Source organism: Strongylocentrotus purpuratus, unplaced genomic scaffold, assembly GCF_000002235.5.
Source record: "Strongylocentrotus purpuratus isolate Spur 01 unplaced genomic scaffold, Spur_5.0 spur5_scaffold_11, whole genome shotgun sequence".
NCBI classification, from domain to species: domain Eukaryota; kingdom Metazoa; phylum Echinodermata; class Echinoidea; order Camarodonta; family Strongylocentrotidae; genus Strongylocentrotus; species Strongylocentrotus purpuratus.
The window spans coordinates 5964159-6084636 of NW_022145596.1; the positions used below are offsets into that span (position 1 = coordinate 5964159).

The following is a 120478-nucleotide window of genomic DNA, read 5'->3' on the forward strand; positions in this document are numbered from 1 at the left end:
CCGCACAACTAGTTTCATGATTTGACATCTTTTGAGCTAGAGGCTCTTTGCCTGTTATGGGTTTTGGGTTGTTTCAAAAAGTGGTGAAAGTAGAAATTGTATTAATGATGATAGTAGTGGTAGCAGCAGTAATGGTATATCATAGATGGATACAGGGATGACGTTTCCTCCCAGCAGATAAATAAACATGGAAAAGAAACTTTTAAGGTTGGGTAAAAGAGTGCTGTGGCCCCTTTCATAAAATATCAACGCTTATGAAAAGTGGAAAGTGTGGGGAAAATCGGCTTCTTTATCTATTATTTATTCATTCATTTTTCTATTTATCTATTTTATTCATTCATTCATTTATTATTTCGTATTTGCTAGTCAAGGTGCCGGAGACATTCCCCAAATAATATTTCTTGGAAAAATATTACTATATAAGAAGATACATGTACTTCGCCGATTCTCATACTGCTTCAACGACGACGACATCATAATCACCTTTTCTTCATTGAATATTGTTAGTTTTGACTAATTCACGACGAAAAATGATGTCCGATGTTGAAGCAAATAATAAAAGTCTATCGATATCTATCATGATGGTAGATGTATACAGCAGTTTGCAGGCACAAATCCTTGTCAGTCGTAATGCATAACAAAGAGTCTGAGCAATGAGACTAGCCCTAGCTGTACGACATGGAGATGCTCCTGAAACCTCAATCACACCATGTAGTAGGGTCCATGATCACACTAACAAGACCGACACCAGACCAACGACAGACCGACGGCACACCGACGACAGACCGACGACAAACCGAACAAAAATAATACATAACCCTGAATGGAGAAGAATCGGTTGGTTTGAAGTCGGTGTGGAGTCGGTGTGGAGTCGGTGTGAAGTCGGTGTAGAGTCGGTGTAGAGTCGGCGTGAAGTCGATGTGGAGTCGTTTAAAGTCGGTGTGGAGACGGTGTGAATTCGGCTCGGCGGCGAGAGTGAGGTATGACGCAAACAAGAGACTGCCAGAGTTAGGATTTGGTCAAGGGTTTATGTCATCGTGTTTCAAGTGTCAAATGAGAGTCTAGTACCGGTATGTCTGTGCTTGCAGACTGTGTGTAGCCATTCGCTCATGGTCAATATGCTGCTACGACCATCTTGACCTTCTCCAAAAAACAAACAACAGCAAAAAATCACGAAAATGATATGATATCCATCACACATTGAAGTATGGATTGGTTATGTGTCCGTTCCCTAACACAGCACTAGCTGCCACGGGATGATTCGACCATGTGGGGTCCATGATTGTATGAAAGCAGAAAATAAGATATTTAAGGTAATACAAAGTTTTCGTATGGGGTCATGAATTTCATTCAAATGAACATATCGGAAGCATATGCGATCCTACAATATTCAGTGATCGTTGTCGCGGTTGAAATCGAGTCTAAAATTATGAATTTGTAAATAATAAACTCTTTATGTTGTATAGCTCCCTCTCAAGGTCAAGGTATTGATTAAGCTATGAAACAATGTTTCTTGACTAAAATCGACCGATTCGCTATTCCCGTTGGGAAATTATATATATCAACTACATATTCTCAGATTTTTTAAGTATAAGTATATTTGTTTTGTTCTTTATATTATACAGAATAGAACATGCCTTATATTGCAGCTGATATTTTTTCCACTGGTTCATTGATTTAAAAAAAAATGTTATGTTCTCTTTCATCACTAGTATTCCGGAATAAAGAGCAATCCAACGAAATGAAAGTAGATAACAAAATACGGGATTGTGAAAGCTTAAAAGAAACTGGACAAATAATAAGCATGACAAGAACGTTATAAAATTAAAAGATTATCTCATTCACGTGTTCAAAGACAACTCACCCGTTCGTTGCATAATGTACATACTTATATAGGAGTATATTCTCCGCCACTATATCACAATGACTAAACCGATTCGGCCATCGTGAAATTCCTATATACGTATACGTTGGCTTATAATAATTACCAGTGCGGTATAGTTACAAAGCATCACTTTATCATTGTTTTTCCAATTTTTTTTAAACGTCTAAGCTTTTCCTCTCGTATATCTGCTTTCATTTAGCATGTTCAGAACAACTTAATGTAGACCCCCCTCCCCCCCCCCCCACACACACATACACATTCTTCTGTATTATTACCAGGGGGAAGGGGGAGAAAGAAAGAAGAAAAAATTGTGACAGGGCAGCACACTTGTTTTAATGCTTTAATGCTTCTGCTGTAAGCTTTTGTTTTGACGATATTGTTCTTAGAACTAAGCTTAGCAAACCGTTACTATTTTCAATGACGTTCAACTTGTCCATTATGACATGCGATATGACGACAAGGGTTATATCAGATGATCATCAAGTATTAAATGACAAATAGCGGTATTGAATAATAGAAAACCAGTGTCCAGGTACGCTTCTAGGACAGTCAGAAGGACTTGACGCTATATTTTTTTCTGACATAATTGTCTTTAAGCAATAATTCAGTAACCCGCATGCTTTCACCGCCCTATTGTGTCTGCGTGTTGTCTGTATGTGACGGGGTTGAACAAATGTTGCCAGGAATATCATTTCATGCATTTTTGTTACTCAATAAGATCACGGGAATTTATTGTTTCCGTAATTTTTAACGCATTTTTAGCTAATATCATTTTGTGCTGTGTTTATTTTTTATTTTTCAAAAGGGGCCCGCCACCGCCTGCCTCCTCCCCCCCCCCCCAATCTACCTATGGATATCTTTGTCTGTCCTATAGCTACAAGTGATCCTTTCTCTGGCTTAGATATATAACCTCTGTACCAATCTGGACAGAAATAACGAGAAAAAATTAACATACGGCACTTTTGTCTTTTGCTAGGACATTTACCTAAATGTATCACTTTACATCCAGGTGAAGTAAATAGATATTTACATTTTGTTGTCACATCAAGAATGATATGAGTACATGTCGACTAAATCGGCTATATCAAAGATTCCACTACCCCTGTTTGGGGCAAACAAAGATTGAAAATCAAATAGTTAGGAACCAATAAGTTTAAGTGAAATTAAGTTTTCGTACGAACTGTGTACAAACTTCTAATATCTAGTTTACATAGTGACGTTTCAAATTAAATGCTAAGTAAAATGTTTTTCAGTCAGTTTCATAAGATTGGTGTACTTTCCTTTCATGTATTTGCGTAGGATGATCCGGGATGATCTTTTCTAAATCACTGCATGCAAGGATAAGTTAAAGAGATGGACAAATGAGCTATCCAAGGATTAAGTCGATTACTTTATCGAGATAAATAGAAAGTTTTGTGCTAAAGCGTGCTATGATATAAATAAGTCTTCAATCCTTACCAATTACTTACATCAAATATGAGCTCTCACGTGTTCTCGGAGCACGTGACTTTCTTCCTGTCGGACTTTGTCTAGATGCATATTATGCTTATTGTAGTTCTATAACAATCTAGTTCGTGGGGAGCACTGAGGTTTATTGGTGCAGGTCCTGGGTTCGATTCTTGCTTGGTGTTTACATCCTAGGACAGTTTTGACCTAAAGTTGTCCGAGGTGTATCAAGTATCAGGTAATACTAGGGGTGTTAATGATTGCAGGGTCCGCTGGAAGAGCAGATATGATACTGACATGACTTTCCTGGATAGAGGTGTTGTGGACTAGTGGATAAGTCACCCGACTGCAGATCACAAGGTACGGGGTTCAAGTCCCGCCGCGGCACTGTATCCTTTGGCAAGACGTTAATCTACATTTGCCACTCTCTACCCAGGTGTAAATGGGTACCTGATATGCTTGAGCGCTAGTTACTTTGGCAGCTCGGCTATAACCAGGGTAATATTTGTAAAGCGCCATGAGCGTCAGAGTCTGACGGATACCAGCGCTATATAAATTACCATATTATTATTATTATTATAAAAATGATCACAATAATCCTTACTTATTTTGATAGAGGTGCTGTGATCTAGTGGGTAAGTCGACTGAATTTGAACCACAGGGTACGTGGTTCAAATCCTTGTCACAGCACTAACGTCCTTTGGCAATCTACATTTGCCACTCTCGACCCAGGGGAGGTAAATGGGTACCTGACAGGAATTCATTCCTTGAAATGCGAGAGCCATAATAATGGAAGCCACGCTTAAGCCGCTTTTATGATTTACATTGCCATTGTCAGGAGTATTTACAGGTTTACAGATTGTTCAAAAACTTGTGTGTACCAAACACAGTATGAATGTTAACTTAATTATGCAGTTCGGTCATATGGCTAAAACATTGATTGTTTAATACATTATTATGAAATAATGAATTAATGAATGGATGTAAACAAATCATAAAAATGAGTTGAACCAGTTTGGTGTGATTGTATTGTATATACAAGATTAAGTTCATGATCACCTTGGCCATTTAAGTTAAATAATTGAAATTTAAAGGCTTATGTTTCCCATGTATTATGTAAGTTCTATAGTGTTATGTTTGTAAAGTATGGCAATTTATAGTAACAATGCTTTTATATTGTAGCAGTAATGCAAAGTTCTAGAAATTGATTTTTTTAATGTATAAATAGGCGTTTTATTAATCTAAGACTATGCGAAGGACATTGGAATGTAGAATGTTCTATATGAATGTGTGATTTTATTTTGTTTTCAGAATTCTTTTTTTATCGTGCATCTAAAGCTTGATCTGTTAAAATTATTTGTCATTTGTTAGGCATTCCACTTGCATTGTTTGAGCGGAAAATTCCAGATAGAGAAATTTAGTGAGGACAAAAAAGCCAAGACAAAAAAAATAACTGAGATTAATTCCATCTCGGGGCCCAAGATGGAATTAATCTCAGCCAACCGTTGCTCATATAGGCTCAGCACAAGAATATGGAATTATACGTGATAAATAACTTGTGTTTAATTGCTCACAAAAGCGATTCCAAACACTATGAACATGATTGACAAAGAATGCGGACAAAATATACAGTTCCTCAGGTATACAAAGGAACATCCCTTCACTGCTATTATGTAAAAATGTGCAGAACAGGTGTCACATGCATATTCACCTTTTTACATAATAGCAGTGAAGGGATGTTCCTTTGTCTACCTGAGGAACTGTATATTTTGTCCGCTTTCTTTGTCCGTCATGTTCATAGTGAAAATGGCTCTTTCTTTGTATTAGCCGGTTGCCTTTGCACACACAGACGTGCATAATTATGTAAATTTACCCTGAATATGCAATCAGGTTTATGACCCCAGACGTGGGTGAGTAAACTCTTTTTGCATCAGCAACTTTGTTTTCATTTCCAGAAGTGGAAGTGTTAGTTTCGTTGCAAAACCTAGCACAAAATAGGATAAATAAAATTGTGCATCATTATGCCATGCTTTAATACTTGGTATTGTTAGAGAGACTAAAAAGGGACAACAAAAACACTCTTATCAGATCGTATAAGAGTATAGTTTCTATATTCATATTAACTGTGATTTATTGAAGCATCTTGATGCATTCCATAATATTTCCTGAGGCTATTTGTTTGTGAACAATGGCATAGAATTTCCAGAAAATGCAAATGTAATCTATGCATAAATAGTACATGTAGAATTATTTTATGTTTATACATGACACATTATGAGAGTTTTACATACTGCATAATTTGATGATTGAATTAATAATTTTTATGAAACCAAAGAATATAAATATATTTTGTAATGCTTTGTCTTGTTAACTATTTTGATGTCATAAAAATGCTCAGCTGAAACATAAATTGAAATTTACTAGTGTCAATGGTTTTATTTCCAGTGAAATGAGCTTCTTCTACATACTTTATTTTTGAAATATTAGTAATGATTACATTAATCTTACCTCAACTTCTCATCCACCCTACCTCTCCGTCATCCTACCTATATTACCACTTTACATCTACTACCATCCTACCTCTACCCCCATCCTACCTCTATACCGCCATCCTACATGTACCGATATCCTACCTCTACTACAACTCTCCATCTACTACCACCTTACATCTACTACCATCCTACCTCTACCGCCATCCTACCTCTTTTACCATCCTACCTCATCTATCATCCTACCTCACCCGCCATCCTACCCCTGCCGACACCTCTGCCACCACCCTTCCTCTGCCACCACCCTTCCTATGCCACCACCTTGCCTCTACCACCATCTCTCCTCTCCGACAACACTACCTCTTCCACCATCCTTTCTTTACCACCACTCTACCTCTGCCACCAACCGTCCTCTACCACCACTCTACCTCTGCCACCACCCTTCCTCTACCGCCACCCTGCCTCTGCCACCACCCTTCCTCTACCGCCACCCTGCCTCTGCCACCATCCTTCCTCTACCGCCACCCTGCCTCTGCCACCATCCTGCATCCACCACCACCGCCCTTCGTCTACTACCATCTCTCCTCTCCGACAATTCTACCTCTTCTACCACCTTTTCTCTTATACCCCTACCTCTATACGACCACCCTACATTTACTACCTCTTCTACCACCACTCTGCCTCTTCTACCACCACTCTGCCTCTTCTACCACCACTCTGCCTCTTCTACCATCACACTTCCTCTACCATTACCCTTCCTCTACCATTACCCTTCCTCTATCAATACCCTTTTTAGACAAAGTTTATTTAACCATAAAATGAAACATGTACATACAAATGAGTAACATAGTAAACATAATACGGTAAAGGACACCCTTAGAAGCAAATTGCTTGTGGTGGGGCTTTAAAAAGAAAAAAAAAATACACATAAATTATACAGTTTAAAAACTTTAAAATAACATGATACAAACACACATGCACGCTCACACATATACATACACACATACATTCAAAATATCCTCCTCTGCTCAAACTTGTTTACGTAAATCATTAAATAATAACTGTGTATATCGTACTTTAAATCGAGATAGAGTTGTACTTTCCTTAATATCATTACTCAACTTATTCCATTCCTTAATGCCATTTAAATAGAAAGAATTTTGTGCTTTTTTCGTACGAACTTTAAATAAATGTAAATCATTTTTCTGACGAGTAGAATACGAGTGAATATCACTATTAATAACAAAGTTTATATTAGGAATTTCTGGCAATAGGCGATTTTGAAATTTAAACATAAATATGCGAGTATTAAACTGAATCAATTCAAAAATTGGGACTACGTGTGTTTTAACAAAAAGTGGCCGTGATGGGGCTAAATAATCAGATTTAGTAACAATACGCACGGCTCGTTTCTGTAACAAATACATCTTAGCTATATATATGATGCATAATGATGCATTCCTCTGTTACTATCATAGAATCATTCGTGGATGTGATTTTGTAAACATAATCACCCAAATTTATTTCATTTAATTGAAATAATGATTATTTGTGTTTGTTTTCTGCACCACGTGATTTTAAAACTTCACTTGTAGTGTCGTCAAATTTCACTGTTTTTAAAGTCCCATTCATCATCTGATTGGCGTAATGAGATATCAGACATGAGGTCGATGCATTATCTCATTCTGAATAGAGAGAGTAGTAGAGGAGGGGAGGGGGAGGGGGAGGGAGTCAGAATACGGACAGACACACAGAGACGGATACAGAAAGAGAGAGAGAGAGAGAGAGAGAGAGAGACCATAGTGAAATGAACTATAATTGTACTCTATGAATTAATGATGCTGAAAAACAAGCCATGATTCTATTTTCCACGCTCCGTAGCATCTGGATCGCTTATCCACACCTTTTCATTTCCACATCTGTCTATTTCACGAGTGGAAAACAAAAAACCAAGACCATCGGATCACCAGACCAACGCGTTCTCATCGCACCTTTGTAATTAAACATTTATTTAACGCCTTAGCAGCACGATTTTTGTATTGTTGCGACATTCAGCGATTGTACCACTGATCTATGATTTAGATAATGATGTTTATGCACATGTATCAGCCTAGGTTATTCACATGTGTAGTCCATTCAAAATATGATAGAACCCAAAATAAATTTCATTTCAACTTCATTTATTTGAGAATAGCTCCAGTAAATAACATATTACAAACTCAAAATTCGAAGTTATGGAGAAATTAATAATTTGAAAATTCAAAATGGCGGCCATTTTGAATTTATTGACTTATCTGGGAATCAAATGGATTAATAAATTACCCCAAAACCAATCAGATAGTTTCCCATATTGACTGCATTTACCTAGGAATAGCTCTCATAACAACATAATAACAGTTTCGGAAAATTGGAGCTCTGATACAATTTCTACTTTGCATAATTATTTCCTTATAAAATACGATGTAGCTTAATAAATCAAATAGATAAAATTGTCAATATAACATGTTTTTACTTACTAGGGATAACTCCCATAACATTTACTACACATGTAGGAAAATGAATGCTGTGAAACAATATTTAATTGGCATAAAGTTAAAAATGTTCGCCATTTAAAAATCGTTTTGTCTGATATCCGGATCAGAGACGCGTAATTACCCAAAACAAATCAGATATTTGATTTCCATATTGAATGCATTTCCTTATGAATAGCTCCCATAACAACAAACAAACAGTTTATGAAAAATTGAGATATGGACAACGTCTAATTTGCATAAATTCAAAATGGCCGCCATGCAAAGACCGTTTCCCTGATCTCCGTATCATAGACTCATATAACCCAATAAATAAGTTGGAGCTTTGAAATAATGTCTACTTTACATTTGAAGTTTTTTAATTGACCATTCATGTTTGACGTGGGTTTTGGGTTTATTGAATTAAATTTGATTTTTTTTTTTCATGTGTAAATGAATAGGAAGATGAAAAGGGGTACGCGCATGAAAAAAGGTCTTTACGGAGACTCCCTATATGTGGGTTATACTTACGTTATTATATTATACATGTATCATGTTTTAAAATGCCTTAGTTACAACTTCATGTTTCAACGTCAACGAGCTTTAAGTTCCAGTTTCTGAAATGTTCTTCATTGGTAAATTTATGCAACTTAGGTATGAAAAAAAGGACCTAGTGTAAAATAACAATCATCCTGATCATTGACCCTAAAAACAAGGTTCTACACATCAGAAAATAGACCTCGATCAGGAGTATCAGATACGGTTTATTCAAATTGTTTATTATGTGGCGTCCATTAAGATATTCGAATTGTGCATGTACATGTATATGACGTCTATTCTGAAATTATGCAAATTAGGTGCAGTTGAAAGCGCCATGTTATAAATATTATCATTTTCATATTACTTGACCCTGAAAACGTGGGTATAGACACCACAATAAAGTTCATGGGTTTCAGATCCAGCGATATGACCCCCGAAACAGTGGATGGCGGCCATTTTGAATTTATTCAAATTAGGCATTGTTCCACAATTTCGATTTTCCTAACTTATGAAATTATTTTCTTATGAGCTTTTCAAAATGCAGGTAAGTTCAGGAAATGTGTTTTTGGTTTACACCTTTTTCCATATCTTGACTGGACTAATGGTACCCCGATTCATTACACAAAATTAAGGTCAGTGAAAGTTGGAGCAAATTATCAAAAATAAGAAAGTTATGGATTTTTGAAGTTGCGATCAATCGAACAAAAATTGGCATCTCTGTGACGTTACTTGCGAGCTCCCCTCCCATTTTGCTCTAGCTGTACTAAAACAAATCTTGAATTTTTCTTTCCCTAAAAAAAAAAGAAAATATGTTTCTATTCAAATTATTCATGAGCATAACAGAATGATTGTCAATAATAATGGTTATTCAGACAAAACTTTATAAACAAATGTCAAGTGGAGCCAGAGGAAGCTAGACTGGGAGACCAAATCCGCCAGTTCCCGAAACTTGAGGTACAGATTTTGTTCCATTTTAAAAATTGTATTTAGCATGATCATTTTTCTTTCCCTCGTGTGTCTATCTGACTTTTTAAAACTCTTTCTCTCCCTTACAACTTTTCTCTTTCTTTCTATCACAATTTCTTCCTCTCCCCCTCTCCCTCTCTCCCTCTCTTCCTCTAACATTTACATCTCCCTCTCTCTCTCTCTCCTCTTCCTCTCGATCTCCCAGTCAAGGGTAGTTAGTGATCAAGTCCGACATCTTGATATCGAATCATTAGCCTGCGTGTCATCAGAAATTATCTGCCTAGTCAGCCCGGTATGACCGATATGTTGACTTCAATACCAGATGCTAACATTCTCTTATATTTCTTCAATTTTCAATTTCATTTTCAAAGTGGTTAGTTTTAACAGCGACTATTAAAATGAAATTACATTAAAGAAATATGCTGCACATGTTCTAGTCACATACTCATGTGGGTCATAATTAGTTTTATGTTCCTAACTAATTCCTTGTACATGAAATGTGATTCAAAGGTCATTAAAAACATTATTTTCATAAAATTTAATAGACATAACATGGGTTTCTACTTGAAATATAGTCATTCACTGTTTTATATTAAAACACAAGAAAAGATTTGGCAACGAAACCAGCAAACTTCAAGAAGACTAGCGAAGATGAGTAAAAACAGGCTAACACCGCATATCGTATGAAGGATGAAAGTGTATCCGAGAACTTTCTTCAAAATCTTTCAATCTGTAATGAAAATAAAGAGAACACACATTGTGTAGTACAATACTCATCAACGTTTCATATCTTCTTTTTTGACAATAAACACATATGACCCCATTTAATTACAGTTGTCTTGTGTAATTTCTGTCATATCTAGGTGAATCATCATGCTTACATAAGTATTCTGCATAATAAAATGCGGTAACTAATAATATAGTTGTTTGCAAACTTCTTTAAAGTGCTTTCTTTGTAAAGCTTCATTTAATGCAAGTGTACCCTGAAATACCTGTGAGCAACATAAGGTGACACTCATGTGAAAAGACAAAAACAAAAAGTATTTTGTAATATACAATCACGTGTCATTGTGCTACTGCTGTCTTATCTAACTCATGTCTGACCTCTTCAAACTAGACCCCGACTCAACCTAGCATTTGATTGCATAAATAGTATATGGCTGCTCATGAATATGTATGTGCTTATGTAGTTCTTAAACTTCTACAACAATATTCAAATATTGTTGGTGTTTTTTTAGTGTATTATTTGGCCGAACTAAATTCTTAATAAAAACACGCTTTTAAATACTGCATAATTGGCATTTGAAATCTTTTTATAATGTCTGTCAAATTTATGACAATTATCTCACTTTGCATATTCTCAGTTTCCTTTCTGAATCACCAAATGACATGCCTTGACTGCTTCATCGTTTTTGTAGCTCCAAAAGCATGACTAACAATTGATTTAATCAGATACATTTAACTCAATGCAATGAAAATTGACCTACACTCTGAGCAAAGTAACTATGATAAATACATGCACATCGCAGCTTTTCACTTGTAAGAACCTCTCTGAATTTTCAGGCTCTACATTGACAACCTTTCTTGCAGTTTCCTAATAATGTTGACAGAACCTAAATTTGACTTTCAAATACATCTTGAGCCAAAATTCGTTACAGTTTAATCATGTAAAACTCAAATTTCTGTGTAGCTCCCAAATTTAAATTCCTTTCATCAAAATGGCAGCTCCAATGGGAAAATGCCTTACAAAGAAACTGCTACTTTTGAGGGGATTGCTTTCCATGCTTAGTGAATAAATAGGAGTAATTTAAATAATATTTTATCTGTCTCCCAACTTTTAATGAGACAATCAGCTAAATTTAGTTGGGTTGAATTTTTGTTTGATCTTTCGATCATGATAAATATCGATATAAATGTATCAAAGTAGCCTTAAATGCCCGTGAAGACCCAATTAACATTTTGTTCAAGGTAGATAGTTCTTACTTATTTGTTTTCCTTTGAAATGAAACTGCAGCTCCCTTGGGGAAATAGCTAGCAAGGAAATTGTTGACTTTGAGAGGTATTGTTTTCCTTGCTAAGTAAAAAAAAAAAAAAAAAAAAAAAAAGAGTAATTTCATTTTTGTTTAAATCTGACTCCCAACTTTTAATGAGACATTCAACTCAAGTTAGTTGGGTTTCGAATATCTTCAATCTCGATATTGATATTTATACAAATGAATAAAAGTGGCTTTAAATGCCCGTTGGGACCCAATTGATATTTGTTCAAGGTGGACAGTTCTTACATATTTGTTATTCTTTCTTAAATTAAAAGCCTTAATTCTTAATTATAGTTATATATTATATAATTATATATATATATATATATATATATATTCTTAATTATATATATATATATATATATATATATATAGTTATGTATAGTTATGGTAGCAATATGTATATATATAGTTATGGTAGCAAAATAGCATGATTAAAAAATAGTCATTGTTATGGACATTTAGTAATGCTTTTAAGTTTACAGGTGTCAATGCACATGCAGGTTGCTCTAAGAATACACAACTTTAAAATATATGTATTATATATTTTAAGTTGTACCATGTGAAAAAAATAACTCTAATGCCTTCTTCTGAAACAGGGTCGTGGAACCGTGTATGACGTCATTGTCTAGAAAAATTATCAATAAATTCCGGTTGATTCATTTTTTCTTAAAAACATAATAGGCATAAAAGAGCTCACGATAATTGATCACCTTATAACCCCCTATTTAATGTTATTTTGTTGTTAGTAATATAAAAATATAAATAAAAGGTAATTTTGTCTAAAAGTATCGCCAGAAAGACGGGGGTTGTAAAACAGTCACCAGACCAACAAAACGTGCCCGTTTCCCGCCTCTGTTTTCCGAATATAGAAACAGCAATATGATTGGGTATCGTGGGTATATATATTAATAGCATAACCTCAGCCCTGTAATTAAGGAGTGTGCAGCCAATGACATCGGGTGGGGACCTTGGGGAGTCTTTCAAGCATGAGTAGGATTTTGGGAAACGTTTTTCATTCACACTCTTTTTTTCCTTCTCTTCCTCCCCCCCCCCCCCACAACTCTCTTTCTCTCTCTCTCCCTCTCTCTCTCTCTTGTCTTTCTCAACCATTCTTATGTTTTGTACATTGTGTTTTCACTGTTTTCTTTATCTGCATCTCACACTCTTTCTATTTCTATTTTCCCCTCTCCTCTTCCGTCTCTCCAGATTATCCCTCCTTCTCAACCACTCCCATTCACTCCCACTCCCTCTACCATATCATATTTCTATGTCTTCTCCACATATTAGTTTGATTTAGATTTATTAATCTTTGTGAGTCTAGACTTTGACGTCAACGTGCGTAGGGTTGATAGTGGGGTCTCTTGGGCCTGAGCGGGGGCGTGTCCTACCATCTACCTTTGCCCCTTGATCTGTTAAAGAGTGCATGGCGTGGATAAGGGGGTAATAAAGAATTAAGGAGAAGAGGAAATGACTTGGTAGTATTCAGAGAAAGCAAATTCACTCATTATTTATTTTTTTGCAGATTTTTGCAGATTATTTTATATTTTTCATTAATGTTATGGCTTGAAAATTTGTAGTAATGATTGCAGAAAGTAAAATTCACACTCTTTCGCGTGAGTATGATACGGTTTTAGTTTATTTCTGGAATAATTAAATACACATGTATTAATGATATTACCGATAATAGATAATAACAGAGAGAGGGGGGAGAAAGAGAAATATATATATATATATATATAGAGAGAGAGAGAGAGAGAGAGAGAGAGAGAGAGAGAGAGAGAGAGATGGAGAGAGAGATAAAAAGGGGAGAAAGGAGAAGAGAAGAGAGAAAGAAAGAGAGAATGAAGGAGAGAGAGAGAGAGAGAGGCGGAGATAGAGAAAAAAGACAGACAGCACAGGTGTCCAAGTATAGAGGCACTTTTAGACATCATTAATTATGCCAACTATAGCAGCTGCAGCAGGGTACTGTTTTTGAAAGAAAAAAAGAGACATTAATTATTCACAACCTCGTTTAAAATTCCCCTCCTCCCATCCTCCCATTCTGTAGCGGCCACCTCCCCTTTGACCATACGGCTGCTGTATTCTACTTCACAGCTCCCGATGTTACGGACATGCTCACCCTCATCAGAGGAGGGGGTAAGGTTACCGTATGATTAGAAAACCATTCACACGGGGTTCAATCAGCTGGAAACATTGGGATATGAAGGAAAAATTATAATTCTCATATTTTGAAGACTTTGAAGTATTAGCGTTGTAACAAACACCGTTGGTGTAGTATGCGACAGTTTTCTCATTATGTGTCTATACAATTCAATGGTAGATTGTCTATTTTGTCTGGTCTGCATTCTTTAAAATGACAGACAAGTGTGTTCATTATTCTTGTTTATTAACGATAATCCCACTACCCATGTCGCTCCACGCAAATAGGTGAAGCCATTGATGACGTTGATATATTTCACAAATATATATTTATCTCAATGTTGAAGTCTTGTCCTCACTTAAGATATTCTCCTCAAAATCTAAACATACAGGTAGATGTAGGGTGGATACGTCTCCGGACTGTGAACCACAAGGTACGGGGTTCGAATCCCTGTCGCAGCACTGACGTCATTTGGTAAGATATTAATCTACATTTGCGTCACTCCACCCAGGTGATGTGAACCTGGCAGAAATTAAATCCTTTAAATGCTCGAGCGCTGTAATGGCAGTCGTGCTAAAGGGTAATAATAGTGGAGCGTCAGGAGTCGCAATGTGCCTTTATAGGACTCCACTATTGTTATTATTATCATTATTAATACTATTCTGAAAATTCTTATTTTCAGTATTCTGTTTAATCATTTAAATTCAACTCAATTATTGTTCTTACTTTTTTGTTTGTTAAAGTGCCTTGCAGAGAAAGACTGAACTTCGTATATAATAAATGCGCCTCGGAATAGAATTTCTAGATAGACGGCGCTATAGAAATGCCTATTATTATTATTTATTATTATTACATCGTTTCAAATAAGAAGCTTTCACATTAGATCAGACCCATCTTGGATCATACCCTACCAGTAGTTCATGGGACCCGTACCGTAACGAGGACATCCTTCTCATCAAATCATTCCAACGGAAGGCCGCTAGATGCATGAACGACTACAAGCAACAGAGCAGTGTTTCCCAACTGATCAAGGATCTGGAGTGGGACACACTGGAGAATAGAAGGAGGGTTGCTAGACTTCAACTCTTGTACAAGTTCATGAAATGAGAAATTGGAATCAAGGCTGACACATACATTCAAATCAACAACAGAGGGGGGAAGAACGACTAGAGGGAACAGCAAAAGAATCCATAGGGTACTGATTAAGAAAGACTTGCAGAACTCATTCTTCCACAGGACAGCAGCAGAATGGAACCTAATCAAGGAGGAAACAGCTATGTCTATACCTCCAGTGCAGTCTTCAAGCAGAAACTTCAAATGTGAACACCTCTCCTGCCATAGCACATACACGACCATACTAATTAAAAAGTTGGTGAAGTACAGTTAATCCTGAGTATACCGACGCAACCGAAACCGAAACCGAAACCGAAATGGTACATTTTATTCCATGTATAACGTCACGTCATCATCTTGAGCGACTTTCCAATAGGAGGTGATATATATCACTTTCATAGATATCAACAATATATAACTCTTGTATCATTGAATGAATTAAAAGATTTTCTCTAATCTACTTGTAATCTCTGAGTTGACAACCTCCACCCAGGTAATTGCATCTTGATATGCAGGGGGGGGGGGGTGTTTCACAAAGATTAAGATCGACTTTAAGCTGGACTTAACTATGGCAGGCTGTTCATGCCACTGTTTTCTCTTACTATCTACTGGCATTGGTGTCTCAAGGGACTTACAATTCCTGGTCACAAATCTACAGAATTTACATTTTTTGATAGTTCATTATTGAAGGGAAACATATTATCTAAAGATCATAATGGAGAGAAACCAGTGACACGAATGGCCTGCCATAGTTAAGTCCAACTTAAAGTCGATCTTAGTCTTTTTGAAACACTCCCTTGGACTAATTAATATTTGATCAATATTTAAACATGTTAGAAAGTTTGAAATGATTCGAGAATAAGGGTCATGTAACATTCAAACTCGGGAGGGAGAGAAGGGATAGACAGGGATGATGAGAGAGAGAGAGAGAGAGAGAGAGGGGGAAGAGAGGGAGAGAGATAGAGAGAGAGAGAGGGGGAGAGAGAGAGAGAGAGAGAGAGAGAGAGAGAGAGAAAGAGGTGAGAAATAAACATATAAAAAAGAACGAAAACAGGTGAAGCCATTGATGACGTTGATGTATTGTTCTGATACATCCTGTGCCACAAACATAGTCTTGTCCTCACATAAGATATTCTCCTCAAAATCTAAATATAGATGTCCAGTGGATACGTCTCCGGACTGTGAACCACAAGGTACGAGGTTCGAATCCCTGTCGCAGCACTTACGTCATTTAGCAAGATATTTATCTATATTTGCCACACTCCACCCAGGTGATGTAAATGGGTCCCTGGCAGGAATTATTTCATTTAAATGCTCGACCGTTGTAATGGTGGAGTGCCAGGAGTCGCAGCGGCGTGCCAGACATTAGCAGACTTTACTGCTGTTATTATTATTATCATTATTGTTAGTTTTATTATTAGTAGTATTGTTCAAACATTCAAACGTTGGAGGGATAGAAAAATATAGCGAGAAAGAGGGAGGAAGTGAGCGAGGGAGAGAGAGAGAAAGAGAAAGAGAGAGAGAGAGAGAGAGATATAGATCAGAATCACAATAAATTATGTTGAAAAGAGATTTTATCACAGACGAATATAATTTGAAATTATGGTTTTGACTGTCAGTAAAAGTAAGAATTATTGAAGGTCGCTCAAGTTGATGACTTTGCCATTCAATTCCAGATAATTATGTTTCGAAAAATCCAAAGCAATGCATATCATATCGTTTGTAAAAAAATGGCCCCAAACGGAATACTCCCCAGGGAACAGAGCGTGTGCACTATTATGAGATCATTCCAATGACCGGAGTGAATATAATTAATGTGAAGCACCCAGTGATCGTCATTGTTTTATCAAAATTAATGTTGCCTAAATGACTTTATTGTTGCCTTGAGCTTCAGAGGAAACGTGTACATTATTAGGAGAGACACTAATTAAAATCTTCGCCAATCAAAAATGAAAATGTATTAAGAAATGATGAATTGTGGTAACGTTGCATAATATTTTATTTATTTTATGGAGATAAGTTAAATGATTATCCTGGTAAAACATGGGCCTATTTATGTAATTGAGATAATAATATAATTCAAATGACAATAATGATGACCAGTATGACAGTAATAAAATAATGATAATGATAATAAATAATAATGATGATTATAACAATAATATGTCTTTTTTAACCAAGGTAGTATCGTCAGTATTAAAATAATGTTCTTCATCAGGGCCCCTGCAAGCTAGGATTTCACTATCTACGATTCTTTATCACTTTGGATATAAATGTATCAGAACCACAGCAGCTGCTAGTAAATCTCTTAATTAATCAATGATACACTGTAATAATCACAACAGTTCACGAAGCCGCTATATTATGTTTCAACACCTTCCTCTTGTCGCTACCCTGAAACAATATTTACAACAAACACATGTCATAGTGTGAATTCAATAAACCTTGCTTTCCTTCCATTTGTATAATGAAACGAATTTGAGGTTATTTTGTGATGGTGAAATTAAATCAATTTTATGAGGCGCCTCATATCAGTAGCCAAGAATGACTACACGAGATATTTAGGATGATAGTTCGTTTGGGCTAGCGGGATGAAATTTGAAAAAAATGTGACAGAGTCGGATGAGGAGAGAGAGCAACAAAAGAGGAAAATGTAGGCAGAAACCAAAGAGACAAGAGGGGTTAGAGAGTCAGAGACAAACAGATAAGAGGATACATAATGAAGAACAGAGGACAAAGTATGAGATACAATGAGAGATAGACATGTAGAGAGATAGATTGAGAATTAGAGAGAGGCGGAGGGGAGAGAGAGAGAGAGAGAGAGAGAGAGAGAGGGAGAGAGAGATGGGAGATATAGAGGGAAAGGGGAGAGAAAGAGGGAGAGAGTGAAAGATGGGAGAGAAAGAGGGAGAGAGAGAGATGGGAGAGAAAGAGAGAGCAAGAGAGAGAGAGAGAGAGAGAGGGGGAGAGATAGACATGCAGAGAGATAGATAGAGAATTAGAGAGAGGGGGAGGGAGGAGAGGAAGTGAGAGAGAGAGAGAGAGAGAAAGAGAGAGAAAGAGGGAGAGAGAGAGAGAGAGAGAGAAAGAGGGAGAGAGAGAAATAGAGGGAAAGAGGGAGAGAGAGAGAGAGAGAGAGAGAGATGGGGGGGGGGAGAGAGATGGGATGCATTATGTTGGAAGGAAAGAGACAGACCTGGATATAGAAAGAGACAGAGAGATAGAGGAAGACACTCAAAGAAAGGGAAAGTGGAAGAATGGGTGGAAGACAGCAGTGCGATGACGTGAGAAGAACATTTGTTATAGACATTGGTAATACACCATGGGTGTATGATCAGACACCCCAAACCAGTCAATGGTGTCTGTAACTAGGGGTGAAGGCTAAAGTTTACAGGATCCCAGGGGTAACAGCCTGACGCGCACGCCCAGGGTCCTGGGAACTTTAGTTATGATATGGGGGCGTATCTTCTTAAACCTTCAGTGAGATTTTTGTTACGGAATAAATTGTTTGCTTACTTCATTTTCTTTGTTTCCTTTTTTCCTCGATTCATATTCCTTTGCTGTTCTGTCATGATACCACGCCTCCAATTCATAATCCAAATTGCGAGCAGTTTCTTTTACGGTTTTTCAATCTTGATGGCTTTCAGAAATTACTATAATCAAAATATACAACACTTAGAGTAAAGAATGATATATGAAAGGGTAAGAAGAAAAAAAAAGAGTTCCATATTGCGGGGGGGGGTGGAGGCTGATAAAATATGCTTATTTTGCATTTATTTTGTTTAATGAGTGGCCTGTAAGGAAAACATCATAATATTTTTCTTTGAAGGGAAATTTCTCACTAGCTTTTCGTTTTCATTACTTATTTTGATATCCTGAATTCTGTGACCGTATTATTCGTCATAGCCCAAACTCACCCAGATCCCAGATGCTCTGTAGCTTTCTTTCATTTTATATATATTTGATGAAAGATCAAGACTGACGAAATATACTTTTCTTTTACACCCCCCCCCCCCCAAGTAAAGGTCTCGATAATGCATTAAGCTGACAACATTAATTGAAAGAAAATGAACGATAATACATTATCATGATTATGGCTGCAAAATGTTAAGGTCACCCCTGCTTTTTTAAATATTTTCCCTCCCATACAAAACATCCACGCTACGCCCATTTATATGAGAATGGTAATTGGTCACGTGACGATGACTCACATCGCTTGCTCGCTCCCTCTGTCCTCATATGACACAACCAATATCATAGGTGAGGCTATCCGATGATCGACTAATACGATAAGACGAGTAACTTTTAACTAAACCCATCGACCTCTTATCTCTCTCTCTCTCTCTCTCTCTCCCTTCCTCTCTAAAGATGTGAGATGTGTTACACTTAATTATTCAATTTCATTGCACCTTTGAATAATGGATCAACATGAAGAAGAGAAAATATGTATTTGATCTGGATAATTCATCGAATTTAAGTGTATAAAATCTAAATGCCAATCACCATTTTGTAAGTCTAGAAAAGGTTTCATTCTGAATCGACCAAAATAATATGCAATAAAAGTGACATATAATAACATTTTTTTTGTGTATGATTTTCATTTGAATTAATATACATGTACAGTAGTATTTATTTATTACCGGGATCAACCAGAGGCTGCTCTAAAGTACATTATTTCCCCACTTTTAATTATAAATAATAGGGATGTGCGGGAAGGTAATGTGAAAACGGAACAAAACAGAACAAGACAAACAAAAACACAAACATTGTTTTACAAGTGTATCATCACTGGCTTCCGGACCTAATTGCTAAAAGGTGTGTTGCAAAGAGGCTTACATAAACTATTAAGGCGTCGCACTTTCCATTCTGTTGAATGATAATATAAGGACAGCTTTGATAGTATGATAATCTAAAATGGTAAATATCTATTACAGGTCTACACCTCTTTCCAGGCTACGGCGTATATGCTTGGCTCGAGGACGGTTCGGCTTTTTGGTATCGTTTTGAAATGAGGGTATACCATGGTACGGGGATGCCATCATCGGCATTCCTCTACTCGCCATCCGATCGCCTGCTCATCTTTCATACCTACAGCTCTATGACAGATCACTAAGACAGAATACTGTCAATGACTAATGCCTAATGGTACTGAGTAATCATTTGACCACCCAACGAACTTTGGTGGGGTTGACTTGGTTGACTTCAGCACAGTCACTATATAGCCAGTCAGCCCAGCAGCTGTATACTCTCTCTCTGCCAGGGAAGTCGTTCGGTACTGTTCCGGAGATACGTCACCATTAACCGTCGGATGTCTATCTTCTTTAACGTCATCACTCTCCTAATATTCATTTTTATTTCCAATCCCGTCCAACGCTTTTATTAATCTTTCTGAATCACTTTTCTTTTTCCCCCACCGATTCGCCTCCGCAAATTTTGCAGGGATGATCTCCCACCGGAAATTTGGATGCGGGAAATGCTTGTGGGGTGAAAGGGGGGGGGGGGTGTCAAGGATGTATGAATATGGGTTTATCGCAATTACACAGTGACAAAAATTCCGTTATCACCATCGAATACATTAAATTTAAAAATAATGTATGAAAAGAGAAATAAAACAAAAGATTATCTAAAACATACTGAAATGTAAACAGAAAAAAAGAAACAGAAAATTGATTAATAGTTTGGGAGAAATTGGTGAAAGAAAGAAAGGAAGGGAGTAACTGTGAAGGAAATCGTAAATAAAAGGTGATAAGATCCCCCCCCCCCCCAACGAACCCGATGGAGTTGCTCTCTCGCATTTCATCCATCTCGGTATACCATGCCCATCCCACCCCCTCCCATATTATTACCCCTTCAGTGACTGGACACTGCCAAAGAGAAAACTTTAATGTTCTATCATAATCTCGTTAAGAGGAAGTTCTCAGTGTTTAGAAGTGCGCTATACTTAAAATGCAAATTCAAATATTTGTACTTACAATTATGAACGTTAGGTAAGAAAAACAAAACCACGCTTCCTATCCCCCCCCCCTCTCACTCTCTCTCTCTCTCTCTCTCTCTCTCTCTCTCTCTTTCTCCCCTCTCACTCTCTTTCTCTCTCTCTCTCTCCATATATACAGTGTATATATATTTAGTTTCAAGCTCCACAATGAGAATTTGAAATTGAGGGGTGTAGGCGGGGACGTTTAAGGAGGGGTGAGGAGGGGGCGTTTCATTATGTTGCTACCTTCCAGGTTTCAAGTACAACCAAGACTGCCAGGCCATGAATTATTTACTGCTTCTAAAATCGTTGGTTTCTAAAGAGTATTCATCTTTCTTTCTCTTTTCCTCTTGTCCCCCCTGGACACGCTAGTGAAACCTTTACCCAACATTAATTCTTTACAACAAAATATTCACCTTGACTGTCTAATATTGTTCAAAGAACAAGTCTTTTAATAATACCCTTGTCAGATGTCTGCTTTCTGCTATCTCCGAATGTCAATCAACTTTGAAGCTCATTTCAACATCACCTGATCACGTTCTTACGACAGGTTTTGGGCAAATGCCAAATAAGTGAAATGTTATCATTAGCATTTAATAACAATGAACAAAATATGACAAGGATATTGTTGTCATGTGATGACTCAATGGTTGCTTCTAACTGTCATGGAAACGAAAATATTAATATTTTTTGTAGTGATGACAGGTCATTAATAAAAGTTGTTATTATATCATTTAAAACCAAATAAGAATCTAGATTTCAAGCTTTGTGCAAATTGTAACTGCAATGATTAGTTCGTGTGGTATTTTGCAAAATGCACTGTAAATATATTTTATTTCAAATATATATTTGATGCATGTTGGGTTTGTTCTGGAACAAAAAGACATAATTACATAACCAAATCAGACTAAAGGGCCTTATCTTTTTCAAAATGAACCAATGAAATTCGATAATTATATGCCTATGATTTGTTTACATTACCCAATGTTCCAAATAGATATATCACCAATTTACATGATAATCCCAAAACTGGATATTACATAAAGCATTGTTAAGTTGGTTTTCTTTTTTGAGCTTACATCAATCTGTTGAGAATCAAGAAGGCTTTTTGTCGATAGACATTGCTTTTTTTCAATGTTATCAGTGTTTAGCTCTCTGGTATGAATACAGATGTAATAATGTTACAGGTGAAATGGTATACCATTCTGGAAATCTAGATAGGCGAGGGGAGGGGGAGGCTAACTTCCTAATTCAGACTGACATGGTAGAACCTGTGATATCACTTGAACCACAATACTTGTCATTATAAAGAGGAAAACACAATCTGGGCCCCAAAAATGGTATTTAATCTGGAATTGTTTGACCTAATGATGTTACCATTCACATAATGTTTACTAGATCATCCCCCGCATGAAAAATCGTACAAATTCACAGTGAAAACACCGCAACAACACGACGTGTGTAGAATTAATCATAAATATTGTTTACCATCGTTAATACCCTCGCAAACATCTGGTAAATGGTTCATTCTTTCCATGTGTAAGCTGCTATATTTAATTTTTCTCTTTGGGGATTACTATACAGATGTTCGACAAAGATCAATACATTATGTGTTCTTTTTAAAAATGACTTGGATAGAAGGGGGGAAATGGTGAGGTAGAGGGAAGGAGAAAGAGAGAAAAGGAGAAAGAGAGAAGGACAGAAAGGGAGGTGTGTGTGTGTGTGTGGGAGGGGGGGTCACTGCGTAAGAATTTTGTCAATTCCCCCCCCCCCCCCCCTCCCACACCCTCCGCTCCCTGGACACGCGACCATTCAAATAGCCAAGCGGCGCCCCTGGGGAGAGATTGGAAAATTGTTTAATAATGCAGAGAAGAGGAAAGAAGTGAAGAGTCTGTTTAAGCCATCGTTCCATATTTTCTTCCTCCTCATATTATAACATCATCATCACGATATTACTTTCTTCCGGACTTGGACTACGACTTCAATCAAGTTTGGTCTACCAAGAAATGTTTACTGGGTGAACCGCCAATTACTCATAGAGCACCTCGTCACACTCTTACTGTGTCTACGAATATTATCTAAGATACTTTACCTTCCTTCAAAACTGCAATCTATCTTCCTATCTATCTTCTCCTCGGATTCCTATTCATCTTCCTTTTTTACCTCTTTCTTCTCAGACATGTTCTTCCACCTAAAAAAATAGTTAGGGAGATATAAACAGAAGTTCAGTTGCGCTTAATGATCTTGGAAAAAAACAATATTAGGCCTAACTAATATATCCTACCTTCCTTCAATAATGAAGTCTATCTTTCTGTCTGCGTTTCCGTTTATACAGTATAATAACGTTTTATTTACCCCAGGGTAGCCACTTCAGTTATAAAACTGCTCTTCCAGCGGGCCCTGCATAACATAATATGTTATTACTACCCTTCTCCAATATAATATGCTGAGCGCCTATAGCTAGAAGGCAGAAGGTCCCAATGTTATAAGTCTTTGGAATGACTCGGCCGGGGTTCGAACCCACGACCTCCCGTTCATGAGGCGGGCGGGCACTCTAACCACTGAGCCACCATGCCCGGTTTCACCTCTTCATCCAGCTCTTTCGTCTTCTCCTTGTTCTGTATCCTGATGATAATGATATCGGCTATTTACGGGAGACAAAAGGAGAAAAAAAGAGGGCTTGCAGAATTATTGAGAGAGAAATCAAAAATATCGAAATGGTTACAGTACATTATAATTTCCCTTTTCATCTATTTTTACTCATTCTGTTTCTTCCTGATCTGACTCTCCTTTTCCCGACCTCCCTCTCCTCCTCCCCAACCTTTTAATGTTATTTCTTGTATTGATAACGTATAGTCACACTCACATGATGCTCTGTTTAACGCAAATCTTCAATTAGGGGTCACAACCTAGGACATGGAATTTACCCAGGTACATGGATAACGTTATTGGTTTTTGTTTCATGACGCGAAACATTTCAATATTACAAATGTGCAAATACATGTACAATACAAAGTAATTGAGTGCAGACGGTCGTATGTATGTAGAAATGGCCAGGCTTTGCGGTTCTCAAACGGTGATGGCGCTGTGCAGGAATATTTTACTGAGCAATCTTTCCAGTAACACTGATATTGTACAGACGATTCTGAAGTTATTCTTCATGAAATCGTGGATTTTATATGACCAAAATAAAGTGTTGAAATAATTATCTAAAATTAAGATTTGAATCTTCTCCAGTTCCATATTCAGTCCTCTCCTGGTTTCTAATCTCTAGTATTACATTTTTCTTTGATTTCGTATAACAAAAAAATCAACTTTTTGAAACCCCCTTTCCTGCCCATGTACTACAGTATCCTATATTGAGTTTAAGTAACCCCGCGTTCTACTAATCTTCTGCTAATAGCCCTCGGGTCGTTCAGTGCTCCTAGTCTACCCCCATCCCCCTGTCATCCATCTTCCGGCTCGCATCCCATGATGAGTATGACGTATGACCCATCCAAGTCGGAATGTTGGTCATCCTCCAGCCCGAGAGGAGAAGGCTCTCATTGTACGGAGGACCGCAAATTATCTATCCTGATACCTTGAAACATCAGAATGCATATTTCGATGTATCATTTCTCGCTTTCAAATATTTCGCCATCTCTTCCGGTGCAATACGTCATCTCGCCGCTGTGTCAAATGGAAATGCAAAAATAATTCGAATGAAACATGTTCGCCAAGAATGTCCTTTGATTAGCTAAGAGATAAACGTCAGCATAATATATCCATATTAGGTCTCATTTATTTGATTTAGATTCAATGTGTTGTATTAATACTAGTATTTGTTTTATTTTGTTTTATGTTTTATCGTATTTGTTTGTTTGCTTGCTTGCTTGCTTGCTTTTTGTTCTGCTTGGTTAGTTGATGTTTCATAATCGTACAAAACGAAATATAAGTTGTTATGAAGTTCTGATAACTGAAAACCCTTTCCGACGATCAAATTGTGTCGTCGTTAACTGTTGTTTTGTTTTGGTTGAAAGTGGTAATGGTGTTTCGAAGATAACATCATGTTAGCTATTGTTTAGAAGTCATGAGCATTCATCTGGCGTACATCCACACATTTTAAAGTAGTAATAGTTTTTGGTTTTAGTTTTGGTTCTGGAGTCATTTTGATTAACCCCCTCGGATTCATAATTCTAATTAAAAGAGAGTGAAAACAACTTCCTTTAATAATTCCGAAGATGGAATTAATGTTTTACATTTCAAATATGAAATAATGATAGTTCGTAATTCCGAAAATAAACTAAAAGGGAACTCTATTGTTTTTTTTCTCAAATTCGTTAACTCTATTTTATTTACGGAGTTATGACCCTTCGTAACAGACTACTGGTAACAGCAATCCTTTTCATATTTTGTCATCATGCTTCTCTATTGTACTCCCGATTGTATGACATATTTCTTCTATTGGCACTCTCTCTCTCTTGTTTCTATTTTCTCTCCCTTCCCTACCGCTTAAATACCAAATTTTCTTCTATCAAATCTCTCTTTCTCTCCCTCCTCTTTCTCTTTATCGTTCTTTTCACATTATTTCTTTCTTTTACTCCTCCCTCTCCCTCTCATTCTTTCCTTTTCGTTCTCCCTCCTCTTTTCATATCCATTTTTCTCTCTCTCTTCTAAATTTTCTTTTATCTGACCTCTCTCTCTCTTTCTCCCCCTCTCTCTTCTCCCCCTCTCTCTCTCTTTCCCTCTTTCCTTTTCTCTTTGTTGTTGTTGTTCTTTCTTTTTTCCCTCCCTATATCCCTCTCTTTCTTTTCTTCCTTTTCTTTCTCCCCTCTCTCCTTCTTCTCTCTCACTCTCTTCACTTTCTTTTTTGCTTCAATACTTCCACTACCCTCTCTACTTTCAATTTAGAGTAATCCTAAATTTGAGGAAATTATGACTCAAACTCATGAATTTTGATTAATGCAAATCATGATTTACATCATCACCAGCTCAATAAACAAAGAAATTGTTTTTGTACTGCGAGAAATAAAAACAATCAGCTCAATTAAATGAAATCAAAATAAGATTATGACTGTTTTAAGAACTTGAAGAGGGAGAAAGAGGACAAAAAAGAAATCTGGGGCAAAAAAAAAAAAAAAATCGCCACAGTTGGACATCAACCGCAATCTCAATGGTGCGGCAATTCACACCATGTGTGTACACAGCCACAGGCAATTGACACTTGACTAAATGCCAAAATGGACATGTTCCATGCATTACAGGTGAGAAAATAAATTCATATTTATATTAATAAATTATGCCCTGTTACATTGCAAGTGCGTCATTTTATCAAAAGACTTTTCAAGTTCCTTCTGAATCATCAAATCTCAAGTGACAAATGTGAAGCGTCGAGCGTTCATCAATGCAAGTGAAACATAATTAATAACTACATGTTTCCTTTGATATGACAGCAAAGAAAAGAAATGTGATGAAATTGGTTTGATCATCAATCTGAATCATCAGTAGAATGATGTAGGCATTCATGAGTGCATATCGACAAGGATGCGTTTTATAGTTTTGCTGGTCTAAACAACTAATTAATGCATGGTAAAATATTCAGAATGCCTTGTACACTATTAATCATAAAATGAGATTCCATTACATAAACTAAAGATAACCTTTATCTTGTATAACCTGAAAAATTAGGATTGTAAGTAACTAATGACATAAAAAGATATTAAAAGGGCTTTAAAAATTGCTCCAGTTTTAGCATTTCTGTCATGATATAATAACATTTTAAACAGCTAATATAAAAAAGAGCGTATGACTGCATCAAAATTTTCTAACCTAGTGTTTCATTTGGTGAGGTTCTTTGCACAATGCAATATTTTAGGTCCTACATTGGGTAGTGAAGATATCTACAATATGGGAACTTGATGATTTTTGCTGAGGAAAATCAGGAAATGAATCCTTCACTCGTGCTTCAGCAAGATCTTTCCTTTTTATTTGACACTGGGTATCATTCAGGAAAGATGTATAATACTCATATGGTATAGGCAAAAAACAAAAAACCACTCCTGCAAATGCACATCAATCTTTATGAATAAGGGACACAAAATAACTTTAATAACCATCTGACGTATCCAATATATATGATTCAATGCATCTGATGTCTCTAAGCACTTTACAGATATATTGTTACCCCAATCATTGGAATCAGGCTTGCCTGCACACACTGTGGGCACATTCTCCACTCCCTGGTAAGCAATACAGCCAGGTGCGATTATAAAGAGATGCAAATTACTAATCCAACCACAGTGGTGTTCATATCCACTTGGGTGGGTGGAAGCATTGCAAATGAAATGCCTTGCTTAAGGATACGACAAGCTTGTGAAACAAGAACTTATCTGTCAGTTAAAGGTAAAGACCAGTATTGGTAACGCCCCAATTTCAAAAAATGAAATGGAAGCTCTCATTACCAATCATGTGAAAGAATATGTTTTGACTAATACATGATGATAAAAAATTTGCCGGGAAACCGCCTACTAATTCATATATTTGGTAAATTTATTTCTCTCATGGTCGTGTGAGAGAGATAGGGTAGTCCCATATACATCTTTCTGTGTATAGTGCTTGTAACTTTACGAAGAATGGGCCAAATTTCTTATCAATTTGATGATTCCAGAACCTTGCAGATGCTAGATGCTAGATGATCAACCTTTTCTGATCGATTCCAAAACGTTTCTTTCACAATGCAATCGCATGACCATTACTGGTCTTTACCTTTAACAATAAACAGACAAAATCGCTCAAATGGAGTCCCTCTTTTAATAAATCAGTCTCATATTACCGTCATATTTTCCTCATGAAAAATGCAGGAAGCAGATAAAATAGAAAAGCTGCTCAGTTAATAATACCCATATGTACTATAAATAAATAAGCTTTATGTACAATATACATTTTCTGTACAAACACACATACATCTACCTGATAAAAACAACAAATAGTCATCCAACTGGACATCAGTACATCATTAGAGTACAAAGCTTCTCAAAACACACACTACAAATTTTCAATCAACAATAAAAAAAAAAAATTAAAAAATAGCTGTAACTATCTACAATAAGAATGCAACACTTCATCTTCAACAAAATAAGATTTCACCTTGTACCTAAATAGTAAACCAGATTCATAAAGTCTAAGCAAACTGAAAAAGGAAGAATTATTGCTGTTTACACCATGTTTTAGGCAACTTTGCATCATCCAATACAAGCTTTTGTAACTACATGTATAAAATAGTGTGTATCTACTTCAGTGTAACCTACATGTATCTGTTTGGATTCTTTTTAGATTTTACAGAATGGTAACCTAGTAAAAAAAAAAACAACCAAGTAGTACCTCGTGTACCCCTTGACATTACCAAACAGTTATATTTATAAGAAATTTCCTCATACGTGATTAAAATAGCAAAACCCTAAGAAAATAGGGTAGTCACTTTGTTACGACATATCATTATGCAATGAGATACATGATTTATAAATTATGGCATTGCCTTGGAAGACAAATGCACCAATATACTGGGTTCTCACAATTTTATATTCACTGATTCATTCATATATACTGTATATCTTTTTTTCATGTCCAAAGGGGGAATCTCAGCAAAGTTATATAGTCACTAAATATAAGACATCACAGCTTGAAATTGTACAACTGTGTATAGAATTTTGATAATCGTAAGAAAATCTATGATATTAAAGCATATAGATGGAATTATCCAAATTATATCTAGTACTAGCTCACAAATTATCTAAACAGGAGTGCACACTCTAAGGGGGTGTTTATGCTCAACTTTTTCTGGCCAGAATCAGGCATCTGTTATGCGTTTAGTTTAAAACGGTTGCGTCCTTTCTCACTTTTGTAGAATCACTGAAAAACAGCAATCACGATCGCCTCTAGTGGGTCTACGTAGCATGCACAGTGCAGGTTTGTGAATCCAGCTGCAAGACCAATTAGGGCCACCCAGCAAGAATTGCCTGGAGGAGCCAGAGAAGTGAGCATAAACAGTACACCGTGGAACTGCGATTACGATGAGCAATTACGATGAGCGTTTCATATCGTTCATTCTGCTTTCAAAATTGAGCTTAAACGCAGCCAAAAATTATTCTAGGACAATGGGAAACTTTATAGTCATATCTAAACCTAGCACAATCGCCACACAAAGGTGATTCATGTCAGTACATTTTTGAAACACTAGGACCATCCTACAAGGATGTATGTGCAAAGCTTGTGTCGCTAAAAATTAAGGAAATATACAAATATATCAATATATTTATTTCAGCTGTCTATTGTTACACACAAATATTTCACCCTAAAAATACAGCAATCCATATAAAAAACACCATTATATAATAATAATCAGAAAAAACATCCACACTTTAGGCATTGTATTGTTTTCTTTGATTACACAACTAGATCGGAGGGAAAAAGACAAGATATAATCCATATAATTTCTTCTCTTCTGAATCGAATTGAGAGCTTAATCAACAGTCACTTTGTAAGTACTAATAAGCCTTTGTGGGTTTTCTCTTTTAACGTTAAATATTTGCCTAATTTCAACAGAAATAATTTTCATTTTAAGAGTTATGAGAGGATCATTAAAAATGTTGAGAAAGATAGCTCACTTGGTTACAGTTCACTTTTTTAAAATGATTTTGGGGGACTTCATCCAGAAATTTAAATGGTATTTGTAAGAGTAGGTAACAAATATGAATCATAAAGCTCCTCCAATGATCAAAAATATGTTTCTTTAATTTTACAATTTTAATATTTAAAAATATGCAGCTCCTAAGTTTTGAAACACTGATCAGGATTATGATTTCAATACATAAGTTTAAAAAATCAAGGGTTTTTAAAAAAAGTTTTGTTTGTGTGTGTGTGTGTGTGGAGGGGGAGGAGGGGGGGGGGGTTGTTGTATTTGATAAAAACAGAGTTCAACGACATCAAACTTTTCTGCAACCAATTTCGATTCAATTTCAGAGTGGAAAGACAAGTTTCACTAACTGTAAAAGTGGTAGAATTCATATTTTAATTTTAGCAGTTAAACCACCTAATGGCACTGAGACGGGTAAGTAAGACATAACTAAACTGCTTTCTAAACAAATATTTTTAATCAATCCGTCTGTTTATCTTTCTTCTGTAGAACATCTGAATGTATGCAACACTTATATGAATCTATCATGGAGTATTTACTAACATTTAAAATCATTATTAGCACCTTAGCTGTGTGCAATAAATATTTGTACATTACAAGCACATTCAATTTACAAATTAGCAAAAATTGAAGGAAATCTGTAAATCTTTCAAATCTGTAAGAACCCTCCTTCCTTCATGATTTTGTATGAATTATCATAATTAGAATAGACCAGCAATAAGTAATAATAAAGAAAAGTAAATGCCTTCCTTTCCCCAAACCCCCAAATCAATTTTATTCAAATAATCAGCTAACTTTGCATTCCACCTTAGCATCAGCACCAAAATGCTGCGTCAAGTTGAGTTGCTTGGCAACAGCACGAGCAAGGTATGTCATTGTTCCATAGCGGCCAATGGGGGCAGTATCATAGAAGTGGAGGCATATACCTGCAATGCCGCCACAGGTCAGAGGAAGAGGTGAAGGTCCTCTACGGTCAGGGGTCGCACAGCAGAGGGTAGCATCACCATCATAGGTCACCTGTAGAGGGAGACAAACATTGCATTGTGTAACAGAAAACAAAAAATGACATCATCATAAAACAATACTGTCAAGTGAAGCCCATGAGTGTGTCTATCAAGTATTATGGTGTCTTTTTAATCTCAAAACACTATATATATATATATATATATATATATATATATATATATATATGTGTATATATATATATATATTGTATGATAATTTTTCAAGGTTTTACAAGCAAATAACAAATATAGAAATATCCCCCTGATCTAAAAAAAAAAATGGTTTATACTATGCAATATTTTGAGGACATGAAAACATTCAAAAAAATTCTTTAAAATATTTCAGAATAACAAATTTATGTAATATTGTTATGCAAGCCTGTAATAGCCCCCCCCCCCCTCCTTCCCTAAAAAAATAAGAGTGTAATGGTAGTATGGCTTCTATAGTAGTTAATTAAATGACCTGATAGTTGACTACCAACAAGGGGGCTTCCAAATGAATGACTTATTTAATACAAGAAATATGAAATTATCCTCACTGTTATCTGGTGCTTGGGAAAAGGCCAAGAAAATGAGTGCACTGAATTTCCTCATTATTGTATATAAAAAAAGAATGCTTTCAATAACAAAGCAGAAATGTACCTTTTCAATTATACAGAAAGAATGGAGTAAAAGTATTTTCGTCAACTCTCTTCCACCTTAAAAAAAATTATACAATTCAAAATCATTTGTTCAAGTACTGTTTTAATTATATGGGCACGTTCGGGGTATTCAGTTGTTTGGTGTCCCTTACTTAACCAAGTGTTACGGTAATGTGAGCATAGATTGACACAACGAGTATCATTTTACTTCCGTTTTTTTTTCTGACTCAAATTACCTAACATCTAGTAGGGCTGGCAAATTAACACATTTACGGGGCATGCTAAGGTTGTAGATGTGGTCGATAACATATGGACTAAGTGACATCCAAAGGAAAGCATGAAAGAGTACACATTGAAGGTCATAGAATATATTTGTGTCTCAATTTAAATTTCAGATGGGGGGAAAATAGTCACTAAAATCATCCACAACAAAAAATGATGAAAATTATAATCACACTGCCAGCTATCCTATCTAGAGATATATCCTATCCATATTTCCAATTTAACTGTTGTCTGTCTGTTGTTGAACAGATCATCATTTTGTTCGATATGAATTTTGGTATCTTCATTAACTTGTTGAACTCCCCATTACCTTTATATTGATGAGATAAACACGATGCAATGGGATTCATCCACACTCTGAAACTTTAAGGTCTTTCACACCAGAGACAGATCCGTATAAAGAAATATGTCTGGTGTGAAAAGCCCAAAGTTTCAATGTTTGGATGAAACCTATTAAATGGGGTAGGCCTACATATTGTATACAAAAGTGTATAACATATCTTAATTGGGAGAAAAGGGTGCAATTGATTGCAATTCTCCTGCAATAAAAGATATTCACATGGCAGATTGACCTAGTGACCTGATAAAGCATCTAATAGTGGAATGCTGTACAGCTTTCCAATGCCCATACCTACTTTGCACTAAATGATATTGCATCATTCTCAATTCAGAGAATACACGATTTACGAGATAATTTAAATGAGAACAAAAAAGTCTTTATTAACAAGGACTCATTAATAACATGGATGACAGTTCCATTTTACTTAGTCTTGTAAATTACAATGTAAAATATATTTTTCCCTAAAATAAAATGCTAAGTGTTATCCTTCATCCATTTTTTAAAATAATGAAATATAAAAATCATTTTACAGGCATATGTACATGTATTTTAGACGTGAATGACAATACTTACAGGCCAACCTTTATGAGACAAAATGCAGTTGATGAATCCAGAGAATTACATTTCTAATTGTTATAAATATGAGCAGTGTGAATGAAACCCATGAGAGTAGATTGTGTCAATGTATAAAATATTTTAATCTATAAGACATGATATGAGAAATGACCTTCTGTGATTGACTTGTGATTAGTATTCCATCAGTGTTGAGCACAAGGGGATAGATTAAGTATAGGATGAGATTTAAAAAAAAAAATAATAGAAAACAGAAAAGAGAGAAGTAATGGAATGGAAAAGGAGAAAATAGTAAGAAAATTATATGAAGAGACTTTTAGAGAGAAAGAGGGAGGCAAGAGTGGGATGTAAAGAGAGAGGAGAAAGAGACACAGAAACAGAAAGGCCTTGGGGAAAGAGAAAAAGAAAAGAGGAACGGAGATCAAGAGAGAAATGAGATATATTTTCTGAAGTAAAGATGAAAACAGAATATGATGGTGCACACAGATGGGAAGCAATTATACAGCGTGTCCACACACAAAACAATTTATCCCGAAACTCTATAACGAAACATCGTATAAAGAATCATAGTATAAATTTCAAAAGTGTCCACACACAAGAAACGTCATATAAATAATCATCGTATAAATTCAAGGATGTCCATAAACAGAAGAAAGTAATCCTGAAACTCTACAGTCTGGACTCCTTTCGCTCGAGGTCACGTTAAGCCCCGCCCAGTTAGTTACACTAGTTACACTCCCCCTGTCCACACACAACATTTTCCGTGATTAGGCGTGATTAGGCGTGATTCTTTATTGAGTTTCAGTTCGAAACGATGCCCAAACCTGCGTTTCGTTAGACTAGTTTCGTTATACAACGTATCGTTAGTGAGCGTCCACACACACAATTTCATCGTAAAACTATCGCGAAACGGTATCACTATCGCGAAACGGTATAGCTAATCACGGAAAATGTTGTGTGTGGACAGGGGGTTTGTATCAAGAACTTTTAGTAATGATGAGTCAGAAGCAGAGTCTCTGGTCACAGCTAGTTCTCTTTAAACAAATCAAATCCAGAAAGGGATCTTGTCCAAACAGATGGTGATAGAGGGATGGTTATCTCATGATAATTAGTCAATCTGGACTGATCTCCATCTCACAAGCAGACCTCTCTCTAGAAGGCCTGTTTCCATTAGCCTGAGTTTTCAAAACAGCCCCCTCATTCAGACTGGGGAAAATTACGGGACCAGGGGGGTGTTTCACAAAGATCCCAAGTCGAACTTAACTCTAAGTTGGACTTAACAATTATGGAGAGCCAGTTGTAGCCTTAAAATAAATATATTGAAAGTGAAAATTCAAGTATTTTAGACTTTTCATAAATTCCACATCAAGAACATGAAATCTCCTTGATAATAGAAACTAAGAATGATTTGAATCAACATTTTTTTGCCTTTTAAAATATCTTTTACAAAATATTTTCATAGATGCTAACGGCTTTCCATAATTGTTAAGTCCAACTTAGAGATAAGTTCAACTTAGGATCTTTGTGAAACACCCCTAAACTAAATTTAACTTTGAGATAATTTGAGTGAAAATTGGCTGCATGTATTCCACCATTTTGCTGGGGATATCAACTTGAATTATTATCCGACGCAAAGGGGTTGTTTGTGAATTAGCTATTTGTCTAATTAGCGGGCTGTTTCACTGTTGAAGCTTCCACTCAGCATCTCAGGTTAATTTCTTAAGCGAGCAAGGGTTGCTTCATGGTCTTGTGGATTTTTAACTAGAATGCGGATCACATAGTTCGCAATTCGAGTCCCATTGCGGCAGCACTAATGTCCTTGGGCAAGACAACTTGAGTTATTATTCCAATTAAATTACGGTTTGTTTGTGAAATAGCCCACTATTTGTCCAATTAATGGGCTGACACTATGAATATGACTGACAAAGAAAGCGGACAAAATATACAGTTCCTCAGGTAGACAAAGGAACATCCCTTCACTGCTATTATGTAAAAATGTGTAGAACAGGTGTCACATGCATATTCACCTTTTTACATAATAGCAGTGAAGGGATGTTCCTTTGTCTGCCTGAGGAACTGTATATTTTGTCCGCGTTCTTTGTCTGTCATGTTCATAGTGTGATTCACTGATAAAGATTCAATAGGACTATTACACACTGCAGCTCAAGTCTATTCCTCAAGCGAGCAAGGGTTACTTAACATAAAAATGTTGTGGTCTAGTGGATATGTAAACTGGACTGATGATCACATCGTTCGCAGTGCGAGTCCAGACGCATCGCTAATGTCCTTGGGCAAGACATTGATCTACATTCGCCACTCTCCACCCAGGTGTTAAATGGGTACCAGTAGGATGCGAACGTTGATGTGGTTGGATTGGAATGTGTTGCAAAATGGCACCTGGCTGGAATACTCCCCAGGGAGCAGAAAGTATGCTCTATCATGTGCGGATTAGCAATTGAATCAAATAACCAGGGTAATAATAAATAGAATATAAAGCTCTTTACAAATATGACTATTATTATCATTATTATCATTATTATTGACTCAAACACTTGAAAATAAACTCAACTATTTCTTGAGAAGTACTAATTGGTCTAACAGCTCAAGCTTTAGCTTGTTTGGGATAATGGATAAGCACCCTCTTTCATCTAATTGGCACTGCTCTAAATCTTTTAGACTTGTGGCACTTTGGAATGTTCCGGTAGTCCAGCTTCACAAAAAAAAGGTTGGTGACTTTCATGGCAGTTAGTGACCCAGTAAGAATGACTAGTCTTTTTGAGTGTGACTGTCACACAGAAAATAAACAAGAGTGTTACTCAAAATTTTCAAAAAATGTTAAGAAAATCTCTCTCTAATATGGTTTCAATACATTAAACATACAGGTAGGAAGCACATTTCTATCACCCGAAGTCACTGATGACATGGCACTAATATCCTTTGGCAAGATATTAACCTGCACTTGCTACTCTCCACCCAGGTGTCAAATGGGTACCCGGTAGGATGCGGCCGTCATTGTTGGTCAAACAGCTTGTGAGCGTCAAGTAATGCCCGGCTGGAATGCTCCCCAGGGAGTGGAGATTGTGCACACAGTGTGTGTGGGCAAGCACTGAATCCAATGACTGGGGTAATAGTATATTTGTAAAGCGCTATATAAAAATTAAATATTATTATTATTATTATTTTTCCCGTCTTTCGTTTTTTTTAATTCTCCGTCAAAGATTGGAAGGTTCAATTACAGAGCTAGATACATGAAGCCAGCTGAGTTTCTATGAGATACAAATACCCGGTAGACAATATTTGCTGCAGTATTGAAATATGTCTACCATGCTATTTACATTTTTCTCATCGCATGACGAAACATGTAACTTGTACCATACGGCAATTTCTATTTTTTGTTGTTGATTGGTTTTTAAAACCATGCATAAATCTGTGAGGCACAAAATGGAATATGCTGGGTTGCTCTCTACATGGATATACAAAAACATACATAGAATGCCGTCAAGTGAAAAATGAATAATATATGGATGATAACCTTCAAGCAAGCTCTATATATGATTGACGTTGCTAATGCATATCAAACTTTCAAGCAAAAGACGATGCATTCCATATGACAGTTCACCTCGAATAAGAGTTGATTCAAGTTGATTCATTTAAAGGGAAAGTCCACCCCCAAAATAAGTTTGTTTCGATAGAGGCAGAATAATAAGAAAATCAGGTGAGTGAAAGTTTGAGCAAATTCTGAATGAAAATAAGAAAGTTATGAATTATTGAAGTTGTGATCAATCAAATACAAATTGGCAACTCTGTGACTTATTATACGAGCTCTCCTTCATTTGCTTTGTGCATAATATTCCATAAAATCATGTTTTCTTCGTTATTGATGACGGAATATATATTTGTTCCTTGCAGGGGGAGTATAGAAACATATTTGCAATTATTATATTTAGGGTGCATGTATGGTTGAAATTTTTCTTGAGGGAAAATGAAAATTTTAGATTTTTTTAGTACTGAGCAAATGGAAGTTGAGCTCGCATGATACGTCATAGAGTTGCCAATTTGTGTTTGATTGATCACAACTTCAAAAATCCTAACTTCCTTATTTTTAATCGGAATTTGCTCAAACTTTCACTGACTTGTTTCTCTCATTTTTCTACTCCTATTAAAACTAACTTGATTTCAGGGTGGACTTCCCCTTTAAAGGTAATTACACAGTGTTGATCAAGGTGAAAATGTTTTTTCTCGAAGCATCTATTTGGTCTTAGAAAACATCAAACTAACATAATCTTCTTCAGTTATTCAAAAAAGTTAAGAGATGATATTATAGTTTAGGTCTTCATGAATATCTGTCCTGTTGGGCATCCCTGTTTGCCCCTTTCAATTACACTGCTCTGCTTAGGGCATTCCAGAATTATCATTATTTTCAGATACCAGTATAAATCAACATCAATATGGAAGAACTTTGTTCAACCATGAAATATTCATAATCAATCATTCATATACTTGACACTTGAGTGAAATTAGGTGTAACATAACATCACAATCATTGCTTAACACAATTTCTAACCCTCATCCATAAATCAAAAATCAAAATGAAATATAAGATATTTTTGGACCTTCAACTTTCACAAACACCTATAATATCACCCAAGAGCTGGCATGCTCAAAAGAAATACTTTTCAAAGTTCACCACTTTTATAAAAAAGTTGCTGTTAGAATTTGGGGGAGGGGGTAGGAAAGAGTTGGTAAAAACAGTAAGCAAATAATGACCGACTACTCTGGCATTGGGACAAACTTTCATCGCAGAGGTGATCTCTGGGCTACTATCTTGCCAAGCTGAAGGCAAGGGAAGATAGCAAAGCCACCAAGATCACCCCCCAACAAAATCATAATAATAATAATTTTAAAACAACAAACATCTGTAATAGCTGTTTTGTAATAACACAGTACAGAACGATATACTGACAAAACTAAATGGCTGTCTAACAGTCTAACAGACAAAACAACAACATCCGTAACAGTAATGGATAGTATCAATGTATTTTTATGATGAAATATTAATGGTAATGATTTTAGCAGAAGGTACGAAGAGAAGGCACATCTCTGCACACAACATTCTTCATCTATGACACATATCATCGCACTGGTTCCTGCAACCCGAGAAACGCATCGATGTGCAGGAACCCTGCTTTTCACTGGCCATGTATTCCTTTATTCATTTGCAAGTTCCGGAATATGGCGAATAGATATCAATGGAAACAGGACCGCACTGGTAGAGGGGTCTTTTACATGTCAATGTCACACCCCCCCCCCCTCCCCACCCCCTCCTACTTCAAAATAGTCACACTGAATTGGAACAAGTGATCACGTCCTATCTTTTTGCTAGCTTGATATCCTTTATATCTTTCTTTCCTCACAACTCAGATGGTATATATTAATCCTAACAAATAAGTTGAGCAGATATCATACAGTTTATATAGCCTTGAACATTCAGTGTTTGAATAATTCTGTGAAGGAACATTTTCTGCCTTCATCAGATTAAAAGATGACCTTGAAATATGTTATAAAGGGATCTTGGTCCCAGTAATTTCATACATGGTCCTAGCTTCTCATGTTTGAAATTTTGTTCCATCCATCCATCCAAAAGATATTTGATATAAGATCTTTTCCTTGCAATTACAAAGCGCTGCACACATCCCTCCACAATTTTTGGGCCACTTATAAACAGTCACTTCTCAGAGATCAGTTAAGTGTTCAATCTGGGATGAGTGTGAAAGCACCCATTACAGAGTGTGAATACGATGTGAATGATGCAGATGGAGCGTGGTAATGAATGAGAATGCTAACTGATAGAGGGTGTGGGATGTCTGTGTGTGGGTGCATGTAGAAGTCATTATCAAGATCACGCTCAAATTGGGTTGGAAGTTTATTACGTAGATCAGTCAGTAATTCCCTCCGAATATAATTGTGGTCAGTTCACATTGGGTATAATCAATTGAGAGTTGTGGTGGAGGAGGGTTTGAAAAATCCAATAAAAATCTGATTATCTGGTGGATTTGGATCAAAACCACTGAAAGCAATATCATTACCTGTAACTTCAAATTGATACTGTCATTCCATACTCCCTATCCACCTATGTTAGCCATAAGGTAAAATCTATGAAAAATTTCATTCATCTTTTAAAAAAAATGTACTTATTTTTTTAATAATCAATATGCCTATGTATTGCCCCCCAAAAAATATTCATGTACCATGTAAATGAATTTTTCTAATAAATAAAAAAAAAAAAAACTTTATTCTAACATTCTATCTAGATTGCACTTGAATGTACTATCAAATATTCCTCAGAAATACCAGTTGGTTTTCTCTAATAATTCTGAAGAGCAATGGGAATTCTCTACCAAATATGATGTGAGTGAACTGTGAATCTCTGCACAGTATAGGAACTTGCACCAAACCAAGTTAAGCAGACAAAAACAAGTAATACCAAATTGTGTACATGTATTTCCTAAGTGTATATCCCAAAGGCAAAAATGCTATCACATGAGGTTAATAAGTTTTCTAAGTGTAATGGCAAGACATAACTGTTACTTTTGAGTTTTGCACTGTAGCAGAGCACATACTGTACATTGATTTTAAACACTTTGATACTGGAGGCAAACTTGCAATATATCTCAGGTAGCTTATAAATAACAAAATTCATAATTGTTGAAAATTATACATTTATCACATAGAGGTAGGTTTACATGGTTAGGATAGGGAGCTGGAAAAGTACATGTACTATCTCAATTAGGTTTAATATTACCTAAATTTCAATCAGATATGTCCCAAAAAAACTTTTAACCACCAGACATCACAAACTATTATCCCTTTTTGTTGTGGACACATCATTTTGTGCCACTAGATTTCACTAAGCTTCCTTACTTTACTCATAATATTGCCATTTATAATATTCAGTTTTATTCACACAAAAAAAATAAGGCTGGCATTTAAAATTCATTTACATTATTTGTCTAAAAGTCATTGGCAAAAGATAACAGGAAAGTGACCCTCATGATCGAAGTAGCCTTTTTCTCATCTTTCTAGGCTGGCTACAATCAATAACTCATTTCATCCTCTTCATAACCCTGTCCCACATCAGTTTGTAAATCTAATCATCTGCTGGTATGTTAGCCAACAAGCCATCCTCCATCTGCTCTCTCTTTCTCTCTCTCTCTCTCTCTCTCTCTCTCCCTCCCTCCCTCTCTCTCTCTGTGAAGAGTTCACCAGACCACAGCCAATTACCAAAGAATTTCTGTGACGTCAGGAGGATGGGATATTGAGATTATTTATACTTTGAGTTTGTCGGTTTTCATCTTTTAATCACGGTGCTGATCCACCAAATGATGGCATGGTAAAGAGCTTTACGCCTGGACTCTACCCAAAGGTGCTGCATTAACTTTCAAAAGTTTAATTTTGTAACCTCAGAGGTATAAATAGAGCCCTAGAAACCTCCATGTTTTAAAGGGACTTGGTAACATTGTTCAGATGAGAGAAAATGGTGCTAAGGTAGTGACTTCAATGCTAGATATACATTTAAAGATAATCTGAAGGTTTGAGCGAAAACAGACCATTATTAACAATAAAAATTGAGAAAAAGTGATCTGATCGATTCCTGAATTCTGCCAACTATATTATTCTAAGGCTAAATATATTACTCACTGCGGATGTAATATCGAAAATAATATCGTTAGTGATATTTGGATGTCTCACAATGAATAGTCAACAAGGGATCATGCGCCACTGCAACACTTCATCTGAGTTCATCAAGTGATAAAATCTTATAGTTTAATAAAAATTTTAAGTGTATGTAAAATCGTCACAAAGCAATGAATTGGCTCTATATACCATTCCAAACATTTAAGTGTTGAAAGATTTTTAAAAGCCTGTTTTATGTCTTATTTTCATGGAAAAACAGTTGGGAAAACTCAAAAATTAGTTGGAGGAATTTACTGTTAGAGGGTGTCGCACAGTGACGCCTTGAAAGAAAACCATAAATATTTATGTGGTTTGAGAATTTTGTTCAGGATTTTTCGCATGATAGAGGGTAAGTACGGTAGAAGGAATATAATAAGTAACATTTCATACAAAAAATACACATTTTTTTCATCAACCTTCAACAATGTTACTGGCTCTCTTTAATGAATTTTATTGTGTAACTTGACCCAATGGGATTTTTTTGTTCTGTCTCCATTGTATATGTGATATCTGTTGTTGCATTGTAAATGATACCCTGGCCCTAGGAGTTTCAAGGTGATCTGTTTGAAGTGGGAACAAAACAACAACAAAATTGATGAACATTACAAAATGACAGGTCATTAAAAATTCATATACAAGTCATGATATTATAATTATAAAAAAACAACATATTATTCTTAAAGCTGGGAAAACTACAGAGAATTCAAAACTATCTGCAGATGTTCTGATATCAAATATCATGACAACACATTCACAGATTTTGAGTATTCAGTTCCACCTTGAAATACGCATCCATAGCACTTAGAGAGAAGGTTGAGTTATGGGGAGAGGTGAACAATAATTTGTGAGCGTTTTCATTGGTATTATGCAAGTATGGAAGAACATCAGAGTAAAAATATTCCCTGAAAAGCATGGCTCTCAATGCCTTCATATTCTAAATATTCTAAATATGAAAAAAAATGTGGGTCTCCTTTTTGTGCCATATGTTTGTGTAGTCCAATATACATCTTTCTTGCTTGTTACTTTTACCAAGACTGAGTCAAATTTCTTATCATTTTGATGATTCCAGAACTATGTAGTACACACAAATACTTAAATGCTACATCATCATCATTATCATTTTATTATATTTTTGTATGTCCATTCTTTCAAAATGAGAGAAAAATGTATACGGTAGTAGTAGCTTTAATAAGACCAAGTGCGTTGCACATGGATAAGGTTTTTAATACAGCTCATGCTTGCCAGCTTAAGAAACTTAGCCAAATTTGTTAGAATAATTATGTCACAGGAGCCAAGGGTACATGTAGATGGTAATTCTGTAAATGATAGCTCACAAGTAAGCACTCACGTAAGCACTCACGTAGCGGTAGGAGGGTGAATTGCCCAGTTCGCCTTGATTTGTAAATATGTTTATTTGATCATATTATCAGATGTTAATCATTGTTCGTATGATCACATGTTTGTCTTTGTTCATATTGTCATATTTTGTTTATCATTGTTCATATTTATCACATGTTTATCATTGTTTATTATTAAATATTGATACTATGTTGTAAATATGTTTGTACTCTCATACCCTGAGAGGGGGTCGATAGAGTCAATAAAAACTTACAATCAATCTTACGATCAACTTTTTCTGATCGATTCCACACCGTTTCCTTCACAATCCAATCGCATGACCAGAACTCAACTTTATCTTTAAATGTCCTTGATATCTATTTATATGTATCATTATGGAAAATACAATGAACATTACGCAAGTAAACAAAACAACAAAGCCCCAGGTGCCTTTCTCATCATGACCTAACCTACATTGTAAGAGCACTTCATTTGATATTGTAATGCCTCTCAATGAGTCAATACCCTCATCTCATATTACTTCACAGAATGTAGGAATGACTTATGTATGTAGGTCTGAACAGTAAACAACTCCGAATTAAAGTAAACCAGAGTCAACAAACTTTAGTTGTCTTCAGGAACTGAATGAATCAAAGTCATAGTGTAGTCATTGACATCAGATACCCATGAACTGTCTTCCCAAGCACCTACATGTATATTATGACATGTACATTATGACATGTACATTATGACATGTACATTATGACAAAGTGTAGTCATTGACATCAGATACCCATGAACTGTCTTCCCATGCACCTACATGTACATTATGACATGTACATTATGACATGTACATTATGACAAAATGTAGTCATTGACATCAGATACCCATGAACTGTCTTCCCATGCACCTACATGTACATTATGACATGTACATTATGACATGTACATTATGACAAAATGTAGTCATTGACATCAGATACCCATGAACTGTCTTCCCATGCACCTACATGTACATTATGACATGTACATTATGACATGTACATTATGACAAAATGTAGTCATTGACATCAGATACCCATGAACTGACTTCCCATGCACCTACATGTACATCATGACATGTACATTATGACATGTACATTATGACATGTACATTATGACATGTACATTATGACATGTACATTATGACATGTACATTATGACAAAATGTAGTCATTGACATTAGATACCCATGAACTGACTTCCCATGCACCTACAGTGTACATGTACATTATGACATGTACATTATGACATGTACATTATGACATGTACATTATGACAAAATGTAGTCATTGACATTAGATACCCATGAACTGTCTTCCCATGCACCTACATGTACATTATGACAAAATGTAGTCATTGACATTAGATACCCATGAACTGTCTTCCCATGCACCTACATTATATTATGACTCTTGGGGTGTCATTTGTGGCTTTCTACTTTCCAAAAGCCATGATCTTTAGCTATCACTTTAAAATCAACTAAATGACACTCCTACAAAGACTTACATTTGGTCAACTAACCCTTAAACAGTCAAACCTGCTTTAGTGACCACCTGTCTACAAAGACCACATTTTTTGTTTCCCTTGAAAATGGTTTCTCACTGAAACATGTATTAAAGGAAACTGTCTACAAAATCAAAATCAAAGTCTTCAAAGACCACTTTTTGTGTTTCCTTTGGGCGGTCACTATAGACAGGTTTGACCGAGCAACAATTACCCCTTAGGTACATCTTACATGTAAATGTATACTTTGATAAGCCCCCACCCCCTCCCCCTATTTCTAATCCTGTCACTTTAGTCGATAAGTTGCTGTGATTTCTTTTCTTCTCATTTATAGAACTAATTGAAAACAATGAATACAATCAAATTAATATCCCAAGATCAGTTTCTAAATTATCTTATAATTTTTCTGTTATCTACATGTAACTAACCCTAGTGAGTCCAGTCAGATCATTAAACAGTGTATTTTTTGAGTCATCATGGTCCAGAGGATATGTCACTGGACTGTTGATCAAAATGACAAGGTACATGGTTTGCGACCTCTTAGTGCTTCTCTATTACATCCTTGAGCAGAGTGCTCAAATGTGGCAAGATTAATGTCTTGCCACACTTTAACACTCCACTCAGGTGTGGTAGATGGGTCTGGTAATCCTTGAAATGCACTAAGTGAGCACTGCTGATACTCGCTGGTTCTGAAGCTGGGTAATGATTTCCAAGGATCTTTGGAATTGCATCAGACTATTATACCATGCTAATGTAAGTGCAGTATGTGCTCTACAAAAAACGAAATAGTATTTATTGGCATTATTTCAAGTACAAGGCATTTGCATTAACGATAAAGACGCCTTCAAACATGCAAGGCTAGACAATGCATACACACATTGATATGCTTGTTGCAAATAATTTTTGTGCTGTCGACAAAAGTAAAAGTATGGGTGAGTGTCCCAATTTGTTCAGTTTTGCACATCAATAGCCCACAATTCATTCAACTTGCACTTTCACTTTCCTTTACATTGATGAAGACGATATAAGATTTTGAAGTACATGAACAGAAAAAAACAAGATGCATGCGACTACATCTCTAATATGCCTCCCTTGAATGTTTGTTCATCAATGACTGATCCTGCGGTCTTTCATATTTGACCACACGAAACCCAACCTCTTTTCATTTAATCTTTCATGCTCATAGAAACATGAGCCAAATTTGGTCATCATTGGTTAAATTTTTGGTGAATAATCATCGTAATAAGACGTTTTTTAAAAAAAAATTCTAACACTTTCATGACCCTGTGATCTTTCACCTTTGACCTCTAACTTCCAAAAACTAATCAGTTCATCATTGCATGCTCAGTTACACTTCATCACAGCTTGGTTTAAATAGCTTTCAGGTTTTTCAAGTTTTCATGTTAACAAGATATTTTGTGGTATTTTGTTAACATTTTTATGACCTTGTTTTATTTTACCTTTAACCCATAAAACCTTTGACTCTTTATGACCCTAAGATCTTTGACCTCTTCCCACAAATTTAATCAGTTCATCCTTACATGCTAATACATACTTGATCTAAGTTTGGTTAAAATCCGCTCAATACTTCTTGATGGTTGAACAATTTGTTTTACACATACAAATCGAATTTGTTTGTACCTTTAGTAAGAACTTTCATATGCTAACAGCCTTTTTCGCGTCAGTTCTCAAGTTATCGCACTATAAAAAGCAGGACAGACAGACCTGCATACCTGCCAACATTTGAAAAAAGAATTAGGAATTTCTAGCATGGTATGCCCTCGAACCTTGTTAACAGGCGTTCGCACATGCAGCGGTAGTGTAACTGGCAACACGCGGTAAATTTGTACAAAAAAGCGAATGCAAATTCGCTGCCCGATCGTGCAGCCATTCACATGATAATACAAGCTTAATTTGGCTTTAGCAACAACAACAAAAATTTGAAAATCAGAATATTCCTCATTATTCAGAAGGGTTGGCAGGTATAACGATGCCTCGGCATGAAAATGGATCAAGTACCGAATACAGACTTTCATAGCATCTTGACTTTGCACAAGAGAGAGATTATGTGATATTTCTAATTTTGAAAAATGACAAAAATTAAAAATAGCTTGAATTGGAATAATATTGCTGTCAGAATTTTGGCAATATAGGTAATACTGAACTCCACATGCAAACAATGTTGTACTCCACTTGGAATCGTCTAATATATCTCATCCAATATTTTCATGTAATAACCTCATGGACATCCAGTATCATATAGCTGTTATGACATAATAGGCATATTACAATTACCTTGATAATTATGAAACCAAAGCTGTCACACCTTAAATTAAAGCCCTAAAACCTGGTAGGCCTACCTGTAGACAGTCTCAGGTGTAAACAACCTATTCACACATAAAAAGCAAGGCTGTGCTCATATTCTTAGAAAATACAGTCACGTTCTGTTTTCCATCTGTCATTCAACTTCTCATGTTCAAGGTACATTACATAAAGAATGCCTGGATTTCTAGGCCACCATGGTATAAAACTACTGCAGTCCATTTATTTTCCTACAGAATATGGATTTACAGTAGACTTGCGGGTGCACCATGTGAGAGAGAGAGAGAGAGGATTGAGGAGTCCTGAGGAGAATATGGATTGTTTGAGCTAAACGGATCATTTGAAGTGATCTATATATTTCTTTTAAAGCAGAGCAATGAGTAACTGCATGGAAAATGTGTGAAAAGATGTGCAATTCAGGTTACATTGGACATCTAATAATAATAATAATAATAATAATAATAGGCATTTCTATAGCGCTGTCTATCTAAATAATTCTATTCCGAGGCGCATTTATTATTACCCCAACTTTAGCCTAGCTGCAGTTTAAACAGTGCTCCAGCATTTCAAGGAATTAATTCCTGCCAGGTACCCATTTACATCACCTGGGTTGAGTGTGGCAAATGTAGATCGATGTCTTGCCATGACGAGGAAATGATGGCTCAGTGTTTAAGAACCGGAACTGATAACAGTAATAGCAATTGCTGTACTAGTACTAGCAAATGTAACAACACACAATTTTTTTCCAGCAAGTAATGTTGCATTACAAAAGTAAGGCCTGTTGCATGTCACACACAGTGTCTATACAATATAGCTGTCCCCAAGTCATGTATCGCATTTTGAGACTTTTATTTTCATTTATTTCTTCAAAGATAACTCTTATATCATGATGATCATGATATTCAGTAATGAGTTCATGCTCCATGGAAATAATATGATAATTACTGAAAAGTACATAATTGGTAGTGGTTGTGGCTTTAAATGAACTTAACGACTCACAAATTTGTCCTTGAATCCTTGATACGCGAAAAAATTGGCTTATACAGTACATGTAACACCTTGGCCATTAAATCACTAGTACCAGCATGTATAAACAATATCATGTATTTAATGAAATAAATACATAATAAATATGTCACAACAACAATTTGAATTGAAAATAAATAGCAAAACGTGATAAAAGGGTGCATACCTGATCTTGTAAGAAGAGTTCATTAGCCTCTGCTACCAGTCTGTCTGTTGCTATGACCCCTCCAAGGTTATGTAACCACTCATTCTCAACGACGAGAGAGATAACCATCAAGCACTCCACCATCAGCTGGCGGTACTCCTGCTCAGGAATCCTACAATTTAAATCAAACAAAAACAATTCATTAGAAGGAATGGCATAATGGATCGGGGGGGGGGGGGGGGGTGTTTCACAAAGATTCTAAGTCAAACTTAACTCTAAGTTGGGCTTAAATATTATGGAGAGCCATTTGTAGCCTTAAAATAAAATATATTCAAAATCAGAAATTTAAGTATTTTAGATTTTCCATAAATTCCACATGAAGAACATGAAATCTCCTTGATAATAGAAAATATGAATGATTTGAATCAACATTTTATGCCTTTTAAAATAAGTTTTACAAAATATTTTCAAAGATGCTAATGGCTTTCCATAATTGTTAAGTCCAAGTTAGAGACAAGTTCAACTGAGGATCTTTGTGAAACACTCCCCTGGTCGTTAAATTTAACAAGAAATAATAGATATCGCGCGAGCGACTCAAAAACTACTTTTCAAATTATTCGCATTTAAAGATTTGTTTTATATTTAAACTGCTTTGCGCCCCTAAAATTGGTTTAAAACTTAAAAGACTAATAGAAATATTATAGTAGAACACGGCCACAATTTTTTTCTCAGAAATAAGTCAGTTTTATAAAAGTTTGAGGCGATTTAGTGCTTACACCCTTCTGCTTAAAAGTTTCATTATTGACCTAAAATTTGAGCTAACGCCCTTCTCCAGCCAGGCGACGATATGAGAAAAACATGGCAGTAATTCCACTTTAGACCACTACAACTACAACTAAAAGAGATTCTAAACAAGCCAATGGCTCTAATTTTCTCATTATTGTCATCAAACTGAATGCATCACAAAGCTCCAATAAAAGGTTGTAAAAATGATAGCTAAATTAAACATAATGACAACCTCAAAGAAAATATTTTACAGTTGAAATGGATACCGGTATATATTTTTTAAAATATGTGAAATATTCTTAATGCATGTTCACTTATAAATGTATTCATGACCTATCCACGGGTTAGTGTGCCAGTTATTTGCATGGAGGAGACTCATCCCTCAAACAATTTAAGCACACAAAGTCACTCTTCATAAAGAGCAGGAGGGAAACCCCATTTACTATTACACCTTTGTATCCCAATGAGTTATACCTAGGGGAGTGTTCTATGGGCTGGAGTGACAGGTCAGGGTAAATAATTTATTAATCCATTGACTACTGACTTCATTCATCTCCATAGGTTTAATACAGGGGCCACTTGGTTTCAGTAGGCAATGGGTTTATAATACTAAGATGGTAGGAGGCATGAGAACAAACCTGTTGAGAACCTCTTCCACTCTCAGGGCAAACTTGAACTCATGAGGGGTCATCTCACGGGTCAGGTGCTGGGGTAAGAAGTGACTCACAATACGTAGGCCTTGACACTGTAAGAAAAATATCAAAAACTAAAACGTTAAGAACATTTTTTTTCTTTAATGCATTACACTTCAGCTCTGAGTTGAAGTACAATTTACAAACATGAAACACAAGTCTTATATTCCAAACGGAACTGAAGCTCCAAGATAAGCAAAATATTGATGCCCCAAGCCCTTACGATTAAAGATAAAGTAGAGTTCTGGTCATGCGATTGCATTGTGAAAGAATGGATCAGACAAAGTTGATCATGTAGCATTTAAGTATTGGTGTGTACTGCAAGGTTCTGGAGTTATCAAAATCATAATAAATTTGGCCCGGTCTTGGTAAAGTTACAAGCACTGTACACAGAAAGATGTATATGGGACTACACAAATGGTGTTGGGCCTACATACCTTGATTTCCATATCTTTCTATGCTCATTACTCAGCCAGTATACATTTTGTACCAAAATTGTTTGGCAAATGACATTTATTTGTAATCTTGAGCATTCAGTGTAAGCTTTATTTGATTCTGTGAGAACTCAAGTTACTCAAGTTTTTATCTTTAATACAATGGGCATGCTGCAAATTCTGCTGGGGGGGGGGGGGGGGGGATATGTATTGCTACTCCAAAATATAACATATCTAACATATGACGTTAAAAAATAAACAGACCTTTTCTAGAATCTTCCAAACTTTAAAGTAAAAGTCTGGAGGTGCCCTGTTGAGGGCGCCATCTAACCGTCTTCTCCTCAACCACTGACCCTGACGCTCCGTCAGCTCCTCCTCCATCAAGTCACCACTCACAGTCGAATAGGGCTTGTCTGAGGAACTCTGAAAAGCACAGAAAAAGATTAGGATAGTACTGCTTTGAAATCCTTGTATTATGATTGCTTGCTATCCATATCCATAATGCTCCTGCACAAAATTTTAATTAATGCCAATTAATTTTTTGAGAATAGGAATAATACAAATAATAACCATTTTCCAATAAATTTTGTAATCAGAAGTCTTCTTTTTGTAAAAGAACAGATCATCCAGAGGCCTAAAAGGTATTAATTTATGAATAAAGGTAAGCAGATCCCTGCTCCCTCAATATATACACATAGTACAATGCACATGAATATACCACATTATAACATGAACATGTGAACCTCATACTACAAATCAGAAACAAGTCACACACACCAAAAATAGAAATCACATTAAAAAGGACAGGCATATGTTATGCTTTACACTGTGCCATGTTGTAAATTTGAATCTCAATGCAAGTAACAATCAAACTCTTCTGAAACATTAACCAATCAGGGTCCGTCTTTCCACAACTGACAGCAGATGGCTGTTTGCTGATTGGCTAATACCAGGGAGGTTGCATTCAAGTGCGTGGATACTCACTGTGGATATCTGACCCTTGAGGTACGACATCCCATGGAACTTGTTGGATCGTGAACTCACAATAGACAGCTGGCGTTCCATTGTACCAGCACGATGTGATGCTGTAAAGAAGATGCATGATCATCAAAGACAATTAATCTTACTTTCACTTGCTAGCTCGGACAGGCGTAAACTAGCCCGCTATTTCCTAAATAGCGGGATATTTTGGAACAAGACCAAGATTTCTCAGGAATGGATATTTGGTCGAGAAGATATCCTGAGAAGACTGATGAAGATGCAAATTAACTGACTAATTTGCGATCGGGATAGTTTTTTGGCAAATCAAGCTGATGATGTCAGGCCTTATATCACCATTACCCCCACCCTGGACAACAAAGCTTTTGGGGTTACTAGAATTCAAGATTAAAAAGTATAATTTACCTGATCAGACTACACACTATGGCAAGAGATGTGAATAGGACATTTTTGTATGCTTTTAATCCACAAGGGCCCTTTAGAAAGTGCAATTATGACCAAACAAGCACTTAATAAGTAAAGTCTTTGATCATATGATAAAAAGTGATGGGGGAAACAGATCATAAATGATGTAACTGACATAAATATATCAATGAAATATAATGTTGAGCAAATAATCAATATAAGAAAAAAAAGAATAATTTCTTACTTGTGTTGACCATGAATTCTCTACTGCTGAGGATGTGATGCAGAAGATCCTTAATTTCAAAAGGACTTAATGTCACCAGCTGCTCATATGCTTCATTCACTGCAAGAAAGGAGTAAAGCAATTTGATTTTAAATGGGGGAAATGAGTAATGATATGCATAATGACATATTTAAAAGAAACATAACAGTGAGAAGCTGTTTCCACTAACTCATTTAGGTTTCAAAGTACAGGCACATTTAAAAAATATATATAATATGAAATTGCTCAAAACATAGAAGATGGTTGAAAGGGGTCATCTATCTGTTCTGTGAAAAAATCATTGATTTTGCCATATCACTTGAAAACCTGATACATGCTTTCAATTTGTTTCACATGATTGTTGTCCTAACACTATATAGCAGTTCAGTCTCTGAGTTCTTCAAGTGAATGAATACTAACTAAGCAAGATATCCTGCTGGAGTCTTTAGAAAATGCATTTTATTCAAAATTGAACAGAATCAAATAGGTTAAGCACTATAATGACAACAGGGTTAAAATGAGGGTAATAAAGGAACACCAAGAAAATCTTGGCTTTATAGGCGTAAATGTTACAAGAAGCCAACATTATCATGTTATCATTATATTATATTTCTTGGGGTTATTACCTTCGCATTCCATGGCTCTAGCAAGTTCAGAGGTCATGACCTGTACAATCAGGCCCACCCTCAGTCTCAACATCTCAGTGAAGAGATTCGGCTCCGTACAGATGAACATGGAGAGGTAGATCAGTAATTCCTGATCAGGAGGAAAGTGAATCAAATGAAAATAAAGTACTTCAAAACTTAAGGGAGAAAGTATTAAAGAATACACAAAAGTTCTAAATATATATGTGTTCATATGGAACATAAAAAGTAGGATGAAGGTACAGAGAAAATAAACATGGGAAAGATGAACTATAGGAGAAATGAAAGAAGAGAAGAGGAAGGTGATTAAAAAAGGAAAGGAAGTAGAAATCCCAAACAATACCCATGAAGACACCCAATAAAGAATGAAATGAAATTTCAAAAGATTTGATTGAAATGATCTTATAATACAAAAGGTATCAGAGATATTTAAACAAATATTTGAAAGTATTAAATCCCTCTAGTCGCCTGGAAACAATGGGGTATATTTCCTACTGGGAAATAGTTGTAGTGAGGTAAAGTGTTGGATCCTGAGATTGAAAAAGAGTGTGGCAAATTGACCACGGAGGACCTGTCACCACAGCACATATCGTAGAACCCTTGTCTCTCTGCAGTTTACCTGTGTAAGCACAGCCGAGCTACGATCCTCTCCGCAGGCCTCATAGATGAGTGTCTCTAGTTCCTCCGGTGGGAGGGGTGCAGTGATGATCTTCTCCCTGGGCTCTGGGGGTAGACCCACCGACACCTGCTTCTGCCTTACTAAGAGGTCAGTCACTGACTTGGCAAGGTGTTCCACCCTCTTGCAGAGGATACCGGCCGTGTGACGCACCACGGACCAAGTCTTGTGATGGGCACTCTGCAGGGATAAAGTAGATGAACAAATGGGAAACACCTCAATCAGTCTTGCATATATGCACAAACGTGCGTATAACATATACAGAAGATAGAAGACAATACAGTCAAACCTGTCTATAGCGACCACCCAAGGGAAACACAAAACGTGGTCTTTGTAGACAGGTTCCTTCAAAACATGTTTCAATGGGAAACCATTTTCAAAGGAAACAAAAAATTTGGTCTTTGTAGACAAGAGGAATTATAGACAGGTGGTCACTAAACTAAAGCACGTTTGACTGTCCTTGGTTTGACGAAACATGACTGTACAAGTGGTTTTCTAGTTTATGATAATGAAGGCATCATAACAAATCAGATGCTAGGCTATAGATGAATCTGATTGAAAAGTTCATTACATGAATAAAACAGCATCATACTGACCACAGGAGTGAATCAATAAAAAATACCCTTTTCCTTTTGAGGGAATGAACACAGAAGGTACAGGTAGTGTATCTCTGCTTCCCATTCAAGCAAAACTGACTAATCTTACAAAGATATCAAAAGTAATAATGGTAGAAATTGAAACTAAAACAGTAGTATCAGTACTAATGACATAATCAAAGACAACAATAAAAATAAACTACATCTTCATCCAAAAAAATATTATAACCCTCATTTGACTAATTTATTAACCCCACTTGTCCAATGCAATCAGACAGTTCTTGTATTAGCTGGCAGAAAAGAATCCATTAAAGCCTGTCTGCACTAGTTTTGCCAGGAGGGATTGGACCTGCCAGCATGGTCACTGACATATGGTTATCTTATCAAATCAGCTCTCAATTAACATAAAGAAAAAGAGGATCATGTGGGACCAACAGGTACCTCTTAGGCATTGTTTGCAATATAGAGGGCGCAAGTAGCTACAAGTAGTGCAGACAGGTTTTAAGCTACTAATGGGTTGAATGAGAATCATTTAAATTAGGTTGATTTTCCATCTCACCTTGTAATAAAGCTCCTCAATCAATGCCTTGACAGTCACTCCAGGTTTACCATTGATTTTGGTGTCCCAATCCATACCCCTAAAAAGAATGTTTGAATTAAATAAGCAGTTAAGTGGGATTCTATGCACAATCCACACATATTCATGATGATGATGAAATGTTTCTGCTCCATGTCACTGTGGAGGCAAGAATTCCCTTTACTGACACAAATCACATCACTGGCCAATCAAAAATATCATTCCATAATATTAATATACATCATTTTATGCTTCCTATTTTAAAACGGCATTAAACCAAGCATTGTCTGGGTATTAAACAATTTTTTGTGCCAGTGAGTTTTAAAGCAGGGTAAAGATTTTCCATGCTACACTATGAGCAATATATGTATCAGGGCCCCATTTCACAAAACCTGTCATCAGTGACAAATGACAGTTTTTTTTAAGCTCGTGAAATCCTTGCTTCTAGTTGGTTATCAGCAGATTTGTCACTGATTTTTGTCATTTGTTATTGAAAAAAGGCTTTGTGAAACGGGTCCCTGATCTACAGAATTACATTTGTTGCATGAGGTTCTACTACAACCCCTGGATTGGATTGGAAGTCTTTGACTCATAGAGATAGTGAACAATGTCTAACAAACTTCATCTAATGTTATCTAATGAACATTACTCAACATGACTATGTACATGAGACAGGGTTCCCACAGGAAGTTGAGAACTAAATTTCATGACTTTCCATGACCCACTTTCGCCTTTTTCCATGACCCGATAACTACTATTTTGATATGGGTTGGCAGCATCCAAGTAGTGTATAACTACCACACAGTGACATATATTATTTCTTGTTTGTGACGGCCTCTGCTTCCCCTCAAAATATCCATGACTTCCAATGACTTGGGGAATTTTTTTCTTTCTTTTCTTCATTTTCCATGACTTTCCATGATTTTCCAGTAGAATTTATTTTTCCATGACTTTCCAGCTTTTGGTATGACCATGGGAACCCTTATGCCTCAGTCACACCTTTGCGTATTTGGCTTGTGTATTGCTGCGCCGTTTCAACATTTATTCCTATTTCTTGATATCAAGAATTGAATTCATTACATCAAGAAACTAATTCTTGATATCAAGAACTACCACAGCTTTACAACAGAAAATCATTTCTTGATATCAAGAAATAGGAATAAAAGTTAAAACTGCTTGCCATAAATATGCAGCAATGCGCAGGCCAAATACGCAAAGGTGTGACTGAGGCATAAGTATTGAGCAATATGAAAGAAAAGTGATGGAACCTAATGAACATACTCACTTTGACTCATACAGGTAGTGAACTATGTCTGCCTGTTCATGCAGAGAGTCTGACTCCTGAAGCTGTTGGACTAACTGGGCAGCTTCCTGGCCTTTATAGATCTCCTCCAACTATTACAAAATATAACAAGAAATTGAAAAGAATAGACACAAATGCTTAAGAGACAAGTCATCATCACAGTTTAGAATTCATTTTCTCCACAGTGTAGTGTTGGAGGTTTCTTTTCCCTTATGGCTCTTCTCGAAGACTTACAGTCTGTAGCATCTGCCTGGGTGAGGCCAGATTCTCTCAAGTCTTCTTCTATAGTGTCTCCTTCAAGGTTTTGCAAGATCTGCCATGACATGCACACACCAATAAGCCAGTTCACGGTTGCAGTCTGAGCATGAGCAGATAAAGGTCATTGCAGACCAATTCATGAAATACACGGAGACAAAATACTGGATATGTGCTCATGAAAGTTATGTGATCATTATTCATTTATGCACGAGCAGTGCACTCCATGATACACAGGTGGAAGTATTCTTTGAAAAGGGGAAACAAAGGCTATTTATGTAGCACCTCTATCGCTGTAGGAGTAATTATTTTAAAATGTACAAAGTGGGACCTCTTCATGTTTTAAAGATCTGTGGATATTCGAGGGTCATTAGGGACATGTGTGCTAACTGTGAACTGGTCTATTATGAGTGAATGGTGAATAAATTATTACAATAATTCCTTTGAAGCACAAATCTTGTGTGTGATCTTCAGTCACTGAATTCCAAAAGTAGACTCACAATTTCCATTTCTTGGGCTATCTGTCTCTCCATTTTAAGACATTATCACCTCAATACCAACATTTTTTGTAATTTTTGTTTGTGATTTTCAGCATGTCTTGAAAGGTTAATTAACGTGACTTCACTGAACCCTTGAACAACACTTAAAGTGACTCCGTAACATTGTCTCAGATCCTGAAACAAAATCCTGGATTTAGCTCATGTTGCAATGTTAATTATAAACCTTTAGGTCAGTCAGGAACCCCATGACTTTGACAATCCGATCGCCTGTCTGATTATCATGATAATTATGATTGGAATTTGAAATCAAATTTTCTGTTTTTCAAACAGTTTTTATAGCGCTACAGTCTATTGGGAAAATGAGTATGGTAAAACCGGTCAATCAAAGATTTGTTACTCTTTTGAGGCACTTCATGATCATTTTGAAGCGCAAGTTGTTTAGGGCTTGAATATTACACCATATAACAGACACTGATAACACGTAGGGACATGCATCTCAGATTTAACACCGTTAAACGATGCCTTTAAAGGAAACACTACACCTTATCTTTGTCATACAGGGTATTCCCATCTTTTCAGGTAAAACTAACCTCCTTGTACTCGAACCAAGATGGTGTCCTCTTCATAGGAGAGCCAAACGACCCATCAGCGTCTGGACGCAGGTGAAATTTACCCGGAGATGACGAGAGCGGAATTTCAATGCCGGTATTCTCAAAGACAGTTTCACGCGAGTCTGTATCATCTGAAATATTGGAGCATAGCGATGGAGATGAAATAAATTTCTACTTTCTGACAATGCTAGCATGAATACATGATGATATGAATAAAAACTATCTAGTATTAAATACCTTGATTGTTCTATCAATAGGATGAAGTGGGAATCTGTTTCTTCTAAAATATTGGACTAAAACAATGAAATTGCTCCAGCAATAAAGAGAACAGGTTTCTATGACAATAAAACAGAGATTGTCGGAAGGGTGAAAGGTGAAATTTTTGTGTACATTTTTTTTTTAATACTTGCTACTTTCCTTTAAAAACATGAAATTTATATTAGCTATTTGAATCTTTTTTTCTAATGTAAAATGTCGCAATGAGCATAACAGTAGCACAGCTTATATCTGTAGATGAAAATCAAAATCATGCACTTGAAAAGAACAGAAATAAACAAAATAAAACAAAACAAACGCACACACAAACATAGTACACACACCAGGACCCTGTAGAGATTAGATATAATATTAAACAGACAGAACAAATTGAAAATATTGTTCTTCCATCTCCAAAGACACATCAGTGAACACCCGTATTAGGTATACAAGACCATCACCAAATTGTGTATCAGCTGAAAATTAAAAACATAAGTTGATCATAACTACAATTCTTTTAAATATATTTATTTTTTAATACACTATATAGAGAAACATGCATCAAATTGTCATTATTTACAACCATTGCCTATATTGATATGCTACCATACTTGTATACAAGCAAGCATCATTGTTTGTGGGTGTATCAATCTGCAAGCAAGCAAGCTTGAAGCAGAACAACTTTTAGGAATGAGTCTTCACCAGGACCCCATTTCACAAAACTTGCTATCAGTAACAAAGGCTGAAATCTTATAACAATTTTGCTCTCAGCCAATCAAATACAATGATTTCTGCAGCTTATATCAATTACTGTAACTGGTTATTAATAACAAGTTTTGTATAACGGGCCCAGATCAGAAGCCGATAATCTGTAAAGATATGCATGCTTTGCAATCTGTGCAAGATATTAAATTTCAGGTTACTGCTATAAAAAATGTGAGTATCACAGAAGCCATTTCTGTACATGTAGTTACAATATTCATATCAAAAGCAAATTAAATTAAAAATGAACAGTGTACTATTACTTAAAGATGTTACATTAAATATTGTGATAATTGGTTATAATACTAATTATAATTTACACCTGTTACAGCACATGCAATATATCTTGGGTGATAGTAAGTGTGCTTTTAAAAATTGCAGGACGGAGGAACTAACTATTATCTAATATACAAATATTGAACGCTTTGAGGGACACGGTTAAAACTATTGCCAAAGGTGATCTCGAAACTGCATTGTGACCTGAGACGAATTTGAGGGGTGTAGTGCAGTCTCAAAATCACAGAGGTGATATAGTCTTAAACATGACCTGGAGAATAAGTAGTCAATATTTTTTTTATATACCGCATCCCTGTGTCAATTCTCTAAAAATAAATATTTCAACAAAATATGCCTGTCAAAATCTATTTTTTTGTAGAGTTTCACTGTGTGTATCGATTGTTGACTTCATGCATAACCATTGCATCCTAGCATTGTACATTGTAAGTAGAACTATGCTCGCTTAATATCTTTTGCTATACTGCCCAGCAGTCAGTAGGGAATTGGGGTTTTGACCAATCACAGGCCTAGAATCTTCATATGCGGTATATACATCTAATACACACTACTGGAGGTGTGCAATACTCTGGAATTGTGATTCTAACATCTATACACATACACTTTTAGCTAGAAACTACATCAGGAAATTATCGAAAGATAATTAAAATCTTTCATACAGGTGCATAGCTAAGTGCACTGGACTGCTACAACTTCCAAAAGAGAGGGGCTACATCAGTTACTGTGCGCTTTAAGTTTTAATGCATTGCATTGTCCAACATTGTCAAATTCAACAAAGTAATACCAATCTACAGACCAGTGACAGAGGATACAAAAGTGCGACCATATAATCCAGGTTCTCAAAGTGAAAGGGTGCAACTAGGAGGACGCTAGGCTTGTTTAAACTTATCAAAAAGTCCCAAATTAAAACGCTTTGAGAGATTGCCAAAAAGGCTGTGGTCTCCAGATAGCACACTTGCGGACAGAGATAGAGTGAAGGCAAGGCCTAACTACGCACTCAGCCATTTAATAGCTGCCATTGATAACAGGAAGCATTTAAGACACTGCACATTCTGCAATTACAAAACCTGTGAGAGTCAGTAACCCCCACTACTAATTCACTTTATGCTCCTACTTTTATACAGTGGAGAGAGATTAAGAGGAACTGAAACAGAGTTAAAAAAAGAATAGGAGAAAAAGAGACAGAAATAAAGATGAAGAGAGACAAAGACAAAGACAGAGAGAGGGAGGAAGAGAGAGAGAGAGAGAGAGAGAGAGGGTGGAGGGAGGAGAGAGGGGGTGGAGGGAGGGGAGAGAGACATGATAGAGTGAGAGGGAGAGAGAGAGAAAGAAAGAGAGGGCGGGGAGAGAAGAGGCGGAGAGAGAGGGGGAGGAGGGAGCAGAAGCACATCAATCTGCATGCTCACAAATACAATACCAATTAAGCTGTAACAATTGCCTTATCCCCCAATTTTATGATTCTTAAGGATGGTCCTTAACAAATTAATTGGTATAAAATATTTAAAGACATTTTCTTTTACTTTTACAAAGACTTTTTACATGATAATTATTTACTAAAATAGTACAAGTAATATTCATAAAATATAAATCATATTGCAAAAAATAGGAAGATAAAATGAGTACACTGCATAAACATAGTATTACATGTTTACCTTGAAAAAATTTCCAAAAGAAATTGAAAGAAAAATTGGAAGAAAAAAAATATAGGGGTGTCAGAAACCAAATATGCAAACAAACTCAATTGATCATCAAAATTTGAACTAAAAAGAATGGAAAAGTTGTCAACGTTTTGCTAAATCTGGCTTCATGCGATTACACAGTCAATAAAACTGCAAAGCATCCATGATTAATTTGAAAACAATTCAGCTATTAGTCACTATTCAGTGTTTAAGAATCCTCTAACACTTAATATTAATATTTGTCCATGCTCTATTGGCGATCTAATCTTATTCTATGTGCAACTACATGTTGCGGGATCATTTTAAAATGATATTGTTTTTGTTAAAGTGAGATTAAAATTGCCTTAGATATATTTGATCAGTTCAACATCCCCCCCCCCCCCCCCCCCTCACTGCATTTTATTCTAGATTATTGGATATTGGGTTACTAGAGGCATCTCATAGGATAATGAATTTTTGCAACCAATGTGAAAATGGAATGTACATCTAAACAGCAATGCAAAATTTTCGCTATTTTACAATTTGATTTTATTATTGATACTAAACACAAAGTTGCTACTCAAATTGGGTAGAATTATTTAAAAAATAAAGATCGTGGGAAATGCAGAATTCCCTTCTCCATGTAAAAAACAAATTAAAAATCCAAGAAATCATGCATAATGATATTTTATGGATTTTTGATGAATACTCCTTTGTAATGAATAAAATCTGAACCCTCAGAGGCACTCTAAAAAGAGAAAATTATGAGTATGAAAATGCCCCCTCCCCCCTCCAAATGCAAGATGCAGCCTAAACCAATTGACTCCTAGCTATTAGTATTACACTGCAGACAAATGGAATTTGGTAAGAATGAGTTTGTTTCTTTTAATAGCGAAATCATACCGCTGCTGCAGCTGCTGCTGCTGCTGGTGGTGGGAGAGGAGCTTTTATCAGGAAGGTCTAATACCAGAGTAGGGGACGAGTCAAACACTTCATCGTCATCCTCCTCGATCGTGTTACCTTCTCGTAGCAAGGAGGTCGTATACGGGGTCGTGTATGACTCCACGCTGCCTTCCCGCTTAAGCTTAGGATGATGCTGATGATGATGGTGCTCTTGTTCTTGTTGCTTTTGTTGCTCAATGAACTGCTCTCTGATGTGGGTGAGCGTGGGGGACTCCACATGACGTATGGAGGGCATGTTAAAGTGAATGGAGGCCTTGCGATTCAAAAGGTACATGAGCGGCCGTGTATCTAGTGGTCGTGGAGAAGCACATAGAGTGTTGGAATACCAATAACAGGAAAGCTTATAAACACAACTGATGCAACTTTCATTTACATTCATATTTTATGCGCTCATTGCATACAACAAAAACATACAATTTCCTATATACAGTTAGTGATAAGTACTACAGCAGCAGCATATTGAGTTGCCAGAGCATTGGTAAACTTCTTATGGATTTGAATTATTTTAGTTTCACATTCTTTACAAGAGAAAATATTGTTTAAAATAAATTTTCAGAGTATCTCAGCGATGTAGCTTCTAGCCCCAGGATGGACTCTCCTTAAACCAATGATTGATACTAACTACATGTTACCCTAAATTGATAACCCTTTCTAAAAATAAACCTAAAAAGTAAATTTTGAAATCATTTTCAACCGACCAGCTCCTTTTTAACATGAATAGAGTACTACACAGGTGTTATCATTCAATGGAGAGAAATTAAAACAAAAGTTGGAAAATATTACCCACCACTTTTGCTCAAATTGGACATGAGGTGATCACAGAGACTAAAATCTACTAAAATCACAATCACTATAGATGCTAAAACACAGATACTGTACATCTACAAACATATTGATTTTGGTCTAAAATCCTAGATCTTGAAGCAAATTATTTAAACATGGCAAAGGTGGATGTGGATGTAGATCTATCAAGAAGCACTACAACAAAAATTATATTTAACTTGATGGATGAATGAGAACTTGAATTTCACGATGAAGATTTGCAAAATGTCAAGAAATATTGCATCAAAATGAGTGAGTTTTGATTGGTGGCAAATCGTGCCTTACTCTATGAAAAATGTTTTGTGTGATCAGTTTGTGAGAATACCCAAGAATGCAATTGCTCATTTCATTAATCTTGCTTGATTTCAGTATCAAAATATGTTAAATTTGGCAGCTCCTCTGAATCCCCTGGATGGAACTCTTAAAGCCCCACTGTACTACTTGTAGCTACTTGCGCCCTCTATATGGCAAACAATGCATTAGCGGTACCTGTTGGTCCCCCATGATCCTTTTTTCTTATGTTAAGTGAGAGCTCAGTGATTTGATGAGATAACCACCGGTCAGTGACCATGCAGGGAGGTCTAATCCCCCCTGGCCAAACTTGTACTGACGGGCTTTAAGCTGTAATTCCCAGAATGACTTCCTTAGCATACTGGGTGCAGTAACCATGGGCATTGGTAATGCGGACACACATCTTACCCATTGTTCAATAGCATGGCAGATATGACATATGAATGCAATGGACAACAAATTTATTGCTCAATTTGATGTTTGCTTCAAATCATTCTTAGAAAAAAGAACTGATCTTACCATACGATCCTATAGGAGATAGGATGCCTATAAGAGCATGCAGAAGGAAGGATGATTAGAAATCTACAAGTTCTAGATTTATCTCTTTGCATTGAATTCATCACAAGCCTTAATTAACCAAAGTCAATTATTCAGTTTCTGTCCAGATGTATAAATGACACTATTTTCAAAAGCCTAAATGAGAGTTTTTCATTGAGAATATATGATTATACAAGAGCCTTCATATAGAGATTCAAAGACATTTAAACCAAGCGCACGACTGTATTAATGGGAAGCACATGTATAATTTGTTGCAAATACAAATATAATATAAAATTAAGAAGGACTGGACAACACAAGACGTAGATAAATATGTATATATATATATATATATATATATATAAGCACTTTCATTGAAAACATTTACACAAAATTATTGTATTGCAAAAATATATTTGATTTATCATTATGATTAGCGATTAATAAATATTATTAATCCTCCTGGGTCTACTGTGCCTAAAAGGAGAAAAGCAAATCATGGTGATACTAAGGTCTTGCCTTGATCACCTATACTTTGTCTCTAGTTAAGACAATTAGAAAGAGTTTTGTGTACATCATACAAGCGAAATGCAGTTCTTACATTTTGAACTTGATAGTTCCCTATGAAAGCAATGGTGAAAACTATATATGTTTTTTTTTTACAGCAAGTATATATTTCCTCTATGTTGCCTAACAAGGCAAATAAGAAACGGTCAATACTGAACACTGCATTTAAAAAGTACCGTAATACTTTTGTAACAAAATGACCAGTCTACAAATGTAGTCAAAAATGCTTTTCCCCTATAAATCATGTAATGAAAAACTGTATTTACCTGTTATAATTAAAATATAGTTGCATACATCAGTAGTTATATCATCATCATTTGTGAACTGGTCTATTAAAAAATACAAAAAAGAGCATGCTTTTCCCTTTGTGTTTTGTTTGAAAATTGTTTTAAAGCCTAATTTCTCCCTAAAGCCCACCAAACGCTATATGATCTTCCTGCGATCAGATTTTCAAAGAAATAGCAAATTATATAGATATAGAAATCTCAAGAAACATCATCTTCCTGATGTAGGTTCTAAATAATGATAAGAATACTAACAACCAGAACATCAGTGCATTTAAGCCTTCTATTTAGATTAAAACATGAATTGGCATCAAATTGTATACAATCACACTACTGGTATGACATCATTACGAATCTGAGCAGATTTACCTATTCCTCCTCCAAGGAAGCTTGAAATCAATTGAAATATTAATTTCATTAATTATATGACTATTCAAATCATCAATCATTAAAGTTTAGAAGCTTGAATGTTCATATCAAACGTATTGCAACTTATTCCAAAATCAGATCGCTGTCAGATCGTATAGTGTGCCCTGGGTTTAAAATTCAACATGCCGAACAAGGATATAGATTATGTATGTTTCGTTTTGACTAACCTGGATTAGCGGAGCTCTCTTCTATGTAGATGGACCTTGTTCTTTGGACGATGCCATGGAAACGGGAGGAGGACCGGGGGTTATCTCCCGTGCCCTTATCCAGCGTGTGAATAGATGATGATCGTGGAATCTCTATCGGGGTCGAGGTCAAGAGGTGAATCCCTCCTTCATCTTCATCGGAGGACTGCTGGAGTTGCTCCTGGTGCAGGATGTGCAGATGCTGTTGAAGGTCATGGTGGTTGCCGTGGTGATGGTGGTGGGAGGCGGTGGGGTCTAATTGCTTTGCACCTCGTAGGCAAGGCTCGGGGACAGAGGAGTCGCTGGATGGCTCTAGGGCCTGAGAGAGTTCTGAACCTGGAAAGTAGTCATAAAGAATGATAATAATAGAATGTTAGTAATCTGATACATGCAGAGAGAAACAGACAGAGCGCGTCAAAGAGATTGAAAAATAAGATTGCAGAAAAATTAGATAAGATAGCATAAACCTGAGGGAACCACAGATTTGTTATTTTTTTTTATACCAAATTTCTAACTTCAACCCTAGACCCAACACTGAACATAACCCTTAAAGCCTCGGTCACAAATACCGTTACGAACTGCTACGAACGCCGTACGAACGATTTTCAGATAATGGAAATTTGGGAAGACAATGGAAAAACAGGAAGATTTGTACGAAATAATTGTTCGTACGAACCTTTGTGACCGTAGCTTCACCTAACCCGTACCCTAAACCAAAAATTGAAATTAACCTCAAACCCCATTTACAACCTAAACATGTCTCCTTCACCCTTGACAAAATGAAACCTTGAGCGATTGTATGATTACCAAGGAAATGTGAAAGAAGAGGGAACACTATCATTTAAAAAATGATAATTTTCAGGTAGATCTAAAAAATATACCACATAATTGCGGTATTCTGCTGGTATGATAGCCAATCAAAGCACTAAAAAGCATGTCAAACACATCATATATTCTAGTTATCTAGTACTAAATACAAGTTTACATACCTGAGGTGGAAAAGCCCTCCAGATAGCTCAGTTTCTCTATGCATGATGTATTGATGATGTCAGATAGATTCCTCAACTGGACCTGAACACCGTTCACATATCCAGATTGAAACTTTTGAAAGATGTTGATCATGGCTCTCTGGACATCATCATCTTCTGCAAGGGGTCAAGAAAGAGGAGATGGGGGGAGATAATGAAAAGATCACAAATGAAAAACAGGAAAATAAAATTGAGGGAAAGTAGAGGGTGCAAAGGGGGGGGGGGGACTAAAGAATATATATAACCTGTAAGAGGAAAATATATGAATCATACAGATATCTTAAAAATTACAGAATTCAAATGGTTTTGAAATATTGGCATCTGCATCTTTATAGGCCTTTATGAAATATCATGAACAAAAACTAAAAAAATTGCAAAGTTCTAACATTAGAATATATAAACCAAATCAAATACATGTATTTCTTTTTATAACAGTGTTATTATTTCAAAGAGACAGAGCTGTATACTGGAAATTCAATTATAATAGTGAATAGCTATAAAAATGCAACATCAAGCTTCAAAAGAAAACCTACATACCCTAATATAGCAAAATATGTCTCTTTTAAGGTTTACTACCCCTTGATAATAATAAGTGTGCATATATATCGGACAAAACCATAGATATGGCATATGCTTTTCATACAGAAGACATGGGATTGGCTTGAAAAACTAAAAAAGCATGACTGAGACACAAGGGCCTAAGTTCACAAAGGAGGTTTAAATTTAACCCATCGTTTAAACCCTCATTTACATAACCCATGGTCTAATATTGGACCTCTGACTTGGGTCGCGCTTATTTTGCGCTGATTTTATACCATGGTTTATGTAAATGAAGATTTAAACCATGGGTTAAATTTAAACCTCCTTTGTGAATTTGGGCCAAGATGTCAGCAATCTCCTGAATTGGTCTTGACCTACCCATCATGCTGTGCCTGACCTCTATGCACATGGTTGGTCGACCCAGCTCTCTCCAGTTATACCTGAGATAGGACATGTCATTCATACAGATGCTGGCTAGAAGGTCATTGTCAAGGGCAAGGTAGAACTGATGATGGTCCAAGAACTGAAGCACGATGAGAGGAAAAAAAAATATATATATATATATAAAAAAGTACTGGTCAACTGAAGAACAATGGTTCCATGGAAATTATAGATATATATATATATATACATGTACCGGTATGAAAGGGTAAAATGACAGATCTACTTATATTGGAGGCGTGATGCCCTCTTACGAGTTGCTTTGTAGTCTTTTAGCCCTGTAAGTCTGCATCATGGGTGGCAACTACACAGTCATGTAAAGTTTTTTAGTTTTAATGCTATCCAATATTGCATATTTAAAAAGAAAATACATGATTCATATGTGTGTGCACTAACAAAAAATATATAACTAAAATGAATATGTTTCAGGGATTTTTAAATGCTATGAAGCATATCCTAAACATGAGGAAAAATTGAATGAACCTAGCTTTGACCAGCATTATACAATCAAGAAAACACTAATTATAAAGGCTCCTTTCAGTAACTTAATCTATATTCTGTGTATGATGAGTGAGTGTGTGGTACTAAGGGGATTAATAACTTACCTGTGGTAGAAAAGCTATGATTTTTTCATGGATTGCGTAGAGTTTACTGGTGCTAAGGATACCCACTTCTTTCTTCACGTTTCCAGATAATCCAAGTTTATCATTGTGACCTACATATATGAAGTAAATCCATTCAATAATAATAATAATAGGCATTTCTATAGCGCCATGTATCTAGATAATTCTATTCCGAGGCACATTTATCATTACCCTGGCTTTAGCCTAGCAGCCCTTTATACAGCGCTCCAGCATTTCAAGGAATTAATTCCTGCCAGGTACCCATTTACATCACCTGGGTTGAGTGTGGCAAATGTAGATCAATGTCTTGCCAAAGGACATTAGTTCAATTAATACTTGTCCAAAAAAGTCATAACAAATCATGTGTTCACCCATGTAAGCTAAAGAAAGTGGAATTCATGAGTAAAGGACATGTATTACAACATCTTATTATGAATGCCTGGCATAACATATATGTAGACCACCATAATGCTTTACTTAATAGCCATACAATCTCTCTGGTAAAGATTCATAATTAGATGACCACAGCATAATCACAGAAACTTTATACCATATTTCCTCTATATAATATATAACACTACTGGTACTGGTATGTATCAAAAATATGTAAGAATACATAAAAGGACATGAAGAATTTAAATATTCATATGAGTATCAATAGTAAAATGTCCATCACTTGGAATAATCAAATTCTAGATAATAAAATGAGCAAACATAAAAATATAGACAGTCTGATTGTATCAAATATATAACAGGTGTTCAATAACAATTACATAATTGATCATGCATACAAGCATAAATGCACTTGACCTGGCTGTACTTCAATTACTCACCCATGAGTCTTGTTATATTGCACAGCGCCTTCGCAGGACGTATTTTGATAGGAGCGACCTCTGCTACCGTCTGGATCTGGATGCCGTGTTCTTTCATCTTTTCCTGAATGTAATTATCTTCGGCCAATAATGCAACTGAAGATTTTAGGAAGGACAAAAAAAGTGGTTCCAAGTTTAGACATGCCAAAACAGCTCACAGGTAAATGAAAAACATGCACAACCCCTTTCACCTGTAAGTTTTCATCAGTGACAAAGGAAGGCATTATGTTAGTCAGACATACATGTCATCATGAGTAATATCAAGAGTATTAGACCTCACACATGAATCAAAATAGGATACCTGAACTAAAAATCGAATTAGATCCATGTCATACAATTGATATGATATGTAATGAAAAGTACATGTGACCTCTTAATGCTCATACAGATGTACTAAGCTGCAAGGCTACAATACAAATACAATACCAGGTACTACATGCAAGGTCTACAAAACACACAGACACTCAATATAAATCATTTCATCATTTGATTCTCAGCACTATTCAAAACACACTGAATTATCTCATACTCTAGTCTTATACAAAGCAAGTGTTGAATTGCAGCTAATCCTAACCTACACACCAAAACATTTTGTCTCATATTGTTTTAGAAGTTCTCATGGTTAATTTAAAGCAAAGGTTACCAACAAATCATGAGGACTTGTGCTCCAAGAAACTGCTCTGCATAAAATGCCCTAAATAAAGAAGACTTTCAACTCTTTTGCTTTGGCTTATAACAAGTGTATGTAACATATGCTGAGAGTGGACAGTAGGGTCTTTTAAAGAGGGACTGCACTACTTGTAGCTACTTGTGCCTCTATATAGCCAACAATGCCTAAGCGGTACCCTTTGGTCCCCCAAGATCCCATTTTTCTTATGTTAATTGAGAGCTGATTTGATGAGATAACCACCTGCCAGTGACCACACAAGGAGGTCTAATCCCTCCTGGCCAAACTAGTGCAGATAGGCGTTAGGATATGCTTTGCATGATTCTTGTCGACTGTTCCACCATACCTTGAATGACAAGATCCGGTTTGGGTTCCGTAGAGAGTCGTCTGTTGAGGGGGTCAATCTCACCCGGTGCTATGAAACCTTCCCTGAGGAGACAGCCCAGGATGTACAGGGACTGCCCCCACAGCTGAGGCATCTTACCACCGGGTAAACGGTCCTGGCTGCCAGGGTTCTTGTATTCCAGCTCAACCTGTAAAACACGGAGAAGGTCATATTGAAGGTCACTCTGAAGGTCATAATGAAGGTCATAGAGGAAGGACAATTGAACCTGGTGAAGCCTTCCCTAAGGAAACAGCCCAGGATGTACAGGGACTGCCCCCACAGCTGAGGCATCTTACCACCGGGTAAACGGTCCTGGCTGCTAGGGTTCTTGTATTCCAGCTCAACCTGTAAAACATGGAGAAGGTCATATTGAAGGTCACTCTGAAGGTTATAATGAAGGTCATAAAGGGTGGACCTGGTGAAGCCTTCCCTGAGGAGACAGCCCAGGATGTACAGGGACTGTCCCCACAGCTGAGGCATCTTACCACCGGGTAAACGGTCCTGGCTGCTAGGGTTCTTGTATTCCAGCTCAACCTGTAAAACATGGAGAAGGTCATATTGACAGTCACTCTGAAGGTCATAATAAAGGTCATATAGGGAGACAGCCAAGGATGTACAAGGACTGCCCCCACAGCTGAGGCATCTTACCACCGGGTTAACGGTCCTGGCTGCCAGGGTTCTTGTATTCCAGCTCAACCTGTCAAACACAAAGAAGGTCATATTGAAGGTCACTATGAAGGTCATATAGGGAAGACAATTGAACCCGGTGAAGCCTTTCCTGAGGAGACATCCTAGGATGTACAGGGACTGCCCCCACAGCTGAGGCATCTTACCACTGGGTAAACGGTCTTGGCTGCCTGGGTTCTTGTATTTAAGCTCGACCTGTAAAAACATTGAGAAGGTCATATTGAAGGTCACTCTGAAGGTTACAATGAAGGTCATATAGGGAGGACAATTGAACCTGGTGAAGCCCTCCCTGATGAGACATCCCAGGATGTACAGAGACTGCCCCCACAGCTGAGGCATCTTACCACCGGGTAAACGGTCCTGGCTGCCAGGGTTCTTGTATTCCAGCTCAACCTGTAAAACATGGAGAAGGTCATATTGAAGGTCGCTTTGAAGTTTTTAATGAAGGTCATACAGAAAGGACAATTGTACCTGGTGAAGCCTTTCCTGTGGCTTTCAGCATCCAATCTATTATCAAATAATTTGCACATAATTACAAATTGGTTTTGTAATGAAATTTGTTCACATACTATACCAGGATATAAGTAACAATTGACTAGATGACTACAAGAAAATACCTGGTCAAATCAATATCAATCATATCAATATCCTCCTTGTAATTACAAATACATAAATAAGCAAATGGATCTGAATTACCTTATCAGCTGGTACATAGTAGAGTTCTGGCATGACCTTGGTGCCATTGGGGTTCCTTTGAATGAGTTCCTCAAGGGCTTCACTGTATTCATCCACCTGTTCTTTGCTGCCTCTAAAGATACCATCCAGGACAAGGTAAGTCCAGAACAGAGGCCACTCACACTCAATGTTCTCAAAGACCTTCAGTTCTGCAGGCTCGTAGTACAGTCTGTTCGGGTCCTGGGAAGACAAGTACGGTAGATAAAGAATTGTGAATTTGTATGAGGAGACATATAGGGCTCAGTCAGTAGTGATCTTGGAAAAACTAGATGGAATTCGACTGCGCGCAGTCGAAAATGATGCCTCCGTCATAGAGCAATTTTACAAACCAAAACAGAAGAAATTTTTCGGATTCAAGTTCAATTGTAATCCATTGACAGGTTCTCAGAATATCGTGATTACAAGCAATTTCTCATATACATATATATGACCCTTTGATCTTTGACCTCATGACCCTAAAATCTACTCAGTTCATTGGCTCTGCAAGATGTCCTGAGTTAAATAGTAATCCATCTGTCAGTTCTAATGAGAATGCGTTCACAAGCTATTTTTGCATACATAATGAGCCCATGATCTTTGACCTTTGACCTTATGAACCAAGAATCTACTCAGTTCATTGGCTCTGCAAGTAACATACATGACCTAATTTTGGCAGGAATCCATCAATCGGTTCTTGAGATAACGCGATCACAAGCTGTTATTGCATACATAATGTGTGCTGTGGCCTTTGACCTTTGACCTCATGACCACTAAATCTAATCAGTTCATCGGCTCTGCAAGTAACATACATGACCTAAGTTTGGCAGCAATCCATCAATCGGTTCTTGAGATAACGTGATCACAAGCTGTTTATGCATACATAATGAGCCCTGTGACCTTTGACCTTTAACCTCATGACCCCAAAATCTAATCAGTTCATTGGCTCTGCAAGATACATACATGACCAAAGTTTGGCAGGAATCCATCAATCGGTTCTTCAGATAACACGATCACGAGCTGTTTTTGCATACCTAATGAGCCCTGTGACCTTTGACCTTTGACCTCGTGACCCCAAAATCTAATCAGTTCATCGGCTCTGCAAGATACATACATGACCAAAGTTTGGCAGCAATCCATCGATCGGTTCTTGAGATAACGCGATCACGAGCTGTTTTTGCATACCTAATGAGCCCTGTGACCTTTGACCTTTGACCTTTGACCTCGTGACCCCAAAATCTAATCAGTTCATCGGCTCTGCAAGATACATACATGACCAAAGTTTGGCAGCAATCCATCGATCGGTTCTTCAGATAACGCGATCACAAGAACGGGACGTACGTACAGACGTACAGACGTACGTACGTACGTACGGACGGACAACCCGAAAACATAATGCCTCCGGCTACTTCGTAACGGAGGCATAAAAAATATCGACACTCAATGGACTAATTCAGTACACTCTTGCCATAAGGGCAAGAATGAAATGCCTCAATTACCTTCTCCTACAGATACGGTAGGACTTGAATCTGTTAGTCTTTGGGATAGTGACCAATTTGACTTCATAAAACCATGGCAATTATACCACCACCATCATCATCATCATTGTTTAAATCATCATCACCACCATCATAACTGGGACTTGATTAGAGTCACAAATACCTCCTAGACATCATCATCATAAAAAAAATCACAAGTACCAAAACAACTGTTATCTCTGGAATTACTATTATTACAATCATAAGTTGGACTTGATCGGATCCATATCATTAACATATATTATCATTGCTTTCTTTTTAAAAGCCTGTCTGCACTAGTTTGGCCAGGGGGAATTAGACCTCCCTGCAAGGTCACTGACAGGTGGTTATCTCATCAAATCAGCTCTCAATTAATATGAGAAAAAGGGGATCATGGGGGAGCAACAGTCACTGATTAGGCATTGTTTGCTATATAGAGGGCACAAATAGCTATAAGTAGTGCAGTGGGGCTTAAAGTGGTGATCATCTTATCACCATTGCAATAACCTCACCCTACCTCTACTGAGAAACTCTAGCCTTCAACACTCAGCCATAACACAGCTAGAAAGAAATTACAAGTACTTTACCTCTTTAGCAGTTTGGTGTCCATCTCTGAGGAATCGCTTGCACCCATATCTCCCTTGGAGCTTGTCTAGGATCTGTTGTCTTGTCACGTTGATAATGGATTCATCATCCACTGCGAAGGCAGGGTAACCAATGACACTTAGCAACCCTGCATCTATCTCCTAAGATGTCAAGGCAAAGGAACGTTCAATCAATACATGGAAATGCTTCATGGACAAAGTATCTATTTACAATGTAGAATTGTCACAAATTTGACTTGTTAATAGTTAAATGTGGTCACAAGACTGGGGCTTTGTTTAAACTTGCATTACCTCTACATGATCAGAAGTAACCATATTATTGGTCACATTTAGTTCAAAACCTGTCCCAACTTCAATGTGAAACACTTGTATCCTGATGATGCTCATGAACAAGCAATTTACATGGTCATTAGACAATACTTTTATAAGGGGACCTCAAATAAAAGCTTCTATAAAATTATTGTGATTTTTTTTTAAATAACAGGACTATTCTAATGGGAATTTTCTTTACTTTCCTGCATCAAATGATTCAGCATAAAATCTGCTAAGGACATTAACTTTGTTGGAATGCTTACAGTGTCTAATCTTCCAAAGAATCATCCTGACACTATCCAACACTCAAATATATATATATGAAGAAAGCACTAACCTTTGAACTTTACTCTCTAAGTAACATGGAGTGAAGGATGGCTTAACACTTTTAATAACAACACTATTCTCAAAATATTTTTCTAGACTTTTCTTCATGAATTATGTAGCATAATATCCTGACAGTCTGATGGACATTAACTTTGTTTTCAAAGAATACAAGTCACGCCCATATGGCGCTTGGGAGACATGTTAGTGGAATGCTTACAGTGTCTTATCTTCAACAGAATCACCCTGACACTATCCAACCATTCAAATACAGTGAAACCTGTCTATAAAGACCATCCAAGGGAGACAAGAAAAGTGGTCTTTATAGGCAGGAGGTCTTTGTAGACATGTTTCAATGAGAAATCATTTTCAAGGGAAACGGAAAATGGGGTCTTTGTAGACAGGTGGTCACTAAAGCAGGTTTGACTGTTTTTATATGAAGAGATCACTGACCTTTGAACTTGACTCCCGAGGCAGCATGGAGTGAAGGATGGCTTGACATTGGGCTATTTTATCAGAGTGAACATGGATGACTGACTTCCTACCACCTCTAGCTCCAAACAGGTCTAAATCATTGATCGCCTCCATAGCACCCTGATATAACATAATAAGTACAGAGAATCGCGTTGAAAAGAGCCATACTAAAGCTTTTCGTCTGGAACTCATCATATCAAAATGCAAGAATGAAACAGAAAGCCAAAATCGAACAATGTAAACGTAAACTAAAAGGAACAAGGCGTGAATATAACAAGCTCTGATTGGCTGTCTAAGGTAACAGTAAATTAGACTTATTGCCAGCCAGTTATACCGTTATAATGGCTAAATTAATACGAGCGTCCAAACAAACTCATTCTGTCTGCATGGAAGAATAAGATAAGTACATTAACTAATTTAATGAGGATTCACTTTTTGTTAAAGAAAATAAAGAGAACAAACAAATGATTACAAAACAAAGAGCAAAACAACAAAGAAAGGGGAAACATAACAAGTATAGACATTCATAAGATATGAGATGGTGGCTTTTACACATATATTATTAATGATTTACTAATAATAATCAATATAAGGGGCATTACTTCATCATAAAGTGATATAATAATCAATTATAATATTTGTAGTTCACGATCCAAAAGGATGCTCAAGGCATCTAAAGGGGCAAGTACTTTCTCAGGCATGAGCTACAAACTTAGAAATACAAGTGGGAAAGAGTGCAAACATTTGCTCTTTTTTGCTGTTATCATGAAATAAAAACACAGGCTTGTTTACATGTAGCTTGGATACTCTAAATGATGTGTTGCGCATCTTACAGACAAAAAATCTGAATGCAACAAAATCTTTTCAGTCAAAACATATCACGGGATGACCGAAATATATATATTTTTATATATTTATTTTTTCATAAACAAAGGAACCCGTTAGGGCAAACACTTGTGTGTGATTGCAGATGCTTTCAATAATCAATTCTTAATAAAGTTAAAGAATGAATATATAGATGAATTTGAAGCTGCTTACAGTACCTTGGCCATTCCTATAGAGGTGGAGTTCAATTCTGGTTGACCATGATTGGTCTTGTCTCCTCTCTCCCATACACCATAATCCTACGAAGGAAGAAGGGATGAAAGTTGAATGAATTACTATGTTTTTATTTTCAATGGTCTTATCTTCTAGTGCTATATGAATGAGAGTTGCATGAAATGTCAAATATCTCAAATGTAGTTATAAACTTACATTATGATTGTAGTACTGTATAGTGATATGTAATATCCAAAACAATAATACTGAAGAAAAAAATCAAGCATTTGTTTTCTCATCAGTTTCATGTAAATAACAATCAACAATCAATGTGTTACCAAGCTATGTCTTGTTTCTCTATTAAAATGAGGGTGAACTTTAATAGTAACACATATTAAAAGTAAATTCCAGCCCCTGCTTCATATAATATTAGTTTACGACCTGGTAACCATATTGTCAGAGATTGAAATACATGTGCCGCATATTTCATTACAGTGATTTATTTTGAATAAAAGATTTCAGGAGCATATTACTGTTTAATATATTAGACTTCCTTCTGTTAAAACATAAATTCTTCAATATATCAACTCACCGCTATCCTGTAAGCTTCTTCGATGTAAAAGACAAGGTTTTGGATAAATGCCACTTCATCTAATGTGAATACTATCTGCAGACCTATTTGGAAGTAAGCATAAGAATTTTTTAATTAAAAAAATTAATAGTACTGATGGCCCACCTTCAATCTATATGACAATAAGGCAATAATAAATACAGCAATTGCATTACATTAGCAAGGACAGGTCTCCAAGCTGACTTTTAAGTAAATGGCACATTTTACATCGTACATGTATATAAAACATTGTACATACAAAAACAATAGTCTCCTTTTATTTGGATATCATATTCGTTTTCAGCAGAGTCCTTGTTAGTGTCTGTTGAAGTATAAGCGAAATATAAAACATATCAGATCCTGTTATTTTTGAGAGTAGAAGAAGATGTGGCATAGAGATGTAGCATCAGTCTGGAGGTGTATGGAATCTCCTGAATATCATGGGGCCATTTTCTTTTGGGTCCCCCCCCCCCCCAGAACTGGGCCCCATTTCACAAAACTTGTCATCAGTGGCAAATGACAGTTTTTGTTATAAGCTAGTGAAATCCTTGCTTCTGATTGGTTATCAGCAGATTTGTCATTTGTCATTGAAAATAGGCTTTGTGAAACAGGTCCCTGGACTAAATATGAAACATACCAGACACAGTCATTTGTGAGAGGAGCAGCAGGTAGAGAGATGTAGCATCCAGCTGAAGATGTCCCCATTCACTGTCGCTGACACACGTATCCCCTGTCTCACTGTCGTACTTGGCATGCAGGCAGTCTCCAGGGCTTTGGGTGAGTTTGAAGGATTCTACCTTGTCCACCTGTTTCATCATACTCGTTAGCAGGCCACGCATCAGCTTTACAACTCGCTGTCATTGATATGAGAAGATACAATATCTTTTTCATTATCACAAGCATATAAATATGTTTAGGGCTGACAGTCTACTATCTGGAAAATAGAAAGATCATAACATAGAGAAAAGTTATGAAATGTCCAAAAAAGTTTAATTTTTCCAATGAATTGTCATTTTTAGTGTGTTATGAAATGTATTTGATCATTGCACACATTGTACAAAGCGTTCATTGATGACCTACTAAAGGAACTGCAAGAGAAGAACCTAGGATGCACAAAAGGTTGCCGTTTCTCCGGCATTATTGTATTCGCCGATGATGTTGCTCTCCTCAGCAAATCATCGGCAGAACTTGAGCAGATGTTAGAGACACCTTTGACTACGTCAGACACTGGCATTACAAAATCAATCCTTCAAAAAGTGCAGTGATTGTCACCAGCAAGGCAAAGCAACCTACAGGTTCACCTTGGGTAGTTATATGGGTCAACCATTGAGGAGAAAGTCACTCATCCACATCTTGGTATCTTCAAATCCGGTGCATGGCACGACCCAACAGATAACATCATTGGAACGGGTCTCCATACTTTCTACGCCCTCTCTGGTACAGGTGCATATACCGGTGGTCTCATCCCTACACTTGTATCCCAACTGTGGAAAACCTTCTGCATCCCGAGAATGTTCCATGGCTCATCCATAATCATATTCACAAAATCAATGCTGCTGAAACTAGATAGGGCCCAATCACATCTTTTCAAACAGATATTGGGGGTGCCAAAGTCTGCTGCTGATGAGATAGTCTACCTGCTCACCAACCTCCTACCAGTTTCCATGCAGATAGACCTCGGCAGACTGATGCTTCTAGGCCAACTCACTAAGCTTGACCGCAGCTGTTTTGAGTTCAGACATTTTTAGAAGTCCTCATGACGGTTACACCCACAATACTGGTTCTACAAGAGACAGTGAGGAAGTATGATCTTCCAGACCTCCATAGCCTCGTCTCGAACCCACCCCTTTACTCAACCTGGAAACGGATGATCAAATACAAAGTCAACCTGGCGGTAAAACACCATACACTACAAGGAATCTGCTCTAAGTCCTCTCTCAAGTTCTGGATAGATAACACTCCACCCTCTGCAAATCTCCTATATCCAAAGAACGCACCATCTCCTCCTATCCCTTATAGCGTGAGCCCAACTACTCACATCCACATACTTGACACAATGCCATCTCTTCGCGTAAAAAAAAAAAATCAAATATCTGTACATGCCCTCTTTGTAAAACTGATGATGAGACAGTGGAGCACTTTGTTGGACTCTGGACCATCTCTGTCAGGAATTTATCAGCAAAGTCAAAGAATGCCTCATCGATTATCCCATCTGTTTAAACTTGTATGATGATGAAGACCCACAGCAATTTACCCGTTACTCTGTTACCCTTCATCCATGCCTGCCATCCGAAATTCATAATAGCCTTCTTCTACTATCCCTCTTTTTTCTATACAAAATTGATGCCTGTCGTTTTAATGCTATCCAAAGCTACTAACCGGTTGGATTTACACGTTTACTTTATTTGGACTCCAGGAATCTCCAAAATAGTGGAGGGATCAACTAAGAAATGTGAAGCTTTAATTACATTCATAACAAAAGTGAACAAAAAATGATGCAGTTGAATACTGGACATTTAACTGTATACGTATCCGTTGGTGATACTAAAATCTAATGCAACAATTAGTATATCTTCACTTTTCCCTACCTGGTGATTCGTTTTAAGTCATAAAGTTTACCCAAACCCCAAGTTTAAAATTCTTTCACTCATGCAAAATAGTTTCCTTCCCCGAATGCATAAATATGGTTAAAAGTTGCCCTCCTGACATTCAAAACTCTCTTTCAAGTATAAAGAATCTTGGTGCTATTATAGTGGAAACCTTATCACACTAATCCTTCTATCCATACCTGTTCCAGCTCGTAAGCTTTGGCCCTGTCTTCATCCAGATCCGCCTGCTTGCGATAGGCCAAGGCCAGGCCCCAGACAGAGATGATGCTGTACACATTATCCCTCACCCAGGCATGCTTTTGGTCTGCAGTTGCTTGTAATAAACCAGATATAGGGTTCTACAGAGAATCAGAAAAGAAGAAACAGAAATGTTTAGAAAAATAGCTGTATGATACTTTGGGTTTGGAAATTTATCTGTTAACATTAATAAAGCTTTCACCACCGTAAAAACAAATTGGTTAGTTTTCCATGATCCTAACAGTATGGTGCTGCGTCTGCTGCATGCACAAAAAGCGGTAGTTAAATTTACTGGCCTGAGGAAAGCAAACCTTCTGCCTGTTAACTGTAGAGACTGAAATCAACCACATGTAGCCAATTATTCTGTCAGCGTTTACTCAGAAAACTATTTTAATATGTAACAATTTTAAAAACATATCAGAGTGGTTCTGAAGGAATTAATTCCTATTGAAAATACATTTTAATGAGAAATTCTTTTGTCTGTTCCATCTGTCTAGGAACACGTCAACCTAGATCTAGATCTACATGTAATAAGTTTAAATTTTAAAAAGTCCTGCAACTCTGAGAGAGCCAATTTAAAATTAATATTAAAGTATTTTTTGGATAAACATTGATATTAATATACACTTTTTCGTAGGTTTCACTGCAAACCGCTGCACAACCTGTGAAAAAAGTGTATAGATCTACTAATATCAATGTTTTTCCGAAAAATACTCCAAAAATAACAAGAAAATTGACACAAAACAGGTGATAAACAAACATGACTTTTAACTCACGATCTTTATTTGGACATTTAACCATTTAATGAATATTTACTTCATTTTGGGTATGTTTTAGTAGGGGATCTCCACGCCAAAGTTACAGGTCAAATTTTTGATAGGTTTCTGAACAAGCGCCGAACTTAGAAGGTCTAGATCTACGTACGTCATGTGTGCGGAGACTCTACTCTATGGACATTTTCTATTTCTTTGTAACTCATGAATATGGATATGTATACGACATCAACTGTTTAATTTAGTTGTTGTTACCCACTTGAATATATTTGTAACATTGTGTTATGTTGTAAATAAATTCTAATTCAAATTCACATCCACACACGAAGCAAATATATCGTTTATCCATGTACAATGAGTTTACGAGCACCCATTGGGTGATCAATCTAGCAAAAAAAATCCCAAGTAACGCCCCCGGGCGCTGATCCAATCAGAAAATTGATGCGTAAATCAGGTTGACCTTAGTTTGACTTGGGCGGCTACTTTGCTCTTCCGTTCGGGCGTCCGATCGATACCTCGGTTTTCCGAACGATTCCTCAGTTAGGTTTTTCTGGTTTCGGATAATACCGACAAGTTTAATGACCGTGGGAAAGCGAGCCAAGTTATGCGCATTGCGGCATGATTTGAGTTCATGGAAAGTTCAACTGCGCGTGCCTCGCCAGCTCAAGGAATGCAGTCTAGTCATTGGTGTTATAATTAGCATTGGCGAAATGAAAATCATAATCTGATGGAGGAGATTAATTATGTGCAATATTAATTGTCATGATGATTGGCACAGCAGGTTCTTCCATTCATTCATATTTTGATGTTGCATGTACTTTTATCCTTCCTCTCACTCTCTCATCCCTTTTCTCTATCTGAACTTGCTATACTTTTCAGATTTTCCTTTTCTTCTTCAGTTCTGGTCTTTCCTCTCTATTTCTATTTCACTCCCACCCCGTCTCTCTGTCTGTATCTCTCTCTCTCTCTCTTTCTCTCTCTCTCTCTCTCTTTGCTCTTTCTGCCTCTTCCTCTTCCTCCCTTCGTCTCTCCTTCATCCCCTCTGTTTCTCTCTCACACTTTCTGTCCCTCCCTCCTCCTCTCCACCTCTTTTCTCTTATGATGATGTTTTACAGTACAACATTCTATAATTATGTTATTTTTATCATATTTTGTGGGTTGCACAGGAGCAGGGTCCACGTCCCGCAACCTGGGTGTCATGATTTCTTGAAGCCATGATAGCTGATGCTCCTACATGTATGTAAATACATACATGTATTAATACATTTAAATATCAATTTACCAATTAAAATGGAAAACAAGTTCATAAACATTAGACACGATTGTCGTAATGAGCTGTGCTGCTCATAATTAGGAAATGTATTAGTTGTACAAAGCAAAAGAGATGACTCAATGAGTGCGGACAGGCGCGGATCCAGGGCGAACGGACTTTGCCGCCCCCCCCCCCCCCTCCCGCAAAAAGAGAGAGAGAGAGAGAGAGAGAAAGAAGGGAAAGAGGAGAGAAAGGGAAAGAAAGAAGAGGAAGAAGAAAAGAAAAAGGGGAAAGGAGATCGGGCGGCGAAAGGGCCTTGCCTCCCAGCTGTTACCTCCCCCTCCCCCCCCCCCCATCACAAAATAAGAGAGAAGGAAGGAAAGGGAAAGGAAAAAGAGGAGGGAAAGGAAAAAGAGGAGATAAAGGGAAAGAAAAAAAGAGAAAGAAGATGGTTAAGGTGTAGATTGGGGGGGGGGGGGCACTGTCGCACTGATGGGGGGGGGGTGGGCTTGGGGAAGGGGTGACAGATGCCCCTAAAATATAATTCAAACGTGGTTTATTTCTAATTCGATACCGGTGATTTACAAATATTACTAAAATGACATGATTTTCCTAGATTTTTTTATGAGTGTTGGGAAATGGCAAATTCCTAAATAAGGAAAAAAGAATAGTGACCTGCCTTTGTCACAAAATAATGAGGTGTCAAAATGTGCTCATCTGACCGTAATTAAAAGCCTATATTCCCTGAGCTTCTGTGTGCTCCTCCCCTTGACCCCCGCCGGGGCTTCGACCCTAGACCCCACGCCAATTTACGTTACGTTGATCGTTTCTACCCCCCCCTCAAAAAAAACAACAAAAAAAACACCAACAACAACAACATCAACAATAACACGTTTTTGCTCATTTCGCCACTGCTGGTGTCACCATTACGTACCAATATTTGGCTTGCATAATTTCAAACCCCCCCCCTAAGAAATTCTGGATCCGCGCCTGAGTGTGGAGGTATATGTATGTATTGATTGATTGAGTTTTATTCGACAAGCTTCGAACATACAACATTATACAATAATAACAAATCCACAATAAGTCAGCTTGAACAGGATAACCCACGAGAGCTTATTTCCAGTGGGGTCCCTTACAGACATGTATAAAATTAATAAGTAAAAATAGTCATATTACAGACAGATAAGAAAAATAAAAAATTACCTTTTAAAGATAATAATAATAACAACATTAAACTGATGATAGAAATGATAATAAGTACAAGAAGAAAAGGAAGAAGGAGAAGAAGAAAAAGAGGAGGAGGAAGAAGAAGAAAATAATGATGAATTAGTAGAATTTCTATAACGTACGAAAACATAAATATATACAAAATGAAAAAGTATGAACCGGCAGAAGAAAACAAATTTCAATCACATGTCATTCACTTCTCCGACTGTCAAGTATTAGGTATTCCTTTAATTTCCTCTTAAAATGAGCATAGTTTTTTTTTTGAGCTTTGAAAATTGACATCCAACACAAGGCCCCCCCCCCCCCCCCCCCGCTCTCTCTCTTTCTCTCTCCTTCTCTCTTTCTCTCTAATTATTTATCTCAATGTCATACCCCCTTTCCATCACATCTCACTCTGATCTAATATGAAATTGGACTGAACAGGAAAAGAATGACCGCATCAAAGATGTATGCACTTACATAAGTTACATTTAATGATACCCTCCGACATCTCTGAATAACATATTTGAATACATAGAGTAGAATAGAATAGAAATGGTTCTTATTAGAAAGATCATCGCAGCCAATGGCTGAATTGCGATCCATTTCACAAACATACAATTGCAATTTAAATTGAAATAACACAAAATATGACATAAATCAAAAATCAAACATACACCCCCGATAGGCATTTAAAAAGTCATTGATCAAATTCAAATTTTTGTTAAATAAAAGACAGAGAAAGAGAGAGGTGTAGAGGAGGGAGAGTTGGAGTGATGATAAAGAGAGAGAAAGAGAGGAAGAGAGGAAGAGAGAAAAAGAGAGAGAGAGAGAAGGGGGGACGAAAGAGTGAGACGGAAAGAGAGAGAGATATATATATATATACATTATGAATATAATAAGCGATGACTGAAAGCATAACATTGATAATAATATGATACTAAACATACAAAAAAGAAATATTAAAAAAATAATTACCAAAAAAAAAAGCTGCCCCCCCCCCACTAATTTTTTTTTACCCCCCCCCCCCCAAAAAAAAAAAAAAAAAAAAAAATGCAACATTGTTACTGAAAATAATTTGGGAAACTCAATTATATAATACTGTCAAACGATCAAAATCCTCTCAAGATTTAACCATTTTTATCAAATTTGTCAGTTTTGTTAGCAAGTATACTAACCTGCCTCTCATTTATGAAACTATTACTGATTATTTTATTGTCATATTACAACTTTCCATTTCGGACTTGTATTTGCATTTAATTATTTGACAGAGTGCTTTAATTATTTGACAGAGTGCTTTAATTATTTGACAAAGTGCTTATTATTTGACAAAGAAATTAATGTAGGAATGGAGACCACCAGATCTCGGTTGAGCACCCTTCGGAGCTTAGTTAGTTCCTGGTGTGTTTTTTACAAAACGCCGAAATCACATTGCCGTTTCCCCCAGGCCAGGCAATTTCCCCCAGGCCAGGCAGTTTCCCCCAGGCCAGGCCGCGCAAACGCGTAACCATGGAAATACTACGAACGCTGACCACAACCAGTTCAAAGTACAACATAGTCTATACGCAGTCACAATCAGACGTAAACACGGCGAACGATTTCATACGACACTCAGCTGTATGGTTCGGAATTATTACCGAACAAAGGAAGCAAACTTCGGCTCTGACGCCCTAGCTGTCAATCATACAAAAATGGATACCAAAAACACTGAAATTTCAGGCTTTAAACAGGTGACGCACTTTACACATAGGTGACGCACACATGGCGTTCCATACACATGCAAACGAAACGTGAACGTGAAATTTCAGGAAAAGAATCAAGTTTGTACCTTAAATATGACTTTTTTGATAATTTTTCTTAGTTACCGGTAAATAAGACTTAGTCTATACTTAAGTGAAATACTTAAGTGAAATACTTAAGTGAAAAAATCATTAAAAATAGAGGGTTTGACTGAAATATCACAATTTTGGTATTGAAAAAAACGGAAAATAGTAGGCCTATGCTCTCTCGTCGCACTCAAATTTGTAACGTTAAGCGAATGGCGGGTCTTTTACATCCATTCAGAAGGAACAAGAACGTTGATTCGTGGGCGGGGCGCGGGCGGGTAATTCAAATGAGGCAGAGACCGATTAAACGTAACTGCGCAAGCGCTAAATGTAAGGAACATTGCTTCGTGCCACATCCACTACACTGTTCTGGTTGTGCAATAGCCAGCGGGCAATGGCATGGCATGGCAGCAGCAGGCCAGGCACCGTATACCGGTACTTCACGCGAGAAGGAAGGCTGACGCGAAGCCGAAGGCGAATTATAAATACCGTACGGCCTACCTGATAAGCAAGAATTGTCTCTGAAACTAGACGATAGTAGTAATCTAGTCGAACTCCTGAATTACTTCTGCTCCTCATTCTGAAATATTCGACGTTCCGTTAGCCGATTTCACTAAGACTCATGAGTATTTCTATTTTCTTCCGCAAAGTCTAGATCAAGAGGACACACGATTTTCGTGTTTACATTTTCGCCATTCTTCCCCGGTAGAACATAGCTGCTTAATTTTAACACTGTTTACGATATGAGGATCACTAATGATCACGAAGCAATCAGTATATAGTTGCAGTGACATTTTTGTTTTTTTAAGATTCTTCAGTCATATTTCTTCCATTTCCAATATAACATAATATGATAAGATGTGATAAGATGACAAGATAAGATAACGTAATGTAAAAAACTCAATCATCATGTGTGTTAACTCGTATGGAAGTTTATACTAAAATTTAAAAGATTAAAAAGAATATACTTATATATAGTTTTTACTAATTTTACTGCAGAAGTTAAGCTTGCATTCTAGTCCGTGTCATTTGAAAAAGATATATAAAGAAATATTTTAATTCCACAATAATAGAGTGGCAGATCTAGCAATTTCTTACCGGGGGGGGGGGGCACAAAATCGCATGGGTGAAATATATGAAAAACGATGGAGTGAGGCGTTAGCGGCGAGGGGGCGGAGCGACCAAGCGGGAGAGGGTGTAGGAGGGGTCAGAACCCACTCCCAGAGTAGGAAGCATTTGCAATATTAGAACCACATTAGGCGCATTTTCAGGCACTTCCTGGAGTAATATGACGTGAAATTGCTTTCTCCTACCCCCTCCTTGCACTTTGAGAACCACATTTGGCGTATTCATGGCCATGCACCGGCACTTCCTGGAACAAAACGAGGCCTTCTGATTGGTTAGAAGTTAGACAAAAGTGATCTGTCACGTCGCGAGACGTTGTATTATGCTTCGTTGCTGCACAATGCACAAGACGGTGGTCTGGTACTTCACCAGTAGTACTTGCAAAAATTGCTTTGAGTGTTTAAACTGTGTTGTTATCAGGGTCGTCGACCGAGGGGGGCGGGGGCCTGGCCCCCCCTGGGAAAAAAATCATGTAAAAACACATGATTTTTAGCTTTTGGGGGGGATGCTCCCCCCCCCCCCCCCTGGCACTCAAGGGGGGGGGGGGGTGCAAATTTTCAAATTTTCGAGGGCCAAAAAAAAAAAAAAAATGTGCTCACGAATGTTCTCGTGTGTATATCAGTTCCGAATATGACAATAATAACAATACACTCTTGAAAGTAGAAATTTTCGTTCACTGAATTTGTTGCGAAAGTCAGAAAACAAGTTGGGTAATTGTGTCCATTTCATTTGTATATTTCATCAATGGCTAAACATTTCATTACCTCTAGAATACATCAAATCAAAACTAAAGAAGAATCGAATGGTTATTTATTTCTCACCTGTAATTAAATTCAAAATTGAATTCATGTTTAAAATCATTAAAAATCATTAAATTGGTCCTAACTAGAATTCGGCAGTAGAGGTCAGTGACAACAACACGAATGGGTGAAGCTTTTCTTCACACACCTAATCGGAGATGAAGGTAGCCCATCCAATGTGTAAGAATTGCCAATTTGATAAGTGTAAGGATCGCATTGTACACATACAACCGCTATACTACACACACGCAATATATTCTTTGTGTATTGTATCCGTCAGGTATGATCAGTGCAACGATGGCTGGCTACCAATTAAAATAGGTATGGTGGTCGAATATAATGAAAGTAGATGATGGAGGGGGGGGGGCGGTAAAGCGCAGTACTTAGGGGCAAATCAAAGAATTATACTAAGACCTCACCTCATGTATGTTAGAAATTAAAAAGTTATTATCTTCTTTTGAATTGCAATATATATCCCTGCACCATGCATGAATGTTATTTGTCATATGTTATATATTTGAAAGGTGGTACACGATTCAAGCTCTATTTGCTTATGTTTCATCACCTTTGTGTGTTCTTTCTTCAAACTGTATATTAGTTGCAACGTGTCTATGATAAATCATTGTTATATTCTTTTTCATGTGAAGTCAATTCAAATGGATTGTAAAATTGAAATGATTTGTTATATTGTGAACATGCATGCATGCATAAATAAATAAATAAATAAATAAATATGCCTTCTCTGGAAAAAGGGGCATTGACTCTTTAAATACCAAATCATAGAAACTATTCACCATTATGTCACCGTCATGTACATATTTTCTATGGATATAATTTTTCACGATCTCAACTCTTTACCACATCAGCGTCATGTACATTGTCGATGGATAAAGTGGAATATTTATTCTTCACCACCCTACGCTAACTTTTCACCACCCAAGCGTCATGTACATTATCTATGGATAACCTGGAGTATTCTTCACCACCCTACGCTAACTTTTCACCACCCTAGCGCCATGTACATTGTCTATGGATAAACTGGAATATTAACTCTTCACCACCCTACGCTAACTTTTCACCACCCTAGCGTCATGTACATTGTCTATGGATAAATGGTAATATTAACTCTTCACCACCCTACGCTAACTTTTCACCACCCTAGCGCCATGTACATTGTCTATGGATAAAGTGGAATACTAACTCTTCACCACCCTACGCTAACGTTTCACCACCCTAGCGCCATGTACAGTGTATACGGATAAACTGGAATATTAATTTTTCACCACCCTACGCTAACTTTTCACCACCCTAGCGCCATGTACATTGTCTATGGATAAACTGGAATATTCTTCACCACCCTACGCTAACTTTTCACCACCCTAGCGCCATGTACATTGTCTATGGATAAACTGGAATATTCTTCACCACCCTACGCTATTAAACTTTTCACCACCCTAGCGCCATGTACATTGTCGATGGATAAACTGGAATAATTATTAACTCTTCACCACCCTACGCTAACTTTTCACCACCCTACAGCGCCATGTACATTGTCTATGGATAAGCTGGAATATTAACTCTTCACCACCCTACGCTAACTTTTCACCACCCTAGCGTCATGTACATTGTCTATGGATAAACTGGAATATTAACTCTTCACCACCCTACGCTAACTTTTCACCACCCTATAGCGCCATGTACATTGTCTATGGATAAACTGCAATATTAATTTTTCACTACCCTATTCTAACTTTTCACCACCCTATAGCGCAATGTACATTGTCTATGGATAAACTGGAATAATTATTAACTCTTCACCACCCTATAGCGCCATGTACATTGTCTATAAACTGGAATATTAACTCTTTACCGTGTTAGTTTGTGTTAGTTATGCCTATGCCTTCACGGTGACCATATGGTAGAAATACTCCCCAGCAGAGGCCGCCCTCCTTGGGGGGGGGGGGGGGGAAGTAGGGGCACAGTGCCCCCACTTTTTCAAGCACCCGAAAAGTGCCCCTTTTTACATAGGAATAGTGCTGCTTTTACTCTGATAAGTGCCCCTTTTATTTTGACACGTGCCCCTTTTCCTTCGACAAGTTCCCATTTTCCATTGCAATAAGTGTCCATTTTCCATTCTCGTAAGTGCCCTCTTTAATCTCTAGTACTAGGGTAGGTGTGGGGAATTGGAGACCCTTAAGCACATTTCCATAATTTACATAAACATGAAAAATGTTACACATACAGAAAGTTTTGTTTTCTCTTTAGTAACTTCTTCTCTTTATTGGGAAACAAAATTGTGATCATGATGTAACTGATTAATAAGATAACAATGATTTATGACGTCATCACCAAAGGTCTCTCATTACCAACATGCATAGGTAATAAGGGACAGTTACAAATCAAGACATTTCAAATCAAGACATCAAGACAAAAATGGGATTGTTATAGTTAGTTCAAACACTTTTTGAAAGAGATACATGCAGCCAATGAACTTATTGTAATTTTGAAACGATTTTGAAAGAAGAAATTAATCCCATGTTTTCAGCTTGTTGTGCTTTATAATTCATTGATATTACAGTATATAACATATTGCAATTTAGTATGGGCCACCAGCGCCAAAATCAAAATCAACTCTATTTATTTATTGCAAAAGAAAGCCCTTCGTATTATGTACTGGTTCACCATTATTTATCTCACACAAGTCCAATATTTTACAAACTGAAAACCCTTACAGTATTCGACATAAATTCGCTACAATGTTTACTGATCATGTTTAAGTATTTAAAAAATATGCTCCCCCTTTCATTTCAAAACTTTTACACTATGAAGAAAGCTATTCACTCTTACCCTACTCGTAATTCCTCAAATTTTCATCTAGTATACCCGAAATAAATCCATAAGACACCATGGTCCTGACCTATGGAACTTTCTCCCAGAATCTATTAAATCTTTTTGCTCCCTCTCAGGGCCGTAGCCAGAGTTTGATGTTTAGGGGGGGGGGGGGACACATACATGTAATTGATCGACGTTCTGGGGAGGGGTCTAACAAATTTCAATTTTGGGGGGGCACGTACTTATAACCCTATCAGGATTGGGTTTTTTCCTCTTTATAAGATGTAATTTTTCGCACTGCGACCTCACAAAATCTTAACACTTTTCCTCGCTCGCAAATAAATGTTAAGACCATCACACCCAACTGCAAAGCATGATGCATTATGCAATATCTTGTATGGTGTATAAAGTGAAACAAATATTGAAATCATCCCTCATAATGTAAACACAATGTAGGGGTATATACCGAAGTCTAAACAATGTCTATTTTCTCTTTGAGATTTCCCTTTGTAGCCTAGGTGCCTTTTTTTCTTCAGAAAGTGTCCTTTTTTCTTGGTGCCCCCCCCCCCCTCTTTCGAAGTCGCTCGGCCGCCCCTTTTCCCCAGTGAGTGGAGACTACAAACTTGCTATTGATTGGAGGACTTACGATTGATTTGGATCAATCGTAACTAAATAAAACGGGGACAAGCTCTCATGAAATTCTCACAATGATACACATCTGAAGTTTGAAAACAATATTAAGACTGCGGACACCAGAATATTTCGAAAACTAATAAACATTTATTGAAAATTACAGGAAATGCCAATACAACATGACTTTTTTTTCCCTTTCAATTCTATTTTCTCTTCTTCGTTCTCGTAGACATAGCCTCTACGGTAATACATGGCAACATTAGAATAAAGAATCAGTACTAGTACTATATAGATCAGGCGCGCCGGAAACAGTTTGGGATGGGGGGGGGGGGGGGGGGGGTTGGGAGCTCACCTTCCAGGGGCAGTGACGTAATGAGACAAAACGTTCGGAAGGGGGGGGCAGACGAAAAAATCTGCATCACCACCAGTCTTACATGTTACATGCAGCTCCCGCGGAACGTTTTTCAAAGTGGAGTATTAACGATCAGGTAGAGCGTAAATTGGCGTAGGGTCCAGGGCATGAGTCTCGGTAGGGGGGTCAAGGGGCTGAGCCCCGGAAGCTCAGGGGTTTTAGGTATTAAATTACGGTTAGATGAGCATCCAGGGGGCCCTCTTCAAGGCCATTGACGTGTTCCAGGTGGGGAGCCCCCAGAAGCCCAGAGGTTTTAATATTTAACTACAGTCAGATGAGCATCCAGGGGCCCGCCCTATAGTGGGTCCAGGGGGCAGAGCCCCCGGAAGCTCAGGGGTTTTAGGTATTTAATTACGATCAGATGAGCATCAACGGGCCCGCCTTAGGGCCCTTGGTGGGGTCCAGGGGGCAGAGCCCGCGGAAGCTCAGGGGCTTAGGTATTTAATTACGGTCAGATGAGCATCCAGGGCCCGCCTTAGGGCCATTGACGTGTTCCAGGGAGGGGGGAGCCCCCAGAAGCCTAGAGGTTTTAATATTTAACTACGGTCAGATGAGCATCCAGGGGCCCGCCCTATAGTGGGTCGAGGGGGCAGAGCCCCCGGAAGCTCAGGGGTTTTAGGTATTTAATTACGATCAGATGAGCATCCACGGGCCCGCCTTAGGGCCCCTGGTGGGCTCCAGGGGGCAGAGTCCGCGGAAGCTCAGGGGCTTAGGTATTTAATTACGGTCAGATGAGCATCCAGGAGCCCGCCTTAGGGACATTGGTGGGGTCTAGTGGGCATAACCCCCGAAAGCTCGGGTTTTTAGGTATTTAATTACGGTCAGATTAGCATCCAAAGGACAGAGCCCCCGGAAGCAGGCGCGGATCCAGGATTTCTTAGGGGGGGGGGCCAAATTTGAAATTATGCGAGCCAAATATTGGTACGTAATGGCGACCAAAAGTAACGTAATGGGGGGGGGGGGGGGGGGGGGTCGGTGCAAGGGGGGGGGGGCGAGTTACCCCCTCCCAGGCATTGAAGTTTCATTATATTATTAGAGAAAGAAGACGATTCGTTGTACCGTTCTCGAAAATAATTCTCGTCTGAATTTAGTTTTTTTCCCTCCCGCGCGAAGCGCGGAAAATTTTACGATTTGTTAAATTATTAGAGAAAGAAGACGATTCGTTGTAGAGTTCTCGACTCTTAATCCTTGTCTAAATTCAGTCCCCCCCTCCCCCTCCTGCGCGAAGCGCGGAAGCTTTGACGTTTAATTAAACTTTTAAAGAAAGAAGACGATTCGTTGTACCGTTCTCGACCCTTTATCCTCGTCTGATTTCACTTTCCCCCCTCCCGCGCGAAGGGCGGAAGCTTTTACGTTTCATTAAATCATAAGAGAAAGAAAACGATTCGTTGTACAGTTTTCGACTATTAATCCTCGTCTAAATTCCGTTTCCCCCCCCCCCCCTCTATTAGTACGGCAGTATCTCCTCTTTTCCTTTTTTCTTTCCCTTTCCGTCCTTCTCTCTTATTTTTTTTTGATGGGGGGGGGGGGAACAGCCTGGGAGGCAAGGCCCTTTCGGCCCCTGATCTCCTTCTTCCCCTTTTCTTTTCTTCTTCCTCTTCTTTCTTTCCCTTTTCTTTTTCTCCTTTTTCCCTTTCCCTTTTTTTTCCTTTCTTCTCTCTTTTTTTTTTTTTTTTTTTTCTGGGGGGGGGGGGGGGGGGGGGCCAAGACCCGCTCGGCCCCCCTGGATCCGCGCCTGCCCGGAAGCTCAGGGGTTTTAGGTATATTACGGTCAGATGAGCATCAAGGGGGCCTTTTGATGCCATTGGTGGGGTTCGGGGCGGAGCCCCCTTAAGCTCTGGGGTTTAAGGCATTTAATTACGGTCAGATGAGCATTTTTTATACCTTATTTGTGACATTGGCAGGTCACTTATTTTTTCTCTCCGTCTTTCTTTCTTTTTCTCTTTAACATACTTTTTCCAAAAGTGAGGTGGGGGGGGGGGGGGCTCGAGCCCAGCCACTTTGCAGACCATGACATAAAGGCTTCTAAATAAGCGTATTTTTCGCTCGACTGTAATTTGGGAATTTCTTATCGTCCAACAAACGCATAAAAAGGTAAGACTTACAACAAAAAAATGGAGAAAAAATAACGGAAAATCATGTCATAACAACAACATTTGTAAATCACTGGTATCGAATAAGAAATACACCCCCCCCCCCCCCCCCATCAGTACGCCAGCGTTCGGGGGCTCATGTCTTCTCACCCCTATAAACAAAAAAACAGACACGCTTTCCCATTCTCGCACAATATGTCCATGATATGCGCTATTATAAAGACCTCCATTGATAAATACCGTATAGGTGGCATGCGCAATGTTTATGAAATTTAATTCCTGTGAACGTTTCTTTTCTTTGAATGGAATTGTATATGTGATTTAATTCAGGATTTTATTATTGTTATGTTCTTTTGGGTTAAAAATACAAACCATGTGTCCTCCTTTACTGTTTTTTTTTCTTGGAGGGGGGGGGGGGCGTTTTTTTGTGGGGGGGGGCAAAATGCGTTTTGCCCCCCCCCCTGCCCCCCACTTCCGGCGCCTATGATATAGATGGTAATATCAAACTTATCTATTAGAGAAGAAATTTGCGACGAAAGTGCGTCTCTTTGCTCATTTACCACTCTCCCTTGTGACTATGACATTCATAGTTAGCAACTGGGAAAGTATTACATTCAGATACTGTACAAGATTGTACATTAATTTCAATTTTGAAGAGATCATAATGATGATTGTTAGCCGACAAAACAGCCTTTTTACCATTGCAAATCGGCCTGCATATATGACGTACTGTCAAGTACATGATCAGGAAACGTATTAACATGTTAAAGTACAAACACTTAGTAGGGCCGAGTTTCCCCCCCCCCCCTCCCTCCTCCGCAAAGCGCCGAAGCTTTGACATTTCAAAAAATTATTAGAGAAAGAAGACGATTCGTTGTACCGTTATCGACTCTTAATATTCGTCTAAATTCAGTTCCCCCCCCCCCCTCCCGCGCGAAGCGCGGAAGCTTTTACGTTTCATTAAATCATTAGAGAAAGAAGACGATTCGTTGTATCGTTCTTGACTCTTAATCCTTGTCTAACTTCAGTTCCCCCCCCCCCGTGCGAAGCGCGGAAGCTTTTAAGTTTCATTAAATCATTAGAGAAAGAAGACGATTCGTTGTACCGTTCTCGACTCTTAATCCTTGTCTAAATTCAGTCCCCTCCCCCTCCTCCCGCGCGAAGCGCGGAAGCTTCAACGTTTCATTAAATTATTAGACAAAGAAGACGATTCGTTGTACCGCCCTCGAAGATAATCCTCGTCTGAATTTATTTTCTTCCTCCTGCGCGAAGCGCGGAAGCTTTTACGTTTCATTAAATCATTAGAGAAAGAAGACGATTCGTTGTATCGTTCTTGACTCTTAATCCTTGTCTAACTTCAGTTCCCCCCCCCCCGTGCGAAGCGCGGAAGCTTTTACGTTTCATTAAATCATTAGAGAAAGAAAACGATTCGTTGTACCGTTCTCGACTCTTAATCCTTGTCTAAATTCAGTCCCCTCCCCCTCCTCCCGCGCGAAGCGCGGAAGCTTCAACGTTTCATTAAATTATTAGACAAAGAAGACGATTCGTTGTACCGCCCTCGAAGATAATCCTCGTCTGAATTTATTTTCTTCCTCCTGCGCGAAGCGCGGAAGCTTTTACGTTTCATTAAATCATTAGAGAAAGAAGACGATTCGTTGTATCGTTCTTGACTCTTAATCCTTGTCTAACTTCAGTTCCCCCCCCCCCCCGTGCGAAGCGCGGAAGCTTTTACGTTTCATTAAATCATTAGAGAAAGAAAACGATTCGTTGTACCGTTCTCGACTCTTAATCCTTGTCTAAATTCAGTCCCCTCCCCCTCCTCCCGCGCGAAGCGCGGAAGCTTCAACGTTTCATTAAATTATTAGACAAAGAAGACGATTCGTTGTACCGCCCTCGAAGATAATCCTCGTCTGAATTTATTTTCTTCCTCCTGCGCGAAGCGCGGAAGCTTTTACGTTTCATTAAATCATTAGAGAAAGAAGACGATTCGTTGTACCGTTCAGGGGTTTTAGGCATTTAATTACGGTCAGATGAGCATTATTTTGATACCTAATTGTGACATTTGCAGGTCACTAATTGGCTTGGGGTTCAGGGGGCGGAGCCCCGGAAACTCAAGGGTTTTAGGCACTCAATTACGGTCAGATGAGTATCAAGGGGCCCGACTTGAGGCTTTTCGTTGGGGTCAGGGGGCATAGCCCCGGAAGCTCAGGGGTTTTAGGCGTTTAATTACTGTCAGATGAGCATCTAAGGGCCCGCCTTAGGGCCCTAGGTGGAATCCAGGGGGCTGAGCCCTCGTGGTTTTAGGCATTTAATTTAATCATGGTCAGATGAGCATATTTTGATACATCATAATGTGACACTGGCAGTTAACTATTTTTCTTTCTTGCTCTCTTTCTTTCTATTTCTCTTTAATATACTTTTTCAAAAAAAGGGGGGGGGGGGGGGGGGGCTCGAGGATCCCGATCCCGCCGTTCCGCGGGCCCTTACATGTAGGCATCTCAAGAAGCATTTTCTTGCCTGGATGTAAATTTAGGAATTGTCATTTTCCAACAAACGCATACAAAAGTACAATTTACTTAAAAGTGATGAAAAATCTCGGAAAATTATGTCATTTCATCATTATTTGTAAACCACCGTTATGTAATTAGAAATAAACCACGTTTGAATTTGATTCCCCCCAAGCCCCCCCTCCCCTATCAGTACGCCAGTGCCCCCCCCCCCCGATTTACACCTTGTTGACGAGAAAATTACAACTGATATCCCTTACCTTTCTTCATTCTCTTTTTGCTCTTTCCCTTTCTCTCCTCTTTCCCTTTCCCTTCCCTTCTCTCTCTTTTAAGTTTGCCTGGGGGGGGGGGGGGGGGGGAGGGGGGGGGGGCAAGGTCATTTTGGCCCCCACTCCGGTCCACACATTGTTGACTGATCTCCCCTTCTATTCTCCCTTTTCTTTTCTTCTTCCTCTTTTTTGTTCCCTATTAGCTCTCCTCTTTTCCTTTTCCTTCCTTCTATTTTTTTTAACGCGGGGACGGGGGGGGGGGGGGAGAGAGGCAAGGGCCTTTTGCCTCCACCCCCCCGATCGGGAAAATTGCAACTGATATCCCCCTTCGTTTCTTTTCTTCTTCCTCTTTTTTCCTTCCCTTTATCTCATCTTTTCCTTTTTTTCTTTCCCTTTCCTTCCTTCTCTTTTATTTTTTTATTGGGGGAGGGGGCAGCAGCCTGGGAGGCAATTCCTTTTGCCCCCCGATCTCCTTCTTCCCTCTTTTCTTTTCTTCTTCCTCTTTTTTCCCCTTTTTCTCCTCTTTCCCTTTCCCTTCTTTTCCTTTTCTTTCTCTCCTTTTTTTTCGGGAGGGGGGGGGGGGGGCAAGGCCCGCTCGCCCCCCCCCTGGATCCGCGCCTCTCTACATGTACTAAATGTACATTTGTCTATTATGTAAAAATCAGACTAATTAAACGAGCATGCTCGCTAAATTCAATTCGACAACTAATGATCATTATTTTCTCACAAAAAGACATTTTCAAACCTTTTGGTTTTGAGGGAAGTTCTAAATTATTATTATCATTCAAATTACGTTGGAATTTTAACCTCGTCATTATTTTTGGCCTGCACATAGGACATAATACCCGTTTTAACTTCAATAAACTGTATTGTAATTGGATGGTGAAAAATTAATATTCCAGGTTATCCATAGACAATGTACATGACGGTAGGGTGGTGAAAAGTAAGCGTAGGGTGGTGAAGAGTTAATATTCCAGCTTATCCATAGACAATGTACATGGCGCAAGGGTGGTGAAAAGTTAGCGTAGGGTGGTGAAGAGTTAATATTCCAGTTTTTCCATAGACAATGCACATGACGGTAGGGTGGTGAAAAGTTAGCGTAGGGTGGTGAAAAATTAATATTCCAGGTTATCCATAGACAATGTACATGACGGTAGGGTGGTGAAAAGTTAGCGTAGGGTGGTGAAGAGTTAATATTCCACTTTATCCATAGACAATGTACATGACGGTAGGGTGGTGAAAAGTTAGCGTAGGGTGGTGAAGAGTTAATATTCCAGCTTATCCATAGACAATGCACATGATGCTAGGGTGGTGAAAAGTTAGCGTAGGGTGGTGAAAAATTAAATATTCCAGTTTATCCATAGACACTGTACATGGCGCTATATGGTGAAAAGTTAGCGTAGGGTGGTGAAGAGTTATTATTCCAGCTTATCCATAGATAATGTACATGACGCTAGGGTGGTGAAAAGTTAGCGTAGGGTGGTGAAGAGTTAATATTACCATTTATCCATAGACAATGTACATGACGGTAGGGTGGTGAAAAGTTAGCGTAGGGTGGTGAAGAGTTAATATTCCAGCTTATCCATAGACAATGTACATGACGGTAGGGTGGTGAAAAGTTAGCGTAGGGTGGTGAAAAATTATTATTCCAGCTTATCCATAGACAATGTACATGACGGTAGGGTGGTGAAAAGTTAGCGTAGGGTGGTGAAGAGTTAATATTCCACTTTATCCATAGACAATGTACATGACGCTAGGGTGGTGAAAAGTTAGCGTAGGGTGGTGAAGAGTTAATATTCCAGCTTATCCATAGACAATGCACATGATGCTAGGGTGGTGAAAAGTTAGCGTAGGGTGGTGAAAAATTAAATATTCCAGTTTATCCATAGACACTGTACATGGCGCTATATGGTGAAAAGTTAGCGTAGGGTGGTGAAGAGTTATTATTCCAGCTTATCCATAGATAATGTACATGACGCTAGGGTGGTGAAAAGTTAGCGTAGGGTGGTGAAGAGTTAATATTACCATTTATCCATAGACAATGTACATGACGGTAGGGTGGTGAAAAGTTAGCGTAGGGTGGTGAAGAGTTAATATTCCAGCTTATCCATAGACAATGTACATGACGGTAGGGTGGTGAAAAGTTAGCGTAGGGTGGTGAAAAATTAATATTCCAGGTTATCCATAGACAATGTACATGACGCTAGGGTGGTGAAAAGTTAGCGTAGGGTGGTGAAGAGTTAATATTCCAGCTTATCCATAGACAATGTACATGACGGTAGGGTGGTGAAAAGTTAGCGTAGGGTGGTGAAAAATTAATATTCCAGGTTATCCATAGACAATGTACATGACGCTAGGGTGGTGAAAAGTTAGCGTAGGGTGGTGAAGAGTTAATATTCCAGCTTATCCATAGACAATGTACATGGCGCTAGGGTGGTGAAAAGTTAGCGTAGGGTGGTGAAGAGTTAATATTACCATTTATCCATAGACAATGTACATGACGGTAGGGTGGTGAAAAGTTAGCGTAGGGTGGTGAAGAGTTAATATTCCAGCTTATCCATAGACAATGTACATGACGGTAGGGTGGTGAAAAGTTAGCGTAGGGTGGTGAAAAATTATTATTCCAGCTTATCCATAGACAATGTACATGACGGTAGGGTGGTGAAAAGTTAGCGTAGGGTGGTGAAGAGTTAATATTCCAGGTTATCCATAGACAATGTACATGACGCTAGGGTGGTGAAAAGTTAGCGTAGGGTGGTGAAGAGTTAATATTCCAGCTTATCCATAGACAATGCACATGATGCTAGGGTGGTGAAAAGTTAGCGTAGGGTGGTGAAAAATTAAATATTCCAGTTTATCCATAGACACTGTACATGGCGCTATATGGTGAAAAGTTAGCGTAGGGTGGTGAAGAGTTATTATTCCAGCTTATCCATAGATAATGTACATGACGCTAGGGTGGTGAAAAGTTAGCGTAGGGTGGTGAAGAGTTAATATTACCATTTATCCATAGACAATGTACATGACGGTAGGGTGGTGAAAAGTTAGCGTAGGGTGGTGAAGAGTTAATATTCCAGCTTATCCATAGACAATGTACATGACGGTAGGGTGGTGAAAAGTTAGCGTAGGGTGGTGAAAAATTAATATTCCAGGTTATCCATAGACAATGTACATGACGGTAGGGTGGTGAAAAGTTAGCGTAGAGTGGTGAAGAGTTAATATTCCAGCTTATCCATAGACAATGTACATGGCGCTAGGGTGGTGAAAAGTTAGCGTAGGGTGGTGAAGAGTTAATATTCCAGCTTATCCATAGACAATGTACATGACGGTAGGGTGGTGAAAAGTTAGCGTAGGGTGGTGAAAATTAATATTCCAGGTTATCCATAGACAATGTACATGACGGTAGGGTGGTAAAAAGTTAGCGTAGGGTGGTGAAGAGTTAATATTCCAGCTTATCCATAGACAATGTACATGGCGCTAGGGTGGTGAAAAGTTAGCGTAGGGTGGTGAAGAGTTAATATTCCAGCTTATCCATAGACAATGTACATGGCGCTAGGGTGGTGAAAAGTTAGCGTAGGGTGGTGAAGAGTTAATATTCCAGCTTATCCATAGACAATGTACATGACGGTAGGGTGGTGAAAAGTTAGCGTAGGGTGGTGAAAAATTAATATTCCAGGTTATCCATAGACAATGTACATGACGGTAGGGTGGTGAAAAGTAAGCGTAGGGTGGTGAAGAGTTAATATTCCAGCTTATCCATAGACAATGTACATGGCGCTAGGGTGGTGAAAAGTTAGCGTAGGGTGGTGAAGAGTTAATATTCCACTTTTATCCATAATTGACAATGTACATATGACGCTAGGGTGGTGAAAAGTTGAGATCGTGAAAAATTATATCCATAGAAAATATGTACATGACGGTGACATAATGGTGAATAGTTTCTGGGATTTGGTATTTAAAGAGTCAATGCCCCCTTTCCCAGAGAAAAGGCATATATATGCATGACATGCTTATAATTATGGTGCGGGGATATATTGCAATTCGAAAGAAGATAATAACGTTTTAATTTCTAACATAAATGAGGTGAGGTCTTAGTATAATTCTTTGATTTGCCCCTAAGTACTGCGCTTTACCCCCCCCCCCCCCCCCCTCCATCATCTACTCTCATTATATCCGACCACCATGCCTATTTTAATTGGTAGCCAGCCATCGTTGCACTATGATCATGCCTGATGGATACAATACACAAAGAATATATTGCGTGTGTGTAGTATAGCGGTTGTACGTGTACAATGCGATCCTTACACTTATCAAATTGGCATTTTTTACACTTAAGATGGGCTACCTTCATCTCCGATTAGGTGTGTGAAGAAAAGCTTCACCCAACACGAATACAACGGGGTCGATTACAATACAACACGTGATGATATGCACCAAGCGAATCGCACGTCGTGACAATCAAACTCAAACTGTGTTAATTAATCTATATTCTCTCTAATGGACACCTTTGTTTAGAGATCATATTCCTGATCATTACAGGATACCAACAAAATTGCTTTTATAAAGTTTGATAAATGCTCTGTGCTCCATAGAATACGCCGTGTCGGAGGCCTTGCTTTAGCAGACAACACAGCTAGCCGAACACCATCGCCGCGCGCCCCGATCGGAACTAGGAGGTTATTGTTCCCCGTTGCTACAGCCAGGCTGGAGCTGTGTGAGCTGTGTGAACTGTGTCTTCGTGTCGTCCGCGGTTGATTCGGTCATCTAATTCTGGAGGGTTGAGCTGGAGGATCGAGCTTTGTCCATGTTGACTATATTACAACTGCAACTTCTTTGTATTTGATTGATCTAGATTAACTTGAATAGGGGATCTATAGGTTTTAAAAGGTATCGATAAAAACCCATTTATGATGCAAATCTTGAATATCAAACTTAAAGCCCCACCGCATGCACTAGTTTGTCCTTGGGCTTGGCTAAGTTGGTGATAATGTTTTTATGATATTATCACCAAGGAGCGGCATAGCAAACGTTAAAGGGATCCGGTAACTTTGTCTCAGATTCTGAAATAAAATTCTGGATTTAGCTCATGATGCAATGATAATTATAAACCTTTAGGTCAGTCAGGAACCCCATGACATTTACAAGCCGATCGCCTGTCTGATTATCAAGATATTTATGATTGAAATTACAAATTTTGAAAACCGTTCGCCTGACGGTTTTCATAACACTAAAGTCTATTGGGGAAAACGAGTATGGTAAAACCGGTCACTTAAAGATTTTTACTTTTTTGAGGCACTTCTTGATCATTTTGAAGCGTAATTTTTTGGGGGCTTCAATATTACACCATATCACAGACGCTGATAACAAGTAGGGCCGTGTATCTCAGATTTAACATTGTTAAACGATCCCTTTAAGGCCACTGTCCCATATTCGTCGGGTGCGGGAAGTGGTGAATTCAGACACATTTTAGGGTTTGTTTACCTGCCTTTCCGTGCACGTCTATGCCTATGGGAGCAAGTTAAGACTTGAGGCTTGGTGATATCAATATCATAAAAATATTATCACCAAGCCCTTAAAGGCTAAGTTTGACCAGGCCAGGAGGGATTAGACCTCCCTAAATGTTCACTGACAGGTAGTTATCCCATCAAATAAGCTCTCAATTAACAAGAAATAAAAGAGGATCATGGGGGACAAATGGTCACTGATTAGCATCGTTTGCTATATAGAGGGCACAGGTCGCTATAAGTAGTGCAGTAGGGCTTTAAAGAAAACCCTCTGCATAGCTCTGATATTCTGTTTACTTTAGAAATAATTTTAACTTTAATGACATTTTTCTTTCTACAGCAGTAGTATAGCCTAGTAATTTAGTATGGCCTAGTCTATTCTAAAGGCTTAAAATACTAGTTATAAATTTGTAATTGTTTGAAGAAGAGTAAATATTTTATTGCTAAATCTGAAAGGAGAAATTATATGTAGGATGCTGCAGGTTGAAATCTTAGTAGAATCCATACTCCAAAGGGAATGAGAAAATATGCAATTGACTCGTAATATTTATCATATTTGTGCCACTTCTTTTTTCTTTCCTTTTTTTTTAATCATAGAGATAGACCTCTCATCTGATATCCATTCAAGAATGGAAATGGACACCAAGCCCACAGAAGATATGCTTAGAGATACTCTCTATCTCGAGTCCAGTGGGGATACCAGTCACGTGACGCTACCATCTCTCATCGTAATCTTCCTTCAGCAGTACTGCCACTATCATAACCTTGACGTGATTCTTGTTTGTGGAAGTGAACTAAATCAGGAGGCAAAAGATTCTTCAAAAGCTCCTCTAAAGTCTCATCTGGATCTGGGCCATGAAGGAAAGGTTGAGCACAAGGATACAAACATATCGACATCTGATGATAACCTTGATAGCAACTCTATTCGCAGTGATGATGTCGGGCTCAATCTTCTAGAAACACCAAAGAGCATTGAGTACAGAGTACTGAAACATGTCTGTCTCCCTCGTGTGGTGCAGGATTGTCAGCTTCCTTGCATATTGTTACCAGGAAGACAGCTCTGTGTTTCTGGTCTGGCGAACGTCTTAAGACACATAATCCAAGCTGCGGTACCTTTGGAGCCACATCGAAATTTAGAAACGCTTCTTGTAAGTGAAAGCTTGGAGGCTGCATTTTTAACATCTTTAATGCTGAAACCAAGCAAAATTTTATAGGAAGAAAGATTATAATAAATTCAACTACTCTCTTAACCATCTCATGTGAAATAGTACTTTTCACTCAAATTTCAAAATGTGCAAGAAAAATTCTGCAGTATTTAACAAGCACAATGTCAGAAAATATTAATGAAAATCATAAAGAATTAAAGAGGGCATATGCTTGGAAACTATGTAGAAACTGAAGTACTTGTTAAGTAGTTTTTAATCCATGTATTTTGCCTGTCTCTGATACCATTTGTATGATTGTCTTATTTGCAGGGTTTCAGACAAACTTGCCTGAGATGCTGTTCAGAAACCAGCATCTGGACCAAGCTTTGTGAGGTGGACACCCCTCAAGAGGTCACCAACTTCCTCAAGAATCCTTCAGAAGTGTCTTCTTGTCCTCTATTTTTGAATAAGTTTCAAGAAATCTTGTCCCAGCCTGTGTCGACTCATAATTCTGAGAAATTGAGAAGAAAACTGTTGAAGAGCAAGAAGATGAATGGTAACAGCATCCAAGGAGGAGGGGAGTCTAATGTAAAGAGGAACACTGATGATGCTGGAAAACTTGATGAAAGAGAAAAAGGAAAAGATAAGAAAGGAAGTGGAACAGAAAACAGCAGGATGCCAAAGCCCCTAGATGATCCGGCTACATTGTGTGAAGATAATAGTAAGGAGTTGACATCTGAGTTCCAGTCCAAGATGAACTTGGGTAACAAGAAAGAAATTCGCAGGAGAAAGAGAGAACAGAATAGAGAGAATGCTGCAATTGACCAAAGTCTTTTGGGAAATGATATAACTGCAGAAACGAAGGCAGAGCAAACATCAACTGATGTGCCTAATGGTGCTATTGACAGAGTTGAAACAAATGCAAATGGTGAGATGTCTTCTCAACCTGAAGGTGGAAATCAGAGAAGGAGAAAAAAAACAAAGAATAAGAAGAAGATTCACAAGGACTCTCTGCCAGAGCTCACTCATCTATTTGCACATGGTGTCGATGTCACTCTTGCTGATTTTGCCTTGTTTATTCCCATCCACCTATGGTTACGCACCTCCAGTCTGAATGGAACAGCCCACAATGCTCGCAGGACTGTGCCTTTGGTCTTTGAGTGGTACCGGCGCATGTGGGATGTTCCAAGTGTGAGGCAGGTGGCATCAACCTCTCTAGGGTTGAGGGAAGTGGATATTACACCCCTCAAGGAAACATCGGGTGATGATGCTGCTGCTGTCAGAGAAAACTCCAAAACTGACAGTTACCTATTGGAAGAAGATGTTCGACCTCACGTTGGGAGTCTGGGTGTCAGGTATGTTGTATGTTCTATTAGGCCCAAAACAGTGTAATTTTATAATTTTAACTATATGAACTGTATTAAACACAGGATACAGATTAATATTGGCATTTATATATTCTGTCATTATCAGTTTACTGGCAACTGTAGAAATGTGATATAACTCCAGGCATAAATTTAGCCATAACTTACATTTATGTCATAGCAACAGTTGAATGGTTTATTTTTTAGTGCCTTATCATATATTTTAAACAAATATCAAACTAAACGTAAAGTATCCAGATAAAACAATAATGTTATCGAATGAAATGGATTTTGTGAGCACCTGTAGTTCGAAGACTGGATAATTTGCAATTCCTCCAATCAGTCGCTAATATTAATCTACTATCTCTGAAGTACACAGTTGCGATTGATGCAAACCAATGACAAGACATGGCCCAGAATATCAAAACCAATTGTTCCAAGACGGACCACAAATAATAGATAAGAATCAGAGGAACAGAAGTCTACAGTGTTCTTATATCCATCAAGTACATTTCTGTTTGTATTGAAGAATTTGAAGATGATGTGTTGGCCTTCTAGGAGCTAGTGATAGGATAGATGTTCCAGGAGTGATTTGAGGCTAGTGAGTTCTTTGATGTATCAAGATGCCATGTATGCTCAAAACTCTTTTGACTTTTGTGCTTTCTTTTTTTTCTTCTCCCCCTTCTAGTCGTGGTGTAGTGAGAGAGCGTCTGAAGAAGGTGTTACCGGATGTGATCCTGACGCTAGAGGATCAGGGATTGAGTGCAGGCTTCATGGATCACCCCTCGAAGGATACAACTCTGGATTGGAGGAACATGGATCCAGTGGTTAGCCCAATAGAAGGTAGCACATTTTAATTTGATAGATAGATGGATAGGTAAATGAATGTATAAGTGAATGATGGATGGATGGATGGAAGGAAGAAGACATCACTGGATTTGAGGAACATGGACCCAGCTTGTATATATAATTGATTGATTGACTGATCAATAGTTCAATGGATGGATGGTTGTTTGGACGGAAGGCTTGAAGTATAATCTACGGATGATATAATTAGGGATTGATGTCTGTACTCAAAGAACACTAGGTTAATGATTTCATTTCAATACTGGATGTCCTAATCCAAAGGCTACACCTCAACTGAGCATTACTGAATTTAGAATGGTTTCTCCAAGAGAAGGGGGCAGTAGTGCAGTGGTTTGAGCAGTGAAGTAGGAACAGAAATATCAGTTGGTGTTTCACTGCTCTCTGGGGAGGGTATCGATCTAGTCCACTGGATAACATTTTAAGCAGTGGGTATTTTAGATTTTGTGCTTGTTTTCTTAACCTTTGTGAAAAAGAAACCAAACCCTATTTAGAACTTGAATAAGTTTGACTTTATAAATTCACTACAGGTGAGGTTGAAGCCCGTCGAGCCAGAGGGAAAGAGCAACAGCTAGAAAGCATTGTTACAGCGGTCCAGCAAATAGCCCAACCGGGTTCCAGAATTCTGGACTTCTGCAGTGGAGGGGTATGTACATGCATAGTAATTTTTAAGTGGATATATTTTCGTTGTTTTCTTTAAATACAGAGTTAAAGATAAAGTTGAGTTCTGGTCATGCAAATTCATTGTGAAAGAAACGGTGTGGAATCGATCAGAAAAGGTTGATCATCTAGCATATAAGTATTGGTGTGTACTGCAAGATTCTGGAATCATCAAAATGATAAGAAATTTGGCCCAGTCTTGGTAAAAATACAAGCACTGTGCACAGAAGTATATGGGACTGCACAAACATGTGGCATAAAAATCTGTCCGATTTTTATGATGTTACATGCCATATTTAGAATATTAAAGTATTTAAAGAGCCATGCTTTTCAGGGAATTTTTTTTATCTGATGTTCTTCCACACTTGCATTATAACAATGATAACGCTCACAAATTATTTTTCAGCTCTTCCAAGAACTCGACCTTCTCTTTAAACCCAGAAAACATTGTAGAGTTGTCAATGTTAATTTTGATACAAATAGTATTCCAAGATATGGAACATTAAAATGCAGTTCACAACCCATTCTGATCTTGTACAGAGAGATGCAGGATTCGGATAGTATTAGGTTATTGACCACTTATGTTATGGTAAGTTTGATTAAGTTCTGATACATTTTAGCTCAGAATGAATTGATCTCTTAAAATCTGTATATTTGAAAATCTAGAGATTATTTTTGAAACATAGAATAGCTCTGCTGAAGCTGGGATAATAATGTGACTGCAGAGACCAGCGTAAAATCCTGGGGGGCGTTTCACAAAACTTGTCATCAGTGACAAATGACAGTTTTTGTTATTAGCTACTAAAATCCTTGCTTCTGATTGGGTATCAGCAGATTTGTCACTGATTTTTGTAATTTGTCTTTGAAAAAAGGCCTTGTGTAACGGGCACCTTATGAAGCTACCCTGGTAATACAAGACATGATATTTTAAGTAACAGTTTAATATTTTGTAGGTGGGCTATGATCTTCGATGAATCGTTTTGTTTTATTCTCCTCAGGGCCACCTTGGTATTGCTCTTGCCTACTGCCTACCAGACTGTCATGTGATCATGATAGAAAACAAGGAAGAGTCATTGAAGCGAGCGCTCGGTCGCGTCCAAACCTTAGGACTTCAGAATGTCACCTTGTACCTGAGTAACATTGATTACTTCTATGGACAATTTGATATTGGGGTGAGTACAAATGTATTCATCATTGAGCAATGGTACATAATAATAATAATAATAACAAATTATATTTCTATAGCGCATTATACAAGGTACTAGGAGGACCCGTGGAAAATCCACGGGATTCTAGGGGGTGGGTGGTTGTGAATGATGTGCTATCGATTCTTTAAATTTTCATGTTAGATGATCTATTTTTAATATTCATGTTTGTTTTTCTGTTTTTTTTTCCCCTTTTATTTTCAATTTCATTTTCCCTCTTGGTATAGGCCAACTTTTTATCCTTTTATTATTTTTCTACTCTTGTTATTAATACTTAATTCGATAGAATATCAACCTTTTGTTTGCTGTTTCATATATCATTTTGAAATGGTTTTTTTTTTAATTTGTAACATATAATAAAACTTGAAGATTAAAAGAAAAAATGAAATTAGTAATTTGTAAATAAACTGATGCAAACTATACGCTTTAACTTTCGTTTTCACTTTCATTATTTATGATTATTGTTTTTCATTCATTCCCATCCTTATTCTCATTTTCCCTTACCCGTCCAGTTTCTTACGAATACTGTTCTCAATCCTCCCATTCTCATTTTTCATATTTGCACTCATCTCTAATTAGAACTAATTGTGCCAAATCAAAACATGAGTAACAATTGTTTAATTTGGCTTAACATACATTATTAAAACTACATGTTCTATTAAAAAAAATTATCAACAAAATGATATTTTGCATGGATGATACAAAGAACTTCAGAGAGGTCCCGGAGGTCTTAGTGAAAATATACAAATATTGACTGCTCATGAGGATGAAATTATCATTCCCAAGGTGGTGTTCATACCGGTCCTTTTATCACCCGAGGCAGTATTTGAACGAAATTGAAGGAGTGATATTTCCACCAGCATCCAATTACAGAGCAGTCCTTATTTTTTTTTTTTTATCCCTCATGCTTTCATTAACAGGTCAGTAGAAAAGAAATCCAACATCAAGAGTCTATTTAACATATTTACAGTCTTTCGGAGTTCAAAAGTTTCAAATAACCAACGCTAAACGAAATCAAACATACGGAAATCAAATCTATATAGTGTAGTGCAGTCACTGCGGCGCAGCGTAAAATGATTGCTTGAGCGCCGTGATGACCCGCCTGAGTTGGGCGCTGTAGGGAATTGAAATCCTGTATGCTCTGTGTGTGTGCAAAAATCGCAGATTGATTAGGCGTACTATTACAGATCTATTTGCGTTATTATTGTTGTGATTTCGAAGTAGTTTTCATGAAAATACCAATAAAACAGAAGCTTGGACTATGAATATGTTGGCAAAGATCACAGAATGTGTATAATTATTTACAGAGTAAAGATTTTACGTGAAAATAGGTCCATGGTTTGCGCCAATTGTCGCAATCGCCACGACTCGAATCGAGTGTGTGTATGTGCATGTGACGTGACGGTGAGCGTGATATACACGTACACTATGGGCGCCTGGCCTACACAGCATACCCTATAGAAAGACGCATAACACAGGTCAGCTCAACCCGTTGAGCGTACATATTGGCTACATCCCATCACCCGGGTGAGTCGTCTGTTAATGTGTATTTCTTTTACATGCTACAAAGCATATCCTATAGCAAGAGGTCTAACTCGGAGTACGCCTCACCCATTACAACAGGATTTGCTACACCCGTTGACGTGAGTGGATTCTCGTCCATCGTGTGTCTCTTCGTCTCTCTTTGATAATTAGACAGAGGGCGGTTGCACGCCTCGCCGACTCGCTCTCGCGGGTTCGTCGCCTCCTCGCAATCCACGACGCCCGCCGTGCTCTCGTCCGCCCGTCCTCCCCGGCACCCCGAAACCGCGTTTAACGGCGTGGACGTCGATCGCGGGGTCGACGTGGCACGCGGGTTACGGGAGACAGGCCTCGTGGAATTGTGCCGCCCTCCCCGCGCCACGGCGGAGGCGGGCGGGGTCGGGAAAGACGTTTTTGAGGAACCGTTTTGTACCCGTTTGGACCCCCCGCGGCGATTAGTGGTATTAGTAATATAGATGTCTCTATGCGCTTTACATTGTATTACAAGCTTAATTAATTACATGTATCTACTATTGAACTATCCTCAAACAAAAAATTCTAACAAGATCTTAACTAACATAGTACAACAGTAACTGGATAGATAAACATTATAATTCATTCTTAAATAATGATACAAGAATTGTGGTGCAAGATTTTATTCATATATTACAAGTTGTAGACATATACAATTTTATAGATATATATTTATGCGGTGATGTTGATCTTTGAGATTTTGAAGACACTGGAATCTTTTCAACCTATGTAATGTAGTTCTTTCATAATGTAGTGTGTTGCAGTGTCCCTTGGGCTCACCTATGGCTCTGTAAGTTGATTGATAGATGGTTAGCTAGTGATGACTCCCATGTGATGGGTTGTTTTTTTTAGCATTAAAAGGGGAAAAAACGGTGTTTAGTTGAGTCGTAGATTGATTGCGATGTAGCTCTCAGACATGGATTTTGTATAACATAGTGAGCTGATGTTATTTAACGTGCGATTCTTCACTTCTCCCCCCCCCCCCTCTTCCCAGGTATCTCTACATGCCTGTGGAGTAGCTACAGACATAGTTCTCAGTAAATGTGTGGAGCAGGGAGCCTCGTTTGTGAGCAGTCCCTGTTGCTATGGTTCATTACATAACACACATCACCTGACATACCCACGCAGCAAGGTATTCAGGGAGAGCAACATCTCCAAGAAGGTGAGAGAAAGAATGGGAGGATGAATAGTGGGGAAGAAGGGAGGATGGAATAAGGAATGGTAGGTGGATTGCCAACATCTCTTGAAAGGAAACTGAAAGGAGAGTTAGGATGGAAAGATTGATGGATGAATGGATCAAAAGATGCATGGATCTAGTGATTGGCGGGAACTGATGATAAGATGGATACATTTTAGTGGATAGATTGTAGCAACTACTCCGAAGATCAGGATACGTTAATCTTGATCTAAGGAGACACGAACGAACGAGTGGATAGATGGATGTAAGGAATTTTTCACCATCTGTTAACCCATTACCAATGGGAAACTGATGGCTCCTGTATTAAAGTCAATGGGAAAGAGAGAAATCGGTAGTCAACGGATTAAATGGTAATGATGAATGAGGTAGATGGAAAGACAGGATAGGTCAAAGGATGATTGGACTGGTGGATATATGAATGAAACAAAAAGTGCTTGATTGCTGACTAGCTGGTTGATGGATTTTATCAATCTGTCAGGCATGCTATTTTTGTATTCTTAGAAGGGTATCAATATCAGTCTTTTGCATTTTTGCTAAACTTAAGAAAAGTTATGAAATGATTGAAATTCTACTTTTGTGCAACAAATAGTTTGATAATATTGCCAAGTAATGTATTTACATTGATGTTGAGAAATTTCTAATTTACTTCAGATATATTTCTTCTTCTTTCATTTATTGCTTTCTATATGCAAAAAAGGGTATCATGAAGATCTTTTAAGTTAAATGTGACGGAATATGATTTGTTTTCAGAACTATTTCTTGGTTGCTCATGCAGCCGATCAGACGTGTTGGGACTTTGACAGCAATCTTTCTAAGCAAGGTAAAGACTAAAGCTAATCCATACCTTTATCTAAAAAAACTATCCATTCAGGCTTGGGGTTAAAGGTCATGTCTGCCATATAGGTGACCAAATATAAGACGCCCTGCTGGAATGAGAAATAATTACATTTAGAAATATTCATGGAGAATGTTTCAAAGACATTTAATGCTGATGATGTAGTTAGCTTAAATATGACAATAATATCTCTTTGTAAAAGTACATTACTTTTTGTTGATATTTCTCATAATTCAATAAGATTTTGTGACACATATTGTTTGATACTCCCTCTAACTCTTAAAGGTAAATTAGGTAGCAATTCTGTTTACACCCCCGCCCTTCAGGGATTAAAGGAAGTAATAAGTTAGCAGTCAATATCATTTCAGGTTAAAACACTGCTTGGTGTGAAACAAACATAGTAAGAGGGAAAATTAGGGGCAAATATGGGGATTCCCCTGTGATCCAGTTGTAAATAGAGAGATACATGTATATTATTTTAGAGGGATGTGCGTAATCAGACAGCTGAACTCCCACTTGGCACACAGAGCAGAGGCATAAACATATTTGTTTTGTTTTTCTCTTCTTTCTTTTAAGTTCTGTCTTTTTCGAGTCTGGTTTTCTGCATTTTCCTACAAGTTTACATTACTGAGTCAGGTGTATGTCTTTTTCATTTTTATTGTTATGGATGCTTGTTAAATGCTTATTGTTTGTTGAATGATTAAAGATTCAATGGATTCAATTCTCTGTACAAAAAAAATTACTTTAATCTCATAAATTCTCCATCTTGATTGTGTTTCTGTTGATACAGGGAAGCGGTGCATGGGTTACATAGACAGAGACAGAGCTGAGTTAGCCAGAGAGCAAGGCTATCATGTGACGATATGTTCATTGAAACCAGAGACCTGTTCACCCAAGAATAACCTCCTCATAGGGGTTTCCCCTCACAAATAGGGCATCAAGGCATGATAATCACACTCCTTTTCCTTTTAACTGTAATCTATCCAGAACCATTTTTATGCCTCCGTTACGAAGTAGCCGGAGGCATTATGTTTTCGGGTTGTCCGTCCGTCCGTCCGTCCGTCCGTCCGTACGTCTGTACGTACGTCTGTACGTACGTCCCGTTCTCGTGATCACGTTATCTGAAGAACGGATCGATGGATTCCTACCAAACTTTGGTCATATATGTATCTAGCAAAGTCGATGAACTGATTAGATTTTGGGGTCACGAGGTCAAAGGTCAAAGGTCACAGGGCTCATTATGTATGCAAAAACAGCTCGTGATCGCGTTATCTGAAGAACCGATTGATAGATTCCTGCCAAACTTTGGTCATGTATGTATCTTGTAGAGTCGATGAACTGATTAGATTTTGGGGTCACGAGGTCAAAGGTCAAAGGTCACAGGGCTCATTATGTATGCAAAACGGCTCGTGATCGCGTTATCTGAAGAACCGATAGATGGATTCCTGCCAAACTTTGGTCATGTATGTATCTTGCAGAGCCAATGAACTGATTAGATTTTGGGGTCACGAGGTCAAAGGTCACAGGGCTCATTATGTATGCAAAAACAGCTTGTGATCGCGTTATCTCAAGAACCGATTGATGGATTCCTGCCAAACTTAGGTCATGTATGTTACTTGCAGAGCCGATGAACTTATTAGATTTTGGGTAACGAGGTCAAAGGTCACAGCGCCCATTATGTATGCAAAAACAGCTTGTGATCGCGTTATCATTAGAACAGATTGATGGATTCCTGCCAAACTTAGATCATTTATGTATCTTGCAGAGCCAATGAACCAACGCTCAAAATACACGGGGGCGGTGGGCGATTCGCCCCCGTGAGCCCCACAATCGCCCCCGTCAGATGGTTCACGAGGGCGATTGCAAAATTAAAAATCGCCCCCGTGGAATTATAAAATAAAGATTATCTTTTCTGATATAACTTTAACACAATATTGAGTATCAATTTTCAAACCTTAAACCAATAAAATGGAACTAATTAGATGGCGCTTTCTCTCCCATCTCTATGAGTATTACCGATACAAACAACAGAGCTCGCAGTGCAGCTGTAGTGCGGCCGTCAGCAATGGCTATACTGCGCCGGTAGTACCGGTGTGCACGCTGACGCCCAATATATGCTGGAGCTGGAGACGATCGCGCAAGGACTGAAACATGGAGAAATTTTTCGTTGTGAAAAGTGTGAATCCTCTGAAATCTGGTTATTCTAAAAGATCAGCAAATAATGTAACTTGACCAGTAAATCAATATTGAGAAGAAGATCACCAAAGATGTTGCAGGGGCGGATTTAGGCGGTTTAGGGGTTTAACCACCCCCCCCCCCCCCCCTCCCCCTTGGGCTGCCGAGTGAAAATGTGTTGTGCATAGAAAAATGCTATCATGTGTCATTGTGTCCAGACCTACACAGTATTAGTAGATGTCAGTAGATGCCAGGAAAACATCACTAACGGGGGTTCAAAATAGCGCCAAAAAATCGCCTCGCCGCTTTGCGGCTCGTCGACGATGCTCCGCATGTTAGTAGATGCCAGGAAAACATCACTAACGGGGATTCAAAATAGCGCCAAAAAATCGCCTCGCCGCTTTGCGGCTCGTCGACGATGCTCCGCATGTTAGTAGATGCCAGGAACACATCAATTACGGGAGTTCAAAATAGCAACAACAAAAATCGCCTCGCCGCTACGCGGCTCGTGGACGATGCTCCACATCGTATCTGGGTTACCCCCCCCCCCCATCCTTAGCAAAAAGCTAGATCTGCCCCTGTGTTTTGGAAGGATATGGTAAAAACCAAAAGTAAAGAAAGAATGTAAATAAGGTTGCTCCAAATAATGAGGAGGACATTATGTGCAGAGCGGGAAGAAATGGAGAGAATGTCATTACGGAGATAAAAGTCAATAACAGCTATGTAACAAGTACATTTCTAAGAGGGAAAATGCCGACTTAAATAAATGATAATGATAAAATACCAAGGAATTTAGGAGTTTCATGGGTACCAATTCAATGAAAATTTGTATTAAAAAAAGAGCCCCCGTCGGTACTAAAAGAGCCCCCGTGAGAGAGCTCACGGGGGCTCTTTTTTTTTTGGAAGAGCCCCCGTGGACAAAAAATTAATTTGAGCCTTGCAATGAACTGTGTAGATTCTTGGTTCATAAGGTCCAAGGTCATGGGCTCATTATGTATGCAAAAATAGCTTGTGAACGCATTCTCATTAGAACTGACAGATGGATTACTATTTAACTCTGGATATCTTGCAGAGCCAATGAGCTGAGTAGATATTAGGATCATGAGGTCAAAGTTCAAAGGGTCATATATGTATATGAGAAATTGTTTGTAATCACGATATTCTGAGAACCTGTTAATGGATTACAATTGAACTTGAATTTGAAAAATTTCTTCTGTTTTGGTTTGTAAAATTGCTCTATGACGGAGGCATCATTTTCGACTGCGCGCAGTCGAATTCCATCTAGTTTTTTTTTAATGTTTTATTTAAATTATGTACAGTATTTTGTCTATGGCACGTAATGGGCTCCTAGAAGGATATTTCCGTCAACATAGTTTATAATCGGATTTATTCATTACATCATCATTAAAAGTTATATATTGTAAATTAAAATCTTTTTAATTTCATGAGAAAATCTAAGTGTATGGTCAATATTATCACTTTGGTCTTTTGAACATTTTCCCCATAATGCCTGTCTTGAAACCTTTGAACTCTGGAAAGATTTAGATTCCACATTTTTTCTCCAGTTTTAAGTGATTGGGCAAGCAAATGCACTGTAGAAAAGAAAAAAAATTGCCTTTATTTTGTCATAAATACTGAACAATGTCAGTACCGGTAAGTTGATGGTTAACAGAATGGTTAACAGAATTAGTTACCATGGCTACAAATTTGTTATGATGCTGATATTGGTTTCCATGTTTGCAGAGTTCAAAATCATGTGGAGTGAATGCACAGCTTTCCAGTGATTCTCCCAAAAGAAGGTTGTCTAGAATTCTTGTCATAAAATTGCAGTCAGTTTTGTCTATAATACAGTGTTATTATTGAAACTCCAGATTATGTATTGAAGATAAAGGTGACTTCTGGTAATGCGATTGCATTGTGAAAGAAAAGGTGTGGAATGGATCAGAAAAAGTTGATCATGTAGCATGTAAGTATTGGTGTGCACTGCAAGGTTCTGGAGTCATCAAAATCATAATAAATTTGGCCCGGTCTTGGTAAAGTATACAGAACTTTACACAGAAAGATGTATATGGGACTACACAAATGGTGTCGGGCTAGCTTACCTTGATTTCCTAATCTTTCTATGCTCATTACTCAGCCAGTATACATTTTCTTCTAAAATTGTTTGGCACATGACAGTTATTTGTAATCTTGAACATTCAGTGTAAATTTTGTTTGATTCTGTGAGAATTCATTTTCTTTTTTTACCAGAACTCAAGTTTATCTTTAAGCGCTATATAAAAGGGGAATTTTATTATTATCATTAGTTGTAAGTGAACTAATTGACCTACTGATCAGTTTGTAATTCAATCCATCAATTCAATTCAATAGCTTTATTGACTGTGTAGGAACGGTGACGTTATGAGTACTACTAAGCCCAACTGCAATGACGACTCGACAACAATGCCCTTGCGATGATACCAATGAGTGGTTCAACAACATTGGGCTGTCTCAGGAAAACAAAATTAACAGTAGACTGTTCAGTGTAATAAACATTCAGTGTAACGTAAATCAGTAGCTCCCCAGAATCAAATCCCGCCCTCTACGACCTGAATGCAGAACCCAGCTAAAAACCCCGCTTCTGACGTCACAATGTCAAATTGGCAAAAACTCGTATCAACATCCCGGCCCCTTAAATTAACCGAATACTTTGAATTTACCAAACCTTTCACTGCCAACATCTATAACAAAACTGTCACTCTTTTGAAATTTTCACTGCCAACATCTATAACAAAACTGTCACTCTCTTGAAATTTCAAGACTTCGATAAATACAGTCCCTTTAAATCAACTTCCTCGGTTCTGCCAACTTCCTGAGTTCTGCCAAAACATGATTTTGGCCTTGATGTCCAACCTTCTCGTGTATGTGCCATACCAACAGTGCTGACACATGATGCCTTCTAGGCAGTATCACCTGATGCTTTGCAGTGTCTGGGATATGTGCTCGTCCAAGCCTGCCTCCTACCCTCAGTAGACCATCTTGCAAAACAGGATCCAACCTTGCAAGCCTCGACCCCTTCTTCACAGGTCTCTCTCGTCCCTGTGGATCTCTAACTCTCTCCCTTAAGGTTGTCATCTCCTCATCGAATGACTCGGTCTGAATATGCTGAAAGATGGCATTTTCAGCATAGTTCAAGTCCTCCACTGTCAAGTGTCTGCTCAATTCTTTAACTGGAGTACAATTCTTTACATTCCTTCTAAGGGTTTCCTTTAACCTCAGCCACCAAGCTACCGCTCTGCGTAGTCTCGTCCAGGAAGAATAGTGCATGAAGAGCTGGTCGATGCACTTCTTGCCCTCACTTGTAGCAAAGATCTGGACTACAGGCTTCACCTCTGGATCGTCCTCTCTGATCCCATCCTTCTCTATGGGACATGTGGGCCATCTCTCCTCCGGCTGTTGTAGAAAGGCTGGTCCCACAAACCACTTCTCCTCATCTTTCAGATTAGACGGTGACATGCCTCTGGATACGATGTCCGCCGGATTCTCCGTTGTGCCAACATGTCTCCATTGGTCTATCTCTGTGGCATTGTGTATCATAGCCACCCTGTTTGACACAAAGACACGGAACCTTCTATGTTCATTCTTTATGTAGTGCAACACTATCATACTGTCAGTCCAAAAGTATGATTTCTTCACAGGCAGGTCTAGCTCTCCTCTTATCACGACATCCATATTCACAGCAAGTGTAGCTGCCATCAATTCTAGTCGAGGTATGGTAACGGTCTTTACTGGAGCAAGGCGTGACTTGGCCATGATGATACTGCTATGCACCTCTCCTTCCTCATTCCTCATCACTAGATATGATACAGCCCCGTAGGCTACTTCAGATGCATCAGAGAAGTTGTGGATCTCGTAATCAGTTACCCTGCCAAAGTCGTGAGGCTTGACACATCTACTGACTTCAACTCCTTCCATCTGTGGAAGTTCCTCAATCCAAGCCTTCCATTTCTTTGCATCACTGTCAGGGATAGGCTCATCCCAGTTCAGCTTCTTCCGGGTCAACTCCTGAAGAATCAACTTCCCTCTCAGTGCAAATGGGCTAGCATATCCCAAAGGGTCGTAGACAGAAGAAACAACACTTAAGAGTCCTCTTCGTGTTAAAGGCTTGTCCTTCACCTGTATCTTGTAGACAAAGCTATCTCTTTCTACATCCCATATCATACCAAGTGCACGCTCTATTGGTAGGGCATCAAAGTTCAGGTCGAGTCCAACCACTTGCTTGGCCCGATCTTGTACTGGTATGGTTTGCAGAACTCTTGTGTTGCTACTCATCCACTTAGCGAGTCGAAATCCACCCTTCTGCAACAAGGTTCTCAATTCTGATGCCAGTCTTATAGCTTCATCTTCCTCTTCAACAGAGACCAGGCAGTCGTCTACGTAGAAATTCATCTCTACTACTCTTGGTGCTTGTGTATTGCACTGATCTCCATAGTCCTTTGCTGTTTGCCGCATGGCAAACGAGCAACAGCTGGGGCTCCATGTGCCAACTGTGTCAACTTCCTCGGCGTAGCCCTTGGCAACTAGGTCAGCCATGCCCTGTGAATACTTAGCATGCATTGCCGTATCCCTGAGAAGTCGTCTTCTAAGTGAATGGAGTCTCTGCTGGGCCATCCATCTATTGTCACAAAGTGGCGGGGGTCGTTCTTTGAATGGTATGGGCAGTTGATAGTGACCTCCATTCATAACCACATTGTTCTCCCATAGCTTCAATACCTCTCGGTCCTTGACTGACATTCCTTTAGCATCACAATGGAGGGTTTCAATGCCTTCTAGAGACCAAAACAGCTTACATTGGTCTTCAAGGGATATTTCATCTGAGATATAGTGTGATGTCACAGCCATCTTCCTACCATCACTCTGAACCGGCCCATTCAGGGTCCACCCCAGCACTGTCCTTACTGCATAAGGGTCTCTTGGCTCACCACGTCGTATCTCGAGGGGACAAATAAGCTCTGGATAATCTTGCCCAATCAGCAGATCCACCTGCAGTTTGGTAGTCGATGGAAAGTCGACATCTGTGAGATGTTGGAGTTTGTCAACATCCTCCTTCTTTAGCAGGTGATCTGGATTAATGTTAATGTCTGTCTTGGTATAGACTTTAGGGAGATTCACCATCCTGGATGACGACTTTGCTGCAACTTTCAGGCTTACAACACTGGTCTGAAGTTCGCTGTTGGCTCTTTCCAGAGTTGAGACAGACACTATACTGGACAATCCACTTGCCTTCACTCTTGCTGCCAACTTCTTAGTACAAAAGGTACTTGTCGAGCCTGAATCCAACAGTGCTAGAGTCTCTACACCAATATTACTGCCTGCCGCATAAACCCAGACAGGAACGATTGGCAATAGCACCTTCATGTTCCCGGCCCCTGTGACATGACTCTCAATCTTCTCAGGTGAAGGACTAACAGCTTCCTCTTGTGCTTGCTGAGGTTGTTCTGGTTTCTGCTGATGGAGAAACTTAGTATGTTTTCTGTTGCATCCGTAAACTGAACATATCCTCTTTAGTTTACAGTATCTCGACATGTGTCCCTTCTCCAAACAGTTAAAACAAAGCCTGTTTTCCCTCACCAGTTTCAGCCGGTCATCTAGCTGCATTCGTTTGAACTTGTCACAGCCAAACAGACTGTGCGATTCCTTGCATATCACACACAGCTGTGGTGTCACATCATTACCTGTGGCTGTCGTGGAGAAAGCACCCTTCTTCAGTCCTGTCGACTTCTTGTTCTGGGAGATGCCTCTACCGCCCTGATCCTTGGTAAGAAGCCTTCCGTAGACCGGATCATTCTCCTCGTCGGCTGCACCTTGGACAAAATCCACCAGGTCAAATATGTTAGGAAGTCTATCCTCTCGCCTGATTCTTCGTACCACACTCAGCCATCTCCCGCATAAGTATAGTGGTAGTCGTTCAACTATCTGGACAAGGACTAACTGTGGTGACAAATCGCCAATGTAACCCATGGCATCTAAAGTCAGTGAGCAAACTTGCAGTTCATCTGCGAATTCTCTTAGGGCCCTCTTGTCCCGTCCGGTGATCTTCCGCCCTCCGGTCACTTTCCTGATCCATGCATCAGCTATCATGAAGGGTGTACCAAACCTCTCTTGTAGCATGGCCTTCGCCCTCATATACCCTTCGCCAGATGGCATAATACTACAAGGCTGCAAGATTTTGCGGGCATCTCCTTCGCAGTAGTATAGAAGTCGGGTCAGTTTGGCACTGTCCGGAATACTTGTACAGTCTATTGAGTTCTCAAACGCCCTCCAAAACTCCCAAAACTTAAGAGGGTTACCATCATACGTCATCATTTGTGTTTGAGGCACATTAAGAGACTCCAATAATTGCCTCTGTTGTTTCTGTCCCTCCTGCAAAATCTGCAGCAACAAAGCCTCCGTTGGCTTCGTACTCTGTTCAACCTGGGTTGGCGTTGGCGTTCCAGAGTCCAGCGGATAAGCCAACGTTTCATTCACTTCAACTGGATGTTTCTGAGGAGCACTAGCTTCATCCGACAATAGCCTATCCGCTTCATTCAAATAGACTTGTGTCTCAGCATCAGATATTTTCATCCTGGTATCCATATCTAGCTGAGCTTTACGCTGTCTCAAAGCTAACTCCTCCTTTTCCAGCGCCATCTTCTGTTTCAGTGCTTCAGCCTCAACAGCTAAAGCAGCTCTACGTGCCATAGTCCGCAGTCGCACTGAAGATGTAGTGCTCCCACACTGGCTGGCCGAATCTTCAGGACGGACTCCACCCTCAGGGTCTCCTTTGGCATTCTTTTGTCCAACAGTACTCATTGTAACAGCCTGTCTGTAGTCTGATGTGGACCTGGAAGCTGTTGTTGAACTGATGTAGGAACGGTGACGTTATGAGTACTACTAAGCCCAACTGCAATGACGACTCGACAACAATGCCCTTGCGATGATACCAATGAGTGGTTCAACAACATTGGGCTGTCTCAGGAAAACAAAATTAACAGTAGACTGTTCAGTGTAATAAACATTCAGTGTAACGTAAATCAGTAGCTCCCCAGAATCAAATCCCGCCCTCTACGACCTGAATGCAGAACCCAGCTAAAAACCCCGCTTCTGACGTCACAATGTCAAATTGGCAAAAACTCGTATCAACAGACTGGTTCAGTTATTTGTGAAGTACCAAATATTGAATATAATTCTGTATGAAAGTTGGTTATTCAAGATAATATCCTATTTGTGATTTATATAGATATGTTATTTCTTACTACGTTACCAGAGGAATAGTGCCTGTCCAGGTCATTGTCTAGGGAAGTTCAAAGTATAATTTTGGTCATTCCCATCAATGTGTCCTTTTTATATCATGGATCGGCCTTTTACTCACATGGGTGCAATTCAGATTTTATTTATTTTTTAACATGATGCTTGAATGGTATATTACCAGTATTGTTTTATTAATTTTAGTATTTGTAAAGATGATACCTTCGTTTGTGAAGACTACTATGAAATTGAATGAAAATATTTTTAAGATGTGATGAACCTGCTAATAAAAAATTTAAAAATGTTGATAAAATGTACATAAAACTGAAGATGGGTCAAGGTTGATGTCATTTTTATATATCATCAGGTATTTTGATACATTTTCTTCTCCTTTTGGGTGGAAATGGGGCTGCAGATAATATTTCAAAGGTTATGTCCTCCTTAGCCCAATGTGTTCATATCCATGTGTGTGAAACATCAGCTTGAATGAGTTAAGATCATAGTCAAGATACCCTTCAGGGTTAGCTTCACTGAGGTATCTTGTGTAACGCAGTGTGACATTTTGAGGGTATCTTACCTTAAAAAGAAGGAACCTCTACATGTTTCCTTTCTGGAGACATGTGAAATGAAGGTTTATTAACAATTCACCACTTCCTATGATAGCTGAAGTTGTCAGATTTTGTATTTAGAGGAGTGTTTAGATTCTGCTGGATTAAAATTCATGTGTGTCCATAGCGGTATATGTTTTGCCAAAATGTGTAATATTCACAAGATGTGCTCCAAATTCTGCATTGTCATAGCAACAGTTTCTCAGTAAAATCCCCCCCCCCCCCCTGCAGCTGTTACATTATGTCATGTATGTTGTGTACATTGTGTGACTATATATGTACTGTACATGTAAAATGACTGATTCATAAGTGCTGCAGAGTTTAAAAGTGCCTCGGATAGCCAAGTCTCCTCAAATAAAATGTCTGCTGATAATATCTTGACAATTTGCAATATTCCTAGTCTGTTTGCTATTTATAAGTTTGGTTTTTACAGCCCAATGTTGGATTATTTTTGGACTGCAATTGGGTGACTCATGATATGATGTGCGCTGTACCCAATACTAAGATAATCTGCCTGTCTCATTGGAGTCACTATCTTGCTTGCACAGTATCATAGCAGACTGATAGGATTACATGTGTTTGTGAAGCAAGGGGTTACTTTGTATTGACACCAGGCTTAAAAGGGGGCTGCGCACTGCATAGGGGCCTTCGCACTGCATAGAGATGGGTGTGAACAGGAAATGTTTAGCAATGGGAATGTACCTTCATACAGCTGAGGCGATCTGCTCATGAGTCAGTTGGGTTATGTTGCTTTACATTATTTTTCTGAGTTCTGGGAAGTAGAAAGTCTGATGAATGAGGTTACAGAGAGGTGATGTGAGAGAGAACGTCAAGGTGGTATAGAAAGGAAAGAAGGGATAGTGTGTAATAGAAGATGAGCACAATAGATCAAGAGTAAAAGAAAGAGGAGCAGAATAAAAAGAATTTTCAAGAGCGTGGAGAGTTGGAGAAAGAGAGGGTGAAACTAACGTTAAAGGAATGGAAAATAAACAAGAGAGTAGGATAAGAAGAATATGGAGAAGATGGAGAGAACAAGAACGGGATTGGTGGATGGGAAATAGAGGGGGAGGGGGAGAACAGCTGATTACGTGAGAAAATAGACGGATGTAAGGTACAACAAGGGGGTACATGAACAGGGATGGGGGAACTGAAGAAGTGTATCTTCTTCGATGATTCGACGTACTAGTATCTCAGAAGAAAGAAAATTCAAAGAAACATGACTAAGATGAAACTAGATTGTTCATGGCTAACTCGTATCAAATGCCTGTAGTACACGTTCACACGTGTACACAAATATAACGCAATATGATTACATCTTGGATGATATATTACAGTTGTAGGGTGAAAATGATATTGTGTGTTGATTGTTCTGGCAGATATCATATCAAAATTGTAATGTTTTAACACAAGTAAGAGATATCTTATGCAACCCAAAGAACAAATACATTATACAGTATGTTTTACTTTGTTAAGTTGCTTTCGATCAGTATAGTGTATATATATATATATATATATATATATATAAGCCGAAAGCCCATGACATTTTTCCTTTTGTATAGGCTATTTGATTATTATCATTGCTATTATTAGTAGTATTAGTATTAGTATTATTACCAGGCTTTTATCCATAAAACTTGTCATAGCACACACTTATGAGAATCGGTTAAATTTATATTCATGATGGCATTTTCATATTTGTATGTAGTGGAGATTTTTTATGTTTGCTAGACCTCGGAATGACGCATCACCTTCTTCTCCCATCCGACCCATCAAAACAAATTACTTCGTATCCTGTTCTTTCTTTCTCTTTCTAATTGACGACGCTGTGATATGTTCTTGTCGACCGTACTTTCCACCCCTCACCCTCTCTCCCCTTCTTGCCGTAATACCTATATTAATTAAACGCTGTAAACAACTTGTAGGCTTTGTGTGCATTCCACATGATAAGTGAAGTCAAGTTGATGCTATTCTTTTTCACTTTTGATACAGTACTTTCATTAATCTCTTATCTTCTGGCGGCATATTTTCCTCCAATCCCACTTTTGTAATACCTACTCTTCAACGCTTTCCTTCCTTCTCCTTCTCCTTCTCCACTTCTCCTTCTCATTCCCTTTTTCCTTTTCCTTCTCCTTCTCTTTCCCCTTCTCCTACTCCGCTTCTCCTTCTCTTTCTCCTTCTTCTTCTTCAACTTTCTCCTCCTACTCTTTTTCATATTTTGTTCATCTCCTTTGCACTAACTTTCAATTTATTAATGACGGGTTATACCGTTGTATAAAATTGGTTCAGACTGAGTGATATAAGTTTTAACAAGATGACGGAGATCACTCCGGAGGTGCAACAAAATAATGCTGTATTTGAATAGGAATAAGGAACATGACGTTCTTTCCAAATTGTGATTATTTACTGCCTTTCGGAAGGTCATGACCTAGAAATATAGGAATACTTAATTTTCTATTTCTCATTTCTTTACACCCATGCGCATCATTTCTTTCATCCATCTTGATTATGGGACGTACCAATTTGGTGACGGGGAATTCTAATAACTGAATTTCCCGAAGTGGAAATTGTCAAAGCACCTTGGAAGCGGAACAAGGAGATAATTTGTTTGACTTCATAAGACCAGGAACTGGCGATTTAAAGTTTAAATGCCCTGAAGAACTTTGGGTGGATCCATCAACCATTCTTTCACCATCATAACAACATGTAGGCCCACTAGAAGAAGAAAAACATATTTTGTTGTTGTATAGTTGAGGTTAAGTGCCATGCCAAGTTGAATCCGGTTGTTGTCTTTTTAAGCAAGTATTAGATTCAGGAAAATTTTAATTTATGCTTGATGATCAATCCATTCTCTAACGCTAAATGAGAACTGGAAATATACGGGCGCATATCAGCTTTAATTCAAATGCAATGATTTGGCAAAGGAAAATGGACCTTCCACATAAGATCGATCCCCCTTCTTCTCGTATAATTTGAAGGTGCAGTGTGATGACAAATATATATAAGAACAATCTACGGTAATTTATAACCAACGATGCTTTATTCGACAGCATCTTTACTCTTCACTATGAAATCAAATTCAAGATCCAAGAGCTATACTTTGATCATGATGAGCTTTCAAAGTTGGTATACTTTTTAGATACACACTGTATAGTTCAAATATCAAAGGACAAACCTAAACACAACTGCCGCGCAACTTGATATGTTCTATTTATAATATTCTAGGTATTGAAGGGAATAGGACTTCTGTTTCCAAACGTCGGAAACTTTTGATATTATAAAGGGAAGGAGGGGGTCGAAACTCGGTCGATCCTGAAGCTAACTTTCCTATTATGAATATGAAGTGTGAGTGGTATTTTTTAGATACAGAATTTTAAAAACTTATATTAGGATTTTATTTCAATAAAGCCTTGATTTCAACATATTATTTAAATGGAATAAAATCATATATTGACTAAATCAATTTTATCTAAAATTCATATTCTTTTAATATGATGGGGACATGTGATTTGTCAATATTGTGGTGAGACCTCCCCCCCCCCCAACAACAACAAAAATGAAAAGTGAAAAATGAAAAATGAAAAATGAAAAATGAGAAATTGACAAATGAAAAAACGAAGAAAAAAATTGGTAAAAAAGGCAAAATTAAACAGAACAAAATCATAACAACCCCAAAACAAAACAAAACAAACAACTACAAGAATATGGTTTAGGAAGAAATGTCGCGATCTGCTATCTATCAAGTGAACATTTTGTGTACGCCCATATTATAAGGTTCGACCAACATGTCTTGTGTAAGGGGTCTGAAATATAACAAGGGATAGGGGGTTCTAACTAATTAACGAACCCCTGCAACACAATGCTCAAATGTAGTTAGCATGATCAAGGAGAAAGAGAAACTGAAATTGATGAGGGAATCACGGTTGTTTGTGTTCATTCATATTTCCTCAACAATATATCATGTCTAATTTGCCTACGACCCCTCCCTGTTCCGGGAATCAACTCATTAGCGATGCCCCGACATTGGAGTTCGTAGTAAACGAAACAAATAGCCAAGCTTGGCTTGTAAACATGGAGAGGTGTAAATAGGAGCTGCTGCTAATAAATAATTTCCATGTGTCTTTTCAATGACATAAGACCTGCAAAGATGCACTTGTTACATCAAAGATATGCCCTTAATTC

At 38.0% G+C, this 120478-nt stretch overlaps 3 protein-coding genes across 5 annotated transcripts; 1 reads left to right on the forward strand and 2 right to left on the reverse strand.

Moving 5' to 3' along the window:
- Positions 1-30365: 30365 nt before the first annotated feature.
- LOC115922171 (phosphorylase b kinase regulatory subunit alpha, liver isoform-like) lies at positions 30366-81951 on the reverse strand. The gene is made up of 25 exons (XM_030980467.1): positions 81752-81951; positions 76133-76291; positions 73982-74198; positions 73327-73409; positions 72740-72820; positions 71676-71816; positions 70569-70727; positions 68450-68668; positions 67028-67214; positions 65976-66110; positions 65125-65234; positions 64457-64601; positions 63500-63655; positions 62493-62846; positions 55443-55594; positions 54080-54189; positions 52777-52855; positions 51565-51801; positions 50928-51057; positions 50284-50382; positions 49620-49720; positions 48900-49058; positions 48148-48254; positions 46745-46895; positions 30366-30790 (listed from the first exon to the last, which is right to left on the reverse strand). The coding sequence occupies exons 1-25, from the start codon at positions 81827-81829 to the stop codon at positions 30560-30562; spliced, it is 3780 nt and encodes a 1259-aa protein (XP_030836327.1). The 5' UTR covers positions 81830-81951; the 3' UTR covers positions 30366-30559.
- A 14706-nt stretch (positions 81952-96657) lies between these two features.
- Positions 96658-107234, forward strand: LOC592132 (glutathione S-transferase C-terminal domain-containing protein). Of its 3 annotated transcripts, none has more exons than XM_030980468.1 (9): positions 96658-96808; positions 98023-98573; positions 98901-99925; positions 100623-100777; positions 101329-101444; positions 102457-102630; positions 105212-105379; positions 106166-106235; positions 107041-107234. In XM_030980468.1, the coding sequence occupies exons 2-9, from the start codon at positions 98055-98057 to the stop codon at positions 107181-107183; spliced, it is 2370 nt and encodes a 789-aa protein (XP_030836328.1). In that variant the 5' UTR covers positions 96658-96808; positions 98023-98054; the 3' UTR covers positions 107184-107234. The 3 variants fall into 3 exon arrangements, with proteins under 3 accessions (XP_030836328.1, XP_030836329.1, XP_030836330.1); XM_030980469.1 differs by having other exon boundaries at positions 98029-98573; XM_030980470.1 differs by having other exon boundaries at positions 98054-98573.
- A 4011-nt stretch (positions 107235-111245) lies between these two features.
- LOC115922354 lies at positions 111246-115256 on the reverse strand. The gene has a single exon (XM_030981255.1). It carries the CDS (start codon positions 115254-115256, stop codon positions 111246-111248), a length of 4011 nt encoding a protein of 1336 aa, XP_030837115.1.
- Between the last annotated feature and the right edge of the window lie 5222 nt (positions 115257-120478).

Excerpts from the sequence above, each read along its gene's own strand:
- LOC115922171 (XM_030980467.1), bottom strand. The coding sequence starts at position 81,829 with ATGAGGAGCAGAAGTAATTCAGGAGTTCGACTAGATTACTACTATCGT. Across the intron at positions 55,595-62,492 it reads AGAGAGCTCCGCTAATCCAG|ATGATACAGACTCGCGTGAA; the intron begins GTTAGTCAAAAC and ends CCAATATTTCAG. Across the intron at positions 52,856-54,079 it reads CACTACCTGTATGAGTCAAA|GGGTATGGATTGGGACACCA; the intron begins GTGAGTATGTTC and ends CATTCTTTTTAG.
- LOC592132 (XM_030980468.1), top strand. The coding sequence starts at position 98,055 with ATGGAAATGGACACCAAGCCCACAGAAGATATGCTTAGAGATACTCTC. Across the intron at positions 98,574-98,900 it reads GAAATTTAGAAACGCTTCTT|GGTTTCAGACAAACTTGCCT; the intron begins GTAAGTGAAAGC and ends TCTTATTTGCAG. Across the intron at positions 100,778-101,328 it reads AGTGGTTAGCCCAATAGAAG|GTGAGGTTGAAGCCCGTCGA; the intron begins GTAGCACATTTT and ends AATTCACTACAG.
- LOC115922354 (XM_030981255.1), bottom strand. The coding sequence starts at position 115,256 with ATGAGTACTGTTGGACAAAAGAATGCCAAAGGAGACCCTGAGGGTGGA.